The sequence below is a fragment of the Mytilus trossulus genome, chromosome 9 (assembly GCF_036588685.1).
Source record: "Mytilus trossulus isolate FHL-02 chromosome 9, PNRI_Mtr1.1.1.hap1, whole genome shotgun sequence".
Classification (NCBI taxonomy): Eukaryota; Metazoa; Mollusca; class Bivalvia; order Mytilida; family Mytilidae; genus Mytilus; species Mytilus trossulus.
Window position 1 is genome coordinate 57,492,418 of NC_086381.1, and position 144,179 is coordinate 57,636,596.

Below are 144,179 nucleotides of genomic sequence, written 5' to 3' on the forward strand. Positions count from 1 at the left end.
CACCAACACATTGAACAACTGTTATGGTAAAGTTTGAGAAACAAACACGTGAAATAGGAACGCATAAAAAAAAGAAAAAAAATGACATCACACTCCATCGAATTATTTGATTATCTTTTTAAATCATACATATAATGACTGATAGGTTTTATAAAGCTACAAACAAAATGGTCCTTTCAACAAAACTGTTGTCTTTTTGGGTGAAAATTGGAATTTGAAGTGTTTTTAAAAACAAATATTTTTTTGCATACTTTAGCATATTTTTTTATCTGAGTTTTATGTGTATTCATTAGACAGGAAATAATTTTGGTTTAAAATGATTTTGAACATGAAACATGTTTTGCAACGTTGGTCCATTTTTCTGATCAGTAGTTAATACAGTTTGCTATTATCTAGACAACCAACAACCAATAGTAGCGAACATAATAACGGTTACCTAATTCATTTTGATTTAAGACTTGACAACTACAAACAGTAGTTTATGTATTTGAATAGATGACAGGCGGATAAACTTGATATATAAAACTAACGATAATCCAAATGAATTTCCAATAATGTATCGCGTATGCAACTGCAACACTATAGTAACTACAGGAGATAGAAAGAGATGCAAAATCCTTGCCAAACACGAAAAGTTCTCTGTTTTTTTCGTGAGTAATATTAATTTTTTAGAATAAGTATTGAGACTCAACTTGAATGCTAACCTTACTGTTTAACCCCATGCATATACATATGGTACGCCTTTCCAAATTATAAAACATTGTCCGTGGCTGTCGACCTTCTTTTTTCTAAATGACGTTTTGTGGCAAACCTAAAAACTAGTTGTTGGAAAAGACAAAAGGACTCACTATCGCCTGGGGCAAAAATAATTACGAAAATGATGCCTTCCCATGTTAAAACTACACAAAGTATATCTTGCATCAATTATTTGGATTCTGATTATGATAATGACGGTAATTTCTCTGTCCGATGTGTATAGGTGTTAAGCGTTTGTGTAGGCCCTTTTATAATTGTAAACAATAAAATTAACGGTACTAATTTTCTTGCACCAGATGCGCATTTCGACAATACATGTCTCTTCAGTGATGCTCGTGGCCAAAATATTTGAAATCCAAAGCTTATATAAAAGATGAAGAGCTATTATAATCCAAAAGGTCCAAAAAGTATAGCCAAATCCGTGAAAGAAATCAGAGCTTTGCACGAGGGAGATACATTCCTTATTTTATAATAATTTCTATCATTTTGTAACAGCAAATTTTAATAACACAAAAAATCCGTATTTTCATGCCAGTACCGAAGTACTGGCTACTGGGCTGGTGATACCCTCGGGGACTAATAGTCCACCAGCAGAGGCATATGTGTATTTCTGATCAGTAGTTAATAGTTAAACGTCAATATGTAAACACACGGCATTCAATGTGTTTTTCAAAGGAAGGGTTATGAACAGCAAACATGAACGTTTTCGTATCTAGGTCAATATGTAAATTGTATCACATTATTGTCAGTAACAGCATGTGCATAGATTCAATTATGAAAGTGTGTCAAGTTAATCAAATTCATTGAATGCATACAAACTAGTTCAAATCCATTTGTCTGCAATAATCAAAATACGCACGTGCAAACAAATTTGGTTGGATTCGAATATGGGTTTGTTTACAAAGCAAAAGAAGCACGTCATATTAAAATTCATTTTGATAATTATATTCATTTTAAAACAATATTTGTCACATTTATATGTCGAAGAGAACAATAAAAACCGATAAGAAATGCGTTCATAATAGCAAACTATAAGGATGTTCTACGTTTGATAGTTACAAATAAAATTTGAATTTAAGTTATATTTATAATTTATCATTGCAATTTGTCACGTATCAGTACGATTCCGATTTATATAGTTTCCTGTAAAGAGTTTAAGACTTTGACCATTCACAATTATATAGTCTAAAATAGAATTTAATATCCTGTGCATATTTTTAAATGGCAGGTACATTTTCTGCACTTTGCTCGTTGTTATGCTAATGAAGTGTTTTTTTCATTTGTTATTTATTTCCTATCTATATCTAACAAGTATGTGATATATTTGTACAACTTCGATTTCAAATACAACATCATATAAAAATAAGAAGATATTAGTGTCAATGTGTAAAAAATAGACTATAATTGGTCAAACTACGGCCTCTAACACGTAGCCTTGGCTCAAATCAAATAGCAAACTATAAGGGGACATTCAAGTACAAGTATAAATCAACTAAAATAGGAATACAAACGGTCTAATCTAGCATTATCTAGTTTTCGTAAATTGTTAAATAAAGACTCTACCAGAGCATCGAGTGTGATAAGATATTTATCCACTTGAGGCAGATAAAGTTTTCAAATTTAAAAAACGAGGCTCATAGAGGGTTTTAAATGTTTAAACTTGATTGTCTAGAGTGATTAAATATCTTAATACACACGATTTGGTGGTGAAATCTGTTTCTCTAATGATTTTAGACGATATAGAGGTAATTTTGATTATTGTTTTCGAGCGCCTTGCAAAAAGATGTGTCCTTTGTACTTGACGTCATCAGACCAGTTCGCATTTTTTCATGACGACACAATAGGAATTTGATACGAAATAAAAACCTTTGACGTCATACTCGAATGTTTACCAATTAAGAACGGAGATTAAACGTACCACACTTTGATTCAGCAAGAATAATCAACAGGTCAGTAAGGGGTAAATCGAGTTAATTTGGAGAACCCTATTTCTCTTAAAATCCCAATGTGTAGAACTACATCTTCCGTTAGGTATTGATCTTGTCATTTGCAATCCATTTTGACGTCATGTAAGCCTATCCGGTATCGATAACATATTACATTGTTAGACGTTTTGTACGCTTCAGAATGGTATAAACTTTGACAAAAAGAAAATTGAAAGTGAAATGTAAACATTTTTGTGTTTTTTGTATACTATTGAAAACATCACACTGTACATTATCATGAACGAAACATACACTGTCATTACCTTAAAAAGTCGTCATTGACCTAACGAATAATGAAAATGCAGTAATATCGTCTTGTGATGCTGAATAAGCCAATCAAATTAAACAAGATTTTTCGTATAACACTCCATGCAATGTGACACGATAAATATCATTTCATCCAAGAAATACATAACCGGTAACAACCATAAGACAATATAAGATATATCAATTTAAATGGCTCAAATTGATAGAAATAGAAATATTAACTTAAACAAGTTAACACACAATAATTTAACGTTTACCTTGAATGTTTGTCCCTAATATTTCATTTACTATGTATTTGCATTAAGGTGTCGCAGATCAAATTTATTCATTCATAGTGTGTTAATTTGCGTTTTTTGATGGAGTTAAGACTTCCAGATGATATTTTAACGTGTGTTTTTCTATGTTGTGATGTTATACTATTGTTTCAAAAAAAGGGAGAAGGTTTGGTACCATTAAAACGTTTAATCCTGCTGCAAAGGTTTGCACCTGTCCTGAGTGTGAATCTTATGTACAGTCGTTTGTTTATGTAATTTATACATGTTTCTCGTTTTTTATATAGATAAGAACGTTGTTTTTCCCGTTTGAATAATTTTACTACTAATTTTTGGGACCTTCATAGCTTTTTGTTCGGTGTTAGCCAAGGCTCCGTGTTGAAGGCCGTACATCGACCTATATAATGGTTTACTTTTATAAATTGTTTTTTGGATGGGGAGTTGTCTCATTGGCACTCACACCACATCTTCTTATATCTACACTGAATCCATAAATATCATATATGACACAACATAAAATACTATGTAAAACAATTAAAATAGACAGCAACAACCGGTGACAAAATAGCTTTAAATAAAGAAACGCACACGGGTGACTTCAATTAGATAATGTTGTTGTCGTGAGAACGGAAATGTCTGTTTATAAAATTAATTTGTTGTTCAATGTTAGAGATCAGAGGAAAATATGATCCTACTATATAGTACTCAAAGGTGTTAGATATTCAAAACATATTTGAAATAAACCACAATATAAGTTAACATTTAATAACAAAAAAGCATTTCTAGAAAGTATGTCAACAAGTGAGACGAGATATAACATAATATAAGTTAACATTTAATAACCAAAAAATATTTCAAGAAAGTATGTCAACAAGTGAGACGATATATTACAAAATAAAAGTTAACATTTGATAACAAAAAAAAACATTTCAAGAAAGTATGTTAACAAGTCAATGAAAACAAGCATTTCAAACAGTTTTAGTTTGAACTATCAAACAGTATTATTAGATCAAAATGCACAAACACACAATCTAAATTAAAAAACAAATTAAGAAGAAATAAATAATAAACAAAACTATTTTAGCAAACATGTCAAAGATAGTGTGTTGTATAAGTTTTTAACTTTTTCTCAACAACATGTGAACAAAAGAGGGACGAAAGATACCAGAGGGATAGTCAAACTCATAGATAGAAAATAAACTGACAACACCGTGGCTAAAAATAAAAAGACGAACAGGCAAATAATAGTACAGAAAACACAACATAGAAAACTAAAGACTACACAATACGAACCCCACTAAAACTGGGGGCGATCTCAGGTGCTCAAGAATGGTAAGCAGATCCTGGTCCACATGTGATTAGTAAGTACTTAGGTGTACAGTTATATTTGTATTAGTAATAAGTCGTACAAAATTGTTATATAGGAAATAACTTGTACAACAAATCAGCATGTACACAACATATATATTAGTAGTAGTTGTAGTAGTAGTAGTGGTAGTAGTAGTAGTAGTAATAGTGGTAGTAGTAGTAGTAGTAATAGTAATAGTAGTAGTAGTAGTAGTAGTAGTAGTAGTAGTAGTAGTAGTAGTAGTAGTAGTAGTAGTAGTAGTAGTAGTAGTAGTAGTAGAAGTAGTAGTAGTAGTAGTAGTAGTGGTGGTGGTAGTGGTAGTAGTAGTAGTAGTAGTAGTAGTAGTAGTAGTAGTAGTAGTAGTAGTTGTTGTTGTTGTTGTAGTAGTAGTAGTTGTTGTAGTAGTAGTAGTAGAAGTAGTAGTAGTAGTAGTAGTAGTAGTAGTAGTAGTAGTAGTAGTGGAAGTGGTAGTGGTAGTGGTAGTAGTAGTACAGAGTAGTAGTAGTAGTAGTAGTAAAACTAACTGGATTCAAACCAAAAAACTTATTTCAACGCTTCCTTCAATTTCTCCCAGAAAATGATATTTTCTTCCTCATCATTGGGATATTCGATATAAATCTTTTGGTCGTAAGTTTTCATAAAACACTAAAAACAAAATGTTTTGTCCACTTCTTGCGTAGATACTTTCCATTCTCGCCATATTGAATTCAAACATGCAGTAATATAATTCAAGGAAGGACTTTGTGATGATACAAATAACATTTCTACTTTCGTAAATTGAATTTGTTGTTATGTGTAATTTCATTCCCAGGCAAAAAATCGCGTTTATGTATGCAAAGTCGTGCAAGTCCACCGCCTTCTAATATCGGTATACATTCTTTGATAATAAAATCCTGTTCATCGATAGAATATGATATGAAGGCATCGTATGTGTAATTTCGATCGTCATTTTGGATTAGATTGTCTCGTATATATTTATTTTTTGTCATGAAGTATATATAGCGGAGTCTCCATCGATATCTATATACAAGTCCACTTGTTAGAATAATTATCACTAACAGGATCGCCATAGAGGTGCAAATTATAAGGACAAGATATGATTTACAGCTCTTTTTCAGTTGCAACAACGTACCTCTGAACGTTGTGAGCATAATCTCAGTCTCATTTGAGAATCTACATTTCGTTTTATTCTTTTTATAAAAGTATTTGCTTTTGGCCAGTAACCATTCAATAAATTGAATAGCATCGCAACTGCATTGCAGGATATTCCCACTCAGATTTATTCTAACATCAGATGAATAGAATATGGTGTTTAATTTCTCTATTGATTTTTGGCTGAATTTTTGAATTCTGTTGTTTGATAAATCCAGAACTTTAAGTGATATCAAATGTGATGTGTCGAAATTGATATCGGTTAAGAAGTTGTTGCTTAAATTCAAGATACGCAGGCATCGATGTCCATTGAAAAGTGAAACATTTAGATAGTCAAGGTTATTCAGGGACAAATTGATTTCAGTTAAATTTGTTGGATATGATCGATAATATACATTCCTTTTCAAAAAATCTCTAAGATTGTTTTGTTCCAAATTTAGACTTGATAAGTACGGCATTGATAAACAAAAACTTGTCAACTTGTTGCTAGAAAAGTCCAAATACTTTAAAGTTGATGGAAGTTCAAAACCAGGCTTCTTACAATCGGAATTAAATTCCTCAATTTCATTTTCGTTTAAAAATAAATTCTGTAAACCTGTATCTTTTAACGAATTAAACACAGAATTATCCCAAAATACCTGAAAATCATGAAGAGTATCTGTTAAAAAAAGGGTATGAACGGAAAATGTTCTAAAATCCTTCAAAATATTCGACCAGGTTTTAGGCAGTGGATTGGTTGAACGGAGATTTAAATACTTCAGTTTCCGACCACTAAATGTTCCAACTGCATAAGTCTTAATATTGCAATCAGTTAGATCTATAGTATCTACCCTAGGTATATTTCCAAATGCTTTCGCATTGCCATTGATATAACAAAATCCTGATTTAACAGCCGTTAATTTTGTGAGTGATAAAAATCCTTCTCGGAAAGTATAATCGGTATCCGAAGCCAATATATCAATTCCGATGCTGCGTAGATTTGTTATGTCAGATATAACATACTTCGAAAACCAAGAAGTCTTCATCTTTGTAAAGTCAAGTCTTTGAAGGGTTAAATCTAAATATGTTAAAGATTTTAAAGGTTTAAATATAGAGTTCGCAAAATGTTTGCTATTGTACGCAAGCTGATTCTTTCTTAAAATCAAACTCTGTAAGTTTTTTAAGCCAAGGAAGGCTTCTTGATCTAACCATTCTAACTTATTATAAGACAAATTCAGCTCTCGTAGAACTTTCAGATACAAAAATGTCTTATTTTCAACTACTTTAATACAATTACAACTTAGGTCTAGTGCAACGACGTTTGGTGCCACAGTTGGAATATTTGTCAGATTTATATTTGAACAATTTGCATGTAAGTTAAATGTTTTGTCCTCAAAGTAGTTACATCTGAGTGTTGTCCCAGAAGGTATGCATCCATACAAGTTAACGAATATCGTCAAAATGATTACTTTATGCATTGTATGTGGTCTTTAACATCTTAAAAAAGAATTAAAAAAATGTCATCTGAAAAATAATAAATAGAACAAATTTCACAAATTGAATCGAGCTTTCCAGGAAAAGAATTAATTTATCACAGAGTATAAATAAAATCAACTATACCGCTGTTCAATATTCAAAACTAATTTCAATAATTATAAGGAAAGGACAGAAAAGTACGGAAAGTAACGGAAAAACAGAAACACTGCACTACAATAATAGCAAACGCAAATATACATACAAGGGGACTGTAGATAACAAATGCTATATTCCTGACAAGGTACATGACATAAAAAAATAGTTAGTTTAACCTGGTATTATAGCTAGCCAAATCACTCATTATATTCATATGTTATATAAGTGTGATATGTAAACAAAAGATAACATATCTTTTCATGAGTAAAATTTGTAATATATTTACCTATCTGTGTGTTTTTCTGTCTTCTGTGAACAAATTATGCATCAAATTTATTTCTGTATCATATCATTCCGCTGGGAGTTTATCCACTTTATATGAATTGTCAAGGTCTTCCGATCACATGATCATACATAGTACCTAAATAAGTGTATTCTGTAAAAATAATATATGAACATTGAAATAAGGAAGTAAACTCATCATAGATACCAGGATTTTTTTTTATTTGCGCCTGACGCGCGTTTCGTATACAAGATGTATCTGTGACGCTCGAATAAAAAATAATTTTGAAAGGCCAAATAAAGTTGAAAAGCACTAAAGAAAAAACAATCCTAAAAGTGTTTCCAAATACAGCTGAGGTAATCTATTCCTTAGGTAGAAAAGTCTAAGCATTTCAAAATTTTAAAGTTTAATAATCAGTTAATTCGTATTTATGACAATAGCAAAGCCAACTCATGATAACACTGCAGTGCTGATTAATGGGCTGGCGATACCTTCGTGGAATACAAACTCCACCAGCAGTAGCATCAACCCAGTTGTAGTCAATCAGCTAATCATATATACCAGGATTTATATTTAATTTGCGCCAAAATCTCAACAATATATGTCCATACATTAATAACAAAAGGCATATGAAATTTTCAATACATGTTGGTACCTTATTTCTCATATTTACTCATTAGTTCAATAAAACAGAAATGTATCCCCATGTTAACACTCCTTATTCTTTTTGATTTTATATTAACAGGCTAAATAGTGCAAAAGATCACTTTGGGTTTTTGGGGGGTTTTTTTCATTATATAGACAAACAATCTTTAACATTTATTGCAGGTAAAATACTAGACTGTAATCGTACAATCCAATATGGTGGTATACATTTAAACTATAAATTAAAAAACTGGTCTTTTTTCGTCTCTCTTTTTTTTTTGTCTCGTATAACATGTATAAAAGAGGGACGAAAAATACCAAAGGGACAGTCAAACTCATATAATGTATGAGCAGATTCTTCTCGCTTTTTCTCATTTCTAAAAATAAATTTCAAATGCTTGTACATTATTCCGTTAATCAGTAATGTCCTTTAGGCAAAATAGAGATTATACGTGTAAGACATTAATGAAGAGATATAAATCTTCCATTTTGATAACTAATTTGTATTTCTCGATTATAGGCAGTGAATAAAACATATAATATACTACAAACGGAAACCAGTCATCCTTTTAGAATTCAAATATAGATATGGATATGATATAATTAGAGTTGTCTTTCGTTTAACAACAATAATGGAAAACAACTATCATGTTTACAATAGATTGTTTAAGCGACTGTTGCTTTTCAGGTTGTCGTTTGTTTTTCGTGTTGGTCATAGTCGGAAGAATATGATTCCATTTTCTGAGAAAATTCGATAATTTTTTTCCAAAATTAAGTAACTATTTATAGAAATGATTTATATTTGAAGAGAACGATGCGAGAGATCTTCATTAAAATCACAAATGTTAAGTTACATTTTATTTTATTTTATCAAGAATACAAACAATGATCATAGCACAAAAACACAATGAGATGCATAAATATCGAGCAAAGTCTAATAGTTTTGATAACAAAAAATGGCTATACAATAAGGATTGATAATTTTAAATGTGAAATAAAAGACACTTTAACACGTATTATAGATTACAAACAACGTAACAACCTAGTATCAATACTTGAAGACCATCATGGTTTTTGCTGTAAAGTTGATTGTCTCGTTTGTCACAGATTCTCGTACTGAGATGACTGCATATGTCAAATTTGAGTCTTCAAATGGGGCCGTGGAATCCCAAAATAATAAATTTATGACTTATATATTTAAAGCAATTAAAGGAAGATGTTAAAGATCTTGACTGGCTATAAAACACTTGCACGGTCGGTAAGAAACCCTAGGTGAAGCTGATGACCGTAGCTGCATTCACGGTCATCCCAAGATGTCGGATGAAAAATTTTGTCAGTTTCTGTATTGTCTGTTTAAGTGTTTCTATATCATTTTCTTTACAAATCATACATTGAAACGACGTAAATTCATAAAAGAATTATTTGGAAATCACAAATTACTACCGAGTAAGTGCATGAAATGGGAAATTCGATTTGAAAAAATCGTTAAGATGACCGTAAATCATAATCAAAATATTTTCAAGATGACCGTAACATATAACAAGGATGACCGTGATTGGTAAAAAGATGACCTTAACTTGTAAAGGATGACCGTAATTTGTAACTGCTGACTGTAATTTATAAAGGACGACCGTCAATTCTAAGAAATATCCGTACTTGTATTCAAAGCTTTTTGTTGAGTTTGTCGATTTCAATAAGGGCTCGGTTAGCGGATATAAATATGTTTCATAAATTTCTTTCTTTTAACAATTAGCCGTATTTTGGGTTCATGACAATGATAGTAAATTGCATATTTCTGGTGAACAATGAAATATTTATTGATAACGACGTTAGAATTTTAATACAAATTGACAGCGATACGACGAAAATTTGAAGAAACATGAATGTGTCCCTAGTACACAGATGCCTCACCTACACTATCATTTTCTATGTTTAATGGACCATGAAAATGGGATAAAACTGTAATTTGGCATTAGAATTTTAAAGATCATACCATAGGGTAAACGTGTACTAAGTTTCAAGTTGATTTAACCGGAAGCTGGACAAACGGATAAACCAACAGACGAACGGACGAACGGACGAACGCACACAAAGACCAGAAAAACATAATGTACATTAATGTGGCATAAAAAACATTAATAATACATACATGTATGAATATTCGGTAATCGAGCCCATGTGTATGGTTCCAGAGTAAGCTGATTTAAATCTTAATTTGTCTTGATATATGCAGGCGAAAACCCAGTTGAAATAGAACAAAAGAATCGTAGCCTTTTGTTAGAGAAGGCGATAAATTTTTACTGTAATGTTTACTATAGTAACAAAATTTTTAAAAGTTATAAGCAAACAAATACGAAGTGTTTAATTTTAAAAACACCATTTGCATAAATAAGTTTTCAATTTATCTATTACATAGTAATGCACGACAATAAGAAATCAAGTCGACGACATGGATACTATAAGTTTGATGTAGAAAATGCATAACCTCCGAATTTTTTTTACCACGGACGAAGAAGATATCAATCTAATAGTTCAGATTTCTTCTTGTCTGACCTTCTTTTATTTGAATCAAGAAAAAAATCCCCAAAATAGGTAACTATTGTATCGAAAAGAGAAAATCGAGTGTACCTTTTTATGTTAGAGCGTGTTTGATTTGTATATTTTGTCTTCAAATAAAAACGTACAAAGCAAGAGTATTTGATATAGCATCTCGCTTCTGTTTCTATAATTTTTATATATCAAAGCTACAGGTTGACTTTATAACGTAAAAAAATGACAGTACGAAAAGATGAAATATATGGGTCAAGTGAAATATCTAATTTATGAATCACAAAAATAGAGTAGGTGTGTTCAAATAGCTATTTTTTTCTTAAAGTACTTTACGACAGTCTTTTAATTTGGATGTTGAAAATGCATATCGTCGAAAAAATATTGTTTGTGTGTGTGTGATAACTATGGTTTATAATCTTTAACCACTGAACATTTTTAGTCTGCCCTTCCATGAAATATTTAATCAGATTTTTTTTTAAATGTTTAAGAATTTTCGATAATTCCACCTGACATCCGATTAGACAACAGTTTTAAGACGAATCACTGCAGACAAGATCATTTACTGATGCTCATTAGCTAGTAGATGCATGTGTCTTTTACAATACAACCGACATATAAGGATCGTAATGGTGCTATGTAGATAAATTTATCGGTTTTCAAAAGCAAAATTGGCAGCGCATCATCTCTACAATGGCTTCCATTTCTACGATTGTGAAAATGATCTGCCGGCGTAATGGGGAGATAATTTTGACGAAGTAGAACCCTGACTGTGAATAACATTTCTGTATATATACAAATTGACAACGATTCCCCTTGTGATACGCTATTCGTAAAAGGCTATTCTAAGGATCTACTTTGCTGCAGATCACCAACACTAGCTTAGTCGTATGATATTTTCAAAATATTTTCTGTTATTTTATCTGCACAACAAAATGGAAGACGATATAATATCAATGGGTGTTCATGCATTGGCATTTTTAAAAATATGTATTTATTATCCCAGAAATAAAAAAAAATCTTTTGTCTTGTAGTTGGAGGCTGTGCACCGCATTTTTTGCATTTTACTTGTAAGATGTCATTTTATCGCGCTTTTGTTGCATGGTTTCCCCACTTGTTCATGTGCATGTCTTGTTGCAAATTCATTTTAATAATTCAACCCTGTACTGTAAAAAAAAGATACAAATGGTGAACTATGCATTTGAAGCATGTCTTAGTTTCTTCTACTTATAGGATAATACTCTTATATTTATACATTTATACCAACACGATTAACTTCATTGGATACAAAAAGGTAGATATATAAATACGGATATTTCTTAGAAATGACGGTCATCCTTGAAAAGTTACGGTCATCTTAAAATCAATTACGGTCACCCTTGTTTTGAATCGCTGATTCTGTTATGGTCATCTCGATTGTGATTTACGGTCATCTGAGCGATTTTTTCCGTGTGAATCTTTTATGAATTTACATCGTTGAAATGTATGAGTTGTAAGGAAAATGATATAGAAACACTTTAACAGACAATTCAGATACTGACCTTATTTTTCATCCGACATCTTGGGATGACCGTGAATGCAGTTACGGTCATCATCTTTACCCCAGTGAAGAATGCATTGTGGACGATTTTTCAATTTCACATGGGGAAAGGTGGTTTACAAGGTTGAAATATCATCTGTTTTAATACAATTAACTGCAGAGACAGATCGGAATTAAAAATCATGCCAAATATCTTCAAGTATGTTTGTAGTCAATGTATGGTTAATATCACTACGGGGGTAACAGTTTTATAGTATTTCTGAAGACCTTTGATTACTCCGAATAGATTTGTTTGTCAATCAATGGACAATTCATTTGTAGAACATGCAGATGAGCCAACAATATACCGTTGTGTGTACGGATTTTTGTAAAGCGTAGGTGTCCAATACAAACAAGGCATGTCCTCGGATTTGCTGTTCAATTTATTTTCATGGAAGCAATGAATGATTTATGATTAATATTTTTTCCTTGTCAATAATATGTTTTCGTATGTGGGATAATCTGAGTGCTGTTTTATTCCTACTTCTTTTACAAGAAACTCGTAGTTGTACGACTCAATTACGAAAGATAATATTATGTAATGCTTTGTCCGTAGGAACAAAACACATTTATCAGCTCATTGTACTAGAAAATGTCTGTCATCTAATTGTTCTATTTGTATTCTATTGAATATAAAATTTTCAGATGTAAATGGTTTACAACACATGTGACAGGGTTTTTTTCTCGAATAATAATATCTTAAAATGACGTGCTGGAAAAATATAATGAATAATGCATAATATCAAATGGAATCAAAACAGAGTAAACATTTGGCAACATGTTTTAGTTCTGAGGATATGTATTTAAATATATTTCCTTCTAATACATATTATTAATTATCTCTCATGCAATTATGCTCATTAGTATTATAGCAATTCAACATTTTATATACCGAGGATTCAGGAAATCTACCATATCTTATTGTACTCAGAAATTATGCCATCAAAAGTGGAATATATTGATCGGGGAAGGTAGATAAACACAATTCATAGATACCAGGCTTCATATTTTTCGATCTCAATTTGTCGCCTTAGAACCATAAGCCTATTTTGATGTAGTTATGGTATCGAATAGATTGGTTTGAGATTTACTTTACAAATGTACAAATGTACATCTTTGATTGAAATTCAAAAAAAAATAAAGCAGACGTGCATGACCTTTATATTATATAATTATTTACATATTGTTTGAATGTTTCCTCTTTAGTTAGTGTCGTGTAATCATAAGCTATATTTTAATGGAATTGTCAATTCTTAGCTTCTTTGTCAAGCAATTCATCATTTGATTTGCACGAGAGAGAAAAAGAAACTGATTTTGGTATTCTCTACTGGAACTCAATCTTGTCGAGGTGCGAAAGATTTGACTTTGTTGAATAGTAAATCATCTTTATAAGCCATAAGCCACTTTTCTTTCAAAATTTTTAAAACACCATTTAATTACGTTTTTAAAGTCTTCATTTAAACAAATGTTTAAGTTTGAAAAAGATATGAACAATATATGCAAATTTGTGTCATCTGCATAAAATTCAGACTCTGTGTGTTCTAACTTAAACGTGGAATCATTATTATATTGATTAAAAATAATAAAGGTCCTACTATGGAACCTTGTAGGAACCCAAATGTTACATTATTGTATCCTGATTCAGATGTTCCAATTCTAACCCTTTGAAATCTATTTGAGAGATAGGATGAAAACCACTTAACAGAGTGATCATCCCATTTATATAAGTTTCAATAATAAGATGTTATGATTAACAGTGTCAAATGCCTTTTTTAAATCTAGAAATAAAACAAAAGTAAATCTTTTAACCATTTGCCAAGTGCTGTGTGTCATGAATGTTTTTCTCTAAATCCAGATTGTTGTTGTACTAATAGTTTGTATTTAGTTAAAAATGAATACAATTGTTTAAACACAGTCATCTCAAAAATCTTGGACACTGTAGGTAAAATTGAAATAGGACGATAATTGTTAGGATCATCCGTATTAACGGCTTTGAATATTGGAGTTACTTTTGCATACTTTAGAATATCAGGAAATATACCTGTACATAGACTTAGGTTTATAATATGAGTGAGAGAATCTACAATTATTGAGTTTGATACTTTTAATATTTGTGTGCCAACTCCATCGTTCCTGGTTGATTTTTAATATCTAGATTTGTGCGATATTTAATGTTAAGGAATGTTTCTCCCTCGTGCAAAGCTCTGAATCCTTTCACGGAATTTGCTATACTTTTTGGACCTTTTGGATTATAGCTCTTCATCTTTTATATAAGCTTTGGATTTCAAATATTTTGGCCACGAGCATCACTGAAGAGACATGTATTGTCGAAATGCGCATCTGGTGCAAGAAAATTTGTACCGTTAATTTTATTAATGAAATCAGCATGTGTGGCAGTGTATAGTAAAAACAACGTGTTATCATTAATTTTGGATTTCACATAATTGTTTATTTTTTCTTATTTCAAATTAGAATGGGGATTTGGAATGAGTTTTTCTCCCACTGAACTTAAGGATTATTTAAGCAGGCATATGACAAAAGTAGACGAAAACACTATATCGTGCGAATAAAATATCTAATGGTTCAGTAGAATTAATTTATTTTCAATAACCAACTGGGAAGGTATGTATGTCATATGATGTGGTATGTTTAGTGAGATAACGTTCAGTATGTACTCACTGTGTGTTTCAGATAGTAAATTAAGGATAATTTTATCAAAATGATAAGAGGACAAATTGTTCTTTAATTAGAACAAACTTTCCAAATGATTTGTTAGAAAGTCCAGAGAAAAAGAAAATTGACTGATTGCATGATTGCTTTCAGTAGCAAATATTTCATCATTTTTAAGACAAGAATGACTTGGTTATAATTCATATGGGTTATTTCTGTTTCAGATAAAGGACAGGACTGCCGCTTTCTCATCTTTAACATGAGTTTCGCGATACAAAGAGGTTTATGGTTGTGATGCAAATGTATGAGTATGTTCTTGTTCACTGCACTTACTGACTATGCGGAATGGGCTTTGCTCATTGTTGAAGGCCGTACTGTGACCTTTTTGTATCATTAGGTCCCTTATGAAGAGTTGTCTCATTAGCAATCACATCTTATCTTTTATAAATATGATAATGTACTTTGAATCATATGAAAAACATAAATGCATGTGGGACGTGTGTGCTCATTTCAAAACACATGCAATGTTGTTGAATGTTAAGTGTTTTATCAGATATGGTAATGGGAGTAAAATGTAATCCTGATTATTTTTCTCTTTTTTTTTTAATTTAATAATTATCATAAATACAACTGCTCCGTTGTTCATAGCTTTCATTTTATTTTTTAACATTCATTCTTTAAAATAATTTCAGGCATTTTGTAAAATGACTTTCAATTTTCCGGGCAGTATGTATAATGACTAAATTTTGCAGGCACTTTAGAAAATGCCTAAAGTTTTTTTTCTAAATGTCTGTAATATATGCAAGCCATGTTTCCCGGATTATAATGATATCGATTTTGTGCAGTGCAATAACATTATTGGACATAGGAACATAAATAATGACCACCGTGTGTGATATTTTAATGTTCGATTGACTTCGAAGTACTTATTTTTAGATAATTGCTGTATAAGTGTGTCTTACTCTTCAGTTAAATTTGTTACCGACTTTCTACTACCATGTGCATCACGATGGCATCACATGTGGAGCAGGATCTTCTTATCATTCCGAAGCATCAGTCGCAGTTTTTGGTAGGGTTCGTGTTGCTTATTTTTTTTTTCTATTTTGTGCTTTTGAAATATTATTTGTCTGTTTGGCTTTGTTGTTTTCATGCATGGTATTCTCAGTTTCATTTTCTATTTTATGAATTTGAATGTGCCTCTGGTATATTTTGTCCCTCAAGTGTTGACGAGATTATAAAAAGTGTAAAAACATAGTATAACATGCTGTCAATATTAATCATGATATAAAACATGCTTTAAAAAGTTTAGTGTTATTCACTTAAAAATTATTATCTTCCGGTCTACAAAAAGATCTAAGTTATGTGATTACATCTAGAGAATAAAATTTAGACTCTTTTGAGTCCAGAACAATTTACACATTAATAAACCTATATATGAAGCTGGATTTCTGACAAAATATTAAACCATTTCACAAAAAAACGGGAATATTTTCATGACAAGACTTCTTTTAGTTTCTCCCAAAACACAATATTCCCTTGTTCATCATTAGGATATTCGATGTAAGAATTTTGTTGAACCAGTTCCAGCATTACTAATGGCAAATCTTGTGGTCCGAGTTGTTCATAGAATACCAGAAATAAAATGCTCTGACCCCCGCGTGAGTAGATACTCTCCATTCTAGCCATATTATATTCAAACATACAGTAATAGGACTCAATAAATGATCTTGTTATAATACAAATAGTTTTTCTACTTTCGTGAATAGAGTTTGTAATGTTGTGTGTAATTTCTTCGCCTGGTACGAAGTCACGTTGATGGATGCAAAGTTTTATGCCTGCGTTACCTTCCAAACTAGGAATACAATCTTTAATGATAAATGTACTTTCTGTATCAGAATAAGATATAAATGCATCGTATTTATAACTTTGTTCATTCTCGACCTTTTTGTATCGCTTATATTTACTTCTAGTCATATAGTATATATACCGGAGTCTCCATCGATACCTATATACTAAACCAACCGCCACAATTATAACAGCTGTCATAATCGAAATAGAAATTCCAATTAGAAGTGAAGTATATGACGAACATCCCTTTTCTAACAATAATATTGTATTTCTTAATGAAGTTAATGTTAATTCAGTTCCGTTGGAAAATTTGCATATCATGTTTTTCATTCGCCTAAAATACCTTCTTTTGTCAATTACCCACTTTAGAAATTGAAGTGTACCACAACTACATTGCAGAACATTTCCTGATATATCTATTTGCATGTCAGAATTTTGGAAACATTTGTCCAAACTGTCCATTGTTTTTCTACTAAAGCTTTGAATTCGGTTATTGGACATATCAAGCACTTTTAGCGTATATAAATTCGACACATTAAATGTTACATCCATCAAAAAATTGTTGCTTAAGTTCAATTTTTCTAATTTTGCATGTCCATAGAAAAGTGAAAACATTAGATAATATAGTTTATTGAAGGATAAGTTTACTTCAGATAAATTATTGGCATCTGAAGCTGAATATCTCTTTGATTTTAAATAAATTCCCAAGTTATTTTTTTCTAGGTTCAAGTATGACAAATTCTGCATAAAATATCTTATCTTTCTTATCTGATTTCCAGAAAAATCTAAATAGTTTAATGTAGAAGGCAGAATATCAGACCCTGTTGATTCTGTACCGGCTTCAATAACACTGTTGTCATTTAGATATATTTCTGTTAATCCACTTGGACTTAAAGTGACAAAAAATGATGCAGTTAAAAAGGAATATATGCGAAATGTGGCTCTCAATACCAGTACATCTATTTTCGCTGTTCCCAAATCTGTAACCATAACCCAATAATCATCATTTTTCATCATCAAAATAGCACTGAAATTCAGATAATTAAATTTGCGTCCACTGAGTGCTCCGATTTCATACGAGGTAAACGTACAACATTCAAAATCAACTGATTCCAGGTATGGAACATTTTCTAATGTTCTGTTGTTGAAATCCATATAACAAAGTCCTGCCTGTAATACACGTAAGCGCTTTAATAACAGAAATCCTTTTCCAATTATAAACGCCCCGGAATTGTCATGAAAAAGGTCAATTACTAAAGTTTTTAATGATAAAAGGTCGGACATCACGTATTGCGAAAAGTTTACAAAATTTAATTCCAAAGAATCAATGTTTGTATCTCTAATATTCATATATGTCAATAGTTTCAAAGGTTTGAAGACTCTTTTAGGAAATGACTCGAAGTTCAAAGTTAGTTGGTTTGTTTGTAAATTCAACTTTCGCAATTTTTTAAGTCCGACGAATGCGTCTGGTTCTAGCACCTTTAAACCACAGAAGTACAAATTCAGTTCTTGTAGATAATTAAGGTTACCAAATGATCTATTCTTTATTATTCCTATGGGATTTAAGCTAAGATCCAGATAATATGTTTCAGCAGGAAATGTTGGAATCGACTGTATATTTCTATGCGAGCAATTCACATGCAATTTAGAATGTTCATCTTTCCAACCCAAACAATGATTATTAAAAACACAGGGATGACTTCTAAAAACAAGTAGAACTATCATGAAAAATTGAAAGCTTGAAGCCTTCATAGTTGAAAATGAAACAAAAAACCTTTCAAATAATTAGTTTTTAATTTGTTTATCTTTTTTTCTCAACTGGAATAGTATTTTAAAATTAGTTTAAAATGTTGATGGCTTTGCAAGTTGATATGCTGTGTGTGTTCCTTTTTTGTATGAAATATGGTTCTTTTCAAAATTTTATTGAAAACTGCTGGAATCCAAATGTGTTAATCGTGCTCTATTGAATATACAGACGTAAATGGTTAATTTCAGTGTTCTTTCAGGAAAAGGAATATGTTGCGTGCAGTGCTGAAAAATATAAGTTATAATGTTATTTCAAAAGATTCATATAAAATCAAAAGAGGTTTACATTTTTGCAACAAGTTTAAGTTTCAAAGATTTATATATTTTTGTATATACTCCTAATATAATTAACTTACATCATCAGTGAATTTGTTTGGAAAGGAAGTCATGTAAGTATTTCTAAATTCAAATTGTTTTAACTGAAATACTCGGTGAGATGAATCGTTAATTTCACAGCTATGATTTTTAGAAGAAAGAGTACGAAATTCGTATAATGTGTAATTCTTTTTTTTATAGTTAACACCAAATATTAGAATTTGGCAAATACTTTTGTTTCATTTATGTTTCTGTACTAGCTGTATTTACTGATGTACGTGTAATATGAATGAGATAATTAATACAGAAGGTAAAATAAGCAACTATAAATCGTTCCTGATGAAATTCAAATTGAAATTCGATACGAAGTATAAGAAATAAGAATAAGAAATTGATAAAGTCTAATTTTCATCATTCAGATGATCAATTATTAATTAAAGGCAACAGTAGTATCCCGCTGTTGGATGGAAATAAATCAATTGAGAAAAAAAACAAATCTGGGTTACAAACTAAAACTTAGGGAAACAAATAAAAAAATAAAAGGAGAACTACTACATACATGTAGCAGGAACACAACACTACAATGTAACACACACAGAAACGAACTATAATATAATAATGGTCATTTTCCTGACTTGGTACAGGACATCACAAAATAGTGGGTTGAACCTGGTTTTGTGGCTAACCAAACCTCACATTTTCAAAAGGAATTTAATTGGGCTTTAATTTTGCGTCTTATGCTCTAGATAGACAACTTAGAGGTCGAAAAGCAGTTGAACAGAGCCAAAATGTGAAAAGGAATAAGAACTAAAAATTTAGGTGACAATAAAGTTCGTCTTTATGGACTGTGTGTTAAGCAGATTTGTTTGATTTCAAGTCCATCGTTTTATAGACGTTGGTTGTTTTTGATTGATGTGATATATTACACTGACCAATATTGTGATTGTAATTTTTATAATCATTTAACCTACTTTAAAGTTATTCATATGAAAATATTGATTTGCATGTGTAATGATTTTTTTGTCGTCAATAATTTCCGTACTTTCAGTTTCAGATAAAAATGTAATTTGTTAGTTGAATGTATCTGTCCGCTATATTGTTACAACTTCCTTCTCGGATTTAAACTGTGTTTAAAATTTTCATTAAAGCAATGCTATATAAAAACTCCTCAACTTTGTACTTGTTTGGCATTATAACTATTTTAATATGAGTGTCACTGATGAGTCTTATGTAGACGAAACGCGCGTTTGGCGTACTAAATTATGATCCTGGTACCTTTGATAACTATTATTACCATTGGAAGCTATAAAAAAATACAGTAAAATCAATAAAATACTGAACTCCGTGGAAAATTCACAACGGAAAGCCCCTAATCAAATGGCAAAATCAAAAGTTCCAACACATCAACCGAGAGACCAACAACTGTCATATTTCTGACTTGGGACAGACATTGCTTTAAGTAGGGGTAATTACAAAGGGCATAAAAATTGATTAAATGAAACGTTATCAACCACATGTCTTATAGCCATAAATCATACACTTAATTCTAAGTTTATTTTCATAAAGAGTGTAATATCTGCATCTGAAGTTTTTTTAATTATAATTGAAAATACATGTATCTGTATATGTTAGGGAACATTCATTATTTATCAGCTGAGGGGGTCATTACCAAAAATATCACACAGACGAGGGGTTGCCATGAAAAATTTTATTTTACTGGGGGGGGGGGGAGGGGGTCACCCTATGAAAGTTTTTTGTGTCTGTCAAGTATATAAATTGTTGACGATATTGAAGTCAGCGTGTAATCTCTTTAATAATTTCTGTCATTTTAAAATCTTTGTCAATGTACCAAACCACCAGGATGCCCAATCTCTCAAGGGTAGTATATCTAATCACTCATTTGTTATGGTTCATTATCCAGGATGTGAAAATTTACAACCCAACTGATCTTTTATTCTTAAGATTAGCAACTGTATAAAACATGAACAGTTTCTGAACATGCAGTGGAAAATCAGTGTATTTCAACTTTTTAAAGTGTTAAAATCATTTTGATGATGATTCTTAAAATATATGTAATACTGTAAAAGGTATTATTATTTTTTTGAATTATTACAAAGTTATCGATTAAGAAAAAGTATATTTAATGTTTCAATTAACATTACTAAGGGCCTTTAATTTTGTTGGGCAGTATGGCATTAACACACCCAAAACAATAAACTTTGGAATTTTGTAAAAAATATTTCCACATTGAAATGAAATTAAATGTTTTCATTTATAATTATGAACCTGTATATATATGTGAATATAATCCCCGAAATAAAGCATGTTCATATTTGAAGCAGAAAGGACCAGAACCATAAGTTGCACTTCCTTGAACTGAATGATTAGAAAATTAAAATCCACGAAACATTTATTAAACTTTAAGATTTTAATAAAGTCATTTAAAAATGAATATAGACATTTTCCTTCATTCTGTACACGAAGGTTCAAGTTAAATTGCATTCTATATTTTTTTTATTTAAATGCTTTTTGTCCATTTTTTTCTTGCTTGTGTCAGATATTAATGTTTCAGAAAAAAAGGGGGGTGAAAGAAAAAATCGATGTGATATGTTATGTCTTCAGGGCTTTCTCAAAGCTTCAAAACAAAGAGCATAAAAACTTTTGATGTGAAAATTTGAACCGACCCCATCAGCTGATAAATAATGACCGTTCCCTTATTTGAAATGTTGGCCGTTATCAATTTAGATGGTGAGAACATCAACAATCATTGAACTTTGAAAAGTGTTGATTTATTTTAAACAATAATTGAAGGTTTTTCTACAATAATTAAATGAAAAGGAATAGATAATGTTATACGGTAAGGTAGTATTAATAATAGTTGTTCTAAAGATTTCTTTCGTCAGATCCTTTCCTTTTATTTTAGAGTTAACTCCGGATTTTGTTTTTAGTATCAATAACATTAAAAGATTTATTTCTCTCATGCATGATATTTTTATGTACCGAAGAAAGATTTAAAAAAATGCAGATTTCAAATGGAAAATGCAACATTTGTCAAAATAACAACAACATAGAAACCGTGCAACACTTATTTTTCAGTGGTGGAACATCACAGCTAATTCTAAACAAGCTCCATTGGAATAATGAATTCTAACATGAAAATGACATACTGTTAGGTAATTACATAGAAATATTCAAATATGATTTTCTAAACACAGTTATAATAGATTCTGAATGGACTCTATGGGAAATTAGGAATTCAATAAAATTTAACAAAACACTTAAAGTACCTCAAGATATTTATAATGTCTTGAAATATATTTTGAAAAATAATCTAAAATGTGTTCTTCAATTAAAAGGCATTGGCATCATCGATAAGACAAAATTGAAGTCGGTGATAAAGAAAATCTAGATAATTAATAAAGTATTAACTTGAGACAAAGTTTTTTTCTGGTTTATATATTGTATAAGAATATCGATATCTACATAAATTACAAAAATGAATAAAAAAAAGGGTTATCAATAATAGTTTATTATATGTATTTTAGTAAATGTATATCTTTATGTGGGTATCCTAAAAGTATTCATTATGCTGAAATTAAGGTATAGAACTGCTTTTAACATGCTTTATTTGGATATATTTTTGAAACTAATTGTTAATCCAAGGTAAAAAGTTAAAATCATTTTTATCCTTCAATTGCCCCTGGATAGATGGTTGATTTGGTAAACAGGGACCCTTAGTCTGTTACCTTGACGACTAAGGTAATTGTATACAGCAAATATTTAAGAATAAGACGTTAAAACGTGTTATAAAAAACTCTCCCTCCCCCCGAATATCAAATGGTCGTCCCCTTAATTAGTTTTACTCTTATAGTTGGTGTGTTTCTCTCGGTTTTGGTTTGTAACCCGGATTTGTTTTTCTCAATCGATTTGATCTTTTTTACTGTCCAGGCGAACTTAAACCCAAATCATTTTGTTTTATTATTTTTAATATATGAGAAGACGACCAAAACATGTTTAATTATAAATAATATAAAACTGCCATTAGTTCTTTGAGAATTGTGAATCTGAAGCATTGTAGTGTATTAATTTGCCATATATTTAATTTACCTCTTATTATTTGTAAGCATTTGTGTATCCAAAGCAAGAAAATATAGGATGCAAATGTAATATAAATATTAGTACATGTTATGATATTAAAAAAAATATTATCATAAAGCCATTCTATAATTAACTTACAAACAACAGCTGCAGGTCAATCGTAATTGAAACTAAAAAAAAAATTATATCTATATTGTTTTTGATAATTGTATGTGTCGCAGATACGTTTTGTTATTTCGATTTTGAATACACAATACCATTTGTTAATTCAATGTTTCCTTTTTCCCTTATTTTTATTTCCTATTTAGACACATGTTAGATAAAATCAGTTGGATTTATTTTTGGTCAAAAATGTTAACAAGCAAACTCTTTCAGTTTGATCTGCTAAAAATATTGCAAATTATAATAAAACTTTGCAACATTACATTCTATCAATAGGCGAATCAACATACTATGTACAACTTACCTTTGTCATCCTTAGATTGTAAACTTGACCTGTTGTGATATTGGGAAATCATTAAAAGACATATTGTGTGCCAAGCGAATTTCGGGGGGTATCTCTAAGCGTCTGTAGACTCGGGCATGTTTTATCTACCTCGTGAATCTTGAACCATCGATTACTAGTTATTAGAAAAATCAACCAGTTTTACAGGTCCCAGTCTTATTATTTTACTGCATCAATAGTTCCTTGCAAATTTTTCCAGAGTCCCAGTACTGCGCCAAAGTAAGGCCGTCCGGTGCGTTATTTGTTTTCATGCAGTCGGTAATTCATTGTCTTTTTTTCGATGTGCATCTCACATCTGGGACATTTTACGTTGTTTTTGTTGCCTCTAAGGTTCATTGGCTCATGTAAATGACCCCAAATGTTATGATCTTATGTTCTTGATGGTATTGCGAACGTTTACAGTCAGCTGTTGAACCGAATTGCTTGTACCTTTGAATTTTTCTAAAAATCGTGGTCCGGAATTTCTTATAAACCCAATCGACTTCATTTTGTGATTTGACTGCTAAGAGACAAGTTATAATGTTCAAGATTGCTGTGTCTAGTCTTGGCATATCGTAGAATGTTCTAGAGAAAATTTAACGACTTAATTCAAATAATCAGGCAGATATGTTTCATACGTTTTATACCTATTAAACTTACTCAAAGATAAGGAATGATTCGCACTTCTTGTGTAGCGCCACACACTTTTGTTTTCGATAGTGGCAATATTGATTTATCAGGACAACAGCAATTCAATATGATTGTACATGCTCCTCAACCAACAATCATGCCAATGCCTTAGAAGCATCAATAATTTGTCATGAAGCACATATAGGTGTAAAGATATTCATATCTATCTATTCCATTTTGTAGATTTTTGAACGTTTGTGTTGATTTACACGCGATATCTTAAATAATATATTAACTCCTTCAAAATTATAACGTTATCTATCATCCTATCTTAAGTACAAAGAGTAGGCGGGTGTTCGATGTTGATGTGGACTGTTGTTCTGGTCGATGTGTTGGAGATTTGAGTTAACTGTTTTATCTATAAGTGTGTTTTATGCTTCATTCAATTCATTGATGTACAGAACTGATTGTTTATCGCTAAAACAAAATTCACTCGAAAAACAAACAAAAAAAATATGATAAACAGCAACAAACGACAACCACTGAATTTCAAGGTCCTGACTTGGGACAGGCAAATAAAGAATGTTCAGTGGTTTAACAATTTTGATTAGCATATTCTGTTAGGCGATTCAGGGAGGCGTTCATTCGACGGCATTTATTTGCCTTCTTCATACAAACAGGATTGTATACTAGTACGTCGTCATAGAATGTTACATTAAGTCTTTAAGTAAAAGTATTTTATAACAGAAGTACATGTATGTATCATTAACAGTAACATCTGATTATTGATTTTGAAAAATAACAAACGACAACACGTGTTTTGTAATTATAATTATATCTTTAATAGTTATTATTGAGACGTGTTCATTGTATAAAGACAAGATAATTTGTTTCATATTTTCAAGAAGATAATTGATTGTAAGTATGATTTCTTCTACATTTAATGATCATAAATATGTAATAACTCGTGAAAATCTTTCTTTGTGTTCATATTTATTAGAAATGTTTAAAAGTATACAGCATGCTTATGCAACAGTTTTTAAATGGTGGACTAAACCTATTTTATAGCTAGCTAAACCTCTAACTTAAAATTACCTCTCTTATAATACCGTGTACATCCGAAAGGTATATCCTACAGCACTAATGACGCTGGCTGTGTGACTTTTCTTATAACAAGTTGATGGCTCATGGTACTACATGTCATGCAACGAAAGTAAAACAACAAAAATATACCAAACTCCAAGGAACATATTCAAAACGGAAAGTCTCTTAAACAATTGGCAAAATAAATGCTCAAACACATGCAACGAAATGAAAATAACTGTCATTTGCTGAATTGCTAGCTGATTAATATAACTCTGACAAATACCTATACTCATTTTCAATCGGTTCAAGTATCTTTTCTTATATTAACACATGCATAAAGGCATAAGTTTGAAATGTAAACAGGGGAAAAGACGGACTAAAACGGACGGCGGTAGAAACAACATACATGGAAAAATACATGGAAATACTGCAGTAAAATTTAGAAATTGTCAAGAAAATTGAAATAGGCAGTTTTAAAATTATCAAGCGACTTAAAATGAACTCAGCAGGGATTGAACGTGTTGTCAATTTGATCCGGTTTGTCATATTTGTGATATGGACGCTTGCAATAAATAATGTTGTTTTTTTCGATTAGTAATGAACAGTTGTTGAAAGCTATATGAGTTGTTCATTTAAGAATGTAACTCTAACTTTGTATTATGTCACAGTTGTTCTCTCGTCATGCATGTCAATTAGTAAAAAAAATATACATAAAAAAAGAGGTAACTGTCATCTTGAAGATGATATATGTATTTGTTCGCATCTGTTCTTAGTCAGGTATCTGATATTCAGTGGTCGTTGTTTGTTGGTGTGGTTCATAACTGTTTCTCGTTTTTCGTTGTTTTTTCCATAGAATAGACAGTTGGTTTTCCGGTTTGAATCGTTTTTAATTAGTAACTTTTGGAACACTTAATAGCTTGCCGATTGGTGTGAGCCAAAGCTCTGTTTTGAAGGCCGTACTCGGACCTTTAATGATTTACTTTTACAAATAGTGACTAGAATGGAGATTTTCTGATTGGCACCCCTGACATGAAATTTTTAGTTGAGAAGACTAATTTACGATAATTATGTTGGTAATGGCGTCAAAGAAGGTGTAAAATTAATAATAAGTCCTAGGAAACAGTAATGAGTAGGTGTGTGATTTTTGTCAATAATTAAAATAATTAAATCATTGCTCTTTCACAATAAGCCAAATATCAAATTATAGATATATATTTATCCTTATATGGTTCTGGTTTTTTATCCTTATTTTGTTATGTATACATTTATATTGTACTTTGACGACGACTATTTTTTCCCTATTAAACTTAACAAAACTAAAGTCTTTAAAACTTTTATAATTTTTGTTATCAAAACTCATATTGAGAACGAAAAATGTTTTAAACGTGCAATTTTGTATTATTGATTGAATGAAACAGATGACAAATATAAAATTAATGTAAATATATGTATGCATGACATGTGTCTCTGATTTAACTTTCTATATATCGTTAATATGAAATATTAAAATAGTCATGTCATCAAAAATGTATATCTTAAAACTAATTCCAAGCAAAGTGAAATAAGCATTTTGACGTAAACTAACTAACTTTTGTAAACAGATAAGTGTTTGCATGAGTGTTATACTTGTGCTATTTTGAATTTTTTGAAATACTAAGGTTTTTCTACCTCAGGCATAGATTATCTTAGCTGTATTTGGTTAAACTTTAAGGAATTTTTGTCCTCAATGCTCTTCAGCTTCGTACTTTATTTGGCCTTTTTAACTTTTTTGATTTGAGCGTCACTGGCGAGTTTTTTGTAGACGAAAAGCGCGTCGGGAGTATTTACAAAATTTAGTCCTGGTATCTATGATGAGTTTATTTGGACTTTTTAAATGCATTTCGTGTTATCTTTTTGACAGCATTTGGTCTGAACCGCTGCTATTGGAATGTTATCCTCGCGGTTATCCTCAGCTTAGATCATCTGGTGGTCTTTAATCGTTTATGTAATGGCATTGTCGGTTCGTTTTCGACTTCTTAGTTTGAATATCAATTTAATACCCTTTGCCTCTCTTTAAATATTCACTGCTGCGGTACTGGCATTAATTAGAAAATACCTTTCTTAATTCTTAGTTATAAATTAAGAGGTCACTAACTAATGTCCCAACTCTCATTCATAGATAGAAAGCAACTATTTTTGTTCACATACTTAGCTTTCTTAAAGTGTTATACTACTTTTAATTCCTTGTTTTCGAATGTTTTGGATTTGGGTGTTATTGTATGATGAGTTAAATTAAATAAACGCTCCGAATGCATGACATCTATAAAGTGTAGGTTTTTCATATTTGGAAGAATAAGTAAAGAACAGTAATTGAAAACTGTGCACATTTTGCATTCAGAAATTTATCTTTTAGTTGGTCACTTTCGTGTATTTTCACAGTTTAAGTCTGATTTTGTTTTTTGGCCCAAAAATTGTAAACCCATATAGAAACAATATTTTGCAATGTTGAAACTGTGTTGATGAAAAGGTGTTTTAACAATGGATAGTACATGTGTTGGTTGTCATTAAAACAAAAATTTAATTTTTATAGTTCGTTTTGGTGAATTGCTGCAATATATGACTTTCCAAAGTGTGTAGTGATAAAGTGATTATTGCGTGTTTCTGTACATCTGTATATCATGTTTGTTTGTCGTTTATTGTTTTGAATATAAATCAGACAGTTACTTTTGTCATTCGAATTGTTTGTATTTGTCAATGCATGGGCTTTTATAGCTTTAAATGATGTATTGTCTGCTTATTGATGCTGGTCTAACAGTGGCCTTTTCATTCATTTATCATCAGCTACAACACGTAACAATGAAAATATACTACCATCTGAACTTTGTAAAAGTTTGCTGGAACCAAAATGTCTGGATATATGTTATCACATTGTCGACAATTATACATTTTTGGGGGTTTTGTTTTTGTTTGGTTGTTTGTTTATTTGTTTCTTATATCCTAAAAATTTTAATTGTAGTGTCCGCTCCACCATCTTTGAGTTAACAATTTTGACGTCGTATTTTGAAAAGATCATTGGTCAATCATTAGATTTGTTGTTGATTTTTTTATGACAGAACGTGTACTTTACTACAGTATCAATCTCAGGACGATAAAAAAAAGTAAGCTTATTTATAATTTTCTATTTTCAGAAAATGCTGGTGTTTACTTTATTCACACTTCTTCTTTTCAACATTGGAAATCTTGTTTTGTCGAGTATTGTTAGTGTGGATTTACCACCTCAGTTTGCCGAATGTGCTAAAAAGTCGTCTACGGCAAAACACCAATGCATTTTGGACGTGTTAGATAATAGTACAGATCTGGTACCTTTAAAGAAAGAGGATATGAAGCTGACAGTGCACCAAGATTGTTATTGGCATCCATTTAAACGAGTACGCCGTGAATGTAGGTCACTGTCAAAAATGGAACGCAATGAGATTTGGGATGCTATTAATGCTCTTAAAAAAGACAAAGTAAGTTTTGATTTGTGATCAGATGACCGATTATAATTCATTGGTCGGGGTTGATGATATAAAACTTAGACATTGATTCAATGTTTTGTAATTGGAACATCGTCATTGGAGATATTTATCTAACTTGTATCGTAACGTTGTCAGTTAGTTTTCGACGTATGAGTTTTAATTACCCTTTTGGTATATTTTGCTTCTTTTTGTGACGTACAATAGATATTGATAATGATAACTGTAAATTCAGAAATGTGTGTGACGTTATAATTAATGCAATTAATCTGACTGGATGAGTTTCGCAGTAATAACAAATCGATTCTGATATCAGATACATGTAGCTGTATGCAGATTTTTTCTAACATCTGAATACTTAAAATCGCCTTTTTTGTCGTTATCAAAAAATCCAAATGATAAATGCACGAAATATATTTGTTTAATTAACTTAACTTTTTTTCTTCCACAGAGTAAAGAACCGAATGTCTATGATTGGTTTGCCGACTTTCACACCAAACGAGCAGTTTACTCTGTCCACTATGGCCCAAATTTCTTTGGATGGCACAGATACTATACCTTACGGTCAGTATTCACCCGTTTTGAGTAAAACTAATTGTAAAAATAGACAGTAACAAAGAAAAGATATACTTTTTAATGCATAACAATTACCAAAACTCGTGCCAAAATAAAGCAAATTGGCATATATAATGTATAAATATTTCGACAAACAAATTGGTTGAAAGTAAGAAAATAATTAACTAAGGGTATTCATGTTGTACATAAAACGTAGCCATGTCTGATCGCAATGAAGACGTTAAATCCTATGTTTAGTGTAGATTGATTCTCACATTCTTTGCTTTGAAAAAAGCAACCTTATAAAACTCTTTGTCAGTGAGTAGTGCATTTTTATATGACGTCTTTGTAACATTTCCTGTTTTTATACGCCCGTCAAAATTTTGACGAGACGAATTATGGTATACAAATGTCCGGCGTCCGTATGTACGTCCGTCCGTCTGTCCGGAGTAAACATGTCGCACCGTTACTTGAGAACGACTCGTCCAAATTTAATGAAACTTAATACAGTTGTTTCTTATATTGATCAAATGATCTGTATACTATTGGTGAAAATAAGATAAAAACTTTTTGAGTTACGGGACTTTGTAACTAAAACAGGGGTTTGTTTTTTTCACATGTCGCGCTGTTTCTCAGAAATGATTTATGATAATTGCTTAAAACTTTACACACATTTTTAGTAATATTTATCTTAAGATCTGTATAATTTTTGGTGATGATTCAAAATTGAATTTTTGAGTTATTGAGTATTTTGTAAAAATGGGGAATGGGGTTTTTACGTGTAACGTCATATCTCAAAAATAGTTTATGATAATTGCTCAAAACCTTACACACTTATTACTTATATCAATCTAAAGATCTCTATACTTTTTGGTTTTGATGCAAAATTTTATTTTAGAAAAATTGAGTTTTTTGTAAAAAAAAAAAGGGGGGGCTTTCACATGACAAGATGTCTCTCAGAAACAATTGATGATTATTGCTTAAAACTTAACACACTTCTTAGTTATATTAATCTAAAGATCTGTATGATATTTGGGGAATGATTCCAAATTTATTTTAGAAATATTGAGTTTTTTGTGTTAAAAAAAGGTGTTTTCACATGTCAAGATGTATCTCAGAAACTATTTATGATTATTGCACCCAAGACGACGGGCGTATTATAAGCTCATGGCGCAGCTGTTTATTTATGGTGACGATATAATAGATATAGGAAGATGTGGTGTGAGTGCCAATGAGACAACTCTTCTTCTCCTTAACTTCTTTTTTATTTATTTATCTCATTCGATTTCTTTACAAAATCTACGAAAGTATTTATTGTTGCTTTGTCCTTGTCATTACTTGGTTGAAACTTTTGCCTCTGAACAAACAATCAATAATCAATCAAACAAACAAGCAATGTCAATACTCATCAAAGTGTCTTTTAGGAAAGGTCCTTCAAATAAAGTCAACCAAAGATGAAGAACTGGATCTTCCATCACTGTATTGGATACCTAAACTACATAAGTGTCCTTACAAACAACGGTATATTGCTGGGTCTTCCAAGTGCTCCACGAAACCCCTTTCTAAATTATTAACATCCATTTTATCAGCAATCAAAGACGGGCTTCAAAGTTATTGTGAAACTGCCTATTCTAGAGGTGGCGTGAATCAGATGTGGATACTTAAAAATTCTAAAGATCTTTTAGAGTACATACAATCTAACTCTCTTATATCTTGTAACAGTATTAAAACATTTGACTTTTCTACTCTTTACACAAGTATTCCACATTCCAAACTAAAAGACAAATTAAAAGAGTTGGTATTACTTTGCTTCATAAAAAAGAATGGCCAACGTAGATACAAGTATCTTGTCTTAGGGAGGGATAAATCATACTTTGTAAAGAACCATTCTGATTCAAACAAAAAATTCTCTGAAACCGATATTATCAAGATGCTTGATTTCTTGATTGACAACATATTTGTTACGTTCGGGGGACGTGTTTTTCAACAGACTGTCGGCATCCCAATGGGAACAAACTGTGCCCCTCTACTTGCTGACTTGTTTCTTTATTATTATGAGGCTGACTTCATGCAGGAACTTCTTAGGAAGAAAGATAAGAAGTTAGCAATATCCTTTAACTCTACTTTCCGCTATATAGATGACGTTCTTTCACTAAACAATTCAAAATTTGGTGACTATGTGGATCGCATCTATCCCATCGAATTGGAGATAAAGGATACTACAGATACAGTTAAGTCGGCTTCATATCTTGACTTACATCTAGAAATTGACAATGAAGGTCGGTTGAAGACAAAACTTTACGACAAAAGAGATGATTTCAGCTTTCCAATTGTGAACTTCCCATTTCTAAGTAGCAACATTCCAGCAGCACCTGCATACGGGGTATATATCTCCCAATTGATACGATATTCCCGTGCTTGCATTTCCTATCATGATTTTCTTGATAGAGGGTTACTGCTCACAAGGAAGCTATTAAACCAAGAGTTCCAAATGGTGAAGTTGAAATCATCCCTTCGTAAATTTTACGGACGCCATCACGAGTTGGTTGACCGTTATGGAATAACCGTTTCACAAATGATATCGGATATGTTCCTTACGTCGTAACTACAATCCCCTTCCCTTTCATGAATTTGACCTACCGAATAAGACTATTTACCGGATTTGTAATCACATAAGCAACACGACGGGTGCCGCATGTGGAGCAGGATCTGCTTACCCTTCCGAAGCACCTGAGATCACCCCTAGTTTTTGGTGGGGTTCGTGTTGTTTATTCTTTAGTTTTCTATGTTGTGTCATGTGTACTATTGTTTTTCTGTTTGTCTTTTTCATTTTTAGCCATGGCGTTGTCAGTTTGTTTTAGATTTACGAGTTTGACTGTCCCTTTGGTGTCTTTCGTCCCTCTTTTAAGGGTGTAATTAGGTGAGGTAAGGTGAAAATTAACAAATTAAGAAGTTAAAATTGATACTATAAGCTGGTAGACCATCAAGGATCCATTAAGGATAAAAATAAGCTAAACGTATTGATAGGTCATGGACCTCCTTTTCGAGATATTTGAGATTTAAAATATGGCGGGAAAAGGCTGAAACTAACTTTTACCTTATGTTTGCATTGGTATTCTTGGGTCTCAAAACAAAAGAAATAAAACTAAGAATCTTCTAAAATTTTGGTAAATGACCTTTTATGAGCTATAAAGTCTAATATAAAAAAAATAAATGAGTGTTATGGGGCAAAATATTTTACATTGAATTGTATGGAAAAACACCAAGGATTCCGAACATTTGACACAAATCCCAAAACCTCATCTAAGTACATCCTTAAATGTATTTTACTTTTATCTGCATTTCTTTTTATTTCTCTTGTTAGTATTTGATCTTTCCTAATTCAGAATAAATACAATGTTTTAAAAATATTGTTTGGTTATATCAACTTACATCTTTTTTTTCAAGTCCAATGATTCATGTAATAAAAATAATGCTATTATTTTTATAGATTTGAATACAATGTTTAAAAAAATATTGTTTGGTTATATCAACTTACATCTTTTTTTTCAAGTCCAATGATTTATGTTATAAAAACATTGCTATTTTTTTATATAGATTTGAAGAGCTGTTAAGAAAAAAGAACCCTAATATAACCTTGTGTTACTGGGATTCTAGATTAGACGACGAAATGAAGAAACCTCCCTATACTGTTATGTTTTCCGACAAGTTTCTAGGAAATCCTTGGGGAATAGTCAAAAAGGGACCTTTTGCCTATTGGAAAACAATCCGGGGTGTACCGCTTCAAAGAGATCTTGGTGCCCAAGGAAGTTTTATCACGCATGCATGGATAAGGAAAATTCTTGCCCAAGAAAGTCATGCTGACATCAGTGAGCCGACTGCAGAAGAGGGTTTCATATTCGAAGCAATTCACAATTCTATACACGCGGCAATAGGTGGCCAAATGAACGATTTTAATACCAGTGCTCAAGAACCAGCATTTTGGATTCATCACTCGTTCATAGATTCAGTATGGGAGGAATTTTGTCATAAAATGAGAAGTAAAGGTAAAGACCCTCAAGATGATTACGTCACACTGTGGGTTAGCAGTATGCAAATGCCAGATAAATATATGGATCGTTTAACTCCGCTGAAAAACATTGATGGCTATAGTCATTATTTTACCAAGAACATTTATCGATATGAAGAGTATCCCACATGTGAAAACAATTGTTTAAATTCGGTTTTTGCAAAGTGTGAAAAGAATGTTTGCGTCAGTGTCACTAAGTTCGCAAACGTTAAGGAAAACAACGATCGTTCACGGAAATACCCGAATCATCTATCCGGACCATTAAGAGATTCTAAAATTTTATCAGGAAACGAGAATGTCGAAAAATGGGTTTTTGCGCCGATTAAGATAGTTTTCCATGACTCGATTGAAAGAAAATTGATAAATGACTCTATTAAAGGTTGCGAAACAAAATATGCGAATTCAAGTATGTGTAAAAACGCTGTAGCTATTGTCAAGTCAAATGGTGTAACATACAGTGGCCTATATACGGACTATATCACTTGCGATATCACCATTCCTGTATGGACCTACGCCTTTGTTGCTATCAAAAATCCAGAGTTGGGGCCTAGTCAGACATATGTTAGCGTCACCAACAAACTTGGAAATGCATGTACTACATTATGCCTGAGCAAGGAGGGAGATGTTTACGAAACTTGTGCTGGTGTAATAGATGCTACCCAAAAAGAGCCCAAAATGTACGAAGATACGCTTGAGAATGCAGAAAAGGGTGGCTACGCCTTTGATCCGTTAGCAGAAGATGTAATCGACAAACGAGTTAAAATTAAGTTTGTTTGCTATTAAACAACACGTGGTATATCCATGTTGAAATAACATTTGTGTTAATATGCCACATTTAAAAGATCTATTATGGTTACATTTATCATTTTTCAAGAAACATGAATTGCTAGTGTATTTTTATAAAGACAAACATTTGTTTTCCAAAGTTTCGACGTGGAAACATTTTATAGATACTATCACACTTATTTAATATAACATAGATTACGTCATTTAAAACAAAACACAACATTCACTACAATACTTGGTGTATACATGACCCATGCAGTTAAATATCGACAAATACAAAGTACATTGCGCTTAGTTAAGTAATAAAATTATATATCCTTATATATCCTTCTAACATAAAACTACGGATACTAAGGACCCAAGAAAGTACTAGTATGCTTGATCATGCTTCAAATTTATTTTGAAAAATGAGATCTATGAGAAATTCAATGACATATCCGTGCTGATGGTGTCAATTACAGCAGTATAAACTTTACCGTTAAGCTTCTCAAAATGCGAAACGATGACTAAAATTACACCTTCACAAGTAGACCTTCTTTCGTCATCATTGCATGAGTCGGTCATCGTTACAATGTATTCGTTCTTATTTCAATAATGACGTGTTTATTCTGTGAAACTTATGCTGTTTCCAGTGTTGTACGTTTTTTTAATTAACATCTGAGTTTATGACACAAACAAAACGTCACTCATATTAAGCCAAATTTAATTATCGATACTATGTCGATCAATCGATTGATCTCGATATCAATTTCGAACTGTTTCATAAATAAGAATATAAATAGACAATCCGCGGAACACATGTAAATGAAACGGGCATTTCAGTTTCTAAAATGTAACGGAAAATTGTTTTATTCTATATATATATTCGTTTGATTTGGGCGTCCTTTTTAAATGTGAAAAGTCCAAAGTAAAAAAGAAATGATTCAAAGCTTTATAAATAAAAATACAAGGAGGTATTTATAAGTGGATAATCTATTTATGGACAAAAACTAGTTTGAACTATTTAAGTCCAATCCTTGCGTGTCTTAAATAAGTTGTATAAATAACTTTCAGACATAAATTATACTTTCATTTCATAGATTTAGGAATGAAAAGTTGCTTCAGAGCTATAAATTAATTGGAACAAAGAATTTATTACAGACAATGTAAGCTGTCATTCCCGTCAGGAAAAATATTTTAACCAGATATTGATTAATTTGTAAAAATTTCAATTTCTAACAATTATGTTATGAAGACTTTGATTATATCGTTAATAAAGGTTTTGATTACAAAATTTTACCTCCTCTGAGCAGAAACATAGACAGCTTTTTTGAAAATGAGTAGTTATTTAGGTTTTAACCTGTAGGCAATCTTTGTTTACACGGTTTTATTTTTGGAGATCATTTCCAAAGCTAACTAAACATACTTTTCTAACCTTTCAAACCCGTCTTTCTATGGTGCTGCCAATGCAAATCATTCAGAATTTCATTTGGTGTTAGTATATGTGGATATTTCTTGACGTAATATAATATAGTCATGGAATCACTAATCAATGCTAATTGGGATTAAGTCCACGAACTCACGTGTGTCATTCGATTGTAATGAAAAACAATTAATTCTCCTTTAGGAACTCACTTGATAACTTCTGTGAATTGGTTTTATTTAACTGATACTTATTAATGTGCATAAACATCATCATGATCATACACGCTTGTTAGTGCTTTAATGATTATCAGGGCTTTACATTGATTCTTGTTAGTTCCTGTCTTTTTCATGCTAACTCCTTCAAAGATAGCACAAATGGCTTTATTGACAAAAACGAATTGATAAAGAGATAGAAGATTTCTACGGAACATTCAAAACTAATGAGTCGAGAGAGACTGACAACGTGATCTGGAAATGTGTGCACATCCTGGTCTACTAGTTGCACATGTTGTGTTACTCATGCATGATGATTGCTATGTGTTTCTTTAATAATCTGCATTGGCCAAAGGTATAGGGGAGGATTGAGATCTCACAAAACCTCTTAAACCCCTTCGCATTTTTGCACTTGTTCCATGTCAGAAGCCTCTGGCCTTTGTTAATCTTGAGTGGTTTTTTTTATTTTAGTTTATTATATGTTTTAGTTTGACGTCCATTTTTCATTGAACTAGTACACATTTCTATTTAGAGCCCAGCTGAAGCACGCCTCCGGGTGCGGAATTTGCTCGACGTATTGAAGACCCGTTGGTGGCTTTCGGCTGTTATATTCTCTTTGGTCTCTTCGACATATTTTCCATTTCCATTCTCAATTTTATTTTATGATAATAACAATCTCTTTGATCAGTCTCAATCATTGTATTTACAATCGAAGAAAAGATTCTGATTACAACTATTTTAGCAAATCTAAGATCAACTTTATTCCCTAATGTTCAAACAGCCGATGGTGGCGCCCATACAACTTTTGCAGACAGGTTAGGCTTTAGTACTTTGAACCTTTGTATTTAATAGATTGGTTATTGTGAAATCTAAAAGCATAAGTAAAGAAACGGATAGGGAGTCCATGTAAACCATACTGATTATAGATGAATGTGCATCTTTATTTTTCCTTTGAATGTACAGATTTGATTTATACTGTGTGGTGTTCTTTTGGGCTCTTCACAATAAAAGGAAAAATCATAGATAAAAACAAATTTGATGACCTATGTTTTACTTTAGCATGTAAATGTCTAGATAAGTATTTTTAAGTATATATATATAGGTTAACTTTAGGTTGTCATATTTTGCATTCAAAAAAATGCATACTGTACTTATTCAATATAAACTTTAATTTATCTTCATCATAACACAGATGACGCCGTGATCTTCTTTGAGGTTGGACCTAATGATGAATTGTGGTCTATCAGATCTATTTTGTTTGGAATTTATTTATCTTTATTATAACACAGATGACGCCGTGATCTTCTTTGAGGTTGGACCTAATGATGAATTGTGGTCTATCAAATCTATTTTATTTGACCGTTTCGAGCACAAGTTAGAAATTCTCCTTCTGAGAGAATAAGCTATAAAGGAACGGTAACGTTTATTACAAATAACGTAGACAACTGGATTCAATAATGGTGCTAGAAATAACAACGACATCGTAATCGAATGGTAAAAATCATCCTGCGTCTTCACATTTGTCACTATGACGTCATACAGCAATCGAGCCTAAAACAGAAAAATAATCATCTAAACAAAATATTAGCAAATATACTATCTTACCTCCTATACATTTATAGGACTATGATTGGTTAAAAGCGTCCTCGTGAAAAACACTGTATATTTAATATTAGGTTAGTTGGGAGGCGGGGCTTATTTCATACACGGCTAGTAGTGGAGTTACATGTGTACGTACCTTTATATTCCATATAAGGTAATTAGGAGGCGGGGCTTATTTCATACACGGTTAGTAGTGGTGTTACGTCCCTTTAGAAAAACAAAACAGTACTGCGAAAGATCTTTAAGGTTTCGACAGACGAAGAAAGTGATGATAAAGTGAAATAAATTCATAAAACACTTTTAAATCTAACAAGTTATCATTGTTGGCATCTGTTTTGTAGAATCAACGGAAGAAGTTCTAAATCATGTTATTGCTAACTGTATTGAATACTTGCTCATTTTGGTAGGTTACTAGTCTTAATTTTACACGTTAAGATAGTCGGTAAGATAAATTCGTTACATAGTGTGCTAGTGACGTATTTTAATTACGGTATAAATGGGGTCAGAACATTCCATATGGAATTAACTGACCCAATATGTACCGTATTAGGTCACTAGCACACTATGTAACTAATATTATAATACTTATATCAATACGGCAAGTGTAGTGAAGTTGATTAGAACAAAAAAAAATTTACAGACAATGTAAGCTGTCATTTTCGTCAGGAAAAATAGTTTAACCAGATATTGACTAATTTGTAAAAAATTCAATTGTTCCAAGTCAGAAGCCTCTGGCCTTTGTTAGTCTTGAGGTTTTTTTTGTTTTTTTTTAGTTTATTATAGGTTTCTGAGTTTAGTGTAACGTCCATTTTTCATTGAACTTGTACACATTTCTATTTCCAGCCCAGCTAAAGCTGAAATTAACTGACCCAATATGTACCGTATTCGGTCACTAGCACATTATGTAACGAATATTATAATACTTATATCAATACGGCAAGTTTAGTGAAGTTCAAAAATCATGTGTTTTGGCAATCGTGAGTTCTGATTCATTTGCAATAAAAGCCTTACAGTTCAGAACAACAATGCTCGAGTTCTCTAAATTTCTGTTCAGAATTTCGTAGACGGTGGCTTTTCATGTTTTTTTTCTCTTTTTGTAAATGCTGTTGACTAATCGTTCTCACGGTTAATATCTAAGATTTAGGAGCTTATATAAATTGGAGCAAGCGTCGGTTTCTTCCCCCTTACTTTATTGAAATTTTATTTTCCTTTTTTTTTTGTACTCTTCTATGTTTTATTTACGTAGGTGTCCATACTTTGAGTCTACATATTACCTATTTATATGTGTTTAATAAAACGTGTCTTGCGCATGAAATCAATAGCAAAATTTTATATAACATTGTATAATAGAAATCGTGTGACTTATAACTCCAGATCAATTTACTTGATTCTCTTAATATCTAAATCTTTAACACATTATATTCATGTTCTGCGTTTACGTTTATGTATTATATGTAAGCGTACTTTAATCCAAACATACAGAATTTCCATTAATACTCAAATATGTTTATTTTGTCGGTATTGATACCCTAGATCAAAACTGTCATCGAATTTAATTTAATATAAGTGTTTTCCTAAAAAAAAAAAAAAAAAAAAAAACAGAAAATCAATCTCCCTCCTGCAAAGTTGACTTCAGGTAGATTTGGCAATATTGCTTTTAGGTCTGGTCTAAACGTAATTTGGAACTTAAGTTATGCATTCAAATAATTGTCTTTGACGTTCATTATGAAGATTTACTTAATCCAGAAAAACTTTTCGGACGCATCAAATGAATAAAAAAAAAATCCAGAGATGAAACACAATGGCATATACTTTGAATGCTATTAACTTTGCTTTTATACTTTGTATCTGGCCTTGATTGTATTTCATTTTTTAAAGATATATAATTGGTTATAATAATAGTTCATAGTTTTGACTTAAAATTACAGTTTGCATGTAGACAAAAATGCTCTCATTCCTTATATTCTTGACATTTTTCGAAGCGCAGTCTTTCAAATTGTATTGATACACGCTACATGTTAATGTACTTTCAATGAGATTCATATGTTCTACCCTCCCTTTGCTTGCTTATTAAACGTGTAACCTCAAACCAGAAATAATATTTCAAAGTTGTATGGTAATTTTCATAAAAATATAACATGAAGTTTCATTTTCATACTAAATATTCAGTCTGGTATATAGTATGAGTCAGTGCCCATTCCCTATCTTCCGGCTGTCTCGGACTTTTTCGGCTGATGATTTTTTTTTCGAAACTCTTCTAGACTGAACTTATTACTTACCAAAAACGGAACATAACAGATACAGAATACTGCAGATACAACCACTGTAACGTTGGCGAATGCAATCTTTGTTTCTGTAAGTGATCGCCCAGTAGAACTATCTGTATTTGTTGAATCGTTGTGTGAAATTGAATTTTTCTTTCTCATCTGTAAAAACATTGAAGAAAAAATGAAACATATCTGCAATTTATGGTGCTACAATCGATATACACAGCGTGACTATGTAATATTTTGCCGAACAACAAATAGAAGCCAAATTTGTTCTTAAGGATGTACACCTCTGAGGAGCCAAATATTACTTAAACTTATTTTTGGGTTTATAAGACTATAAACAAAATAAATGGTGAAGAAAAAATCATATGGTGGTGCACTTCTTTTTTGCTACGGCCCTTTGAAAATGCCCAATTTTGATGATTTTCCCATTTTTCATCGATTTTTATCTTTTTTTTTGCTTTTATCGTGAAAAAAAATCACAGTTCTACAATTAAACTTTTTATCATACTTTCTATAAAGATGAAGTGGACCGATCTAAATAAATTTTACTTAAAAAAAAGCAGTAGGTAGGTGTTAATATAAGAAAGTTTTATCATATTTTGACGCTTTTTTGTGTAAAATTTACCATGCTGTCAGTTTGGCATATTTGTGATTTTGCTCAATTTCAAGAACAAAATACATATTATTTCAACTTTTTTGTTATAAATGATTGAAAAAAATACATCTAAGAAATTTGAGAATACCAAAATGATATAGGATGCACATGATTATTGTAAAATCATTTTTGGTATCCCTAACCCATTTTCTCAAAATTTTGGCTTGATTGGTCGTAAAATTTGAAAACTGGATTACTCAAAAACCTTTCATTGTAAATACACAATTTTTTCACAAAGTTATGTTTGATTATAATATTTTCAAAATTTTTTGATATTTTCCACATGAATCACATATTTTGGAGATAATTCAAGAACGAGATTTCGACGAGACTGAACGAGACATTTGAGTCTGAATATTCTTTAGGTATCTTTTGTCATCTTTTGGTATGCTCTCTCATTTGTCAACGCCTACAGAAATAAGAGTAGTAACATAGTTTGTGAGAGAGACTAACATTCTGATGTAGGTTCATAACCAAATGCAACAACTTATTACGCGTTGTTACTTTTACTGGAATATTTATTTATGTTCACTTTATTCAAAAACGACGTTGGTCAAGAAAATAACATTGATGCATATGACCTATTTCTTATATTTAGTAGTATTCAATCACGAAGGTTGTTAATCCCATGTAAAGCTGTTAAAATACAAATCAATGTATTTCCAGTAAAAACAATACTTCCTTTTAAATACAAACCAAATGGGTAAGATGATGCGTTTGTGACAGGTGTATAAATATTATGGGGACTTAAACAACTAAAGTTGTACACGTTGTCTGGGCTTTAGTTCAGTCCGAAAATGTCACACTATTTATTGTATTAACTAAAAATAAATAAAGAATTAAACATTGGGTTTTTAAAAAAAAAAACTCTTGTTTCCGTATGAAAATAAAAAATCATATATTTTTTTTAATTTTTTTTATATTTAAATCGACAAGAACACAATTGTGTTATTGCATGAACAAATCATCCCCCATTCCCTTCTCCCCTTTTTGACACTACGATGCATGGCCATGCCTTACTTGAATTCGTGCACCTGACATATTTTTTTAGTATGAGTGTTCTAGTCATGATTGTTATGGTTAAATGCTTTAAAAATCTTAATTACACAGGAAGCGTATTGTTCATCCACAAAATCAATTAGCTTTAATGAGTATGCAAATAAAACAAATATAACACTTGTAAATGAACTCAAAATAAATAAGGAATTTAACATTTAATTATTTCTAATCCTATTCCTGCATGTAATTAAAAAAAGCCTTTTTTATGTTGGTTTTTTTTGGGGGGTTGCTTTTTTGTTGTTGTTGGGGTTTTTTTGGGGGGGAGAGGGTATTATTATTATTAAATGCGACAATGACACAAATAAGTATTACATGAATAAAAATTATGACACCCTTCACCTTCCCCTCTCCGCCATTAAGATGCATTGCAATGCCTTACTTAAACTCGTGCACATGACAGAATTTTCTTGTATGAGTGTTCGAGTTATGGTTGTTATCGTTAAATGCTATATAAATCTTAATTACACAGGAAATGTATGGTTCATCCGAAAATAAACCTAACAAAATCAATTAGCTTTGATGAACACGCAAATAAAAAAAATAGAACACTTGTAAATGAACTCAAAATAAATAAGGAATTTAACATTTATTTCATTTTAATCTTGTTCCTGCATGTAACTGAAAAGCCTGTTTTTGGGGTGTTTTTTTTTTTTTTTTTTTTTTTTTTTGGGGGGGGGGGGTATTATTATTACTAAATGCGACAATGACACAAATGATTTATCACATGAATAAAAATTATGACACCCTTTCCCTTCCCCCCTCTCCGCCACTAAGATGCATGGCAATGCCTTACTTAAACAAACTCGTGCACATGACAGAATTTTCTTGTATGAGTGTTCTAGTTATGGTTGTTATCGTTAAATGCTATAAAAATCTTAATTACACAGGAAATGTATTGTTCATCCGAAAATAAACCTAACAAAATCGATTAGCTTTAATGAACACGCAAATAAAAAATTATAACACTTGTAAAGGACTGATATTTGAAACTATTTGTTATATTATTTTGAACATCAAATTCTGTTTGCTTTTCCCACATTTGTCACATTTCCCAAGATAAAATCGCAAATAAATCACACTTCAGATCGTGTTGAAATAAATTCAATGCATTCTTTTTTCTTCCTTACACAAGCATTTGATAATTTACTAAGTCTATATAGAATATCGGATAAAAATAGATAAAGCGTAATGTAAAACCATCTATTCATAGAAATAAAAAATGTGTTAATTTATTCATAAAAGTGCATGTTTATTATTAAAGGTGCATGACTCGGACTTCTTTTGAATTGAATTTTAAATGTACGTATTGTTATGCGTTTACTTTTCAACCCCGCCGCATTTTTGCGCCTGTTCCAGTCTGGAGCCTCTGGTGTTTGTTAGTCTTGTATTATCTTAATTTTAGTTTCTTGTGTACCATTTGGAAATTAGTATGGCGTTCATTATCATTGAACTAGTATATATTTGTTTAGGGGCAAGCTGAAGGACGCCTCCGGGTGCGAGAATTTCTCGTTACATTGAAGACCTGTAGGTGACCTTCTGCTGTTGTTTTTTCTTATGTTCGGGTTGTTGTCTCTTTGATACATTCCCCATTTCCATTCTCAATTTTATCTTTTACATTTTAATAATGTTATTGAGGATTCTATTGTAAGCTAAAGGAGTAATACTGCTGCTGTTTTTCTCCTATCAGTTTTTGATCAATCATATAAGATCATAACAATTATTGGAAGTTACTTAACCTCTTTTCCCTGTAAACAAGTATAGTTATCAAATCACCTCAAGTTTCCGAAATATTTTAGAAAAAAAAACACTTAGACTGATGGCTATGAATTATTTCAAGTCTAATAGCAAAATAAACAAATCAGTACATTTTAATTTATTTTTCATCGTAAAATTAAAAAAAAAACGAGTTTATTTTGCTGTAGAATAGAGATAAACATATTTCATCTCAATCTTGACCTACGTTCACTGGCGGTTTTGATGTCGAAAAATGAGAATATCTGGTAGTATAAATAAGTTGGTCGTAACGCGGACAACCGTTTTTGTGTATTATTGTGTTCTCTCTAAAGGTATAGATATATTGCGATTATACTGGTTATACTGTTTGACGATAATACGTCATATTGGAAATAGAATAAAATATATTTGAAAACAAATATTTATTTGACCGAGTGGTCTTTTGAGTTGTTCACAGATCACATTACATCTGGTGTTGTCAAATTGAAATCTTAATTTTGAATTCCCCAGTAGATCTTGAAAAAAGTGACATAGTTGGACTGAATTCAAAACAAAATGTATTAAAAGCATATTGACTATATATATGTTCCAATAAAAATCAGTTCTAGAGTGTATTTTCATGTAAAGCTTTATGTGATCTAACGAACGAGATCATCAAAGTTATAATAAGGCAATCCAATTACATTTTGTAGTAGTCTTCAAAGCGATTTTCTTGATTAATGTTATAGAGTATCTTGTGCATCAATGTCTTTCAGATTTTATTTGTTTAAGTTGATAAAAAAAAACACATTAGTGGTTTTTCATGAAAATGATCATTTTGGATGAAAATATCCTGTTTCAATTAAACAAAAGTCTTTTTAGCGTTATCAGCAGTATAATAAATTTATATATCTTTAACATCATTTACAAGTCGAAGATATACAACGTATTCCTACGAGGTTTTCTTTCAGTATATTGAAGGCACCAACCATTTTTTTTAAATGTATACTATGTGATGGCGTGTGGTTTATTTGATCTAATACTTAAGTACATATTTTGATTTTTAAATTTTTGATTAATGTTATAGAGTATCTTGTGCATCAATGTCTTTCAGATTTTATTTGTTTAAGTTGATAAAAAAAACACATTAGTGGTTTTTCATGAAAATGATCATTTTGGATGAAAATATCCTGTTTCAATTAAAAAAATCCTTCGTTGTATATCTTCGACTTGTATCTATACTATGTGATGGCGTGTGGTTTATTTGATCTAATACTTAAGTACATATTTTGATTTTTAAATTTTTGAAAAAAAAATGTTTTAGAAAGAGAGTGAAAAGATATCTAAAACCATCTGTGGACAAGTAAAAATCCTTAGAATTGACATTTAATATAGGATTAAACTCTCTCGCGCGCTTACTCTCTCTGCGCTTACGCTTACTCTCTCTCTCGCGCTTACTCTCCTCGCGCTTACTCTCTCTCTCGCGCTTACTTTCTCCTTACTTTCTCTCTCGCGCTCACTCTCTCTCTCGCGCTTAATCTCTCTCTCGCACTTACTTTCTCTCTCGCGCTTACTGTTTTCTCTCTCTATCGCTTACTCTCTTCTCTCTCTCTTACTCTCTCTTCACTCTCTCTTCGCTCTCTCTCTCTTACTCTCTCTTCTCACTCTCGCGCCCTCTCTCGCACTTCTCTCTCTCGCGCTTACTCTCTCCTCTCCTTACTCTCTTCTCTCGCCCTTACTCTCTTCTCTCGCGCTTACTCTCTCCTCCGCTTACTCTCTCCTCTCCTTACTCTCTTCTCTCTCTCGCGCTTACTCTCTTCTCTCTCTCGCGCTTACTGTCTCCTTACTTTCTCTCTCGCGCGCACTCTCTCTCACACTTACTCGCTCTCTCGCACTTACTTTCTCTCTCGCTTACTCTCTCTCTCGCTTACTCTCTCTCTCGCTTTCTCTCTCGCTTTCTCTCTCGCTTACTCTCTCGCGCTTACTGTTTTCTCTCTCGCGCACTTACTGTCTACTCTCTCTCGCGCACTTACTGTCTACTACTCTCTCTCGCGCACTTACTGTCTACTCGTTGACTCTCTACTCTGTACTCTCTTCTCTCTCTTACTTTCTTCTCTCGCGCGCGCGCGCGCTCTCTCTCTCTCTCTCTCTCTCTCTCTCTCTCTCTCTCTCTCTCTCTCTCTCTCTCTCTCTCGCGCTCTTCACTCTCGCACGCTCTTCTCTCTCTCGCGCGCTTACTCTTCTCTCTCTCGCGCGCTTACTCTCTTCTCTCTCGCGCGCTTACTCTCTTCTCTCTCTCGCGCTTACTCTCGCAATTGTGTTATACTCTACCAGAAAATCGTCTGTATAACATAAGTTCAATATACTGCACGTTATACCTACGATTCCATACGGCCATAGCAGAAAATTGGTTCTACTCCTTCAGGACTTTACAGTCGCAATCCATCGGGAAAACACTACAATCTAACGTACGCCGTTTAATCTGGCAAGTATTGGTACTCTCCCCTTCAGTTTTACCTTCATTAGGTTGGAGTACAAATTATAATATAAAAATTTTAATAAACGTACTGTATCAAATAATTCATTACATAATTTGCGGTATTTTAACATCTTATATGTTGCAATTATATTCATAAAAAATAATCCGCTATGTTTTACTTTTCATTTTAATTTCAGTTGTCTATTGTTCTTCAGCTTTTCTATTTATTTAGCCTTTAATTAATTTTATTTGTGTATCCTTGAAAAATATTGAACGCGACGAAATCAAGGGTGCTAACTGTGTTATTCGTTTAATGTTAAACTTCATTGTAAATCAAAACAAATGATAATGAATAATATGTTTTTACCACATATGAATTTAGTTCACCTACAATCAGTGAAGTGTAAACATTGTTATACACTGTAATTGATATAAGAGTCAAACCTGCTTAATGTTATGTACAGTAGTTGTCGTTTGTTTATGTAATTTACACATGTTTCTCGTTTCTCGTTTTTTTAATATTGATTAGACCGTTGGTTTTCCAGTTTGAATGGTTTTACACTAGTCATCTTGGAGTCCTTTATAGCTTGTTGTTCGGTTTGAGCCAATGCTCCGTGTTCAGGAATAGCAGGGACGGATTTAGGCGGAGGCGTGGCGGGCGTGCCCCCACCCCCCACCCCCCCCCCCCCCCCCCCCCCACCCCACCCCCCCAGCCCACCCCCTAAAATTTGCAAGCCTAATGTCGTCGCATTCAATCAGTTTTAACATTCAAACAAGTATTCCTATATTAAACAGTAATTTAACAGAATTATTTAACGTGATTACTAATAAACTGACCTATTGTTTATTTAAATTCTATAAACATGTTACACTTCAAAGGAAGATGTCAAATGCGGTACTGCGTTTGATGAAAAATATCTTAGGCTGTCATCAGTTAGAATAAAACAGTTGTGACATTGTAGTTGCAGTTTTAATAAACAATTTATTTGATAATCGAAGTTCAAAAACATCCCCACATCACTTTCCCACGAAGAGGGCGGAAGTGCCCTTCCCGCAATTTGGGTTATTTTATAATGGCTCGACCAAGGAAGCAGTCTAAATAGATTCTTTCTTAAGGAAAGATAAAGATTATGGTTCAAGCGAGAGGTTAGTTTGTTAATTTGACTAATTATTTAATATCTCTGTGACAATATATGATTCTCACTTGCAACATATAAATTTTGCCGAAGCATGCATAAACGGTAAAGGTCAAAACCCGTAGGTACTACAGTATTACATGGGATCCCAAGAAATAAGCACAATTTTTTTAAGAGCTCATTTTGATTTTAGTGGTTAGAGGCCAATTTTTTTTACAGTATGTAAAAAGTCTAGCACGACCTCCGAAAATAGACCAAAAACCAAAACACGTATTATGAATTGACAAATAAATTGTACCAGTAATGATTTTCGTTTTTAAAATCTTATATTGGTCAGATGAGCTATCGTCATTTGCTTCGTCTCACTTTGCGTCTGTCGGTCTGCCTATCTAACTTTCCCATACCTTATAGTTCTATAAATACTGAAGAAGAAAAATTTGATAAATAGCGTAAACTAAATAAAATTGATCGCGTTTTGCGCGAGAGAAAAAATCTCTGACTTAGTCAAAAATCCATATCCTACCTCACCATTTACAGATGGTTGCTGTCTGATGTGTTATTTTACCGATTATGATTTTTTTACTGACAGTGGATTTGAAGTTAAATGTTTCCTCCCTAATGTGTCATTTTACCGATTATGGTATTTTTACTGACAGTGGATTTGAAGTTAAATGTTTCCTCCCTAATGTGTCATTTACCGATTATGATATTTTTACTGACAGTGAATTTGAAGTTAAATGTTTCCTCCCTAATGTGTCATTTTACCGATTATGATTTTTTTACTGACAGTGGATTTGAAGTTAAATGTTTCCTCCCTAATGTGTCATTTTACCGATTATGGTATTTTTACTGACAGTGGATTTGAAGTTAAATGTTTCCTCCCTAATGTGTCATTTTACCGATTATGATATTTTTACTGACAGTGGATTTGAAGTTAAATGTTTCCTCCCTTATGTGTCATTTTACCGATTATGATATTTTTACTGACAGTGGATTTGAAGTTAAATGTTTCCTCCCTAATGTGTCATTTTACCGATTATGATATTTTTACTGACAGTGGATTTGAAGTTAAATGTTTCCTCTCTAATGTGTAATTTTACCGATTATGATATGTTTACTGACAGTGGATTTGAAGTTAAATGTTTTCTCCCATATGTGTCATTTTACCGATCAAGATATGTTTACTGACAGTGGATCTCAAGTTAAATGTTGCCTCCCTAATGTGTCATTTTACCGATCATGATATTTTATGACAGCGGATTCGCAAAGTCTGATAAACGGGATGCTATAAAGGATTATCGTCTCCCGAGGCTACCTATAAGATTTAATAGCTTTATGGGAAAATATACTTGTGTCATCGGGATTTGATTAATTGATCAAACATGTGTGACACAGATGACGATTGAATGATCATACATTATCATATGTCAAAGCCGCAATCTCGTCATCTTGTCATTGGTATATGTTATTCCCTTATACATGTAATACGAATTGGCACCGCATGTTTGCCTATCATGAATCATACAAATTTTAAAGGATGGCACTCCATGACCCAGGGAACATTAACTATATGCTCTTCCAATACACGGGTTAGATCCACTATTTCCTACATAAGAAAACTGCCTATACCAAGTTATGAATATTACATGAAGTTGAATGGTTATTCCCTAATGTTTTATTTTACCGATCATGATATCTTTACTGACAGTGGATTTGCAAAGTCTGATCAAGCGGGTGCTAGAAAGGATAATAATAATAATAATAATAATAATAATAATAATAATAATAATAATAATAATAATAATAATAATAATAATAAGTTTTTTTGTTTGTTATCTTATTTTTTACACAACGGGTTTTCATTCAATTTAGTTTTATTTTTTTCAATTTTTGCTTACAGTAAGTGGGTCTTTGTCCTTCCTCTATTTTTATTTTGTTCACGCTGATGTCTGCTTTCATTCAACATTTCGATTTTGACAGCCTTTTGAGTATCATCTTATATTTCTAATCCTAATATACATATCCAAATTATCAATTCGAAACCGTGTAACCAGAAAAAAGAAATGAATTTGCCTAATGCTGTTGATAAATAATTTTAAGAAAACAAATTAAAAAAGTCAGTTTGCATCTGATAGGAGAGTTACAGACAGACAGTCAGACGAACTCAGCTGAGATAAAACTGAGTCATCAAACGATTTATTTTTATGCCCCACCTTCGATAGTAGAGGGGCATTATGTTTTCTGGTCTCTGCGTCCGTCTGTCTGTTCGTTCGTTCGTCCGTCCGTCTGTCTGTCTGTCTGTCTGTCTGTCTGTCTGTCTGTCTGTCTGTCTGTCTGTCTGTCTGTCTGTCTGTCTGTCTGTCTGTCTGTCTGTCTGTCTGTCCGTTCGTTCGTCCGTATGTCCCGCTTCAGGTTAAAGTTTTTGGTCAAGGTTGTTTTTGATGAAGTTGAAGTCCAATCAACTTGAAACTTAGTACACATGTTCCTTATGATATGATATTTCTAATTTTTAAACCAAATTAAACGTTTAACCCCAATTTCACGGTCCACTGAACATAGAAAATGAAAGTGCATGTTTCAGGTTAAAGTTTTTGGTCAAGGTAGTTTTTGATGAAGTTCCAAGTCCAATCAACTTGAAACTTAGTACACATGTTCCTTATGATATTATCTTTCTAATGTTAATGCCTTATTATATTTTTTATCCAATTTCATGTTTCATTGAACATGGAAAATGATAGTGTGAGTGGGGCATTCGTTTACTTTGGACGCATTCTTGTTTTTTTATTAACTTTAGTAAAAAATACCACTGTTATGGAAAAAAATATTAAAGAATGAATACCACAAGCCTGAGAGCCTGAGAAATTTAATAGCTGCAACAGTTGTTAATAAAATTTATTAACTCTTCCCCTTAAAAGCATAAACGGAAGCACTTATATATCATATTATAGATTTTTGTTTCGAATGGATAATTACAGCATCAAGTCACTCGTCTCTTATCCTAATCAAATTGGTTTATTGGTGTTGCATATTTTGCTTTCTTCTCATAGAAGAAGCGTGCTACCTGTTTTCATTCGTATCGAGTATCCATCGCAAAGACTAATCGTTTCGCGTCATGCAATAACTACATATCATTTGCATTTGAATTCTCTTTCTGAATAAAAGTATAATATTTTCATATTTAAGTAACGGAAAATTAACTTCAAAATTCGTTTCACCGCAGCATATATTTTCGGATATGTCGAAGCTTGAACACTTTTGTAAAAATCAATGAAATAAAAACTTTGACAATTCTGGATTATGTGAGAACTAAAATTATTTTCACAGAAATAAAGAAATGTACAATTATTTTATTCCCAGAGCACAAGCACTTGTCTCAGAAAAAAAACGTATATACCTAATTGTGTTATAATAAGGTATATAGGAATTTTTTTCTGAGACAAGTGCCTTTGTACCAGAGCCATTATACAACGATTTTCAAGCTTTGATACAACATTTTGGAAGCAAACTTTACAAACAACTGACATTGGCAATTTTATGATATGTCTTATTTCAGACGTTTTGATTGGTCTAACTGTATGTTATTTTGTAATACCAAAGATTTCCTCCCGCCGAAACCATTGGTGTCAAAATGTATTTTTAGCCAAAAAAGTCATATACAACAGTTTGGAAGCCCAGCGACGATAACCGGTCACACTTTTCTTTTTACTGAGTCGGCATTTTTCATTGACTCACTAAGAACTGTGAAGAATCTTCGTACCGAATTGGTCAGAAGGAACGCGCCCACTAACATGTTTAACCCCGCCATATTCTGCATGAGCCTGTTTCAAGTCAGTAACCTGTAATTCAGTGGTTGTGGTTTGTTGCTGTGCAACATATTCGTTTTTCGTTCAATATCTTGTACATTGAATAGGTCGTTTGTTTTTTTCGTTTCAATTGTTTCACGTTTGTCATTTGGCTCTTTATGCGGTATGGGCTTTGCTCACAGTTGAAGGCCATACGGTGACCTATAGTTGTTTTTATTTCTGTCTCATTTGGTCTGTTGCAAAAGAGTTGTCTCATATGTAGCACAAACATGATAACATACACTTTTACAATTTACAAATCAAAATTATTGAAAGTGCATGCTGGGTAATTTTATTTTTGTTATATCGCTGACGCAAGTGAAATACCTATTAAAGGAAAATGTATTTGATGATTAGAAAAATATATGATTTATTACAGCCATTTTCTCTGATAAATTTTCATTTGAAGACGACGATATGACAGCTTGTTTGAAGTATAACAAAACAAACTTCTAAAGTATTTATTGAAAAAATATCGCGGTGAAACAATATCATTTAAAATTTAACTTCAAAATAAACTTAAGGAATGGATATACCATCAAAGCATAAAAGAAATAACACAATAGGCAGAATATTCAATTGATTGATTGTTGGTTGGTTGCTTTGTGTATGATTACATTCAACCAGAAATTCTTAGTCAATGAATGTTATAGAACTGTGTCAAGAAAATATCTACCAATTCAAGTCCTCTTTTCCTCTAACTCTGAATTTGTATCTGCATGTGCAACACGACAGATGCCACATGTGTAGCAGGATTATCATCTGCATACAATTCTTGTATCTCCTCCGGATTTTTATTTTGTTTTTGTTTTGCGTTATTTATTTTGTTTTTTTTATTGGTTGTGTTGTGTTGTTTTTGTTGTGTTGTTTTTGATGTGTTGGTTTGGGTTTTTTTTTTTGGCTTTTGTGTGTGTAGGTTTTTTTTGTTTTTTTTAGGGGGGGGTCTTAGTTTTATGTTTTGTAGCCTGTTGTTTGATGGTTTTTTTAACCATGTTGTCAGTTTGTCTTAGATTAGTGAGTTTGAATATCTCGTTGATATCCTCCAAAAGTGTGCTCAATTATAGTACATAATCCCTTAGAGTAAATAAAATTACAAGAACTAGCTATATTGAATGTTTATATTCAATTAACCCACAAAGATTATTTCACCGAGAATTAAAAAAGAAATACAATCAATACGTTTTTGCGAATTGTTTTAGAACTTAGAAACGAGATCAGGATGTTTGAATAATCCACTTCAAAGCCTTAATTACATACTGATGATTCTAAAGCACGCAATTCTATAGCACAGAAGCTTATTTTGAACCATTTAATTGCAAAAAGGTTCTATAAGCTATGATTGCTTAAAAGGATTTAAAACTATTAACACATTTAAAATGTCATATTGAAACATTACCTTTTAAACAACTTTAACCATTCATGGATAAAGCATTCGTGTCGTAGTATCAATAATTTATTTAATCAAATGTTTCAGTGTTTGATCATCAAACAAAATAGAAAAAATACCAAATTAAAAAAGAGGTCAAGATAGTACATGGGGTCATTTCTTCATTGTGTAGTAACACTTAATTATTTATAGACATTTTCAATCTTAATAATTCAATATTCATTTTGCCCATTATTCTTTATCCTATATATTTTGGCAGCTTATTTTTCTCTATTCTATATATAGTTTACCACCTTTTTAACTATATTTATCTATTTTTTATTATTCTCCCTATTTATTTTATTCTGTATCCACCTCCCTTTATAGTGTTCGAACCTTTTTTCCATTATTTCCTACAATTTAAAACCCATCCAGACTCGTATACATGAAATGAATTTTGACGTTATATGTCTATAAATAACTTAACAAAATTGTCATGAAAATAGCCTTTAATAGGGTTGATCAGTAACTTTCCGTTTCAATGAATGCTCTTTTAATCTTGATTTATTTTAGTTTATTACAACTTATAAACCTCTCCATTCAAAACTTTGATTTCTACACATTTCGCGTTTTCCGATATTAAATATATCATTTATTTAGTTCAATGCAACTGATGTATAAATAATCGAAATGACCCAAGGCAATTAACAATATTAATGATTACAATGTAACAATTGTAGCCATTTATCAGTTCAATTAATAGATCATTCAAGTCATACAAGGAAAGCCACTAACGAGTTTCAATTGAAGTAGATAGTTATTTCTGATGCTTGACAAAGTTTACATTTCCTTATCTGATAATAGCCATCACGGAATACCTGCACTAATTGTTATAATGAATTTAATTTAACTTTTTAGTGATAAACAGGCACTAAAATAGATTGGAACATGTAGTAAAGTCATGTTTATGTTGAAGTGCGTCCCAAAGGAATCAAACCTAACATCATGGACAAAAAACGGGTTGTTCAAATATCAAGCATGAAAAACTTGATAAAAAGATACGTTAATTTTGTTTGCTATAATCATCCAGTGGCAAATATATCATGCATATTTAGTTCTATAAACAATTTACAATGAATTCAATTACAGATCGGTTTAACAAAGGTCGTCGGTATTCTGGTGCGTGAAAGTGATATTACTACAAAAAAGGACAGACATTTTGTCATAAAAATTGCAATCTACACCTCAAGGAGTTGTTATAAGTGTTCCGATTGGCAATCCCACTACACAGGATATTAGATTCAACTTCCAAATTTTCAACCGAAGCTAGTTGCGATTTATGCGTACACCATGTCCCGTCAAAGAGATGCCTCTCTAGAGTATGCTTTTTTGGGGGAGGGGGGTAATACCAGATTACAGAAGTTAAAGTGACCCTATTTCTGTCCCATGGTCAAACCTGATTTAGTATTATATAGAAATAAAGGATAGTACGGATAGTATTAAGACTGAAGTAGATTGAATTTCGAATTACAAGATGAATATAAATTACTCTTACTATACACATGTACAATAAGAATTGTCATCTAAATATATCGTTTGAAACAAAGGTTTTGAATCATGAGGATGTGGATATGATTTACCAAAAACAGAGTAATGTGGAAAAAGTAGAATAATACAGCGCAAAAATAAAAATAGAGTAATATCAAAATTCAAATAGAGAATAATGGACGTTTAGCTCCTTCCCCCTTTTTCCTGCTCCAGACTTTCTGAATTAAACAGATGTGATTCTCTAAATACAATTTCCCAATGGTTTTATCCCAAGATTTTAATGTAGATTAAATGTAATTTTACTGTTTATACAACCTCATATCCTGTTAATTTAGGATTGTCATTCGAAAAGATCAGAATGGTCAGATAAAAAGTCAATTTGTAAACTGCTTGAAAGAAAGAACAGAGAACTGTAAATTCCAATATTAATCAGATCTATTGTAATGCGTGTTTGTTTAAAGCACTGTGACAGATAAATTTTAGATAATATTACCGGTGCTAACAAATGTTGAATTTTAAATAAAATTATGTACCATAACAAAAAACTCAGATTATTACTTATGATAGATTGACGTTGTTGGTGTTTTTTATATATAAAACAAACACCGATACATATGAAGCCAATAATACGTTAACGGGAAAAAAGCACTGTGTATTCTAGACTTAACAACAACTGAAATGGCTATACATGAAATCAATAAATAAAAAAAATAAAAACAATTTTTAGAAGAAAACAATTAGTTCTTTCAGAGCAAATATATACGTTTTGACGAAAATAAGTATCAAGAGGAGCAATAGTAAAGTATTCAACGAAGAAAAACTTAAAAAATATTTTTCTAAAGAAAATTAACCATTAGACAAATAACATACTATACTGGTCAACAAAAGAAACGATACAAGACTTTTTTTCAAATTAAAGATAAAGTTTTCCATTCAATGGACCAATATTGAAGGTAGTAATACTTAATCATTATGGAAATAAAATTCCGTTAATTTTTTTTAATTTTTTTCCTTTTGTGACGTTTTTTTTTCGCGATTTTTTGTTTTTTACAAAATTTACATAAAACGACAATTTAAAAAAAAGAAGTTCCAAATAATGATGCCAACCTCTCATTTAAAGGTAAAGACAGTGTTTGCCATCAAGTTGTTTTTAAAAATCATACAGCTTCTTCGTTTATTTGTTAAGCAAAGTTTGTCCCCACGAGAAATCGTTAAAATGTATACATTATCAACTGATTTACCATAGACAGTATGTGTAAAGTGATATTCAAAAAGCGGTAACAATCTTAAAACTTATTTAACAGGTTCCGAATTAACTGTGTGTTGTTTTCATATCTAAAGCATTGATTTGAGACGAAAATAAAAAAAAAAAATTTTGCATTTTATGAGATTTCAAAAAACACTTTTTTTCCCCAAAATTTGAAAAAACAATATTTCAACCCATTACTTACAACATGAACATTACTTGATAAGCATATTGAATATTTTTAAACAAATTTGAAATTTTATTTAGAACTTAGAAAATTATGTGTCGATTTTTTATTCAACTTTCCGCAAAACTTATTTGCACTCTACGATCGTTTACACTAAATTTAGATGCTTTCCGACAAGTTTTGATTTTCATTATCACATGTGAATACATTGCAAATGAAAGCTTTTTAAAATAGTGTATCTTATTTTTTTTTATATTTAATACTTTTTGATAAATTTTATTTCAAAGTCGTGTATCGTTTCTTTTGTTGACTAGTATATATATAACTAATTTTAGAACTTAATATTGAGCATCAAGAACCCCCCAATTTTTTTTTAACAATTTATTTGTTTATGTGCTGTTATATCAAGATATATAGGTAAACAAAAATATTAGAAGACAAGTGCCTGTGTCCACGTTCCTGCTCAGCCTGTGTAACTGGTTAGGCCAAAATAAAATAATACATTTGTTTCCGCTAACCCTGTCTACCCAAAATTTTAACGCATTCCGTTACACTTGCTATACCATTTCGAAACAAGCACTTTTAAGTCATACTGATTCTCTAGAAGTTACCAACTAAACAATGTTTGTAGAATTAAATTATAGTACCTACTTTATTTTTAGCACGTAAGCGGAAACACGTATTTTTATTTATTTATTTTTTATTTATTTTTTTGGCCTGGATGTAAAAATTTGGCTTTCACTGTAAAATTACCACTTTAAAGGCTAAACTGAGAATACAATTTTACGTAAAAAAGTTGACCATTGAAAACTTTGCTGTCAAATGCAGCGACATTCCAACGGTACTGGCATATGGAAAGTACACATGTAGTTAAGAAACTCCAGAGTATGCGTTTCATATCAAGGTTTAATTTCTATAGAAATATTGCATAGAAGGAAGTTGATGAAGGAAAAGTTGTGATGTACACGTTGCAATCGTTAATTTTAAATTTAATGATGTTTTTGGTCGTTACGAAGTAGGTATTTTTGCTGAGTAATCATGACAATAAACTGATTAAACTAGAAAGCTTCCTGATACAGTTTACCCGTGTTTGTATATTGTTTTATTGCAGGAAAATACATCATTGTTATGATTTTAATCTCGAAGAAATGTTTCATTATTTTGTTATATTTGTTTAATAGATTTGATTTAACTCCTTCTCATAGAAAAACGTGACAACGTGTCGTGTGTAATGACAATTAAACTTGGAAGTATTTTAACACACTTTTTTTATGCTTTTCTCTTTTATTTTTTAAGTAGAAACGTGCGTTCAAAGTGCTGCATGCGCATATTCTTATTTTCAGCATGCAAAAGTATGACTTTTTGTGTAATTTTTAAGAGACAATGTGATACCTTGTGCGTTGAAATTCATTATTCAGTTGATTGCAATGCAAATTAATTTAAAGCTGTTGCTGGATTAAGCCTTATGGAGATTTCCGTCATTGAATGTTGTTTAATACAACTTTTTTAGAATTCAATATAAAAAAAATATAATTCAAAATTATAAAAATGTTAAAAACGCACAAATCACAATTTTTATTACGAATCGCTTTTGTATATACCTGCGTTTCCTGTTATTAATACGGCGCAAAACGGTAATAAAGATCTACGTGAATTCGTAAAAAATGATAATCTGCAAATGCAGCACAAATGCAATGCGATAATAATATTACTCTCAACATTCTGTTCAAACTCGTTCATTGTTTAAATCTGAAATTCGGATCATTATAAATGATGTATTTAATATATATTTACTATTTTTCCTACCATATTGTTGTCTACGAGAGCAGGATTCTAAATCGGAGAATTATTATGTTCCATGACATGCAGAATGCATAAATAGATAGAAGATGGAAGTAAGAAGGCAGAAAGTACCATTAAAACGACAACTACCAACTTCTTACATGACTAGAAAACGTTAACCAGTAACTAAATTATAGATATAGACGGGCAGGAAGCTTTATCATTGACAAGTTAAAGTTATCAAATACTATCAAAAAATAATAAAATGGTATAAGACTTTTAAAAATGGCTTATAGATATACATGTAAAAGATTTATAAAAGAAAAATGGGGGTCCATGGGCAAGGTTTTTAAGGCATTCAAATGGATAAAACATATAAAACCAGAGGATTTCGAAAATCCGACAAAAAGCACTATACCGGAATTATGAAAATATTTTAACAGTACATTATGCTTGTGTTAGTATTTGAAAAATATTTGGTACAAATTGTGTTAAAAATAGTAAATTCCAACATCTTTTTTCAAATACTATTGTTCCAAATTTTTCCTATGCCATCTGCCTATTAAACAACGTAGTTGGGTTATTAAAAAGGGAAGTGGTATGATTGCCAATGAGACCACTCTCAAAAAGACAGAAATTAACAACTATGGGTCACCGTACAAATGATATTTATAGATTATCGTTGATCATCTCAACGAGATTGATTTTCTCGCTTGAGCTGGTACAGCGAAAGTGAGAAGAGCAATCGAGTTGAGATGACCAATGATAATCTGTTTATCGCTATTTACCTGTGACGACGTTATCAATTTCATGTCAATTTCATTGGCAACGCCACGTGGCCTCCTTAGTTTCTAGGGCTAAATTTTCCATCTCAAGCGAGAAGCATGATATGAAAATTATCACAAAAAAAGATCAAAGGAAAAATGCACAAAATAGCGATAATAGTGATATGAAAATTATCACAAAAAAAGATCAAAGGAAAAATGCACAAAATAGCGATAATAGTCATTATCGCTATTTTGTGCATTTTTCCTTTGATCTTTTTTTGTGATAATTTTCATATCATGCTACTCGCTTGAGATGGGAAAATTATCGCTAGAAACTAAGGACGCCACGTGCGTTGTTAACGAAATTGACATTGAAATTGACAACGTCGTCATAGGTAAAATAGCGATAAACAGATTATCATTGGTCATCTCAACTCGATTGCTTTTCTCACTTTCGCTGTTCCAGCTCAAGCGAGAAAATCATTCTTGTTGAGATAATCAACGATAATCTATAATTAATATCTATCCACACTGAAGTACTAAGTTAAAAGTGTCAGTCAAAATATTTCGAAAGGTTTGCCAGATATTGGCACAGCTACGGTAATCTATTGCTGAGGGATCATGCATGTCATTCAGTAGCACTGACTCTTAGGTCGAAACCTACACCTATTTAAAATAAATAACAATGTTATTCAATCTAATTAATATATAGACCTCTGATTTCGTTATTCTCATAAGATCTTTATATATTTATATATATATATATATATATACGAGCAAGCGAGTTAAAATTGGAACAGAATTTTAATCAGATTGTACGAAGTCAAAAGAGGTCAGAAGATCACAAGAGGATTGATTGATTGGTTTGTAATCACTTTGTCCCGCCTCATCACAAAAAGGCTACATATTAGCGATATACCAAGTTGACAATTAATCTATATGACTGAGAATTAATAATCATACAGATCTAATGGGATCCCATAAAAAACAAACGTGTTTATGACAGATTGCTTTATACTCGCAAGAATAATAATACGTATATCAAGATAGAATATCATCATGTAGTATTAATGTACTGATTTGTCCTGTTTATTATTTATGATTATTAGAAAAACTGTCATTTCCCAGTATACTTGTGATTCGAGCGCAAGTAATTTGATAAATATTAGCTAGTAAAATCACAAAAATTGTAGAAAGAAATTCGAACCAAGGAAAAGTTTATATATCATTGCATACCACTAATGCTGCAATGTATGATTTAAACCTCGAATATCAGTTAACAAATATATCGTAGAGATGGTTTTTTAATGCTTGTTATATTTCTTTAATTACTTTTGCAATTTAACCCTTTCTAGACCTATTATACAAAAACATTAAATTCACGTGTGGTTGCCGATGATCTCAGAAGATGATTTGATGAGTTTAAGGGTGACACGCCTTATCAGTCCACTAGATCACAGGCGCTTGGGTATATAATACAGAAAAAAAAATAAAAAAATGTGTTGTTGATTAAAATATTCATTTTAAAATTTGGTATTTTCTATAAGTCGTTTAGATCACTAAAACCTAGGTGAGACATGCACAGAAGTGATCGATACGTATTATGTATATAGAAAATTGAATATTTTAATCAACAAACAAAATAAACCCAAAAAAATCTGTATCATATACCCAAGCGCCTGAGTGACCAATAGTACGACCATAACAGCCATCCGAATCATCACTGTGCAATACTAACATTATGTAAATATATCCCTTTTTCCATCATATATCTCGTAAAATTATAAGTGCATTTCATAACTGCTTACCCTTCCGGAGCACATGAGATCACCCCAAGTTTTTGGTGGGGCTCGTGTTGCTTAGTATTTAGTTCTCTATGTTGTGTCTCCTGTATTTTTATTTTTAGCCATGGCGTTGTCAGTTTATTTTCTATCTATGAGTTTGACTCTTCCTATGGTATCTTTCGTCCCTCTTTCATAAGTATGTCATAGCCAAATGTTAATCAACTGAAACGTAACCTAAAGGTCATTACCATACGTTATATGTTTTTTAATCCACTCACTAAGTCCATTTCAATATGATCAAAAAGACAGGTGCACATAGTGTTAGATGTAACCGTTTTGAAATAGATAAAAAGTTAACACGAAACACTTGTAATATAATATGCTTAGCGACATTAGTCTAATCTTTCGCAATTATCTGATAAACTCATGAGAAATTTCCACGTGGAAAACTTAAAGTACTAACTATAAGTTATATAACTTAGCAAGTGCACATTTTTTGGTTTCAAAAATAAAAAACAATAGGATTTCAAAAATGGCTGTAATGCATATATTTAAAGAAAGGTAAGGGCTAGCAAGTAAAATATATTTGATACAACATGGATAAAACAAGAGGATTACGAATATCTGATAAAAATTCAAAAACCAAGATTAAGGAACATACTTAAGAACATTTCATGTTTTCTATGGATAGACGACATACTATTCGTATTTTTGGTCTAAAATGCTCTGCAACTTTGTATATAGATATAAAGAGATGTGGTATGAGTGCCAATGAGACAACTCTCCATCCAAGTCACAATTTTTTTTTAAATAAACCATCATATATATAGGTCAAAGTATGGTCTTCAACACGGAGCCTTGGCTCACATCGAACAGCAAGCTATAAAGCGGCCCACAAATTACTACTGTAAACCCATTCAAACGGGAAGACCACCGGTATAATCTTTATAAAAAAACGAGAAACGAGAAACACTTATGAACCACACCAACAAATGACAACAACTGAATATCAAATTCCTGACTTAGGACAGTGCAAATAATTGTAGCGGGTTTAAACGTTTTAATGTACCAAACCTTCACCCTTGCCTGAAACAATAGTGAACATTATAATGACACACTTTAAAATATCAATTGAAATGGCTTAACTCAATCAAAAAACATAATATTTAGACTTTATTTGGCCTATTATACATTTGAATCGAGCGTCACTGACGAGACACATGTACCCGAAACACGCATTTGGTGTACACAATTATAAGCTTCTTTTCTTTTATGTTTTTTTTTAATTTCTTACACGTGGAATATAAGTGATAGCTTTAAAGACTGATTTTATTGTTTGCTGTCTGCCTGGCCCTAACGTATATAAGACTTGGCAATAAGGTTGGAGAGAACTTTTTTATTCATTGACCTTGAGAAAATATTTTATATTTTATTGACCTTGAGGAGAACTTTTCTATTTCTTTGATAATGAAGTGAACTTTTCTTTGTTATTGAACATGACGAGAACTCCAAACTGTTCAAAGTTCTTATTGGAATTGATTAAATTCTGGGTTTTTTTTTTCAAGTGCAAAATCACTTTGGTAGCAACAAGGACTTATATACGTCCCTGGTAGCAAGAACAATATATTTCAGATTTCAAAATACCACTCATAATCGTCAACCTGGTATTTGAAAGCGGATGTAGTCAAATGGTTGCTTGAAACGACGCGAAGTAACATGTTAGTGCAGCCCAAAACAGCTCTAAATTAAATGTTTAAGCGATCGGAGAATCGTTCAAAAATTATTTATTCACGGAAATTAAGATTGTTAATATTATACTTCTGCTACTCTAAGAATGAGTCTCTTCAGTGGATGTTGCTTCCATAAACGTCATTAAGTGTTACCCAATATACACAGAAGTAATTATATGCACTCGAAACTCCAAATCCAACATGTTTAATTAAGATTGGTTGGTTATCATAATGAGCTTTGTACGATAATATTTCAACATTTTTTTCACTAATTTAAACTCTAGGCAACCTGTCAACAAATCTTAATTATTTTATTTTTAAAATATGAGATCTTGTCATTACTGTGAATAAACCCAAATTATCTGTATTCAAGTAAACGTTTACCAGTTCTTACATGTCTTATATGACCGCTTCCGTACAATGTTTCATTTAGTATTATCCGAGACTGTGATTAAAGGCATGACTTTACACAGTATTAATAAATTATTTAGGAGTCAAATACTCTAAAGAAATCGGTTAATGACCGGAATGACTATTTGTGAGAATTGGATGTTGAAAATAAAGTATCCGCAAAACAAACATTGCATGCATCATTAGCCAAGAAACTAATAGACATAAAATGACAAGAATACGTTTACTTAGTTTTATTTGGCAAAATCAACTTCCATTGGATAAACTGGGATTAAAGAACATTATTTCACAAAAACTGAATGATCAATTCATCCAACATTGGTTTTCACAAATGAATAACTCTTCAAGAGGTGCATTTTATTCATTTTATAAAGAGGAATTTCGTTTGGAAACCTATTTGATAAAGTTGAAGCTGTGTGACAGGATTTATATGGCAAAACTCAGATGTTCAAATTTAAAAATTCCTGTAGAAACGGGAAGATGGTCCGGAATTCCAAAAATTGCACGAATTTGTCATCTTTGTGGAAATGGAATAGGGGATGAATTTCATTATCTTTTTAAATGTCAAAAACAGGAAATAAAACTGCTTAGAAATAAATATATTCCACAATATTATACTGCAAATCCAACGGAGTACAAATTGAAACAGCTTTTAACATTTTGTCATGTAGAACTTTACAAAAACTTAGCAATATTTTTAAAAATTCTTACACGATACTTGTGATTTATGTTGGTTTTTAGTTGAAAGTTATGGTAGTTTGTAAATTGACATTTGCTATATTCTCTCATGTATGTAGCATTATTATGTTTAGTGTGAATGTATTGAGTATAAACATGTGTATACGTGTATATATGATGTCCTCTTGTACACCTATGTGTCTGAGGTTTATTAATAAAGTATTGTCTATTGACAACTTAATAATTACATTAGATGTATGTTTCATTATAATACTTGATTCTGATTGGCTAACTGCACAGTACGTGTTATTCCTTAGGCAATTGCATTACTCAATAAAACTTTTCATTCATGATAACACGTGGTCCCACAATAAAGTGCACAAATGAATTAAATAAAACAATTATAAAATTCGTGTTTTCATGATAATAGCTAAAATAAATGTAACTATAAGTATTGAATTCTTCTTTTTGTAGCTTCATAGGGTTGTAAAAGCGTTGACCGTGCGTACATTCTTAGAATAAGGCGCTTCCGCGTTTCATACAAAATGTACTTCGGTCAACGCTTTACCCCCCCCCCCCCCCCCCAATGAACTTACAAAAAGAAGCATTCAATTCTTAAAATAAAGTATAAAGTCAGGCATAAGCACTCAACTAAATGCTTCTTACTTCATACTTAATGTATATGTACGATAAAAGTATTATAAGGTAGTACCCGGCCACGTCCACTTTTATTTTTTGTCTATCATTAAGCCTTTTTCAAATGATTTTTATAGTTCGTTCTTATGTTGTACTGTTATACCACTGTCCCAGGTTAGGGGAGGATTGGGATCCCGCTTACATGTTTAACCCCGCCACATTATTTATGTATGTGCCTGTCCCAAGTCAGAAGCCTGTAATTCAGTGTTTGTCGTTTGTTTATGTGTAACATATTTGTTTTTCGTTCATTTTTTTTACAGAAATAAGGCCGTTAGTTTTCTCGTTTGAATTGTTTCACATTGTCCTATCGGGGCCTTTTATAGCTGCCTATGCGGTATGGGCTTTGTTCATTGTTGAAGGCCGTACGATGACCTATAGTTGTTCATGTTTGTGTCATGTTGGTCTTTTGTGGATAGTTGTCTCATTGGCAATCCAACCACGTCTTCTTTTTTATATTTGTTAGTTTAATTCAAAAATCCAATATTATGATAAATCTTTCAACAAGCATCTCTCAGATGTGTTGATGTCTTTTAAACTGTTATATCAGTTTTTATCTTTAAAAATGGCTTTGCACTGTAATACCACTGTACTAGGTTAGGGGAAGGTTGGAATCCCGCTAGCATGTTTAACCCCGCCTCATTCTCTATGTATGTGCATGTCCCAATTAAGTCAGGAGCCTGTAATTCAGTGGTTGTCGTTTGTTCATGTGTTACATATTTATTTTTTGAACATAAACAAGGCCGTTAGTTTTCTCGCTTGAAATGTTTTACATTGTCATTTCGGGACCTTTTATAGCAGACTATGCGGTATGGTCTTGTTCATTGTTGAAGGCTGTAGTTGACCTATAGTTGTTAATTTCTGTGTCTTTTTGGACTCTTGTGGAGAGTTGTCTCATTGTCAATCATACTTTCTTTTTACGTTTACTATAGTACTTCAATTATTTTTTATAATGCGACTATGAAAACTGTCAATGTAGCATTTTTAGATTAAAACTATACATGAAAGTTACAGCTTTGCACAACCAAATATGTTTTAAAAGATCTTTTATAAATACAAAGATGTTACTTTTTGATTTGGTAAAATATTTCATACTATCATGAGCGTCTGGAAGGGGTTTACAGAAAATAGTGGTCTTAAAAATTAAAAAAGTTAAGAAAGACTGGTCCAATCCAAACTCGACGGTATATGATAATCCATTCAATAATCCTTTAAACTAATGTAGCTTTGTAAAGAATGAATAAATTTTATTCTATAGGTGAAACATCCACTTTGACGCTGTGCTTTTTTTGTATTTGGGAGGTCAAAAATGCTGAAAAGCACAGTGCGTTGACTGTCATAAAGATAATAGATTATTGGTGTTGTGCACTGTGGTGCACGTGGTGTTTACAGATAAGAGGATAAATGAGAGCAAAACTATACAGAATAGAGAATAATGGGCATACAATTAATTCAGTTGAAGTTTTTCCTACCTCTTTTGTTATTTTTGTGGAACCCGAAGTTCAAACTAATTCTGACACAATTGATCTTAGATAGTTTTGTCTTGAAACAGTAACGTCGATTTGTATGACCATATGTGTTTTGTTTATGACTGTGTTTTATTTCACTTCTGTGCGTCCTGATTGGGTTTTAGGTCTTTAAGGTTTACTGAAGTTTAAAGAAAACGCAAAACAAAGAGAGAAAAAAACATGACCTTACCTCATATACAATGGAAATATTAAAATACATAGTGGCCATAGATGCGAGTAATCCTTCCATACTGAGAATTCCAAGAAGAGCACGGTGACTGGCGCCATCTGAACCTGGCGAAAAGTCGTATGCACATATAAAATTGTCTTCGTAATATTTGTACGGTGCAGCAGCAGCACCAAAAAAAGGGAACATCAATTGTAGTAGCGTTAGCGCTAACGTTGCATAAATTGCAGTCTGAACTTTGAATGTTGTAATATGAGATCTGTAGTATAACGGTTTTACGGTAGCTAAGTAGCGCGTGACGGACATGACGATCACAATCCATGCCGACCAGACGACAGCGGTTGTGCTAAGCCAGCCCAAAATAGAGCATAATGCTTGAGTCATCATGCATCCACATTTAATCCACCCTCCAATCCACATCACTGTAAAGACCAAAGTTGAAAACAAGTCATTTAGAGTTATCGTTGTTACTAAGTAATGGTTGATTTTCTCACTCTTTTTCCGTATTTTGAATAATACAAATATGGCTACACTATTAAAAAGTAAAGTAAGTATTAATAGTACCGGAAGTTCAGCTTTTGTTAAATCGACATGACAGTGATCGCAAATCTCTGACACACTCGAATTGTTCATTGCCGTATTCCTTAAAAATTCAAATCATGCTGACTGAATTTTACGATATAATCGAAACTAGTGAAAAGTTTAAAATGAGTATTTTTTTTATATCCTTCCAACTTTCTTATGCTCTTCTCCCTATGCTGCGTTTTTCAAAATGATAAAACCAGGCATTCAGTAAATTTATGTAAAGAATGAGCAGCGTGTCATGTATTGGCGTTTCTAACAATTAAGCCGATGTGTCCTTATAATAAGAGATATATAGGTATAAAAGATCGATTTTAGATTCGTGTGAAAAACATCTCTATTTTCAATAAATATATTTACATCCTTGATTGACTGTATCAATTTTCGATTGTTCTACAAAGAGAGTATACTGATTGTCAAATATCAAATATTGTTTTGAACCTGTAAATTAATTGACAATAATAAATTATTGGCTTGAGGATATGGCTTAAAAACGGGGAAAGGCTTAGCTCTGGAAATGGTTTAATTGCAGATACAGATGAAAGGGTGTTTCTGAATCATTTAGTTACAAACAACATCAAACGAAAGGTCGAAGAACAGAAACGAAAGGTCGAAGAACAGAAACGAAAGGTCGAAGAACAGTATCTAACCATAGTTAGTGAACAGATATGGTGAGGAAAAAGACACATGGGTAGCAAAAGGAATATATAAAAACCATGAATGAAGCATGTTTTAATAAAGCAGAGATGACGAATACAGAATGTTCATATAAGAGGCAAGTGAAAACCTATATAAAAACGAAAAAACAAATTCAGAAAAAAAGATTAATGTCTTAAAAATAGTAATGTTAAAGAATTTTGGAAGATATAAAAGTCGTATACAGAGGAAAAAAATCCTCTTTATAAACTTTTATTTTTTTTATTTTTCAAAATTGTAAATTCGTCAGATTCTGACGATAGTGAAACATCTATTTCAGAATATCGAACTTGATGCATTGTCAATCGCACTGGAAGACGGACATGAACACCGTACACTAAATCCTTAAATTAAATAAAGTGGCCCTATTTCTAATAAATATACAAAATATTCCAAACATTTAAAAAACTTAACATTTAATCATAAAGTTAAGGTCGAGGTCAGATCAAACTCGTCAATCAGACATAGTTTATACACATTACAATCGATCATTCTATACACTAGTAGTTGACATAACATAAGGTAAATGTATACAATGCATGAAGCATGCTTCTACCTTATGAAATACAAAATAAAAAAAGAAGATGTGGTATGATTGCCAATGAGACAACTGTCCACAAGAGACTAGAATGACAAATATGTAACACATAAACAAACGACAACCACTGAATTACAGGCTCCTGACTTGGGACTGGCACATAAAAAATAATGTGGCGGGGTTAAACATGTTATCTGGATTCCAACCCTCCCCCTAACCATGGACAGTGGTATAACAGTACGACATAAGAACGAACAATAAAAGTCAGTCGAAAAAGGCTCAACTCCTCAGATGGACAAAAATACAAGTGGATGTTGACGGGTACTTGTACATCCCACAACAAAAAGACACAATGAACAGAAATGAGAGTACTCACAGTTATCTGACAGCTAGTTCAAAGCCACTAACAACTAATAAAAAAAAATCATGCATCTAAGACTAAACTATCAATCCGGGCACGGTTAACAACATTTACGTAAAAATTAGATGTGCTATCCAGTTTGAAATAATTTTTTTTGGTACAACCAAACTTCAAACCCAAATCTATAGAAAAATTTAGTAAAGGTTTTAAGTAATTTATGGTAACGATATCCCTGGTTTAATAATTTACCAGTAATACACAGTTCGTTAAAAAAAAAGTCACAACAGACACGGGCACAGCGAATGAGCTTTGAAATATAATATAGCAGTCCTAAGTATGAAATTGTTCAAATTATTATGGCATATTGTTATTCTAAATTATTTCCCAAAATTGATCGCCCTGAAGATCATAAAAAACATTTTATTAAAATTAAGTATGTCAATAAAGGCTTTGATTTTGTAAATATTGCCGGTATATTTAACGACCATTCTGTTAAAGAACAAATTCCGGGATATTTTGACAATACTGAGCTACCTCTTATTTGTTATATTTACAAGAAATCTACCCGGAAATTTGTGTTTAATTATAGTCAATTGTGTAAAGATGTTAATATCAGTGAAAATACACCTACTTCATGTAATTGCAGTAATTCCGAATATATTTATGGACCCATTTCCCAGGTTATAACAGGAGATCTTAACATCGTTCAAGACCGAGAGTTAAAATCATTCCTCAGTAACGGACCTAAATATCGTCCCTCGTCAATTATTAATTTGAATGAGTGTCGTAATATCATCCACGACTCACTCCATACTTACTGTATGAAATGGATAAAACGGGAAAAAGCAGACAAAAAATCTTTGGACTCTTTTTTTAATTCAGTGATGAAGATAGTTGATATACGTATTCAACATTTTAAAGAACATTTTACTATTAACAATAACCACAATAAACCTATTTCTCGTATCAAACATAAACTAAAAGAACTAGCCAAGGAATTTGTTTTTGTCCCGGCCGATAAAGCTGCTAATAATATTATTATTGTTTGACGTAAATTTTACATTGAGGTTCTGAAAAAGGAAATCACCAATTCACCAACATTCCAACTGACTCCATTTTCAGAAAATGAAATCTGTTACAAACATAAACTTTTAGCCACCGCTTTACAAGCAGAGCCAAATACAATGAAAGTCCCAACTATCTATTGGCTTCTGAAGCTACACAAAACCCCTTACAAATATAGATTTATTTCGTCTTCAAGCCATTGTTCAACTACTAAGTTGTCTATTCTTCTTACCAGCACACTTGGTACAATTAAAAACCTTATATTAAATTGTTCAAATAAGGCCTTCGAAAATAGTGGAATAAATTACTTTTGGAGTGTCAAGAACTCGTTGGAAGTACTTGATAAATTGCATGCTTATATTGGTGATTTTGAGTCTGTTCAAAGTTTTGATTTTTCTACCCTGTATACCACATTGCCTCACATTTTCATTAAGAAAAAAATCACACACCTAATTACATGGGCATTCAAAAAATCAGAATGTGAATATATATGTTCAAACTCTTTAAGGTCATTTTTTAGTAGCAATAAACAAAAAAAACTATGTTAATTGGACATGCTTTGATACTATATATGCCCTTGATTTTTTACTAGATAACATTTTTGTTCGCTTTGGGGATTCCGTATGTCGTCAGATTATCGGAATTCCAATGGGGACTAACTGTGCACCACTTATTGCGGACCTCTTTTTGTATTGTTATGAGTTACAATTTATGACAAAAATAAGCAGAGACCCATCAAAACAACATCTGATAAACAAATTTAATAATACTTTTAGATATTTGGATGATATTTTGGCTCTCAATAATGACGACTTCAGTATGTATATTAATGAAATTTATCCTGCTGAACTTACTTTAAATAAAGCTAATACTAACAATGACCACTGCCCTTTCCTCGATCTTGATATCTATATCACTAACGGAAAGCTGAATACTAAAATTTATGATAAAAGGGATGATTTTTCATTTCCTATCGTTAATTATCCGTTTTTAGATGGTGACGTTCCCTTGTCACCATCATACGGTGTTTATATATCTCAACTTGTACGATTCGCTCGTGTATGTAACAATGTTTTAGATTTTAACGAGACAAATTAGTGTATTACTGAAAAATTATAACACCAGGGTTTTCGATATCACAAACTAGTCAAAACATTTACTAAATTTTATCATCGGTATAAAGACATCATTCGTAAATATGACTCAACATGCAGACTTCTTATACGTTCAGGTATTTCACATCCAATTTTTTATGGAAATATTCTTTATAAAGCACAAAGGTGTCAGTATTCACCTCAGAAACTTACAAAACCTTTGAATAGACTTATTAAGAAGGGATATAATTACGATACTGTTGTCAAGTCATTAAAGATTGCATATTTTGGCGTTAATATTGAGTCACTGATAAGGTCTTTGCGTCGGAACTAAACACATTTATTCTAAAAACAGTTGTTGGCATGACACGGGTTATGTTCTTCTCATATATGTTATGATGTTATGATACTAAATCCCTAACGGGAAGGATTGTGCCTGATGTTCATATGATGAAATCATAATCTTTCAGTCAGTTTAATTGAAGTCTGGAGCTGGCATGTCAGTAAACTGCTAGTAGTCTGTTGTTATTTATGTATTATTGTCATTTTGTTTATTTTCTTTGGTTACATCTTCTGAAATCAGACTAGGACTTCTCTTGAACTGAATTTTAATGTGCGTATTGTTATGCGTTTACTTTTCTACATTGGTTAGAGGGGGGAGATCTCACAAACATGTTTAACCCCGCCGCATTTTTGCGCCTGTCCCAAGTCAGGAGCCTCTGGCCTTTGTTAATCTTGTATTATTTTAATTTTAGTTTCTTGTGTACAATTTGGAAATTAGTATGGCGTTCATTATCACTGAACTAGTATATATATTTGTTTAGGGGCCAGCTGAAGGACGCCTCCGGTTGCGGGAATTTCTCGCTACATTTAGGACCTGTTGGTGACCCTCTGCTGTTGATTTTATACGCCCGGGACGGGACGTATTATGGTATACCGTTGTCCGTCCGTCCGTCCGTCCGTCCGTTCGTCGTCCACACTTCGGACAATAACTCAAAAACGCTTTCACCAATTTCCATTAAACTTTGGTGAATTGTTTATATCTATTGACGTAAGCTCCCTTTCGTTTTTTTTTAATTTCAGATTTTAAGTTTTGGATTTATGGGGCTTTATTCATAAAAATGGGGGGATTTTCAACACTTTGGACAATAACTCAAAAAGGCTTCCACCAATGTCCATGAAACTTTGGTGAATTGTTTATATCTATTGATGTAAGCTCCCTTTCAATTTTTATAAATTTCAGATGTTAAGTTTTGGATTTATGGGGCTTTATTCATAAAAAAAGGGGGGATTTTTAACACTTCCGACAATAACTCAAAAAGGCTTTCACCAATTTCCATGAAACGTTGGTGAATTGTTTATATCTATTGATATAAGTTCCTTTTTAATTTTTATAAATTTCAGATTTTAAGTTTTGGATTTATGGGGCTTTATTCATAAAAAAAAAGGGGGATTTTTAACACTTCGGACAATAACTCAAAAAGGCTTTCACCAATGTCCATGAAACTTTGGTGAATTGTTTATATCTATTGATGTAAACTCCCTTTCAATTTTTATAAATTTCAGATTTTAGATTTTCTTTTTATGAATTTTTATGCATAAAAAAGGGGGAATTTTCCAATAAAAGACAAGTTAAAAGAGTAACGGGCGTATTATGCGCTAAAGCGCAGCCCTTTGTTTTATTTGGTCGGGTTGTTGTCTCTTTGACACATTCCCCATTTCCATTCTCAATTTTACCATTATACCATTTTATTCTGTACCAAGTCAGGAAATGGCAATTGTTATCTTGTAGTTCGATTCGTTTCTGTGTGCGTTTAAATCCTTGATTCACAAAATAACGTAAACTGGAATGGACAATAAGGCACGTTCAAAACACCCTTTAAATAATATTAGCAGGACGAAACAAAATTGTATCTGATTCAGTAGAATTGTATAATGCATTACTGGGAACTTTAAAACAGTCGACAGGGAAAATGAAAATAAAATATAATTATTCAGATCCCGACACATATTTTGTTTTATATTTCTCTGAAAACGAATAACGTTATATTCTATACACCATAACGTCACTGGATTTTGGTCAAATTTTAGTCCTATCGATCATCTTTGAAGCCGTTTATTTCAAAAACAAGGATGGTGACATATGAGTTTCTATACATGTATGGATTCACTATGCAATCCTGGATATTATGTTTGTTTTTTGTTTTTCTCCGTATATAAGAAAATAGCCATCCATTCGAAAATCTAAAAAGGTAAGCCGAAAAAAGGCAATTCCCCTATTTACCTAAGTAAATTTGTCGCCAAAATTGACGTTTTCCTATGAAAATTACAAAAAAACAAAAATGGTGACCCCCATTTTTTATTACATATTCCGATGTAACTCGATTCAAAGTAAAAAAAAATAGAAATCGGGAGATATGCCAATTCGGTATCGTGTTACCTTAATTTTAATTCAAATTATTTTATTTCTAATTACGGGTGAATTATTTCTAATTACGGGTGAATTATTCTATAACATTTAACAATGTGAAGGTTTTTTTTTACTCCCAAATTTTAAACGCAGTACTTATTGGTTGTTGATGATATAGACCAATGCGTTTTTTTTAATGTGAATAATCCATTTTGTTTTGGCTGACTCAGAGTTATGATTTAATTTATTTAAAAGCAGTCGCTGCATCAACAATTATGTTTTATCGTACATTGATAAAAATTTCATCAATACGCGACATTTTGATAAAACAATTTATTAACTAAAATATGAATCATTTCAGCGAAATGGCATTGTTTCCTCCAAAATTGTAATGCATTCATTAAATGAGTGTAGGGCTTCATTCCTTAAAAGAACAAAAAGTATAATTAACTATCCTTGTAAAATATTAGTTGTTATTTTAAGTATACATAATATAAATTTACTTTTGTAAAACATTCTTCTATTGTCTATACTGTCTGATTAATAATTAGATAGTCAATGTTATGATTGCTGTATACACCCACGCGAATTTAGGGCTTCTTTGTTTACATACGAATTTCTCAAACTTTTCGCTTTTTAACATCAAACAAAAAGAGTCTATATAAACCATAATCTTTACGATACGAGAAAGTTTTCAACGAAAAGTGAAATCTGTGTGTTTAGAAAGAAAATAAACCAAAGAACTACACGTAACATAAAGACATGCAAGGTATGTCTTCAGAATCTATTTTAATGTATATATTTAAAAACAAATGATGTCGAATGAATTATTGATTAATTAGTTCTCCCCCCCCCCCCCCCACCCGGGCCGTTTTTTATGTGTTTACTTTTCATATGAAATTAAGTGTGCTTTAGTTTTTAAAATGTTACAACTACTTGAAAATATAAATAAAATAAAAATAAATAGAGAAAAAAAAGCTTTTAAAAAGTTGACCTCAAATAGAAGTTTTGGTACTAGTTCCAGTGAAACATTTTACGTCTACATTGAAAATTCTACATGGTCATTTTTAATTTTCACGAAAATAATAAAATAAGTATATGTTTTTTTCAACTGAAAAAAAAACTCCAACTAAAACAATTTACGCAACAATTAATTTCTTTTTTAATGTATTTCAATCTTCATAATTAATTATATTGGACTATTGTACTAATGGAAGTAAAAACTTCCTTCATTTGCCTTTTCTCAAACCTTAAGCATTTTAACAACAAAAGCGAAAATGTTCATTCTTTATTTAAACGCAGCTACGACAAACCATAGCACTTACCCAATATAGAAATACCAGTTATGTCCATAAACGAATTATTCTGAGTACACTTAAAAACAAATTTTGAATAGAAATTATGTCAATGCCATGTTGCTTCGTGATATATATAGAAAGAAATGAGGTTTTCATATATTAATAGATTGGTGACCGTGTTTATACAAATTGTCATTATCTTAATCAACATGTCAAGTTCTAATTAGTCTCGTCTTGGTTTATCATATATTATTGGTTATCAAACAAGAATTAATATAGCCTAGCCACAAAAAAAAGTTATGCTGATTTTGAGCTTTTGCTACTTATTTAGGTGGGGAAACAACAAATGCAAAAAATAAGTAGTGAAGACAATGTCAAACACATTAATAAAATAACTTGTTGGCGTAACTATCAACACTGATCTGTGTCCACACTTATAAAAACGAATACGATACACGTCATCTCATATTATTCACATATTATCGCCTTTACTTGACGTTTTTAAAAGGATGTCTGTTTGTCATGTTTTGGAATTTTTGTCAGATTTTCAGAATCCTCTGGTTTTATCCATTTGAATGCCTTAAAAAAATTTGGCCATGAACCCCCTTTTTTCTTTTTATAAATCTTTTACATGTATAATTATAAGCCATTTGTAAAAGTCTTATAAAATCTTATTTATTTTTTCATAGTATTTGAGGACTTTAACTGGTCAATGATAAAGCTATGAAAAGTCAAGAGAGAACATTTTCCCGCCAAATTTCTAATGGCTAATATCTCGAAAACAAACACATTGACCCCTATATTTTTTTTGCATTTTTTATTCCTCAATTAATCCCCTATCAATATATACTAGTTTTATAAAAAGTTATTTATTTTGAAACTGAGCAGCGATCATCCTTAACGTCATCTCGTATATCGTCGATTTGTAATATGTCTGTCAGTGCAAATAGAAAAAAAGGCTATTACAACGACAGCAAACCGGATTTATTAATATTTATTTGTGTCCTGCCAATATTATTATCACAAGAACCATAACTGACGAAAAGTGAAAGTGAAAATTGTCAATATCAAATCTGACCTCAATTTTGTCATCAGTATCAACATATTAAAATTTGAAATGCTTAGGTTGAAAGGTTCATGAGTAAATGCAACAACATGAATGGCAACGCCATTTTTCGATCGTTAAAGAACCATAACTCTTGAACGATAAAAGTCAAAATCGTCATTATTGAACTTGACCTCCATTTTGTCATCAGTAATTAACACTATATTAACATTTGAAAGGCTTTGGATGAACAGTTCGTGAGTAAATGCACGGACACGACTGGAATAGTCATTTTTCAATCTTTCAAGAACCATAACTCTTGAACGGTAAAAGTCAAAATCGTCATTATTGTACTTGACCTCCATTTTGTCATCAGTAACAACATATTAAAATTTGGGAAGCTTTGGTTGAACGGTTCATGTGTCAATGCACGGACACGACTGGAAATGCCATTTTTTCAATCTTCCAAGAACCATTACTACTGAACAGTTGAAGTCAAAATCGTCGTTATTGAACTTGACCTTCATTTTGTTGTCAGTAACAATATATTAAAATTTTAAAAGCTTTGGAAGAACGGTTCATGAGTAAATGCACGGACAACATTTGGTTGCCGGCCGCCCGCCGTACATCCCCAAATCAATAACCGACATTTTTGTCAAAAAATCCGGTTAAAAATTAAAACGAAAATAAACTTTAAAAAATGCCGATTCTTTTTCTTCTACTTTAAAAATAAGGGCTTTTTCTTTAAAATTCTCGTGCAAATGATATTGCTTTTACATATGATTAAAAGATTTCTCGATGCTGTACTTCGTTAATTTCTGTAATTGTACAGTACTGTATTATTTGGTTTATTGTTATGATGTCACATACCCTTTCTGTACAAAACGTTTTTTTTTAACGAAATCTTTAAAATATATTTCTAATCGCAGAAAATGTACAACTTTTATTGTAAAAGCTTAATTCCTATTAATTTATGATAAATGTCGCGAATAAGTTTTTTAATGAAAGTGTCCAATGATAATTTTTTTTTTATATATAAAAAAAAAGATGTGGTATGATTGCCAATAAGACAACTCTCAACAAGAAACCAAATGACACAGAAATTAAAAAAAATATATTTATAGGTCACCGTACCGTAAAAACTAAAAGGGCCCTAAATGACAAATGTAAACAATTCAAAAGAGAAAATAACGGCCTAATGTATGTACCAAAATGAACGAAAAACAAATATGTCACACATCAACAAACGACAACCACTAAATTACAGACTCCTGACTTAAGACAGACACATACCCCCACCGCCCTCATAAGTCAGTGGTGGCTGAATAATGATATTTATCAAAACTCATAAATCAAAACAAACTGACAACGCCTGGCTAAAAATGAAAAAGACAAACAGACAAACAATAGAACACATGACACAACATAGAAAACTTAAAAATAAACAACACGAACCCAACCAAAAACTGGTGATACCAAGTGCTCCGGAAGGGTAAGCAGATCCTTCTCCACATTTGGCACCCGTCTAATAGTTTTTATCATCAGATTCACCAGTTCTTATAATTTGTGCGTTGTATGCTGTTTTTTCAAACTAGACCATATGCAAACATGTTTTTTAATTGCGACTCTCAATTTTTACCGTTTCCTCAAAGTTTACCAGCAATGTAGCTGTCTTATATTTGACCAATATTACTGTAACATTTTTAAATACTCCTCAAATTAATAATATGCAAATCCTTTGAAATTTCAATAGCAAAATTGCTACAAGTGCCTATGTGTAAAGACACTGAAGACATGGGTATTTCTTTATTCATACCCGGATGTCTAATTGCTCCGAAATAACGAGCCATTAAAACATAACAGTAATAACCAAAGATACTGATATGTAAATTAAATTGAGAATGGAAATGGGGAATGTGTCAAAGAGACAACAATCCGAACCTAGAAAAAACAACAACAGAAGGTCACAAACAGGTTTTCAATGTAAAATCTACTGTCATTTCAATGACAAAAATGTTAGCACAGTTTGCGAGACTCTCTATAACTATGCAATTAAGGTTGCGACATGTTAGCACTAGTGGTGAAGCACATAGTCACATCCTTTTATGAGCGCAACAAGTTAGCACTAGTGGTGAAGCACATAGTCACATCTTTTTTTATCGGGGTTTTTGGTGCTCAATCTTTTGTTTTCTGGCATTCTTAATAGATTGTTGTGTTGTTTTGTCTCTTTTAATATTTTTACTTGTTGTCATGGTGTAGTTTATATCATTGTAATTAGCCCACCTTCGAATCGAAAGAAGGTGACAATATTCTTCGGTTTGTCCTGCCTCCTGTCGGATAATGTTGATGTTTAATTCTTCAGTTCCAAATAACAAAACAATAGGTCCAGTTAGACCCAGAAAAAGAGTAATTAAAAAAAGCGTAAAACTATGTCATAGCGTTAGTGGAAAAAAATCGTAACTTGAGCAATTCTAAGCGATTTTCATCTTTAATGTTTGACAAATGTAAACGAAACGACACTTTATGCATTAAAGATGATTCAATTTTCAATTTGTATAACATTTTCATAATGTAATTTCTTTTTTTTTTTTTAGGATCCATGGATTTTTCGAACAACAATACCACTATGTGTAATCACTTTTTAATTGATGACTTTAATCCATTGTACAACAAAGAATGGTCGCCGACGTTTCAACACAAGAGCCAATCTAAGAACGACATCCCGTCTTCTGCAGGGCCAGTCATTCTTCAAATACCACGGAGCAATGGCTTCAAAGACAATGACTTCTTTCTATCGCCAATGGAAACGTCGCCTGGTTCTGACAAGACTTGTAATGGTGATTTCCAAAATATTCTCCAAGACGCGTTCATTTCTATGGAAACGGAGACCAGCGATCATAAATTACCCACAACACAACACCAATACCAAAAAGACATTAACGAATTGTTTCAACTCTAAAAAGATAACCGGTCCTAACGCAATCGGTGACGTCACCAAAGATCTGATCTTCATTGACCCGCCAGTTTTATCTACTGAAGAGTTTTCATATTTCATTGTTGTTCAGCAATCCTCTGTTTCGAATTGTGACCACCACGTGTTCGAAGACAAACGACCATCCAGAAAGTGTTTGTTCCAACCACCAACATCATGCAAAGACAATGAATCTGACTTCTTCGAAGGTTTTAGACCAGTTTAGTAGACTCTTTACGGACTTAATATGATATTGCATGTACATGTTTATCATTTCTTAATGTTCTTTGTTTTGGTGTACCCTTTTGACATTAATATATTGGCTCATATCATTATGAATTTTAAATATACTATAGTATGCTAAAAAGGTTTATAAACTGGCAAAATGGCTGTAGTTGGCAGATCATATTTGTTATTGGTCTATTGCTTTTTAAAACAATAATAAGGCTAATAATTCGCTCGTTTTGATTATTTTGCATTGTTCATATCTGTGGCCTTTCAATGTTTCATATGATAGCTTGCTAACTTACAAACAACAAGAGTGCACACACTGAAATGTCTCGCCTCTTTTTTTCTTTCTTACCATTGATATTATGTTGATAGTTCTCAAATAAAAAGGTTTGCTACAACCATCAGTGAAACTTAACATGATTCAAGAAAATGAGATTAAGGTCATATAAACCAAACGAGAATTACATGGACACCTTACAATCATTCAATACAATAAATGAAGTTGACCTATAGCTTATTGTCTAAGAAACAGACTTAACCAAGAAAACAAAACATTTGCCAATGAACCATAAAAATTAGTTCAAGGTCAGATGAACCATGCAACACAGACATGTACAGCTTACAGTCCTTCCATGCAACAAATATAGTTGACCTATTGGTCCGAGAACACAATTAATTCGTAGTGCATTTCTTTTAGAACATAAATGAAAATAAAAAAAATCCCACCTGCGCTTTCTCAAAGAAACTTTTACAGTGTGTTGTACTACTTTTGGGACAAATTATATCAAAATTATAGAAAACTTCATCGCCTCAAACTCAAAATATGGACAATTTTATGTTTAGGGCGTCTTGAAATCTTTTGACAGCTTCCGAAGTGCTCATTTTCAACCTTTTTCAACTGGACCAAATCACTACTTTGCTTTAAAATTCTGGACCCTAATTTTTTTACAGTGTAATTTTACCCCCCTATTTGCAATTTGAGGCATTAATCATGGAGAAATTAATTTGGAAGGGGTATAAAAATTAATGGCAAGTAACCCACTGTCGACACTAGGGACTATATTTGTGAACAACGAAAATCAAGGGACGACAATGGTGGTCTCGGACCTTAATAGCAGGGATGGGGTCGATTACTTTGAAATGTAATCGATTACATTACAATTACTTTGCTTATTTTATGTAATCGATTACATTATGATTACACCCAATTTCAAATGTAATTGATTACATTAGATTACTTTTCTCCATTGTAATCATGATTACTTGTGATTACTTATGATTACATTGTATATTTTACTTAACATCAACAAACTAAATCTATAGAATTTTTTTAATATCATAAATATATACAAGTTAAGTAAAGTGATACTTGTACTGTTTGATAATGCAGCCATAAGTCCTTTATGCAATTGCAAATTTTTCATTGCATTTTATCATCGTATATCTCAGTATGGTCATTCCAGTACTTTAATGGATCACATGCATCATCACATGGCTCAAGAAGGTATTGCGAAATTTCCATTTTAACAATATCACCTGAGATATGCTTTTTCCTCCCCTTTGTTGGTGTCATGAAACTGAACAATCCTGTGTCATCAGATTTGGACATCTTCCTTGGGGGAGAACTTTCATCACTGTAATTTTCACAATCAACTTTTTGCTTCCTTGCATATGTTAGAAGCTTCTCCTCCATTGCAACTGGATCTTTTGACCATCTTAGTTTGAACCTAGGATCCAATATTGCTGAAATCAGATATACATCTTCAGATTTAAAGCATGATAGTCGTTTTGTCATTGAGGACATCAGTGTTGAAACCATTTTGTTGTTGTATGTGGTAGACAGTTCTGCAAGTTTGTGTTCAAGTCCTAGTGTAACTGGAACAGCTAAACTTCCTGACACATTAATTTCCTTTTGTACCATTATTGTGGCATCCTCAAAAGGCTTAAGCACTAAGCATAGTTCTTGTAATAGTTTACGCTCATATCCAGTGAGTTTAATTGTATCTAGTTTATTCAACTTTTCTTCAGACACTTCAAGAACAGAGCGAATCATAGTTATTTGTGAATTCCACCGTGTTGCGTTGTCAGCTTGTAGCCTTTTCTCCCCTTCTAGGATGTCAGATGCATTTATGGACTTTCGCACATATCTTACAATATTTGATGCTTTACTGATAACTGTTTTTAAATGTGGACTAGTATCCTTTAATCCATCTCTTACCACCAGTTGTAGGGTATGAGCATAACATCTTCCATGTTTTGGTAAATCATCTTCAGGAAAGTCAATATTAATAGGTTCCAATTCAGATTCGTCATTTTCATCTTCACTGTCTGATTTAGAATTTTTAGAATTCAGGACTCTCTACAACTGAGAGTGGTGTTAAATTTCCAGCTACAAATGAAACCAAAGCATCTGTAATCTGCATTTGAGAAGCATCATTGGCAGAGTATTTTGAAACTGATGTAGATTTTGTAAAGTTGCTTATATTTGTTTGCGATATTTGTGTACCATCCTCAGATTTACTTTGAATGAAAATGTCTCTGTGCTTTCTCTGTAAAAGAAAACAAAAACATGGTTATTTATTTATTATTTATAAAAAGAATTAAACAGACAGTGACTAATTAATGATCAAGTACATTGTAGTCTTATTGTGTTTGACCTGAGGACATAATTGACATGTATACATGTTTTTACAGGTGTTAATCCCCATTTAAAATTTTATGACAATCAATAGGTGTAAGAAAAATGTGTTGTGTTAATTGCATTATTAAATAATGTTATGAATTGCTAATATTAATTGCATGCACAATTATATAACATATTTTAATATTGAACATTAAAAAAAAACATTTTGTGTAAACTAAAAATTGGAAGTATTTTCAAAGTTTATATAGATGTTTAAAGCAATGAAAACATAAAATATTGTAATATTTATAAAGTACAAATTGTAGACCTGATACCCTTGCTCTAAATTTTGGTCTCTCAAGAAATGATAATAATCATGATAATATTTCAACATTTCAATAATTATTTAAACTAACTTACCTTTAAATGTGTCACAAAGTTTGATGTTGTTTTGGCATTGAAACTGAAAATTCTAGTTTAAACCAGTGTGATCACTGAAGTATAGAAAATAAACATGTTTCACTTTTTTCTAAATAAATAGTTTAAATCTTAAATCAATCTCAAATCTTAACCATAGTTATACAAAACTTTTTCAAACAGTAATAAAGATCAATGACAATTGGACAATGTAAAACATTGTAAACCTAAGTTTAATGTGCAAGCATGATTTATTTTAAAAATAAATTATGTCTCTAAAATTTGTAATCATCAAGTAATCATATAAATGTAATCTAAAAGTAATCTAAAAGTAATCATGATTACACCTGTTTTTTGCAATGTAATCGATTACATTCCGATTACTTGTAATCAGAAAATGAATGATTACTGATTACATGTGATTACATGACAAAATGTAATCGATTACAGCTGATTACGATTACTGATTACGATTACCCCATGTCTGCTTAATAGGGTATAAAGAGTTGACAAATCTTAAAAAAACTTGGTATGACCAAAGCTTAATGAATTATAACACTGCTTACAAAGTTTCATGACAATAGGATGTATATTATAGACATTAAGTTAAGTTCTATACTCATCTTTGCGTGTAAAATTTTGACGTTAAAATTGAAAAATTTCAACTATGAACATTTGGGGCTTTAAAATTTCAAATATTGCAAAAAAATACTTTTAAATGACTTTATATATAACTTATCATGTACTTAAAGCAATAGAGTACTCATTTGATTTATAAGACTTGGCATAATTATTCAAAAGTCAAATTTATATGAGCCTGCGCCTAAAAATTGAGGTTTTTCAATGAAGGGGGGCCTTACATGAAGATGTAATATTTTCCAGCAATTTTAAATTTGTGAAGCCTTTTGGTTATAAATAATCCTTGCATATGTATTGAAAGTAATTTAAATGGAAAGAAAAGTTACAAATAACATATCATATAAGTTTAAAAGGGTCTTAGGCCAACTAAGAGTGGAAAAAATTTAGGGTCAATTTAGGCCGTGCCACATATTTACATTAAAAATGCATATTGAGACTATAAGAAATAAAAATTTGTGTCTTTTTTATCATTTCTATACTCATGTGACATGATACAACAAATCTGAGCACAAAAAGACTCTTGCAATTAACTTTTCTTACAAGCAGTATGGGCTGATACAAAGATTTTTGCCTTTTTAGGGAAAAACTTGCATGCAATTTATTCTCAACAGGCTTATACTTAAACCACTTGCTATCCTAAAGAAGAAAAGAAAGATATTATGTGAAATGGAACAGGTACAATAGACATTGTAAAGTGCATTTGATACAAATTTAGTGAGGTCTTCAATAAGGACATCAAATTTTATGTACCAAGCTCCCCACTATTGACTTCATCCAAACAAGGTGTTAGACAAGGGTCATTTATATAACACATTTTGCACATTTTGTCTGAGATAAACTTCTTTTCTGTAGATTCAGAGTTCATAAATAAGTAAAAGAAGTAGATAAAGGCATAGAAACACAAATATTGACACATGAAAACCTGCCAGATAGAAAGTCAGGATGCCATTTATGCATCAATATTGAAAAAGTTATAAAATGCCTATTTTGACCATAAAATGCCAAAATTGGTCATTTTTGCAGAAATTCTATAAAATAAAAGTTTAAATCCTTTAGTTTCATGCTATTTGACAAGTTGACACCATCAAATCATTTAGGGAAGTTGCCAGAGTACAAATTCATTTACAGATTTCACCTCTTAGGTCCGAGAACACAATTAATTCGTAGTGCATTTCTTTTAGAACATAAATGAAAATAAAAAAAATCCCACCTGTGCTTTCTCAAAGAAACTTTTACAGTGTGTTGTACTACTTTTGGGACAAATTATATCAAAATTATAGAAAACTTCATCGCCTCAAACTCAAAATATGGACAATTTTATGTTTAGGGCGTCTTGAAATCTTTTGACAGCTTCCGAAGTGCTCATTTTCAACCTTTTTCAACTGGACCAAATCACTACTTTGCTTTAAAATTCTGGACCCTAATTTTTTTACAGTGTAATTTTACCCCCCTACTTGCAATTTGAGGCATTAATCATGGAGAAATTAATTTGGAAGGGGTATAAAAATTAATGGCAAGTAACCCACTGTCAACACTAGGGACTATATTTGTGAACAACGAAAATCAAGGGACGACAATGGTGGTCTCGGACCTATTGCTCCTTGTTTAAGAAAAACAGATAAAAAAATACTGATCAATTAACAATGAAAATGAGGTCAAGGTAAAATGAAACCTCTGGGACTGACATGTACATCATAAAATATTTCCATACACAAAATAAAATTGACCTTGTGCATAAAGTATTAGAAAAAAAACCGCTCAAAAACTTCACTTTGACCACAAAACGATGAAAATGAGGTCAAGGTCAAATGACACCCACTAGTTGGACATGTACACCTTACAATCATTACATACACCAGATATAGTAGACCTTTTGCTAAATGTATAAGAAAAACAGACAAAAATAAACAAAAAAAAATATAACCACTGAACCATGAAGATGAGGTCAAAGTCAGATGACATCTGATAGTTCGACATGTACAACTTACAATCCTTCCATACACCACATATACTAGGACTATTACTTATAGTATTGGAGATATGGACCTGACCACCAAAACTTAACCTTGTTCACTGATATATAACGTTTAGGTCAAGGTCAGATGACATCTGCCCTCTAGACATGTACACCTTACAATCATTCCATACAACAAATATAGTAGATCTATTGCATAAAGTATGAAAAAAACAGACCAAAACACAAAAACTTAACTATAACCACTGAACCATGAAAATGAGGTCAAGGTCAGATGACACCTGCCAGTTGGACATGTAAACCTTACAGTCCTTCCATACACTGAATATGCTAGCCCTATTGCTTATAGTATCTGAGATATGGACTTGACCACCAAAACTTAACCTTGTTCACTGATCCATGAAATGAGGTCGAGGTCAAGTTAAAAATGTCTGACAGGCATGAGGACCTTGCAAGGTACGCACATACCAAATATAATTATCCTATTACTTGTAATAAGAGAGAATTCAACATTACAAAAAATATGAACTTCTTTTCAAGTGGTCACGGAACCATGAAAATGAGGTCAAGGACATTTGACATGTGACTGACGAAAACTTCCGTAACATGAGGCATCTATATACAAAGTATGAAGCATCCAGGTCTTCCACCTTCTAAAATATAAAGCTTTTAAAAAGTTTGCTAACACCTCCGCTGCCGTAGCAGTTGCCGGATCACTACCCCTATGTCGAGCTTTCTGTAACAAAAGTTGCAGGCTCGACAAAAACTATCAGTGTGACTGAAGCACTAACTGAGTGATTGTCCTTTAATTATGCTTTTTGATCGGTTTGATAAATTAAAAAGCAGACAATGCTGGCTCAACTTTCATTAAAATTGGATAAATTCTCCCCAAAAAATTATAATTTTAAGACCCTAGAAAAATATTTGTTATAAAGTTTGAAACATAATTGACTCACTTGTTTTTATATGATCAGCTAGCTTTTATTGTTTACAAAAAGTCCTAAAAAACCCTTTTAATTCCAAAACACCTTGTGCTGATTCCCTTAAGTCAGGTGCACCCTAGAAGGTGTACTGGAATTGGCCCATATTTATATTTGTTTTAACCAATATCTAAATTCATAAACATTGTTTTAAGGAAATCATTGCTAGCACTGCATGCAATAATCCTCTATCAAACATTGAATTGCGAAACATGAGAGTACAAGGAGAAATGCTGAGGATTTTCTATAAAATTTCCATATGTTTAGCATTGAATCAACACAAAGGTACATTATCCTTTAGTTCAAGCCAATCAAGGAAATAAAGAATTAATCACTGCAAATTCAGAAATTATTGCGAAAAATTCCACAGGGTTATAATTGCAATAATTTTAACTTGCAATTTGAAATTGTTTATATCAATTAAACAGGATTCTCAATATCGCATAAATCTTAATCTCGTTTTAGTCTAAAATGACAAAATTGCAATAAATTACGCACATAATAATTTACAGTATTGCGATTTCAGGAAAAGCTGCAAACAAATATATGCATATAATATTGGTATGCAAATCATTATTGGGATATTCACCCTATTTTCATCAATAAAAACCTCATAATGATTTCTGTATTTATATAACCATTAATGTGATTCTATTATATGTATATGTGATCTGTTTCGTTAATTGGACAATTATTACATGCTACTTTGACCTATAATGGTTGCTTTAACAAATTATGACTTGGATGTAGAGTTGTCTCATTGGCAATCATACCACATCTTCTTATATCTAGGACTATCATTTAAGACATTGTGCGTAAGGACATTGGAAAAATAGTACAGTGGACAGTTAAATTTGGGTAATAACTCTAATTTGGCATTAAAATTAGAAAGATTATATTATAGGCAACCTGTGTACTAAGTTTCAAGGTGATTAAAATCAACTTCATCAATAACTATCTTGACCAAAAACTTTAACCTGTAGCAGGACAGACAGACGTATGAACAAATGGATGCACAGACCAGAAAACATAATGCTCTACTATCATAGGTGGGGCATAAAAATGATATGAAATGGACATGGGTCAACATGGTCAAAAGTTCAGATGGGCATTATTACAAGACATTTTGATTAAGGAGAAAAACAGTATTCATATCTCATCAACAAGATATAAATTAAATTTTTATTGTTGCTATATACATTTTATAACATTATTTAATCAAAATCACAATGTATATTTTCATTTATTTTAATAGCACTTTTATAACATTAATCAAATCGCAATGTTCATAATTGTATATTTTCTTTTATTAAGCACTATTTTTATACCACACCTGGTTCAAATATGTACAACTGTTGCATATTCACAATTTATTGATAATTTTATAAACACCAATAAATCATATAATGTTAATCAATACATTTTCTTCTTAAGATCCAATGATTTTTGTTTACAGCTGAATACACTGTTTTAACATATATAAATACCTTTTTGTATGTAATGCTCCTTCATAAACTCACATACTGTGGATTCATTTATTTGGTGGATTGAGGAAACTTGCATTTCCTGGATATTTAATTTCATTGTTTTGGCAATGTTTGCATACATTCTTTTATAAAGTTTGTAACTTGTTGAACATTTAAAATGTGGTTCCCCTATTCATACAAATCCATAAAATTGGTATCCAACGAATATCAATGAATCCAAAGTATATCATTTATATATATTAAGATATATAAACTATAATTGACATGCTTTTTTAATGACCAGGCAATATATATATATGTATATACAATTTCAGGACTGCTGCATTCGTCAAATCTCTTCAGAAATACTATCATTCAGATGATAAATTCCTTGAAGGATATGTTTTTAATGTTTTTCCTCTACCCAACACATAACATTTGTACAAAATAACTTATAGTTGGATAATTTAATTCTGGATGTTACACATCTTCTGATTGGCTGACGTTATTTTGTTATCAGCCCATAGACATAATGAAGTCATGTGACCATAACGTCAACAAAGCTTTTTCATTGTTTTCTACAGTTTAAAATGAAATTAAGAATTAAATTATAAGAAATGACTGTAATATTGTTTCTGTCTATTTGAAATAACATAAAAAATGTGGTGCACACTGTTAATACACATGTTATTCAGTGTGCACCACATTTTTTATGTTATTTCTTCATAGACAGAAAAAATATTACAGTCATTCCTTAATTAATCTTTTTAAATCAAAACAAACATAATAATTTACCGCTATTCTTTTCATAGTGTAAATACCATAATTAAGATCATGATTGGTACATTTTTATGAAAAAATATTTACAAATCTTTGATAACAATCTTTAAGGAAATTCAAATAAGAATTGATAGCTCATAATTGGACAATTTAAATTCAGTCATCACTTTCACATTTTTTATAGAATCAATGATAAACATTTCGTTCACTGGATGTAAAATTATAAAGCTGCCTCATTCATAGGATGTAGAATTAGAGATGAGCATTACTATTTTAGAGCTGCAAAATTTATTTCTTTGATAGCAAGTAGAATTATTGTCTTTTCACCATTCTGGGTCACCAAATCTAGCTATTAATTTGCCATGATCCTCTAAGTCTTTCTGAACTTTCTTCCTCATGTAGAAAATTGGACAATCTCGACTACAATCATAAAGAAAAAATATTAGACTTTCTATCTATTTATATATACATCTATTTACAATAAACAGTACTGTGCGACATGTGAAAACTAGAGGCTCTAAAGAGCCTGTGTCACTCACCTTGGTCTATGTGCATATTAAGGGCATCCGATACAGTTTCTCGATTAAATGTCATTTTTATAATTTTGTAATATGTTGTAGGCCTTGGCGAGTTATAAAATACAAAATAAAACATAGGTCACCGTGCTTGTTTTCGAGAAAATTGAGGCTGAAAATTGGGGATTTGTGCAATTTTGTAAAAAAATTGGCAATGTTATAATTTTTTTGGAGCAGATATTTTTCGTCGTAAATTATTAAGATCGGATTCAATCTGAAGCTGTGATAAATGACAAAAAGGAAAAAATAAATCACTACACGAATAACTATGCAATTATTCAAGCCTTGCTTGACATTGCAGACCAGATGCTCAAAGTGGTATTTTTTTAAACCTAAAAAAATGGAAATAAACTGTTTCTGAAAATGTCATTTTTATCATTTTTCTGCATAAACTGCATTTTGTCATGCTTTCTCCAAATCTCAAATAAAAAATATAGGTCACCGTGCTTGATTCCATGATAAACGCGATTTATCCTAAAAATTGCGCCCCCCCTTTGTAACCTCAACGTTAGCGCCAAAGTGCACGACGTCGCTGGCAGACAATTCCGACGTTATCTCTGCAAATTACCGGCGACATTTTTCAGATGTATAAATATTGCTTGTAAAGTACTAACTCTAAATTGGTAATATTGTTTCCGGGAAAAAAAGCATGTGAATGATAAATACCTCTCTCTGTTTGTGGTCTAAGTGAGAAACATCACTTTTTTTTTTAAAGTTATTACGGACTGTTGATAATTTTTACGGCTTTTGAAATTAAAGACTTGGCAATTTAGAACTTGACATACAGTTACATGTACTGTACAAACTCATGTATTAATTTGATGTATTAATCTATAAAATATGTTGACCTCTAGATGTTGTTTTTTATTTTGTTTGATGTGCTGCTGTTTCATTACAATACTCCTTTACATCCCTTTATTCACGTTTTAATCACTTTTTATAATTTAACATTTATTCATAAAATCTAACTTTTTTTCGGGTCATTGATTACATTTGAATAAAATTGAGAGGCTCCTAAACAGTTTAAAATTCACAGTTTGTATAGCTCAAAGACTATGCGGTATGGGCTTTGTTCATTGTTGAAGACCATACGGTGTCCTATAGATAACTTTGTTAATTTCTGTGTCCTGTTTGTTCTTGTGGAGAGTTATCTCATTTACAGTTATGCCATATCTTGTGTTTTATGTTGTGAGAAAACAAAAACAAAATCTTATAAAGGAGATTCTTCAATATGCTAAAAGATGCTTTTGTCCAGAGAGAGAAACTATACAATAATTTTGATTTTTTTTTATTCGGAAAAAACGATTGAGTTAATAGCGAGAGGACTGGACAAAGGGGCCTATTACCTATGGGTAATTTCATTGGTAATTTACTATATATATGTTTTAACCACAGTGCTACACATTGCGGGGTACATACAATATCGCACATGCTTTGCATCTGTCTGTCCTTCCGGTCCTTGTGGTTAATTAGATTTTTCAAGTGTACAATTCTTGCCAAATTTCTATGAAACTGATATCGTATGGACACGTTCGAAAATCACTGCATATCAACTATTCGTTAAAAGAGTCAGTATGCCATTCGGAAATATTAACTATATCGGAAATTGCATTGTATTTGCTGTCATTCCGTTATTTCTATAGTGTATTTGTAAAAAAAAAAGTCAAGAATAAACATCTGCGCTACAAGCTCATGATACGCCCGTAGTCTAATGAAAAAACCCATAATGCAGGTTTTTAAAATAACACGGGGTGGTACAGGAAGTTATTGGAAGTATATCCTGACTCATTCCTTATCCTTATAAATAAAATTTGAATACAGATCGTTTAACCATCCTGCAAAAAGAACCATGTTAAGTTTAATGACATTGGGATAATATGATATACTGTACCATATTTACGACGGACAGCCGGACGCCGGATATTTGTATACCATACTACGTCCAATCAAAATGTTTACGGGCGTATGAAAATATTGTTGGCTATTGCCTTTAGAAATTTCCTCGGAGTTCGGTATTTTTGTGATGTTACTTTTTTTTTGATAGAATACGTGCTACGTGGAGGTAATATAAACTGTGTTCTTTTATTAAAGTTGTATCATTGTTGATATTAGCGGAATACCATTATTTATCTAACATAAATAAATTGAATAAATTGTTCAGTAATGAAGTTTACTTCTTCGTGTAAAATATTCGGTATCAGTATTAAAATAGCATTGTTGGTTTTCTGTGCTGTAATAAATTGACAGGAAATCGGATCCGGACTAAATCATGGTTTATGAAGGATAATGATATATTTGCCACTGGACGTTAAGCAATCAAAAATCAATCAATACATAGGACATAGTCTTGGTATATAGCTGGCATTTAAGGTAGCGCCTTCCCCATATCAAAAATGATAATTGACATGCATTATATTACTAGTAACACCAAAAGGGTCAGTCATCTTGGGATTGCTTTACTATACGATATTTTGTTAAAGATTTCACAGAAACAGTAATGTGTTTTATTTCTTATCATTTGATTATCCTGTTATCCTGTTAGAATCAACTAATATTAATGTTGTAGAAGTTAGCATGCGGGAGAAACAGAAATTGGAGCACCGAAAAATTCACATTACGTTTCTTATTACGGAAAATTACACGCATTACGTCCCGCAAAAAGTGACGTTTTGCGGGAATTCAAACGCTTAACGTCGCGCCAAGAGTTAACTCCCTTGAAACTGTATCGGATGCCCTTAAACAAAGGACACAAATGGATTCATGACAAAATTGTATTTTGGTGATGGTGATGTGTTTGAAGTTCCTACTTTACTGAACGATTTTGCTTCTTACAATTATATCTATCATGAACTTTGCCCATTAGTAACAGAGAACTATATTTGGTAAAAATTTACATAAATTTACCAAATTAATGAAAATTGTTAAAAATTGACTATAAAGGGCAATAACTCCTTAAGGGGTCAATTGACCATAATAGTATTCAAGATAACCAAAAACGGCAAAATTTCTTTAAAAATTACCAATTGGAGGGCAGCAACCCAACAACCAGTTGTCCAATTCATCTGAAAAATTCAGGGCAGATAGATATTGACTTGATTAACAATTTAACTTCTGTCAGATTTGTTCTAGATGCTTTGGTTTCATAAGCAAAAAACTGCATTACCCCTATGTTCTATTTTTAGCCGTGGCGGCCATCTTGGTTGAATGGCCAGGTCATCGGACACATTTTTCAAACTAGATACCCCAAAGATGATTGTGGCCTAGTAGTTTCAGTGGAGATTTTGTAAAAGATTACTCAGATTTATTAAAAATGGTTAAAGATTGACTATAAAGGGCAATAACTCCTAAAGGGGTCAACTGACCATTTTGGTCATGTTGACTTATTTGTAGATCTTACTTTGCTGAACATTATTGCTGTTAACAATTTATCTCTATCTATAATAATATTCAAGATAATAACAAAAAACAGCAAAATTTCCTCAAAATTACCAATTCAGGGGCAGCAACCCAACAACCGATTGACCGATTCATCTGAAAATTTCAGGGCAGATAGTTCTTGACCTGATAAACATTTTTATCCCAGTCAGATTTTCTCAAAATGCTTTGGTTTTTGAGTTATAAGCCAAAAACTGCATTTTACCCCTTTGTTCTATTTTTAGCCGTGGCGGCCATCTTGGTTGGTTGACCAGGTCACGCCACACATTTTTTAAACTAGATACCCCAAAGATGATTGTGGCCAAGTTTGGATTAATTTGGCCAAGTAGTTTCAGAGGAGAAGATTTTTGTAAAAGATTACTTTAATTAACGAAAAATGGTTAAAAATTGACTATAAAGGGCAATAACTCCTAAACGGGTCAACTGACCATTTTAGTCATGTTGACTTATTTGTAGATCTTACTTTGCTGAACATTATTGCTGTTTACAGTTTATCTCTAACTATAATAAAATTCAAGATAATAACCCAAAACAGCAAAATTTCTTCAAAATTACCAATTCAGGGGCAGCAACCCTACAACCGATTGACCGATTCATCTGAAAATTTCAGGGCAGATAGATCTTGACCTGATAAACATTTTTACCCCATGTCAGATTTGCTCTAAATGCTTTGGTTTTTGAGTTATAAGCCAAAAACTGCATTTTACCCCTATGTTCTATTTTTAGCCGTGGCGGCCATCTTGGTTGGTTGACCGGGTCACGCCACACATTTTTTAAACTAGATACCCCAATGATGATTGTGGCCAAGTTTGGTTTGATTTGGCCCAGTAGTTTCAGAGGAGAAGATTTTTGTAAAAGTTAACGACGACGGACGACGGACGCCAAGTGATGAGAAAAGCTCACTTGGCCCTTTGGGCCAGGTGAGCTAAAAAGCACCCCTGTTTTAGTTACAAAATGCCATAACTCAAACAAATTTTAATCTTATTTTCACCAAAAAGTATACAGATCATTTGACCATCATAAGAAACAACTATAATAAGTTTCATGAAATTTGGATAAGTCTTTCTCAAGTTGCGGTGTGACATGTTTACAGACGAACGGTCACCGGACATTTGTATAACATAATACGTCCCGTCAAAATTTTGACAGGTGAATAAAAATAGTTTATTGTCATGATTAGTATTTTACCAGTCATGTCAGTCAATAACCACATTGACGATATTTCCACTCACAGAAACAAAAAAATAATTCATGATTAGAAAATATCTTGCCTACAAAGTTAGACTTATTAACATTTTTGTACTAACATGAGCAACATGATGGGTGCCACATGTTGGGCAGAATCTGCTTACAGAAAAGGTTTAAGAGTGCTGGTAAGAAAAATCAATCCCTGTAAATACTTAATACGGACCAATAAAATGTTGTGTACATACAACAGATTGCCAATCTGTACAGTTTAGGACTGAACATGATATTTTGTTAAGTTTTGAGTCATAAAATATCCCAATCAAACACATGGATACCTTTCTTTTCAACCACTATATCTTTTTTAAATAGTAATAATGAAATTAGGGTCAAATAAACAATCTGAAACAGTCTTATCAGGGCCTTTTATAGCTGACTATATGCGGTATGGACTTTGCTCATTGTTGAAGGCCGTATGGTGACCTATAATTGTTAATGTTTGTGTCATTTTGGTCTTTTGTGGATAGTTGTCTCATTGGCAATCATACCACATCTTCTTTTTTATATTATGTATAAAAAAAGTCTTTGGTTTTAAAAGTTTTATTTCAACTACTGGGTGTGGCTTTATCTGAGTCCTTTTATTTATTTTTCAACTTTGTTTCAATTAAAAGATTACTTGCCTTAACCCCAAAATGTAGATAGGATAGAGCAAATAAATATTATCAGGTCTAGCCTTGATCTATATTCAACAAATACAAACATTTGAGCCCTTTATAATTTTCTGTTAGGTGTGAGCCAAGGCTCTGTGTTGAAGATCGTACTTTGACCTATAATGGTTTACTAAATTATAAATTGTGACCTGGATGAACAGTTATGTCATTGGCACTCATACCACATCTTTTTATATCTGTTACTTTCCCTACCTTGTACAAAGCACATCTTCATGTAGACTCCCCTGGCATCTTTGACACTGTGTCCAGAGACGAGAAAACTTCTCTTCTAAAACATTTAAATGTGAGATCTCTTTCTGATATATCTGGGACTCTCTTGATTTACAGTAATTACACACAGCACCTGTTAAATTACAAATTATAAAATATAAAGTTAAAAATCAATATATATTGTAAAATCTTGATTTATTTTAAATCATAAAAATTTGTGGGTTCATATCTCTTCTTGAACATGTTGAAAAACAATTTAATAGTCTAGACTTTGCTATGCTAATGTCAAACAAGTCACGAAATAAAAGGGAAAGAAGTCAACCAAAATTCAATCTTAGTCCTTTAAAAGCAGAGTCAAATACCTGGGTTCAAACTCATAGTCTCTGTTTTGACACTCTGGTGATCACTAGATGATCATGAACTACTGAGACAACTGGGCCATCAAGGCCCTTATAGTTATAGTATGTAATTTGTACCAGACATGAAGTGCTATGAGCTTGTTTGATTGGCTAATTTGCCATAAAGATTCACATTGAACTTGTAGTTGATTTCTTTCAATATTAATTACCTTTTTTTGATTGAGTTAAGTCTGCCAATTGATATTTTATCGTGTGTTTTTCTAAGTTGTGATGTTATGCTATTGTTTCAGAAAAAGGGAGAAGGTTTGGATCCATTAAAACGTTTAATCCTGCTGCAAATGTTTGCACCTGTCCTAATTCAGGAATCTGATGTACAGTAGTTGTCGTTTGTATATGTAATATATATGTGTTTCTCGTTTCTCTTGTGTTTTTATATAGATTAGACTGTTGGTTTTCCCGTTTGTATGGTTTAACACTAGTAATTTTGGGGCCCTTTATAGCTTGTTGTTCGGTGTGAGCCAAGGCTCCGTGTTGAAGGCCTTACATTGACCTATAATGGTTTACTTTTTTTTTAAATTGTTATTTGGATGGAGAGTTTTCTCATTGGCACTCACACCACATCTTCCTATATCTATATGCAGAAAACATGATAATTGGCATATCCATGTTCTACTATCAGTTGCTTTGTTATCCCATTTTACCTTCTCTGTCCAAAACAGCTCTACAACCGACACATGTCTCTCTTTTCTTGGTGAAGGCAGACAGTCCACCAACCTTAGATGTCACAAATGTTTTTGTTCTGGTGTGGTCACCCTCTAAAATAAAAAGTAAATCATTTACTGATGGTTATCACTTGCTGAAATCAGCTGGAAAATTCAGTTCTTGAACAAAAGTCTTTTATAGGACAAGCTCTTGCAATCATGCTTGGAATGAGACCTTAATATGCAAAGAAGTAAGTGATGACCTGTAATGAACCTAAAAATTTAAAGTTCCTTACTATGTTGTGTTATAACATAAAATATTGTATTTATCAAGTCATATATGAGCGGGCCTTGGTTTTTTTTTTCTGTAAGTCTGTTCCTTTTAATTAATGTTAAGGGCTATTCCACTAAAATGTATGTGGAAGGTAGGACAGGACTTTCAAAATATCCCTACAGCCAAGAACCATTTTTAGTTAATTTTGAATAACGGTAAAAGACGCTAACTGAAAAAAGACCCATGACCCACACAAGGCTTCCAAAACGGTCATATATTCCGGTCATTTGTATAATGTCCGGTAAAAGTCCGGCTGGGCAAAGCATGAAACGGTCATCTACTTTTTGGTTTCAAAGGCTTTTTTGGTCATTTTATATATATAAGTTTACGATCTTTTTGACCCAACCTTTTGCCTTTAACAGTCATACATTTCCGGTAGTAAAAGTGACATGATGATTAATTACTATCAAAACAACCCCTACCCCAATACTTTCTAATTTCAATCAAGGCTAATTAGTTGTTGGACAGCTGAAAACTACCTGTTCAGGTGACAGGTAAACTATTTTCAGTACCGGACATCGTATAAATTAATCGGTCCATTCACAGTTATTTTCGTACATTTCAGCGGTTTTTATGTTATTGATTTAGTCCAACAGATCAAATTTATAATAAATACATTTATAAACTTGATTTGATGAAACATTTAAAAAGGTTTTTACATGAAAAATCGTCAGAACTACGTTGTATGAACAAGAACACATGTGCGCATGTGCACAGGTGTGAAATTCAAGTATGCATCCTACATTTCTTCAAGAATGCTAAAACTATCATTGATACCAGTATCTAACGTTCATTTCAAGTATTTTGTTGAAGAAATAACATGGAAAGAGCTTCTTCGCTCATTCCTGCTATGTAAACGCACACGGATTTTACGTATCTGTTAATGGTCCATGTTTTACCCTTGTCAAGTCAACATCCGGTTTTGAAAAATGGGACTTTAAAAACGAAAATAAAGTTCTAGACAATGTCATTTTGCACAAATAAAGAGTTTCATGCAGATATGAGCACGCTGATGTGCACACTTTGAATGAAGCAATGCCAATATTAACAGTTGATGTCAGAACATCAAATTCATATCAAAGTAAAGTTTAATATCGTTTTTAATCTAATGTCAATCATTGGGATGGCCATCTGATAACCATAATTGCCTTTTGTGACAAAGTCTTAGGGATTAAAATTCGGATCAGATATAAAATGTCAGGCTGGCTCAGAAAATTTTTGGAAGCCCTGGACCTACATTCAATAATTAAATTCCATCCTGCTTTCCTATATAACAATTCTGACATGCATTATACATGTTATAGAGAATTATGAAGGGGTGTCATTCCTGTTTCCCAAAGCAAGTTACGCTGGATCCCAAATATTTGACAAAATCACTTATTTTGTCCCAGAAAAGTTTATAATTAATTCCTGAATCCCAAAATTCCACAAAAATAATGGCCCAATCAAATTTCCCAGAGAAAAAAAATGTCAACGCTCGCTATATGACGTATCAAATATAAATGTTTGCTTAACTTACTGAGAAGTACTGATTCTGCTTTCTTCTCTCCTAAGATTGGTTCAAATATCCTGAGTAAAGGTTTAGACAGCTGATTATCTAAGTAATATGATGTGTCTATAGGAATGTTGTTCTCTAACACATATATAGGATCCTAAATAAATAAACAAAATATATATATACATAAGTTATAAGTTACTTGTCAATATTTTTCTTGATGCATGTATAAAGTTAGTATATACAGATTTTAATGGATACTGTAAATCCAGAAATTATTGAATGCATGTATTATTATGATTTTTAAAAAATTGACTAAAATGGAAAAGCTACATTCTTATGTTGTACTGTTATACCACTGTCCCAGGTTAGGGGAGGGTTGGAATCCCGCCACATTATTTATGTATGTGCATGTCCCAAGTCAGGAGCCTGTAATATAGTGGTTGTCGTTTGTTAATGTGTTACATATTTGTTTTTCTTTCATTTTTTTTACATAAATAAGGCCGTTAGTTTTCTCGTTTGACTTGTTTTACATTGTCTTATCGGGGCATTTTATAGCTGACTATATGCGGTATGGGCTTTGCTCACTGTTGAAGGCCGTACAGTGACCTATAATTGTTCATGTTTGTGTATTAAAATGGTTTTGGTCTTTTGTGGATATTTGTCTCATTGGAAATCATACTACATCTTCTTTTTTATATAGATACCAAAATACAAGTTCTTATATTGGTGATACTCACCCAGTTGCATTATTCACAGTAATAAAAACCTTGCAATAATTTCTGAATTTACAGTAATCTTACTTGCCCATCCCTAGCCAGTAACCTTGACAGTGGTTGTATTATGTTATAAAAAGTTTTTTGTTTTTTTATTTATTTTTATTTTGGAGAATTTTGTGTTCATGTCCCCTTTTTATGTTTCAATTTAGTAGACAATTTGGAGCCTGTTTAAAGTATAGATTCAAGGCTGTTTTTAGAAATAATGCTATGACAGGATTCATTCTTTAATATTCCTTTTATATGGTTGCAGTCAGATTGACATTTATCTTTTATTTACAATAAAGTTTACTGACTTTCCTGTAAAATCTCAACATAACCCTCCTAATTGAAGGTAATGGTATTAAAACTATAAACAAATGCAAATACCTCTGATTTCATGAAGGCAGGAGTTTTCTTGCTAGCAGCTATTATAACATATGGTACTCTGTCTCCTAACTGTGGAGCACTACCTGGATCTCGCTTCTTTATCCTACAATAATTCTGCTTTTATTAACTAGCAATTACCTTCCACAAATATATATAACAAGTGAATCTGCGAGCTACTGCTCAATAATGGTAAGGTAAACAGGAAGTTGTTGAGAGATTAATCTGAAAGCACATCACACAGTATAAATATATATATATACCAGATCCGGACTCAAGGAATAGGTAGGGAGATTTCTATAAACTTTCATACTCTTTTTGTTTAATACTTAATATACTCCAAAATCTGTTGTGAAGTAATAATATCTCAATATAAAGAAGAATCTGCACCAATAGTTCAGCAATGTATTGCATATTTATAAATTTCATACTCTGACAGTAAAATTAATATGAATTCAAAGTATCATCAAACAGGAAGTGCAATCTCAGCAGATCTCAAAAATTACCTTAAAGGTTAATCTCAACAATATAAAGTTCTAGACAAATTATCAATTTTAAAACAAAATCTGATTAATACCTAACCTAAGTTATGGAAGGATGAACAGATTTAAAGGCCATTACAGTAGATCCTCCTTCCATGAACAGGGACGTCGTTTTAAATTGTTTTTGATCAAAATAAGAGGAGGATATCCAAATGGAAATCAAAGTTTTAGCAAAAGATCATTTCAAAATGATTTTGAAGTTATTTTGCATTCTCCATTAAAAATATTCATGAACAAAATATTTCATTATAAATCTGCTTCAAATGGATCAAATGTTAGAAAGCTTGAATATCACATCTATTTTTAAATTAACAATTGAATATTTGAACAACTAGATATTGTTTTTCACAGGAAAAACAACTATAAATGTTTATACAGTCGACTCTCGTTAAGTCGAAGTCAGCCGGACCAGAGAAATATTTCGAGATACACGTAGTTCGACTTAAACGAACACCGGAAGTTCGACAATCTAAGGGACACAACTCTTGCTTAGCTTGGTAAAGCTAAAATAAATCCGGGTGAATATGGCAAGGGGATCGATATTCTAATATCAGATTGATGTATTTGTATGTCACAGTCTTTTATTATTATAATGACATTATTTTTACTTATTCAATGGCTTCAATTAAAAACAAACCCTATGGCTTTTCCACATGTTCCAAGAGAGTAATTTCCAATCGATAGTTTCGTTATTTAGGTCGGTTATAGCTGACACAATTGTTTATTCTCGGATTCAAGAGATTTAAGAAAATTTTGATTTCTATTCATTTTGTTTTATCTCACTCTTTCTTTTCAAAAGAAAATATAACAAGATTAGAGACGCCGTTTTAGTAGTTTTTAGGTGATCATCAACGGAAGCCATAATCCTCACTTTATACACACCCAAGCTCATTAGTGTTAATCACAAACTAATTGTTTTGTAAACATTTTAAATACTTTTTCATGAACATTAACAATGTATCACTAATTATTTATAAAAATTCTATAAAAGATAATCTTAGGTAAACACTCATGGAAATAACATGTCATAAATCAACAGTGGTCAGTGACCGGAAATTTAATTACACGTGTATTGTCAGATTAACTCTTCAATCCATTTAAATCCCGGAGGTCATGTTTTGACATATGTGTATTAGTTTGAGATAAAAAATGAATTTTAAATGCTTTTGTTAACCTTGGGACCGTAAATTTAGTTCGACTCAACCGAAATTTCGACTCATCCGATTTCGACTCATCAGGAGTCCAATTACATACTTTTGTATAGAAGAAAGTTTGGGTCCACGTGAAAACTTCGACTCATCCGAAATTTCGAGTCAACCGAGTTCGAGACAACGAGAGTTAACTGTATATTAAATTGGGCAAGACTTATTTAAATATTGCCTTACAAAATGCTTATCATAGAAATAATTTTCATAGAAATGCCCTTGACCAAAACCAGAAAGAGACATGGGGGCTAAAAAACCTACCTGTTTGCTAGTTCTACATGGGCCTGTTTTCCTACATATTCGTCATCTGTTTTAGACAACTCTTTGGTAATGACGAGTTGTGATATATCTATACGGTTACACAGTAAATCTGATATCGTCTGCTTGGCATACTCTGTAGCACCATCAGGGTCCCTTCAAATACAGATTTAACAAATAGTTCAAGTTGATCAAGTAGCAGACATGGGGTCAATTACATTTGAAAGTAATTAATTACATTCAATTACAATTACAAAATCTTCAATTTAATTACACATTACATTTGACTTTTTTTACCAATGTAATTAATTACATTCCAATTACTTGGCAAATGTAATTAATTACTTCAATTACATTTGAAAGGAAAATTAAGATAAAACATTGAAAACATGCATTTATTCTATGATATGTACATAAGTATTATACATTGCTCTATAGTTATAACAATTAGACAGTGTTCAACTAGTATATACATTTAAGAGTATTTACAAGGTTATTTTTTATTTCAACCAATTTTTCATGTAGAAGTTTCGAAGATAAATGCTTTCTGCTAGGCACTTGATACTTAGTGTCAGCTTTTTCCATCAAGTTTTTAAATTCTTCACTTTCGACAATAGAGAGTGGTAAAAGATCCCCAGCTATGAACATTATAAGAGCATTTGTCATTTCTAACTGTTTTGGATCAGACGGTGAATATTTTACACTTTTTTTTATGCATTGTGTCAATGTTGGCTGAATTTCTTTATTCTCAGAATGCAGAATGTACAAATCTCTGTGTTTTCTCTGAAAATTACAAAAGGCCTTATTTAATATCTTGAAAATATTAAATTGTTTTAATTTACCTATTGAAATTTTACATTTATTTAAATTTATTTGATTGTAAATGATACAAAAAAAGAGCACTATTTTTTATTTTTTGAAATGATTTTCATTTTTATCCCAGCTTATTCAAATTATTTATCTTAAATAAGCTATTAGAGGATATAAGATAAATGAAATCTGGTTAGAAATGAAAAAGAAGCATTATGAATTTATTAATTTTTAAAATTCTTATATAGTATTACCTTCATATGTGTAACAAAGTTGGATGTAACTTTATAACTTCCACTAATGAGGGTGCCACAATGCATACATTTTCCTTTGAAAGTATTTCCATTTTGGAAGTCATCAGGAACAGTAAAATGTTCCAGTACACTCTTGGAGCTCATTTTTAAATCTGATAAAATGTTTTCTTTCAACATTCATATATATAGTGAACAAATTTTGCAAGTGAGATTTTGTCATATGCATTATCTCTCAAGAATTTAAACATGTACCTATAGGCCCTAGGGGTATATTTATCTCTCTCTAATTAGCCTTATATCTGTTTAACATAACTGTTATAAAAACAGTCATTATATAGTTTGTAATAAAACAAATAGCCAGAGGTTATATTTATTGGTTATTTAAGTCCTTGAATAAAGTTAATTATGTTAAATCAATGTCTTAAAATATCTATCTAAATCTACTAATTAAGGTCAAGACAGTGACTTCCTAGTGGTTTCTTTTAAAATTATGGCATGTGTCTACATTTTATTTATCATTCAATACAAAATGAAGAATCTACCATGGTTGTGTTAATACAGAAAGTATACTGTGAAGGCTTTTCTTTGTCAGCTTACAACATTTGTTAAGATTATTGCTTTTAATAATTTTTTGAGAAAACACAAGATTTAATCTTTTGATCCAAAATTTCAAATGTAATTGACTTGTAATTGAAAAGTAATTGTCAATTACAGGCAATTTTGGCTATGTAATTAATTACATTCAATTACCTGTAATTGAAAAAATGCTCAATTACACATTACATTCAATTACATGATAAATTGTAATTAATTACAGTCAATTACAATTACATATTTCAATTACCCCATGTCTGTCAAGTAGACAACGTAAAAAGATTTAAAATAGTACTGTAACATAAAACTAGAGGCTCTCAAGAGTCTGTATCGCTCACCTGAAACAACCTCGGTTTTTTGAATTCATATAAAAAAAACATAAAATTTGGCTACAAAGTTACTAGAGGCTCTAAATAGCCTGTGTGGCTCACCTTGGTCTCTGTGAATATTCAACAGAGGACACAGATGAATTCATGACAAAATTGTGTTTTGGTGATGGTGATGTGTTTGTGGATCTTACTTTACTAAACATTCTTGCTGCGTACAGTTATCCCTATCTATAAAAATTGGCCCAGTAGTTTCAGTGGAAAATGTTAGTAAAAATTTACAAATTTTATGAAAATTGTTAAAATTTATCATAAAGGGCAATAACTCCTTTAGGGGTCAATTGACCATTTTGGTCATGTTGACTTATTTTTAGGTCTTTGCTGTAAATTATTGCTGTTTACAGTTTATCTCTATCTATAATAATATTCAAGATAATAACAAAAAAGCCAAAATTTCCTTAAAATTACCAATTCAGGGGCAGCAACCCAACAACCAGTTGTCCAATTCATCTGAAAATTTCAGGGCAGGTAGATCTTGACCTGATAAACAATTTAATACTGTGTCAGATTTGCTCTAAATGCTTTGGTTTTTGAGTTATAAGCCAAAACTGCATTTTACCCTATGTTCTATTTTTAGCCATGGCGGCCATCTTGGTTGATTGGTCTGGTCACCGGACACAATTTTTAAACTATAATGATTGTGGCCAAGTTTAATTTTATTTGGCCCAGTAGTTTCAGAGGAGAAGATTTTTGTAAAAGATTACATAGATTTACGAAAAATGGTTAAAAATTGACTATAAAGGGCAATAACTCCTGAAGGGGTCAACTGACCATTTTGGTCCTGTTAACTTATTTGGAAATCTTACTTTGCTGAACATTTTTGCACTTAACAGTTTATCTCTATCTATAATAATATTCAAGATAATAACCAAAAACAGCAAAATTTCCTTAAAATTACCAATTCAGGGGCAGCAACCCACCAACCAGTTGTCCAATTCATCAGGGCAGGTAGATCTTAACCTGATGAACAAATTTACCCAATGTCAGATTTGCTCTAAATGCTTCGGTTTTTGATTTATAAGCCAAAAACTGCATTTTACCCCTATGTTCTATTTTTAGCCATGGCGGCCATCTTGGTTGGTTGGCCGGGTCACCGGACACAGTTTTTAAACAAGATACCCCAATGATGATTGTAGTCAAGTTTGATTTTATTTGGCCCAGTAGTTTCAGAGGAGAAGATTTTTGTAAAAGTTGACGACGGACGACAACGACGACGGATGACAGAGGACGGACAACAGACGCCAAGTGATGGGAAAAGCTAGCTCACTTGGCCTTTTGGGCCAGGTGAGCTAACAACACTTGGCCAGAATCCCCCGCTGGCGGCCATCTTGGATGATGGATCAGCTACAAAGTAACAACACTTGGTCAGCACCCCATAAGGAACATTCATGCTATGTTTGGTTTCATTCCATTCAGTGGTTCTCTAGAAGAAGTCATTTGTATGCATTTCCCATAGGGTCCTATGTTAAACTAAGTCCCCCGCTGGCGGCCATCTTGGATGATGGATCGGCTACAAAGTAACAACACTTGGTCAGCACCCCATTGGGAACATTCATGTCATGTTTGGCTACATTCCATTCAGTGGTTCTCTAGAAGAAGTCATTTGTATGCATTTCCCATAGGGTCCTATGTTAAACTAAGTACCCCGCTGGCGGCCATCTTGGATGATGGATCGGCTACAAAGTAACAACACTTGGTCAGCACCCCATTGGGAACATTCATGCAATGTTTGGTTTCATTCCATTCAGTGGTTCTCTAGAAGAAGTCATTTGTATGCATTTCCCATAGGGTCCTATGTTAAACTAAGTCCCCCGCTGGCGGCCATCTTGGATGATGGATCGGCTACAAAGTAACAACACTTGGTCAGCACCCCATTGGGAACATTCATGCAATGTTTGGTTTTATTCCATTCAGTGGTTCTCTAGAAGAAGTCATTTGTATGCATTTCCCATAGGGTCCTATGTTAAACTAAGTCCCCCGCTGGCGGCCATCTTGGATGATGGATTGGCTACAAAGTAACAACACTTGGTCAGCACCTCATAAGGAACATTCATGCAATGTTTGGTTTTATTCCATTCAATGGTCCTCTAGAAAAAGTTCAAAATGTAAAATGTTAACGACGACGACGGACGACGGACGCCAAGTGGTGAGAAAAGCTCACTTGGCCCTTCGGGCCAGGTGTGCTAAAAAGTGTTTATTTATGCAAGCCTCAAGGTTTCTTAATAATACTATTATGTATAAAACATTGTTCTATATGTTATTGCACTATAAATCAAACAATAAATAATCCTTGATATCAAATAAAAGTTCAACTGCGAGCTACTGCTCTCTGACATTACCCCAGCTGCAACTGTATAATTCTAATAGTGTAAAAATTTGTAAGTGTTTTTTGGTAAACAGGAAGTTGTTGAGAAATGAATCTCAAAACCCATCACACAGTATAGTCGACTTATAGAAACCCTGATACCAAATTTTGGAAATCCTTATGATGAAGTTCCTAAGAAATATGTGACCAAAATCATTCCTGGAACAGATGGACAGACAGAGGGGAAACAGTATATCCACATTTTTTTTAAAGCAGCTGTATAAAATATATAAGAACAATGTGTCACAGACTTGCATGCTGACTATTACAATCATCTGTAAATAATAAATCTTCCTGTCTTGTATTAAGAATCCTACCTGTTTATTACAGTTGTCTGTAAATAATAACATAAATAAACCTACCTGTCTATTAAGATCATGTGTAAATAATAAACCTACCCGTCTTGTTTTAAGAAACCTACCTGTTTATTACAATTGTCTGTAAATAATAACATAAATAAAGTTACCTGTCTATGAAGATAAACCTACCTGTCTATTAAGATCATCTGTAAATAATAAACCTACCTGTCTATTAAGATCATCTGTAAATAATAAACCTACCTGTCTATTAAGATCATCTGTAAACACATGTTGATCAGATTAGCTACGAGAGGACTGTTGTCACGCCTGACTGTTTCTATCCCTTTACAATCCATCTTGTCATACTTGACTGGATTCGTCCAATACAAACCGGCATATCTTTTCTTATTGATCAATAAGTATGGGAAATATACCTGAAAATCAAATTAATAAATTTACAGAAAAGAAAGCTAGAACTTACAGTAATATAAAAGTATGCAGTACATGCATTCTTTCTTAAATCTTTCTATTCTTCTTTCAGAATTTTTTTTAATATTTTATTTCAAGATAAGAGAAGATTTTCTGTGTTTGAATGTAACCATTGTTGAACTTAAATGGTCAGCTAGTATGAATGCAATTTAGATTAAGGCACTTTCAGGCATATTTGACAACCACAGACACAGGAAGTTTTTTCCAATTTATCAAGGATCACACATCTACCAATTACACCTCAATATTATCATCCCTAACAACAAAACAAATTTGAAAAGCATTGATTTAGCATTCATAACTTATTGACAAGAGACCACTGACAGCCAATCAACAGACTTCACCATATTAAAAACCTGATTTTTCCTTTAGAAAACCCAGTTTAAAATACTGGAAGTAACCAATTTATTGTCTTTAGGATCTCTTATTAATAACAACAATGAAGTTTTCTAACTAATAAGGAATTGCAACCTTCATAAGTGACAGTTTTTCTTATATGCTATATATGTTCAACCATTAAAAAATCGACTCACTTTTTCAAATTCCAATTTTATTGGTTTGACAAACTTTTGAGAAATAAATTCAGCAGCTTCCTGTCCCAGTTTCATAGCATCCTCCACTGATTCCACGCCAAACTTACACATCACAGAATCTGTGTCACCATAAATAACCTACAATATTAAGTTTTATTTGGAACATTTTGAAAAACAGAAAAAGATTTTGAATTCATCAAACACTGTTTTAAATTTTGAGCTTAACAATTGTAACCATAGCTTATTTTGCATTTTTCTCAGTATCATGACTGACTGTATTTACTAAACCAACATTATTATTAGCACAATTGTTTGTGTATTTACCTTTAATAGCACCATGACTGTAACAACTTGTGACTCATTCCTTCATAAAGATGTTTGTGTTTTATCTAAGCCACATGACTATAACCACAGGTGACTGTGTGTTGACTTCAGCATCATGCATATATGTTTAGTGTTTTTACTATACATAGCACCATGACTGTAACCATTTGTGACTGTATTTTCTTAAGAATCATGATAGAATCATGATTGTTACCACACGGGTTTGTGTATGTATTGAAGCAACTGTAACCATTGGCGATTGTGTGTTGACCTATATATATTTATGTTTTTACCTAAGCATCATGTTTGTAACCATTGGCAATTGTGTATTTACCGTAGCATCATGTTTGTAACCGTTGGGGATTGTGTATTTACCGTAGCATAATGTTTGTAACAAATCGTGATTTGTGTTTTTACAATAGCATCATGTTTGTAACCAATCGCGATTGTGCATTTACCATAGTATCATGTTTGTAACCAATCGTGATTGTGTTTTTACAATAGCATCATGTTTGTAACCAATCGCGATTGTGCATTTACCATAGCATCATGTTTGTAACCATCAGCAATTGTGTATTTATCGTAGCATCATGTTTGAAACCATTGGCAATTGTGTATTTACCGTAGCATCATGTTTGTAACCATTGGCAATTGTGTATTTACCATAGCATCATGTTTGTAACCATTGGCGATTGTGTATTTACCGTAGCATAATGTTTGTAACCAATCGTGATCGTGTTTTTACAATAGCATCATGTTTGTAACCAATCGCGATTGTGCATTTACCATAGCATCATGTTTGTAACCATTGGCGATTGTGTATTTACCGTAGCATCATGTTTGTAACCATTGGGGATTGTGTATTTAATGTAGCATCATGTTTGTAACCATTGGCAATTGTGTATTTACCATAGCATCATGTTTGTAACCATCAGCAATTGTGTATTTATCGTAGCATCATGTTTGTAACCATTGGCGATTGTGTATTTACCGTAGCATCATGTTTGTAACCATTGGCGATTGTGTATTTACTGAAGCATCATATTTGTAACCAATCGTGATTGTGTTTTTACAATAGCATCATGTTTGTAACCAATCGTGATTGTGCATTTACCATAGCATCATGTTTGTAACCATTGGCGATTGTGTATTTACCGTAGCATCATGTTTGTAACCATTGGCGATTGTGTATTTACCGTAGCATCATGTTTGTAACCATTGGCAATTGTGTATTTACCATAGCATCATGTTTGTAACCATCAGCAATTGTGTATTTATCGTAGCATCATGTTTGTAACCATTGGCGATTGTGTATTTACCGTAGCATCATGTTTGTAACCATTGGCGATTGTGTATTTACTGAAGCATCATATTTGTAACCATTAGCAATTGTGTATTTACCATAGCATCATGTTTGTAACCATTGGCAATTGTGTATCTACCTTAGCATCATGTTTGTAACCATTGGGGATTGTGTATTTACCTTAGCATCATGTTTGTAACCATTAGCGATTGTGTATGTCTCTTCTACATAGCATTTAGTCTGTTCTATCATCATCCTTCCAAACGCTGTTACACTCTGTTAAACATAAGTCATATATTTTAAACAACTGTTATTATGTTTATAAAAATATTAATCAAGTTGGTGAACTGATGTCTTGAGTAGAGATGGTGCCATATAAAAAAAGATGTGGTATGATTGCCAATGAGACACATCTCCACAAGAGACCAAATGACATAGAAATTAGCAATTATAGGGCACTGTACAGCCTTCAACAATGAGAAAGCCCATACCACATATTCAGCTATAAAAGGCCCTGAAATGACAATGTAGAACAGTTCAAACGAGAAAACTAACGGCATCATCACTCCATTTAGAGAACTACCATCTCTTTTAAGTGATAACAAGAGGCTATCACAATGACAGCAAACCGGATTTATTAACATTATATGTGTCCTGCAAATATCACAAGAACCATAACTGATGAACGGTGAAAGTAAAAACGTCAAAATCAAATTTGACCTCAACTTTGTCATCAGTATCAACATATTAATATTTGAAAAACTTAGATGGAATGGTCCATGAGTAAATTCAAAAACTTGAATGGAAATGCCATTTTATGATCTTTTAAGAACCATAACTCCTGAACGGTAAAAGTCAAAATCATCATTATTGAACTTGATCTTCATTTTGTCATCAGTAACAACATATTAAAATTTGGGAAGATTTGGTTGATCAGTCCATGCCTAAATGCACAGACACAACTGGAAACTCTATTTTTCCATCTTTCAAGAACCATAACTTCAGAACTGTAAAAGTCAAAATTGCCATTATTGAACTTGACCTTCATTTAGTTGTCAGTAACTTTATAATAAAGTTTTAAAAGCTTTGGTTGAACGGTTCATGACTTAATGCACGGACACAACTGGAAACTCCATTTTTTCCATCTTTCAAGAACCATAACTCCTGAACGGTATAAGTCAAAATCGCCATTATTAAAAATGACCTTCATTTAGTTGTCAGTAACAACATATTAAAGTTTTAAAAGCTTTGGTTGAACCGTTCATGAGTTAATGCACGGACATGACTGGAAACTCCATTTTTCCAACTTTCAAGAACCATTACTCCTGAATGGTAAAAGTCAAAATCGCCATTATTGAACTTGACCTTCATTTAGTTGTCAGTAACAACATATTAAAATTTTAAAAGCTTTGGTTGAACGGTTCATGAGTTAATGCACAGACAACATTTGATTGCCGCCCGCATGACAGCCCGGCCGCCCGCCGTACATCCCCAAATCAATAACCGACATTTTTGTCCCAAAAATCCGGTTAAAAAGGCAAGACTTGGGAATTATTCAAAAGAGAATATAGGGTATAGGTTAACTAGACAGCAAAAGAACAAGAAACATCTAACAAATTAATAAAAAAAAGACAAGTGTATTATATACCATTTGTAAAGCTCTGACTTGTTCCAAGTCTTCACAAATTGTTACTCAATTCAACACATACAATTCCTAAACACTATGATACAAACAGGAATACTTTTTGAAGAGACAATTGATCAATAGGTACATTTAAGCTTTTGTTTAGTACTCAACTTTTCCATTTTTTAATCACTGATATGTCATATTTTCTTTTATGAAAAGTCTTTCTGTCCAAAAATTCAACTTGACAGAATTTAACTTAAGCATAGCCAAGACATCATACCTGTGAAATTTCCAGACAAGGCAATTTTCCTACTTGAGCTCCTGTAAACCCATACACAGAGTTAGCACTGATCTTCAGAGCCAGCTGTCTACCATCTAACACCTGCTTTTTAAATGGATCGGTTTCTTTCTTGAGATCTGATTTTGCTCTAAAAGTATAAATATGAGTTGTACAGAGAAGGCACCTTAACAAACTTTATCAATATTTCATCCTTTACTTTGCACACCCTGCCTAGCATATGGAGTGAACATTGTATTTCTTTTGTTAACATGAAAAGGTTGAAAAACAATCATGAGTAATACTATAATATTACTATATCTAATGCAACTTCGTTTGTAACGTTCATTTTGATTGGATATTGTCAGCAATTCTCATGGCATCAATTGGCAATTGATACAATGAAAATGTTCGCCCAAGCGCAGACGATGTATGCCAAATTTTAAGTGAGTGAATTAACGTTAGTTTCTGTCAGTTTCATTGAAATTGAGATAACAATATTGTATTTTAAGCTCAGACGGCATCAATTGGTGATTTGATGGTCACAAATACCTGTTTAATGGCTCTTCTAATGCGTCCCCAGTAAACTAACATTCAAATCAACAATTGATGCCGTGGGAGATTAAAATACAAATCAGCTATCTCCTTAATGTTGTGGTCTCATCTAAGAGTGATGAATAGTACACTAAGAAAATTCAATAACAGTAAACTACACATCAGAATATCATCAAATAATTTAATTTTGGATGTAACACGTCTTCTGATTGGCTGACGTTATTTTGTTATGAGCCCATAGACATAATTTAGTCATGTGATCGTGACGTCATCAACGTTTTTTCATGGTTTTCTATGGTTTAAAATGGAATTTAGAATTAAATTATAAGAAATGACTGTAATATTTTTTTGTCTATTCGAAATAACATAAAAATGTGATGCACACTGTTAAATAACCCGCTACACAGGTTATTCAGTGTACACCAAATTGTTTATGTTTTTTCTTCATAGACAGAAAAATTATTACAGTCATTCCTTAAATGGCTAAAATAAATTTCTTCAATGGAAAAATACCAACACAATAATTTACTTGTTTCAAATCATAAATAATTTCAATTTTGCAGTAGTAATTTATAGGAAAATCTTACTGTTTCCTCGCACCGAGCAAATGCTCTAGGATTTCTGGTAATAAACCTTTTCTCATTGTAGACTTAATAAATAAATTTCCTGAGGGCGTCTTGATAAACTGATCTGGTGTCAATCTGAAAAATATAAAAAACAGAACATGTATATGATTTTTATTAATTTTTTAGTAAACATATATACTGTAGAATGTTGAACTTAAGCTGAAGTTATATTTCACAATTTCTCGAATAAAACCTTTTTGCAAGGTTTCAATTTTGCTTATTTAAGTCAATGAACCTTATCCCTTTTAAATAAAAATTTGATAAGAGGGATGTCTTTTAGGATTTTATCTCTACTGTGAAGTAAGCTAAATTCTCCTCTTTACAGAAAATAAGAAAACATCTCAGCATCTGAGAAAAGAACATGAATTTCAACCATGGTGAATGAAATATACATTGTAAGCATGTTTATTTACCTCAAATATTCCTAAATACCTGAAAACTTACTTTAATCTTAAAAAGCTAAGTCTTAGATCACATAATAGGAACTTTATGACTCATTTGGACTCTTGAAATAAAATTTTTGGAAAACCACTTAATTTTCTATATGTTTTTATAATGCAAATTTCTTTAGTCGAAATGTGAATTCATAAAAAGTAATTTATACATCAAACTTGGATCTTCACACCTATGATAACATTTTGCAAAAATAAAAACTGGCAATTTCTAATTTTGATAGCATAATTTCTACGTCCAGCGTAAATACAAATTTCAATCCTAGTATCTATGATGTTTAATTTATATGAAATTGTAAACATTAATCCTACATTTCTATTAAGGCTTAAATTAAAATATTGTTTGAGTGCCCTTTACCGACCAACCCTATCAATTCGTTTCGCCTGAAAATCTTTTATTTGTATTTACCAGCAAGATTTTATTTTATTGTATTTTTTTGTTCCTGCCAAAAATCTTATATTTGTATTTCCCGCTCAAATTTTTTTTCCCGGAATCCTTGGGGTTTCATCTTTGACGTACATTATAAGGTCCAGTCCGTTTGGTATCACCTGAGCGTTTGACATGAACACTTGCATTTGAAGTTTCAAAGCATTTGTTTTAAATCGATGTTGAACGCTTCCTGAAATCATGATATGACGTACGTTACTCTGTACTTTTATACTTAAAGAGCAGGGTTCATTTACAAAAAAGTTTGTTTGATACAAAATTATCAACGTGTGTACAAAATAATTTGTAAACGGACGTTGTGTTCTATGTAGGGATTGCCTTTCGTAATCCGCAGATCAGGATGATTATGAGAACGATGCCGCTATATTATTTATATCTGAAATGAACCAAAAGTGACAAAACCCTGTAAAGTGGAGAATATCTGGCAGTAAAATCGCCAAGTTTTCCATACAGATAATTTATAAATGCGATGTAAAATACGTTACAAATGAGTTTTAAGTCTTGTAGCATTTTTATTGGAAACATAGGCACACACGAAATTTTTAACATTTGAGGGACTTTTTCTATTAGTAATGTATGTCTTCCCGGACATTTCTTACCAGTACAAAGTTATCTCTTACAGAAAACCTTTAAGTAAGCGTACAATGAAGGTACGTAGTACAGAATATGAGTGCAAGTTCAAACTCTTCAAAATTCCAGGCATATAAACAGTGAAGATATGCGGCACAGTCTATATTTTGATATTTGAAAACAAATAGTAGTGCATATGAATTAGCTTCACATATTAAGTGATATTATTATTTTCAAAACTAATAGTTCCAGAAAACTTATTCGCAAAAACAAAACTGACAAAAATGACATTATGCAGATTTTGTATTTATAAAATAAAATATTATACCTACCTGCCTACCCATGACAAATAATATACCGAGCCAAGTTATTTTATTGGAGAAAAAAATAAAATATCTTACCTACCTACCTACCCTGTTTCAAAACATGGGGTCGGAAAAGGGCAAACAAACAATATTTTAATTTAGGCCTTATTTATATGCAGTGATTACTGAAATTGTAAACATTAATCCTACATTTCTATTAATTGTTTAACACCTGCAATAAAAAAACACACATAGCTCTGATTTTACAATATCTGGTAACACTTTAATCAAAATCATTATACATTTCAGTAAGTATTTTATATATCTATTTACCCCTCTTTCTGTATGGTATTCTGGTTGAGGAGTGTAGTGTAACATAAATTGTGAGCCATCATAATGGATGGATATAGAGATGAGAAATCTAACGTGGCTATTGGCATATTATAATACCTGAAAACAAAAGGTTACAATAATTTAAAAAAAATGTAATTGAGACACAGATCAAATCTTTTTTTCTGTTGTAGTGTATATATAAAATTGAGAATGGAATATAATATGTGTTTTTGTCACATTGATCTTTTACTCAGCATTGATTCATTATCCTATTTTTTTGTTGCATCAATACTCAATGCTAATTAATTATGTAATTGTTTTAAACTAGTCACAGTTGAACGAAAATTTTGCCCATTTAATAGACCACTTTCGAGTTCATCCGTCACCGGCAAAAACTCGTCAATTATGCACGCCTTTATGACGTCATTTACCAGATAGAGGGGCTCGCCTGTATCCCTGCACTATTTACGTTCATCAAGCGTCTTAGTGATCGTTTTTGTGCAGGATAAACTAGAAATAATGGTTGCTCTGTAGGTACTTACTGACAATTCCCTAATGACAGCAGTGTTGATTGTCTATTTTTAGAATTCAATTTGCCGAATAATTCGTACAATATAGAATTATAATTTTCCAACCACTCGCTCAACCTTGTAAGGAAGTGACGACGCCCCTAAACGCACAGATGACTGCGATAAAGGCGCGTATAATTGACGAGTTTTTTCCGGTGACGGATGAACTCGAAAGTTGTCTATTACGGCCATCTTGTTTTGATGCTTTGATAACTCAATAAATTTTGGCTTCATAAATTTTAATCCAGTGCATACCTGATGTAGAGTATTCTAAACATATGCATTGGAACTATGAAAGTTCATACATTACTAAGTCCCAGAGAGTATTATCATCTAAGTAGTCATTGCTTAGGGTTCCAATATTATTAATAACATTCTTTCCCTTATTTTTCTGTTAAAAAAATAAGATATTTTTTGCAAGCTAAAGTTCTACCCACCTCAGGCATCATATTAACATATTATCGTCCTACATATATATGCATTTAAGGTGATACCTAACACTACAGGGAGATAACTCTGTAAAGTCAGCTAAACGTTTTAATTACGTTGTGTTGTAAAAGGAATATTAAGCTTCTCAATGATCAAAGTTGGTGTTCGTCAAATTGCTGAATAACCAGTGTAATTTTTCTGACAAAACAGTTGGTTCAAATTTTTTTTAATTTTTATATTTTTTGTTAAAGTGTCAAAGTAAATACTTTGACAAAAGTTTATGAAAATTAAACGAGCAAAATTTATTTTAGTGCAAGTGTTGGGTACCACCTTAACATGAAACTAGACTTTAATGGCCACCAATCATCCTTGAAAATAATTTCCCCTTACCCTTTATTTGGTTCTATGACTGTTGCTCCTTCATACTCATCACCAGGGTCAACACGTTGGGTTGGTAATACTAAGTCTTGTTCTTTTGCCTGAAAATGAAAAGTTATCTTCAATAATTGATGCAAATAAAGTGACTCTTCAAGTTATCATTTTTAATTGCTTATGGATAATATATGTTTAATTTATTTGCCAGATTTATTTTAAGGACATTAGTCCATGCCTTTGTTCTTTCATTCAAAGTTGAGGTGTGATTGTGATTGTCAGTTTGCAAAGAATTCCACTCAAACCAGTGCTAGGGTCAAAGAATTCTGCTCAAACCAGTACTAGGGTAAACGAATTCCGCTCAAACCAGTGCTAGGGTAAACGAATTCCGCTCAAACCAGTGCTAGGGTAAACGAATTCTACTCAAACCAGTGCTAGGGTAAAAGAATTCTACTCAAACCAGTGCTAGGGTAAAAGAATTCTACTCAAACCAGTGCTAGGGTCAAAGAATTCCGCTCAAACCAGTGCTAGGGTAAAAGAATTCTACTCAAACCAGTGCTAGGGTAAAAGAATTCTACTCAAACCAGTGCTAGGGTAAAAGAATTCTACTCAAACCAGTGCTAGGGTAAAAGAATTCTACTCAAACCAGTGCTAGGGTAAAAGAATTCTACTCAAACCAGTGCTAGGGTAAAAGAATTCTACTCAAACCAGTGCTAGGGTAAAAGAATTCTACTCAAACCAGTGCTAGGGTAAAAGAATTCTACTCAAACCAGTGCTAGGGTAAAAGAATTCTACTCAAACCAGTGCTAGGGTAAAAGAATTCCGCTATAACCAGTGCTAGGGTCAAAGAATTCCGCTATAACCAGTGCTAGGGTCAAAGAATTCCGCTCAAACCAGTGCTAGGGTCCCTCTTAAAAGTGAAGTGATGCATTAGTTTTTCTGCTCAGCAAAGGCCTCACTGTGATTTTAAGATGAAAAACAGCAACAAAAGCACTGTTCCTTTGCTTTTTGTGTGTTTTTTTAAGTTCATGAAGAGATTTTAAGTTCTGGATGAATACCCATTATCCTTTTTTCTACTATACATTCAAAATATCATAAATATGTCAGAGCCAATAATGTAAGTTTTCTTTTAACTGTTGACTTTAAGATAGCAAGTATTAAAGAGGCACAACTATTCCCTTCATTTGTTAATTACTTTTCTTTTTAACTCAGCTCACCAGACCCAAATACCAGTCACACTTACCTTCCTCAGTAACTGTGAAATAACTTTTATCTGTTGACCACGAGATAGCAGATATGGCAGAGGCACACCAGTTACCCTTGCCATTTCCATATAGTTTATAACACACATTAATTTGCCCAGCAAACGTAATGGTAAAATGGCATCTTTTAAACAATAAACTGCTAGACGTCTTCTTGTCTGGTCTGTACCATTCTGTAGTATCAAATTATATTAATTAAAAGTAGCTAATTCTTATGAAATATCAATAAATTTTCTAAATACTTAATTTTACCAATTTTTCTTGTCAATTATTTTTAACAATATGAACAATCATTTGCATTAAAAAGAAGACATAATATAAATTAACCCATTGTCTCTGGATTTCTTCAATTTTTAACTTCATGTATTCTACTTGTGGTAAAGGGTTCTCCATCTCCAGATGCTTACCACTTCTATTCATTCAAATGATACATGATTTCGTATGTTAATTTTTAGTTCATAAAATTAGGTAATTGTGCTATTATAAAACCCAGATCTCTGTCAAAATTAGTTATTATTTGACAATTTGGCTGCTCTTTACACCCTTAGTGTTGCTATTGCAATATTTTTGATGATTGTTGATAAAGTTTATCATTGTATTTATGTGCAACCATTTTATTCATATATGTTTCTTACCTGTAAATCTGTAATGATAGAATGCTGTACATCTTCTTTTTGTTCTTGTAAGAAATGGAATGACACCGCATTCAATGTGTAAGATCTCAACTTGTAATCTCTTAATAAAATCTGCAAAAAAACTAACTTTTATAATATGATCTTCAGGTAATTAACTTCAATTCTAATTTCTAAGGAAGGCACTGTTTATTTGATCCCACTATGTATACATTTTAAATTGGATATTTCATTTAAATGTTTAAGCAATCTTTCTTAAATAACCACAAATAACCACCGCCCAGCCTTCCTCCCCCCCCCTACAATTAATTCTGGAAAAGTCCAAATGTAATTTTATTGCATTCTGAGGCATACAAGAATCTTTAAAATGCCTAGGCAGTGTTTACATTTGATTTTTTGTTTATGGAAACATACTTGTGATGTCACCTTTTTCGTTGCCATACCAAGACAACAACATCATTTAGCAGAATTTTTTGTTTTATGAAATTTTACAACAAAATATGTATTGAAATGAACTGATTGGTTTATTTTGCTTTAGAATATAGAGATAATAATATTGTATCTGAATCTTGGCCTAAGGAAACTGTGGGTTTTTTTGTCGAAAATTGAGAATACATGAAAGTATAATTAAATTAGGCAAAACAGGGAACAGATGGTTTTGTGTATTTATGCACTTGTGCTAAAAGAAGATATACTGTAATTATACTGGTTGAAGATAATAGATCGTCATATTAGAATCTTTTTCAAGACCCTGTCCAAATATAATAGTTTTTTTTAAATTATTATTCTTACAAAATTCACAGGAAAATGAAGTCTCAGATGTCTAATTAGTTAAAATGAGAGCCTCCCATCACACAACACACAATAAATGTTTGAACAGCCCTTAATCATAGTGTCAAAACTGGACCAAAACCAAAGTAAGGGGTTTCAAAAAAAAAATGTTTTGTTATTAATATTTGATGTTGTGGTTTTGTCTTAAGTCTGCATACAAGCCTACATAAAATCTGTACTTCAATTAACTTTTAAATTTGTGGTTCATCTATATGAAAGCCTACAAAAATTGGTATATATATCACAAACAATTATAAATCCACAGTACTTAAATATTTTACCTGTAACAAGTCAAACTGCACTCTTCCCTCTATATTTATAATTTTATTTTCCCTTCTGCCCATTTGTTTGCTCTGTATCATTGCCTCTTTGATGACAGACTGGATACCACTGATTCTACCCAGATATGGAAATTCCTTCACTTTTAATGTTAAAGCTCTGTTTATAAGGTAGGGGAAATCAAAGTTCTGTATATTATATCCTGTTATTAAGTCTGGATCTACTGCTCGTACAAACTCCGACCATTTCTGAAAGAGATGACAAAGTTTCATTATTATTGAAAATGCAGATCCTAAATGCATCACTTATACTCACACTCTGTTCTTGTAATAACTACATCAAGCAAAGAAGTTTCAGCCTTTAAATTTTTGAAGGTGTGTATTATTACCAGGAAAACATAAGATCACCAAAAGGTCTTTGAAACAGAAAGTAGAACTAAGCTTGGTCAGATTCTTGTAATTTGTAAGCAAAGCACTTTGCTTGATGGTAGGAGTAAGGCCACACTTAAAAATATTCTGGCTTGCCCAAACCTTTAAACCCACAGTAAGTTGGTAGCCATTTGCTTGCCCAAACCTTTATACCCAGAGTTAGGTAGGTAGACATTTGTTTGCCCAAACCTTTATACCCAGAGTTAGGTAGGTAGAAACTTGCTTGCCCAAACCTTTATACCCAGAGTTAGGTAGGTAGACATTTGTTTGCCCAAACCTTTATACCCAGAGTTAGGTAGGTAGACATTTGCTTGCCCAAACTTTTATACCCAGAGTTAGGTAGGTAGACATTTGTTTGCCCAAACCTTTATACCCAGAGTTAGGTAGGTAGACATTTGTTTGCCCAAACCTTTATACCCAGAGTTAGGTAGGTAGACATGTGCTTGCCCAAACCTTTATACCCAGAGTTAGGTAGGTAGACATTTGCTTGCCCAAACCTTTATACCCAGAGTTAGGTAGGTAGACATTTGCTTGCCAAAACTTTTATACCCAGAGTTAGGTAGGTAGACATTTGCTTGCTCAAACCTTTATACCCAGAGTTAGGTAGGTAGACATTTGTTTGCCCAAACCTTTATACCCAGAGTTAGGTAGATAGCCATTTGTTTGTCCAAACTTATAAACCCAGAGGTAGGTAGGTAGGTAGGTAGGCATTTTCTTTTTTAAGTCTAAGTGAAATTAAAATATCAGATATTTTTGAATCTTCATGCTTATCTGTTTAAAAAACTTCACATCAAGTAGTCAGCTATTTTCTTGGTAGGTAGGGTGAGGGTAAACAAACATGTCCTTTTTAGTGGCCTAATTGAGTTATCTCAAGTGAAACAAAAACTGAAATCTAAAATTTCACTGAATCTACCACAAATTTCAAAATGAATGTTCTTGATAATTCCGTGTGTTTGTGTGATTTTACTGTAAGTACAAATTAAATACTGTAAAACCTTTACCTTCAACAAATCAGACTCCTTTTTATGTGAAAACACTTGTGAGCCCACTACAGAAGCACATGTGTTGAGTGTGAAGATATTTCTGATGAATGGTTCAGATTCACCTTGTTTCTGTACCATGTTGGCTATCTGTATAACTGGATCTTTTTCTGCCTCAGGAAATATACCTAGAAAAAAAATTTACCTTGCATATGAATTTCTGTTTAACATGTATAATTAATGCAATTTTTCAAAATAATCCAGATTTTTTTTTAATTTGTAAGGGTTCTGCAGAACACAGAGTCTCAACTACTTTTGCTGTTAATCACAGGCTGAACAAAAAGGATTTTTTTTTTTTTAAATCTCTAAATATGTAAATTATCTTTTGATTGTAAAAAGCTTCTGTCCAAGTTTCGGTAAAAAATCCAGGATGGATTATGATTCTGATAAATGTTTCAAAAACTACAGACTGTGTTTCTATGTTATGTAAGCTGGAAGAAAAACTAAGTACATTTATAAGGAATTTACGGAACAAAAATATTTTTTTACAAAATGTCCTTCTTAATAGATACTAGCTTCTGATCATGTCTGCACTATATCTTGAAAACCATTATGATTTCACAGTTTATACTTAACATGTATATTAACCAACATCAGTTGTTGTGTGTTATAATGTATGTGCAACTTCCCTGGTCAAAGGTCAAGATCAAAACTTTGGTTTCAGTTGACAACCCCATGTCCTAAGGTAAAGATACAAATTATTTACCACACGCTATTTTCATCAGGGCCCACAGAGATTACCCCCATCTCAATGATGTCTAGTTATATCTAAATTTACAGTAAATACCTTTCCTTCCTGCACATTCAATATCAAAACTAAGTATTCTAAAGGGAGCAACTTTTGACCACTCCCCTTCTGGCTGGTGGGCAATAAACTCCTCCCACGATACATCTAATTCTATTTGAGATCGTGATGTGGGTGGAGGATTTTTAGCATCTTCTTTGTTGGTATGGCTTTTATCACGGAGATGGTACTTTCCTGCAGGAATTTCTATCCAACTGCAGCCAACAACATTACTGTCAACCATAAACCTATAAATGATTGATAGAGTGTTTAATGTCACATAAACACATGTGAGATTTGTCTAGAATTGAATAGGGCAAAGTATACTTTAGGATTTATAATACTATGGGTGCAATCAACAGTTTTTTTCTATGACGTCATATTTTGAGGGACCATGTATAAGTGCCCCTTAGTGGTGGACTGATTAATAAAGATACTTATATAAAACTAGATAGCAATGGAATCAGAATGTTCTCTAGTTTATAATGGAATAAAAAAAAGTGTACTTTTAATAGTATAGAAAAGTTTTATCCAGAGAAACCGGGAAAAACATTGCCTAATTTAAGCTTTAAAAACTTGAAATCAGGTCATGTGCACACCACTGAAGACATGATACCTGCACATTTTTCATATTAAATCAAAATTGTATGAATTTCATAGATTTTTACCTGGTCTTTCAAAAAATTCATGCTTCAGGGTACGTTCGCCTGCTCCGAAAAGAGCTACAGTGGCTGCAAATAAGTTTTCAATTTTCACTGCCACTGATTACAGCGTTGTCTCCCCTCAAAACATGTATATTTAATCTTATTTTTTAAATTATCTTAATCATTCAACCTGCTTTAATTGATGCTAATTAACATATTTTTACAACCAAATACAAAACACATGATACTTTTTCACCAATTAAGTTGATAAAAAGGGACTTCCCTCCATGTCTATTTTTAGTCTGGGATTAACCCCTACTTTTTTTTATACGAAACTGTTTATAGCACCATATGGATTTATTATTATTTGAGGGTTGACTTAACAATTTCAATTTCAACAAAGTATGAAATCAAATAAACTAAAAAGGAAGTATTCGTCAATCCATGAAAATTGGTATGCATAAAAAATAAATAAATTTACAGTTCACTATTATGTATTACTCATTACAATTCTGTGTTTGTGATCTTCTGTAACTCAGTAAAGGACAGATAAATGTATCTTTAAACAAAATATTTTAGAAAGTAAATTTCTTCACATATTTTGTTATTCTTCTGCAACCAATATTGTCTGTACATCAAATCAAACATCACTTAAAAATAACTCAATTACCATGAATGATAGGGGATATATTTTATATATCATTACCTGATTTCAAAATCTATATTACTTTCATATGACTGGTACCCATGATTGGTGTAACCAGGACATGTAAACCCTTGCTCCAACAGTCGCTTGGAGGGAGCAATCAGTCGCTGAATGGCAACAGTGATCTTCAGAAATGGCAGTTTTCTATTTCCATGGTATCCATATATACCTTAAAATAAAAATATGTGATAAATATAAAGATGTTGTATGATTATGAATACAATTCATTTAGGACCAAAGTTTTAAGATGTGACCAGTAGTTGGTCACCTTACAGCCTTCAACTACTGAAAATTCATAAGTTAATGCAATGTTTTTATAGCGAAAAATGTGACAGGGTTATAATCACAATAATTTAAACTTGCACTTTGAAATTTTGTCTATAAATTCAACAAATCTAGTGATGCTTTAAGTATATAAGTTAAATATTTTGGAATTTCTCAATTGAGAGTCTAACCTATGTAAAAGAATACAACTTCATTCAGATATATATGTTCACAGTTCAGATAACAGAATGCATGGTTTAATTATAGTGATACTTATGCAATTCCATTATTCTCATTAATATATCACAATAATTTCTGAATTTACCTATGTGACATTTCTACTTACTTTCCCTTGTGACTAGCTCCACACCTAACACAGCATGCTGTATCCCTTCTCTGTTTGACCTCATGTCTTTCTTTACTGCATCATCTAAGGCAGTCTGTATTGGAAATAAAAAATTTCAGTTTTATACTGTAGGTTGCTATTTCATTGACCTATACCCATATCCTCGTTATATTTTATGCGTATTAAAATTTGGAAAAGTGTCCTTGTGCAATGGAAAGTAGTTTTCCCAAAAAGATCATTCAAACTAGGTACGATTTCTTTCAAGAGCAAATTAAGCAAAAAGGTTTAATACTATTGATTACTCTACTTTTGAGTATACAAATTTTTGTGGATTGAAGAAAATTCTATTTTTCATGAATATTTTGACTTAGTGCTTTGACAAAGTCTGCATATAATTCGATAGAAAATGTAAACTTCATTGAATAGTTAAATTTTTGGTTCACTTGTTACCCATGAAATCCATGAAAAATTTAACTACAGAATGTAAAAGCAGGAACAATGCAAGATAAGCACATTTTAACACTTTGATTTGATGATTTATTTGCAATTTGTTTCAGCTTAAAACATTAATAAGTACCCTAAAGGCATTACAACTCTCTGCTTTAAAGCCAGTTTGTGCTGGAACAAAGAAATATGGAGCGAAGCCATGAATGTGTGCTAACACACTGTTTCCATCCTCTGTGACCCCAAACATTCTGACTATAGGCACCGGTCCACTGGACGCTCCTGGCATCTTAGGCATGTGTTTCCCTGAAAAACATAAAATGTCAAACATCTAAATTAAAATAAATCACTTATGCAATTTACAGAGATTTTATGTAAATATAAAGAGTGCGACAAGATTGCATTTCAATTTGTCATTCCAAAAGGATTTCCGAGATTTTTAACAAAGTTTCAGCACCAGTATTTTAAAAGCATGTAATTTCCCCTTACTATATATTTCATGAGTAAAGTATCAAAAAATAAACAGGGAAAGTGTGTAAATTTTTTTACACTGTTCACACTACTAGGGACTAAATATTCATAGAAAACTAAAACCAAAGGAGGATAACTGTGTCCTTGAAAATAAGGTTCAAGTCCAGACTTTCTTTTCTTTTAAATTCATGTTACTATCATTATGCATTTATTAAATAATTATGTTAAATGATGAGGACTATGACAAGTTTTGTAAAACTTCTGAATGCATTTTCATGCAATAAGTATGTTTATTATTGGGTATACGGGGATGTGCCAAAAATATGGGTCATAATTTTGCGAGATTTTATATAAAAATGCATTTACGGCGGATAACTGTATATTGATTTGGGGTATGATCTACCTATCATATATAAATATGCTATTATGATCAAATATATGTGCGCCAAACGATGTCAATTCATATATGAAACTATATTTATGAATTATCAGTGATGATGAGTTAGTGCTAATATAAACATGGGTCATATTTTAAATATTGTATATAAGTATAGGTCATTCTTTCTTAAATATTTATATAATTATAGGTACTGAATTTCAGTGAATGTTATGTTAAAATGGGTACGTTTTTTCTGAGGTAATAAACATAAACTTTTCATTATGATGACATGGGGCAGACTGTGCAATAATTATTTCCGGTATTAAGACTTAAAGTGTAGCAATGCATACTTATAGAGTGTTTAAGAAAACAGTTATATTCCTAAATTTGATAAAGAGTACTTTTATTTTTATGTTTTGTTTTAGATTGCATATTTGAGTGTCCCAACGATAATTATGACACGTATTGGTTTGACCACAAGATATGTAATATATTTCATCGATGTTTCAACGGACATCTGTACACACAACCATGTCCCCTGGCAACCTTTTTCAACACTAATTCATGCACGTGTGATCATACAGACAACTTACCAGGAAAATGTGACGCACAGAATGAAAGGGTTGAACAGGAGGAAAAAACAAAATCTTGTAGCTGATGTATGTTTTTTGGCAAAGCTTGTGATGCAAAGAAGTAATTGATCATCTGTTTCCAACCAGGGGAACAAATATACCAAAATATCTTACAATCTCTTGACATATAAGGTAAATTCAGATATTATTGCATGCATTAATTACTGTGATTTTGTCATTTTAGACAAAAATGCAATTCTAATTTTTGCTTGTTGAGAAAAATCCTGTTTAATTCATATAAAACATTGCAAAATTTGAATTTAAACTATTGCATTTATATTCCTGTTTCATTTTTCGCAATAATAAAAACATCGCAATAATTTCTGAATTTTAAGTATGTAATTAAATATTACCTATATAATGATCCACATCAATCTGCTGAAAGACCACCTTATCCTTTTGAATATTCAAATCAGGTGGTGGTGGGCGTTTCCATTTAGCACATGCTTCTGCATCTTGCGGTCCCATTCCACCTTTAATGAACAAAATATATGCAAATTGTATTAAGACATCAAAAAATTTTACAAGTGTTTCCACTTACTCTACCTACTATAATGATTTTTTTGTCATATTTAAACAAGCACTTTTTTCAGTACGTTTTCCCCTCAATCAAACTAATCAAATGCTTTAAGAAAATAAATTTATTTTCATAACTAATGAACCTTTTTTTCTTCTCTAGTATGTTCCCAGAAGCACATGTATTTCTTTTCGGTTATGAAATTTCTATAGTATCTGACAGTTATCATGGTTATGCAATTTCTATAGTATCTGTCAGTTATCATGGTTATGCAATTTCTCTAGTATCGGTCAGTTATCATGGTTATAAAATTTCTATAGTATGTGTCAGTTATCATGGTTATTCAATTTCTATAGTATCTGTCAGTTATCATGGTTATAAAATTTCTATAGTATCTGTCAGTTATCCTGGTTATGCAATTTCTATAGTATCTGTCAGTAATCATGGTTATGAAATTTCTATAGTATCTGTCAGTTATCATGGTTGTGAAATTTCTATAGTATGTCAGTTATCATGGTTATACTATAGTATCTGTCAGTTATCATGGTTATGAAATTTAGTATCTGTCAGTTATCATGGTTTTTGAAATTTCTACAGTATCTGTCAGTTATCATGGTTATGAAATTTAGTATCTGTCAGTTATCATGGTTTTTGAAATTTCTACAGTATCTGTCAGTTATCATGGTTATGAAATTTAGTATCTGTCAGTTATCATGGTTTTTGAAATTTCTACAGTATCTGTCAGTAATCATGGTTATGAAATTTCTACATGTATTTGTCAGTTATGGAATTTTTACAATATATTTGTTAAACATATAAATATTGTAGTACACATGACATGTACACCAAAATTTCAAATATGAATACCATCTGTATCCTGATGTGTTTCACTTTCCATTTCATCCAGCATGGCCAGTTCTTCTTCAAATGCTGATGGATCTTCTTCGTCATCAAAATTATATCTGTTAATATATACATTTTCTTTTAACTGTTATTAAATGAGAGTCAACATCTTCCTAGGTTTATAGCTTTAATAATAAGGATGACTGATACCTGAAATGAATACACAGTATTAGTAAATGATTAGTTATCTCCTCCCCGGGGGACAAGTTTTTTGTATACAAAAAAAAAAAAAAACTTAAACCAAGTCAAGTCTATTAGAAAATAGATCTTCAGGAATGTTCTGTTAAAGTCATCCGGAAGCGAACAAGATTAAACGTATGGTGTCCTTTCACAATTTTAAACATATAGTGTCCTTTCACAACTTTAAATGTATGGTGTCCTTTCACAATTTTAAACGCAAAGTCTCTAGATTCACTTATAAATGTCTTTGCATATCTCATTAATCAGTTCCTGATTCATCAATGTTATGTTCTGTTGTGTTGCGGCGGCTCGGTCTTCGTGGTGTCAATAATTCCTTTTCTCCAGCTTTATTATGTGGCTGAAGACGGGATAGAGCACGTGGTACTCTAGACATTGAAGGTACATCTGGTTCAGGGGTCTGGTGGAATGACTGGTCCAAATCTATTTGTGAAGGCTGTTGAATTGTCTGAGTCTGTGTACCCTGTTTTTGAGTGGGGACTATAATTGGTGTCTCATTCAATGCAGCTGGTTGACCTAAGATTCTTGTTGGTGATAAAGACACTGGAATCTTGGGTACTTGTGGCTGTGTCGTCTTGGGTGTAGATGGAGACCTCAAGATCACTTCTGGATGTTGAACTGCAGTAGGTGCCATCAAAGTACCATGTGTTTGGTTGGTTTGAAAAGGAGTGAACTTTCGAAGGTGTTGGCGGTTGCGGATAGTTACTCTGCCTGTGCCATCTACGCGTATAACATACTGGTGGTATTGGCGTACTTCAACAACTGTTCCTGTACATTCCCATCTTCTGGGATGGTTGCCTACCAAGTTCTGTATGTATACATGATCTCCAACCTGTAGTGTTGGCAGGTGATGAGTGTGTTCATTCCACCGTTCATGTTCCCTTGAATGACGTTTGGCAAGAGCCATCTCTCGGTGAGACATTAACTCAGTCCATGTTTCATGTGGAGAATATCTACCCATCAGTATGGGAATGGCATCACGAATGGGTCTTCCAAACAGAATCAATGCTGGTGATGCTTTTGTCTCTGGGTCAATAGAATTTCTGTACATTAGTAAGGCTCTCTGGAATTTGTCAACATCCAGAGATCCAACAGCAGTAATGTTGTCCACCAGCATGCGTTTTACTGTTTTTACCGCTATCTCAGCCCTGCAGTTAGCGTGTGGGTTTGCAACTGATGAAAGTCTATGACGAACTCCCCAGGCCTTTAAAAACTCTTGAGTCTTCCCTGCTGTGAACTGTGGACCTCCATCAGACGTCAACTCTTCTGGGATTCCAAATGTCACAAACGTCTCACGAAGTCTCTTGACAAGTCCTTCAGCACCTGATTCAGACTTGTATACCATTGGCCAGTTTGAATACCTGTCAACAATAACTACATAGTCATTACTGTTATATGTGAAGTAGTCACTGCAAATCATCTGGAATGGATAATCTGGAGGTGTTATATCAGATGGTGGCTGCATAGGGTTTGACTTAGCCATCTGATGGCAGTGAACACATTGGTCTCTCACCTGGGCAATATCTACTGTGATCTCAGGCCAATATACAGAGTCCATGGCCCTCGCACGCATAGCGCTGACTCCTTGGTGGGCTGCGTGTAAAGCATTGAGTACTGGTTTGCGAAGAGCTGGAGGTATAACAATTCGTTGGCCCATAAGAACTACACCATCCACGGTGCATAAACTGGATGCAAAGCGATGGTAAGGACGCAAGTCTGTTGGTAGCTCCTTGTAGTCTTCTGGGAACCCTGCTTCCAGCTGCCTGATTAGATTTACAAATGTAGGGTCTGATGCAGTGGCCTCACGAACCATGTTCCAGGTAACAACTGTGATAACAGCATTCAAGGCACAAGTGGCAGCAGCGACTGTGGAGGCGTCATTAGCTGTATCATTATCCTCTGTATGTAGACATAGACTGGTAAGTGTATCTGAATGATAATGAGCAGTCATGTTAACTAGGGAATCAAGTTCAGGTGCTTCACCAGGTAAGTTCAGACGATCTGGTGGTCCAACAGGATACCGTGACGCTGCATCTGGCCCAAGGTTCTTTCTGCCTGGTACATGAAGAATTGTAAATCTGTACCCTAAAGTTTTCTCTTTGAGGTTGAGAAGTCGCCTGTTGTCGATGTCTGTGAGTGATCGATCGTTCAGAATCTGTAGTAGTGGCTTGTGGTCAGTTGCAACAAGAAGGTCTTTGCAACCAAGAACATAGTAGCGTGTTTGGTGAAGTGCATACACAACAGCCAAGGCCTCACCTTCAATAGGAGCATATCTACTTTCTGCTGGATGTGTGAATCTGCTGCCAACTAGACATAGTTTCCAACCGTCATTACAGCAGGTAGGGGTTTTACTTGAGCACTGACAGTACTTCTGCATCAAAAAGAATCCAATTCCGTCAACAGACCAGTCGGTAGCTAGGCATGTCATACGAGCAGGGTCAAAAAGACGAACACCTTCCTTCATCTCCTGGATAATGATCTCTTTTGACTTGTGAAATACTTCGTCTAATTCATTTGTCCAGCAGAATGTGGTGGATGGTTTCAATAGAGCACGAAAAGGTTTCATTTGTCTTGCCATTGCAAATGCATATGCTCCTTGGTTTATGAGCCCAAACCAAGCTCTTGCACCAGTAATGTCAGTTGGTGTTGGGAAGTTGCTAATTGCATCTAGGAACTTAGTACTTGGTCGTATGTTTGTTGGGGTGATTGTAAGTCCTGCAAAATTGACAGTGTCTTGAGCAAATTGAAACTTCTTTGGGTTTAATGTAATGCCGTTACGAGCACACAGGTCGAACCATTCACATGCCTGAAAAAATGCTGCTTCAATGGAGTTCGCCCACATACATGTGTCATCCACACATTTTACCTTGTCGTTGAAGTTTGATATTATAGCATCAAATCGTTGATTGTAAGCGTCACCGCTGGCCATAAATCCCTGTGGAGCAACCTTGTACCTGTAGCGCCCCCATGGTGTGATGAATGTTGTGAAATGGCGATCTTCTTCACGAATAGGCACTGAGTGGTACCCATTCCAAGCGTCTGTCACTGTTTTTTTCATACCTTGAGGGACACGGTCAGCTAGATGAAAAGGACTTGGGACATGATGTGTTTGCCGAACAGAATGTCGATTTTGTGGTTGTAGGTCTACTGTCCGCCTTGGAGTGCCATCCGCCTTGCTGGTTACAACCATTCTTGAGCACCAAGTTGTAGGTGTGTTTTGACTTACTTGTTCCAGTACACCAATGCGAACATCCCTCTCAAGATCAGCATAAACTTTATCCTGCCAATGGATAGGAACAAGTGCTGGTTTGTGGACAGCTACGGGTGTGGCATTAGGATCAACATGGAGTTGAAGAGGCTCACAATTCATAAGTGGTAGAGGTTGATGTTCACATACATTAAATGTTGTAGCACCATAGTAATCAAGAAGCCACTCTTTTAGTGACTCTACATGTTCCTCTGTGGCCTTCAGACCGGGTGGTAAAGATGCGGGAATAGGTGGTGGTGAAGGTCGACGTCTAGGACAAGAGCAGGTTACATCTTCAGAGCTTTCCATAGATGCAGCAATGTTTGGAGACGTGACTGTTGATACATTAGGAAAGTTGGTGTGAATAATTCCCAGAGATATGAGTGCTTCTCTGCAAATGAAAGCTCTTTCCATGGTATCAGAGACATAACACAATAAACGTGTTGACATGGCACTGCTAGTAGTGTCTTTTGTAGTAACACTTACTGCGACTGCTCCAATTACACCGAGGTCTTCCTTTATAGCTCCACGCATCACAAGTTTTACTGGAAGGAGATCCTTTTCTGTTATGCCAAGACTGTTTGCAGATTGTAAAGGTATGATTGAACTCTGGCATCCTGTATCAGCCACCATGGACATAGTGATTGTCTTAAGCTGAGAAGTGTCTTGAATGGGATGTCCAAACGATGAATGGTCCTCAGGTAGGGGTGTCATGTTCACCAGGAGCATTGGGTGTGGTTTTGAGGGTCTAGCCACCCAGTGTCCATCAAATATGTGATGTTCAAGACGTGATACTTGGTTCGTCTGTTCAGATGTAGTGCACAGCTGCTCATAGATATAACCAACTTGTTCTTGTTCTTGATCTTTGGTTGATTTCCCTTGATTGGACACGTTCCTGTGGCCTTTACCTTGAGTGCAGATTCTAGAAGATGCATCACGGTGGCCCCATACGCCACAGGTAGTGCACTTGCTGCAAGATTTGGTGTAATGACCTTTGACTGTGCATTTAGAACATGTGAATGTCCAAGCTTCACAGAATCTAGACCTGGCCTTGCGATCATTCCTCTGTCCATGAGCAGGACCACCACAAGCCCAACATTTGGCTCCAGCTGCTTGTGGTCGCTTCTGAGTATTACATGTGGCACTCATAGCACTAGCTGAATCTCCTACTGCACTCCTTGTGACTTTACCCTGCTCTTTCTGAGCAATAAATGACACAGTCTCTTCTAATGTTCTATCTGTCTTGGAGTCACCTAGCAGGTCAGACATAATTTCTGGGTCTGCAATACCTCTTACTAAATTGTCTTTTATTATCTCATCACTATAGTCAAATATATGGTTGCAACCTAATTCTTTACACGTTGCTTTATACTGGCACAGTGATGCTTGGCCTCTGAGACTGGCCAAAAAAGTTCTGATATTTGAACCAGGTGATTGAGTCATCCTGTTCAATTTTATGCGTTGGACTAGTGTGCTTTCTTCTTTGACAGCCAGCCTTTTGATTGCCTTTAAAAGATCTGTCTCTAGCATACTAGCAACATCACCTTGAAGGTCACGCATAATATCTGTACGCAGATTAGTGTCACAGCAGTAGAAAAGGGCTGTAGGCAAGACATTGTCTGTGATCGCCATCCCTGTTTTATACATCTTCCACTGTCTGGTGAATGCAGACCATTGATCTGGATCACATCCTGTGGCTATAGACGGTGGGTCTAATTTTAACTTGTGCGTTGACGGTTGAGCCAGAGGTGGGTGGACGGTTCTGTCATGAATCTGTAGAGCAGTGGTTAGAGCAGCAGCAAATGCTTCATCCAGGTCCTGAGATTTCCAATTACAGCCGTCAATAGGGCACTGTAGAACTGGCATTGTAAAATCACTGTGGTTAAGCTGTTAGTTGAGTATCAGTCATAAATGAGAGTCAACATCTTCCTAGGTTTATAGCTTTAATAATAAGGATGACTGATACCTGAAATGAATACACAGTATTAGTAAATGATTAGTTAGTTATGATTGTCATATTATATATAAAGAAGATGTGGTATGACTGTCAATAAGGCCAAACAAAATAATATGTGTGTTTCCTATTAGGCCATGGAAAATTAATTGTTGGTTTCCCCTAACATGGGCAAATTTTAAAGACCTGGCAGACAGGCTTTTCATTTTTTTTTTTGTAACCATGCGTAATTTGTATATATATGTTTTGTTTCTATAGGGGAACTATAATCTTGCATGGCCTTACATCTTTGAAAAAAGGGTACATGTAGGTAAATAGGGATTTATTTTCATTTTACCATATTTTTTTTTATACCTTGAGTCTATTGGAGGGACATTCTGACTTTTAACAGCGCTTATTGAAAATTGTCAAAACAAACTTTAGGATGGGCTATTTTTTAGCTTAAAAAATACGGAAGATAAGGTAATAGGAAACACTAATTTTATATTTTATTTTAGAAAGTAACAAATATAGGCCACTGTACAGCCTCCAACAATGAGCAAAACCCACACCATATAGTCATCTATGAATAGACCCAAAATGACAAATATAAAACAATTCAAACAAGAAAGCTAACAGCCTTATTTAGGAACAAAAGTCTTTTTAAAAATACCTTGCTTTCTTAGATGGTGGGACTCCATTTTGACTTGAAGGTTTCTTGTTCATTTTATTCTGTTCTTAGTTGCACTGTGGGCCTGAAAATTAAAAAAAAAACAAGTGTAAATAATCTTATATTGTTTGAAATCTTAAACATGTTACATGTCTGACACCTCCAAATGAGAAATTCAATGTAAATTTTTACATTTAGAAATGTCACCTGGATTCTTTCTTGTGTTATAATATCATAAAGTTTAACATATTGCCCTCATTACCTGTACATGTGTTCTCTAACATGAAAAGATGTAAAATGTAGTTTTAATTAGATAAGAAGATGTGGTATGAGTGCCAATGAGACAACTCAGACTCACTCTCCATCCAAGTACCAATTTATGAAAGTAAACCATTATAGGTCAAGGTACGGTCTTCAACACGGAGCCTAGGCTCACACTGAACCGAACATAATGAAAATTATCAGTCTTGGAGTATTCAGTGTCTCCTTCATTTAAATTTTTTTCTTTAAAAATAATGAAATTTCTTATGTCAAACATTAACACTTCTTTATACTATTGAGACTTTATACTATCGATTTATTTATTTATGTGTGTACCAATTTTCATAGATACTTTATTTTGTGGTTCTGCCAAAGTCTGGATACAATTTTAAAAGAATTGATATTTTGTTGCACATTTGAATTCTTGGTTCAGCTAGCCAGCCTGTACCAACGACGACCACAAAAATTGGTATCCAATGAACGGTAGGTAGGTCTATTCACCACCAAAGACACAAAAAGTTTATTGTTTTGTCTTTTATTGTTATACATGTAAATGTGATTTAAATATAATATTTAAGGTATTAATTCAACAAATGAGAAGATTTAGAGTCCAAATATCTATAGAAAATAGAAAGGAAGAGTCTATAACACCCCACTTTTTGAACTTGCAGGCCCCCATGGACACCACAAATATATTGTTTTACCCATTTGTTTTCTTCTTTTATTCGTTCTATAAAATGGAGGCTACTTGAACTGATTACTAATTATGAATATATTATTTTAATAACACACACAATGTAATCCAGAAAGTGATGAATCTGGAGATGTTTTACCTTATCAAGCTTATATTAATAATTGATTTTAACATAAATATGATGCCAAAAAACATCTAAAAACTTTGCCTTCAGTAGACCAAAGTACGAATTCCTCAAAGAGTTGCATCCTCTCTACAACTAGCTATATATATATCATGTATATAGGCATCATATTTAATGTCCCCATTGATTAAAATATACATAATTTAATTTATTTTAATGTTTGATTGTATAATATGACAGTTCTTCTTAGTGGTTGCTGGTTTTTGAGGTGTTCAGCCGTGTTCAGTGGTGAAAAGACCCACCCTCCAATGACTATTAATGTAATGAATCCACAGTACACCCATCCTGAGCACATTACTCATTAGATTCTCTGTTTTTCTGGAGTTTGTGTTGCTAAGTAGTTTTAACAGTTGTGTTGTGTTTCGTTTTTTGTGTTTGTTTATAACTGTGGATTTGGATCACAAAATAAATAACAAAGTCATAGATCTGTGAATCACTTGCAGACTTCCATATCAATTATACAGATCAGGACGAACTAATTTTAATCTTTTCATGTAACGCGTATGATTTGGTGATCAAAAAGTGATTACAGCTACTCGTACTCAGTCGTACTCGTAACTGTATGTTGCTAAACTGAAAGTAACCACAAATCAGTCATTTATCAGTTGAGAGACGTCAGTGTCTAGTTATCCCAGTGCATCGTCTGGTCTTTTCAACTGTACATTTGATAACTGAAATGACATATTCCATTTGCAAAAATATCACCACAAATTAGATTCATCAAAATATCATTAATCTAATAAAATTAAATAGAAGTTACCCGTCGTCATCAAAAAGCAAAAATAAAGCGGGAAATTATTACCGGAAGTAAATAAGACTGCGATACAAATTAAGACCAAACAAAACTTTAAAATAAAATAGGCAGAAAGGGTCGAGTTATATCTAACCAAACATTTTTTTATAAGGGCAAACGCAAGTTCGCTTACCAATTAAAATTTCGGCTATACCTGATGATAATACTATTCAGAGGGATTTGAGTTTTTTTTTCATTTTAACATGAGTCTGAACGAGTAGGTCGTAAAACTGTGAATGGTGCTTGGTGAAAGAATATTCATGGCATATATCTTATTTTTATGATAATGTACAATTTTATGTACAATTTTTGTGATTTTTATTTTAGTTAATATAACTTCATATTACTTAAAATGTTCACTTATGATTGTATGTGTTTTTGTATTTAACAATACATTTTACCGTCAATTTAATGAGTAGTTTTATTCATAAAATTGTATAATGTCCCTATCATGACTTTTCAGTATTTTCCTTCAATTAAGCACGGGTACATTCCCAAAACAAGTGCATGTAAGCTGAGAGTGATACATCAACCCATCTTTAGATCCTAGATTGTTTTTACTTTATATTCTTAATTAGTCATCGGTCATTCATCAAATGTAGGGAGAATATTGTGTTCTGCTCAGAGCAGGCTACTATTTTCCATTTTTTGTTTTTATAAAAACATGTTTTATCAGTAAGTAAATTCAACTTTTTTGTTTTTGTTTTTAATTTTAACAGAAACACATTAAAAGTGGGGAGAATATTGTGTTCTGCTCAGGGCAGGCTACTATTTTCCTTTTTTTTTTCAATAAAAACATGTTTTATCAGTAAGCAAATTCAACTTTTTTGTTTTTGTTTTCAATTTTTACTGAAACACATTATTTTTACTTCTTTTTCATCATGTTCATCTCAAAGGAACACGTTGTGTTTCCCCCCGAAATTAAGAATCTAGAAACAAGTCTATGTTTAAGCTAAAGTACGTGGTTCATTGCCAATTCCAAAAAATAAGTTACATATCTTGCTTAAGAGTTGTATACGCTTCAATAATGTTGCGTAAATAAAATGAAAACATATGTTATGACTCAGTCTGTCACTTGCGTTATATATGCGATTCCTAAATGTCACGGTTATGGAAGTTTGCAGATGGAAAAACCAACGGCAAATTGAGTAGAAGGTAATAAGTGACACTAGTATAATTCTGATTTCTAAAACAGCGTAAAAAAATTGTTTTAAAAGAAAGTCGTTCGGCACATGTTATATAGCAAATTTATTGACTATATTTAACATAAAGTCCCCCTTTTTTTGCCGATATACTTTTGAATTATGCATGATCTCATCTGTGAAAATAAGCGAAACCTCTATATTAGCAAAATTAACGAGAGGAGGTAGGAGCGGGGTCCTTTTTTTAAAATTTAAATCCCGACATCCCGAAATTCGAAAAAAGAATTCCCTGATCCCGAAAGGGTTAATCCCGTAATCCCGAGCTAAACAAAACCACCCGATCCCGGAGTCCCGATAAATGTCCTATCCCCCCTCATTAACCTATCTAAGTTTCATCTTACAACTACCTAAAAAAATTCAACAGCAAGAGATCCCTTTAAATTAGTAGACATACATAAGTGTGACGGATCAATTTATGACTGTATCAAATGATGTACTGATAAACGCTATCAATAAGTTATGAAAATTAATATCTTGAATCTAATTCAGTCTGATCACACACATGTAGATAATTCTGTGAGTTTGATTTCTAAACCTTTAAGACAAAGTGAACACGGATTCTTAACTGAAAAAGTCGATGCGAGACATGCAAACTCATGAAACTGTTATGGTCTACTAGTGGAATATCTGTTCCACAAATGACGACGAATATTTTCCAATAGTTGCAACCTCAATCTTGAAAATGTGGCCTACCAAATTTATCAACTGACTTGGCCATGGATATGTGAGCAACACGACGAGTGTCACTTGTGGAGCAGGATCGTCTTACTCTTCCGGAGCACATGAACACTCCCGGTTTTTGGTGGTGTATTTCTCAGTTTGAGATTTCTATTTTGTGGACTGTTCTCCGGGGCGGACCCAGGGTTTTAGAAAGGGGTGGCGAAATTTTAAAAGAAATATAAGGACCTTTTTGGGGCTAAAAAACATAAAATAAGTGTAAAATGCACAATTTGAACTGTTCTTATTTCTTGGGCATGTATAATTTATAGTTGCTGTAAAGTGTATAGGGTAGGACATTTATGATGCTGTATTCTATCTTATTCTACCTGTAAATTGTTTATCATAAAATGATAGTATGGATCCAAAGCTATGTACATGATGTACTGCTATATTACATGTGGGACTTGGAATTAAAATTCTCGTTTGTTGTATGTTAAGTTAAAATAACCTCACAGATTTCTTGTTGTAATCCAGATATACACCGGGCTATTCGATGAAATTTACAAAAGGACCGACACGATTTAAGAAAGACAAACAAGCAATTGTTATCCAAAAGTTTGGTTGATATGTTTCGCACTACACAATTAAGGGAAGTTAGGGATTCCAAATTATCCAGAGGCTACGAATGAGTCTAAAATGTCAACGAGTTAATAAATGACGGTTGACAAATGTATACATAAAGGCCACACCTAGCAGTCGGTTGCAGTTTGGTCTTGAAAAAAAATAATTAATATATCAGTTCGGCGAAACAAACATTTCAGTCACACATGCAAACACCGTTTTTTTATTCATCATGTTTATTCAATGCAACATAATTCTGTTGGAAATTTTCGTTTCTAATAGCAAAAAAGTTGACGAGATTATTGTTTGGGGATCATCATTCAGCTATGTTATTTCTAGTTAAAATAGGCTGAGGCGTTTGGGGTTACACATGTTTTCGTTAAATAATATATTGCTGTGGAACTTTTTATCATGACAGTGAGATAGAGTATGACTTTCTGTCTCGTGGAATTGTGAAATAGGAGTCAATACGTTCTTGCTCAATCCTGTTTCGCTTTGAAGATGTCATGATTGTCATCTTCAGTCTGTCCATGTGTAGGCTGTAATTTGAATTTCAAAACGACTGAGTGACATTTTTACGGCGAACTGGTTAACTCCACCATAGCGAATCACATGAGTTTGACATAATCAGTAAATACCAGCAAAAAAATATCATTATAAGTAAAGACTTGTCGCATAAAAAAATAAATACACGGGAAATGGAAAAGTTCTCGAAGTCTTGTCTGATTAATCAGTTTACAAAATGGGGACGTGCGCCCTCTACACCCCTATGGATCCGCCACTGAGTATTATCTTTTGCTGGCATTGTTAGGGCCGGTTTCGACGTATAAGATTGACTTTTATATGAAATCTTGCACCTCTCTTTTAAGTTTAATGTAGTCAAAGATTTGTGAAACGTATAATATTATAAATCATTTAAGTATTTATATTCAAAAAGGGACTCTGATACTGAAGTGTTTCGTGCAGTCATTATGGTGTTGTTAGAACCGTCTAGTACCCAAATGATTTTTTCAAAAGCTTCTTGGGGGTGTTTTTTTACTGTAGACTCAATCTTTTTCTAATTTAATTTGTTCTTTCGTGCACTGTACTATTTGCACATGTATTTCTTTGTTTGTATGCTTGACGATTCACATATCCTTGGGGTGAATCCTCAAATTTGAAATCAAAGCGCGAAAGCGCTGTAAAGGCAGTTAATTACAGGTTGTGTGTATTTCTAGTCCAGTTATATCATTATCATCCATAGAACAGAGGTGGTTTGTAGAATTTAAGATTTAGAGTTCTTTTGTACCTTAGTTCACCTATATCTATAGTCTACTGTTTACAGTATATTTTCTGTGCCTCGCCATGAAATGCATTTTTAGCCATGGCCTTGTCAGTTTGCTTTAAATTTATGAGTTTGACTGTCCCTTTGGTGTCTTTCATCCCTCTTCTTTAGACATATAAGAACTTTTCCTTTTCAATATAAATAGACTATTTTTAATTATTGATTGTATACGCATATTCTATGACTCCCATAAAAAAATAGTTCACAAAGATTGACTAGTCTCTGTACTGTGTGTATAGCAAGAACATCAAGTAACATAATGGTAAATGTACATAGTAACATGTCAACTTTTTTGATGACCATACCTGCCAACTGTCAGTATTTGCAGAGTATTTCCCCCATCGAGCTCGAGGCTCCCAAATGGAAATTTTGTAAGAGCAATTTTGTCGACTATTTAAAGAAAACAATTAATTCAACAATGGCTATAAGCTTGTTAATGCAAGAAGAAGCCAAAAACCACATTAGAATATATTTGAAGGGAATCCATGACAATCGCCCCATTAGCAAATAGCCCCAATTTTTCACTAACTCGCCCCACTTAAAAAAAAAACCTGCCCCAACCTGGATTACCAAATCGCCCCACTTGTGAACCGTGTTAAATCCTGTTAATATTACTCCTGCCAACTCGCCCAACCTAATAGAAAACGATAATATCTAGATAAATATATTATTAACCAGGAAGAATTTAGTAATGCCAACTCGCCCCACTTATGTAAAAAGATGTTATCCCGTTGTATATAAGTTAAATTCTGTTAATATTACTCCTGCCAACTGGTCCCACCTAATGGAAATCGGTGAAATCTAGATAAATATATTATTAACCAGGATGAATTTAGTAATGCCAACTCGCCCCACGTATGGAAAAAGATGTTATCCCATTGAATATAAGTTCAATTCCTTATATTGCATTATGATACAATTAACAGGTTTCTTTTCAATTGTTATGCAAATAACTAAGCTTCAAAACTTACATTTATTCTTCAGTATATATCAATAATAGTAATTAAATTAATTTTCGGTTTGTTTGTATTCTGTGTAGATTAGTTTTCATTAAAGTGGTGCGAGTTTTTATTTTTAATTATATATATATATATATATATATATTAATCTAAAAATTACCGTTTTTTTATAAGTAGGGCGAGTTGGCAGGAGTAATATTAAACAGGGTTCTTGCTAAGGCGAGTCCATGAGTCCTGGACTCAACAAAATCTGTCTGGACTCACCATTTTCAAAACTGGTGAGTCCACAAATACATCAATATTGAAATATTTTGTATAAACTGAAAACAGTTACATTGTACCATGACTCCTGTGGCCAAAAATGACGAGTCCCTGGACTCGCCTTCAAAAATCCTTAACGAGAACCCTGATTTAAAATGATTTAACCAATTTCACATGTGGGGCTAGTTGGCAGGAGTAATATTAAACATGATTTAACCAATTTCACATGTGGGGTGATTTGATAAATCAGTTTGTGGTGTTTTTTTAAAAGTGGGCCGATTAGCCAGTGGGGCGACTTGTCCTGCTTCCATTTGAAGGCCCCCTTGAAGGTTTTGTATGACTATATGAACCATCTTTCACGTAAAACCCCCATGTGCATTTTGAAAAGTTGGCAGATATGTTTCTAACTCCAGGCAAAATCTACCGGTATGAATGAAAAAGAAGTTTTCAATTAAGGCTCTGTGGCCATAACAGCTGTCTCATTAGCATTTTAACCACTTCCCATATTTGCAATTAAAACAATAGAAGAAAATTATTCAACGCAAAAACAAAACTTACTTGTAAATATGAAATTCTCTTTACGGTATGAGTTTTTCTCCTTGTTTGAGATTGTACAGTAGTACCTGTAACTGCTTATACCTATTTCTTATTCACTTTTGCTTGATAAACTCACTAAATATCATATACATTGTACCACATCTCCTTATTTTTATATGCATTCCAATAACATGAACAATTGTAATTCAATTCTATATACCAAAGCAAAATGAACTGCACCACTTTCATTCACTAGTATGCATCTTTTGGCAAAATACAAGACTTTGTTCTTAGATGACACAATTAATATAATATATATTTATTGATAAAAAAATAAAATTTAGTATACAACTCTTTAACGGTATAAAAAAAGCACAGCTGTGTCATAAATTGTGAAATCTGTGCTGAAAACATAGACATTGATGGTATTTGAGTAATTCCATATGTGAAGCTCAACATTAGCTCGTCAGTTGGTGGTGGACAGTTATAGTTCCTTTCTGCAGGCTAGGATGAATGACTTTTCAGGAAAACCAATTTCACAAATCAAAACTTTCCTCTAGCATGTCTAGATTTCTCCTACAATATTCATCCAGTTTAGTTCTTTTGTTTTAATTGGACACCGTCCTGATTTTTAATTTTGCAAACCATTCAGTCTCTTGCTTGCAAATGGTGCATGAAAATAGGATGGGTATGGCAGTAGACAAGTCTCTTTAAAGTGGGTTTGTGCCCTGAAAAAAAGTTTTATAACTTAAGTTTAATTGAAACTTGTGCAACACATATACCTAAATAACTATATAACATAGAAGAGAGCATCATTCGTGTCAATGTTTTGTTCCTGTTTACATTGTCATTGATATTTTTTCATAAAGCCTGAGGCATAGCTCATGAATTCCTGTCATTAGACATTACATCCTAAATTAACATAATTACTGCTAGAATGATTATCAGTATGATATACGTACACTATCATTGTACAGCCCAAGTCTTCAGTATATATAGTTGTTGCATTCATTCACTCCTGTGTTCAGTCGTTCAAAAATTTCTAAACATCAACAAATGAACTTTAATAACAACAAGAAAACACTAGAAAAGATACGTACATACAACCCGTGTTTAAGTGTATTTGAAAGAGAAATAAATCTGATTAAACGATGTAAAAAGGAGAAATATATCTGGTTAAACGATGTATAAAGGAGGAAAAATTGTAGATATGGCATTACGATGCGTTCTACCTAATAGCACGTGGATATGTTTACATATTTAGACTTGACCCAGTATGTCACCGCCGTCGTTTAAACACTTGACTACAGTCGTGTATAAGCTAGACAATAAAAAGCTTAAGCCTGTACTATTTGTGTGAAGTAAATGTGTTTGTTCTGTACATTTAAATTGTTTTACCTGATAGCAAGAACGTATATCTATCCGTTTCCTTCTCAATTCACTTTGTCAAATTCTTCGAGCTTCTTCAAAACATACGTATTACTGCGCCCGGAAGTGAAAAAAATATGAGAAATCCTCGTAAAATAATGCTATTTTCAATTTTGTGGAATCCATTTTGTTATATTAATTATACAAAGATAAAAAAAAGTTACGATTAATTATGAATTTGCATATCATTATACGGAACGTTTATGGACTATTTTTTAAGTCGGTCATTTTGGCGGTAAATCATGTACACATACACACGTAGATTGGCTGGTACCCGATTGTAATGTTACACATCAAATATATCAAATAGCTAATACCCGGAACGTAGTACAGGGAACCAGGATAACACGTAGATAACATACATAACTAATACCGAAATTGAAAACGCTTTACGGTTTCTCGTTCATAAACCGAATTCCGCTTTGAATTATAGAAGATGCAATATTAATCATGTTCAGTCGACTTTTCATTGTTATATCAACGTCTGAACTAATTAAAGAATCTTTAGATGTCAGATAACACTTGAAATTGACCCGACCTCTTTCCACACGGAATATACAAATAATGATAGTTTGTAGTCAGGTTGACTGCTTATAATGCAAAATACACACTTATAACAAGTTCTATAAAACGAACAATACACACTGATCGTTTCTTTAGTCCCCAATGTAAATGAAAGAAACAAAAACCATATCATACCATAAAAAGAAGAGGAGAAATTCGAACATTTCCGGATCTATTTCTGACCAAAAGACCCCCAGCATGGATTGCGTATGAAAAGATGAACCTCATGACTTAAAAGTCAGGCCTTAAAGCACTGCCTTTAAAAATGAATAAATTGAGAAAGATCACATCATTAAGAACATGTGTACTAAGTTTCAAGTGTTAAAATTAGACTTTAACTTCATCAAAAAGTACCTTGACCAAACACTTAACCAAAACATTTAACCTAAAGCGGGACAGACAGACGGATGAACAAATGAACGCACAAACCAAAAAAACATACTGCCCCTAGGTGTGGCATAAAAAAGTCTCTCACAATTAATTTTTCATAACATTTTAATAATCTACTTCAGTGAAGGTAGCAGGCTAGGGAGAAAAGTCAATTCGTCCCCCAAACATTAGTTTTTAGATACAGCTAAGAATGTTAAATTTGAGCATCTGCATATCATATCGATTGATAATAAATGTTGCTAGATTAACATCCAGTGGCACATATTTCAGGCATATTCAGGACATTACATGAATGATCTTGTTGGTTGATACACCATTCGAAGTGAAGAAGAAACACAATACAGTTAGGTAACCTTGGCCTACATTTTAAACAAGAATAAGTACAGTGAAAACACACAGCTTCGTAAATTTGTGGTCAGCTTAACTGTCTATGACGGGTATTTTGAAGATTTAAAAAATAAATGATGTGTCTTATGGCAACTAGGAATATTTTTTTTCATTTGCTCTTACACGTAGTAATTCTATTATGTACTATAACATGTAGATTTTTTTCCCATGACAAAAAATGTGTGTCTTTTCTAGAGGTGGCGTGAATCAGATGTAGATACTAAAAAAATCAAAAGATCTTTTCGAGTACATACAATCTAAGACTCTTTCTCTTGCATTAGTATTAAAACATATAACTTTTTTACACTTTACACAAGTATCCCTCATTCTAAAATAAAAGACAAATTGAAAAAGTTTGTATTGCTTTGTTTTAAAAAAAAAATAATGACCAACGTAGATACAAGTATCTTGTCTTAGGGAGGGATAAATCCTACTTTGTAAAAAAATAACTCTGCATGTATTAAATAAAAAATTATCTAAAACTGATATATTATCAAGATGCTTGATTTCTTGATTAACAACATATTTGTAACATTTTGATGACGTGTTTTTCAACCGACTATCAGCATTTCTATGGGAACCAATTGTGCCCCTTTTCCTGACGACTTGTTTCTTTATTCTTATGAAGCTGTCTTCATGCAGAAACTTCTTTTAATTTACTTTCTGCTAACTATATGATGTTCTCTCAATAAATAATTCAAAATTTGGTGACTATGTTGAACTCATCTATCCCATCGAACTAGAGATAAAGGATAAAACAGATACAGTTTAGTCTGTCTCAAAAGTTGACTTGCATCTAGAAATTGACAATGAGTCAGTTGAAAACAAAACTTTACGACAAAAGAGATGATTTCAGCTTCCCCATTGTCAACTTTCTATTTCTATGTAGCAACAATCCAGCAGAGCCTGCATACAGAGTACATATATCATATTTTGATACAATACATGTATTCCCGTGCTTGTATTTCCTATCATGATTTTCTTAGTGTTGCTCAAACAAAGGGCGCTTTTAAACCAAAAGTTCCATATTGTGAAGTTGAAATCATTTCTTAGAAAATTTGGATGACGCCATCACAAGTTGGTTGACCCTTATGAATATCCATTGCACAGATGATATCGGATATGATCCTTATGTGGTAACTACAATCTGTTCCTTTTTTTACAAATGTGACCTACTGAATTAAGACTATTTACCAGATTTGTAATACCATTAGCAACATGATGGGTGCCACATGTTGAGCAGGATCTGATTACTGGTCCGGAGCATCTGACATCCTCCTCAGTTTTTGGTGATGTTCATGTTGCTTAGACGTTAATTTTTTATGTTGTGTCTGGTGTACTAGTATTTGTCTGTTTGTCTTTTATCTTTTTTAGCCATGTCGTTGTCCCTGTCTCTGGTATTTTTGGCCCTCTTTCATATATACTCTTTGATTCAAATACAATTAGGTTCTAAATTATTTTTTTTAAATTGATTGGTTGTTGTTTGTTTTACATCCAGTGGAAAATACTTCTTGTATGTTTGGGAGGAAACCAAATTAACTATCAATTTTATATGTAGCTTCTGCAATATGGGGGTCATATAAAAGGTGGCCTGTTGGATGGCATAATGTCTGTTCCTTTCTAAAACAATAATTTGTACATCCCCCCACAGCCAAACTAACACCTCAATCGGCAAAGGTTTGGCTGAAGACCAAGGACTTGCCATATTTCTATACCCCTTACACTCCCATAGATTTGTATGTCATGTGTTGCTATTTATAGGCCCTTACAACTCTTAGGGTTATAAGATTTGGATCATTTGAGTCAGAACCATTTATGGATTATTTTCCAATACACCTTTCTGAATCTAAGGCATTCTCTTTAACAATTTCAAAATCATACACCAGAATGCTGTGATTGGCTAACAATGGACCAAACAATTTAAATTCAACCAATGACAAAACGTTTTTTTTAATTGGGGTATGAACATTGAATTACTCATAGTCCTTTAAATTCTGAAACAGCAAATTTGCTGGATACATTTTTAAATACTGTAAATTCAGAAATTATTGCGATGTTATTATTATTGCGAAAAATGTGACAGGATTATAATCGCAATAATTTCATTTCGCATTTAGCCATTTTTTTTATGAGAATCAAACAGGATTTTTCTCAATGATGCAAAAATTAAATTCGCATTATAGTCTTAAATGACAAAATAATAAATGTATGCAATAATTTATGAATTTACAGTACCAAATTTAAGAAAATTTTGAATTCAGATGGTGCTTTTGACTATAAATTTGAAAGGGTAAATATACTGGGTTATAGCCTTATAATCTAACATAAAATTGACACAATCAATACCTCTGACAGTAAATGAAAATAATAAGCATTAGACTTGTAATATTTTTATATTTTCTTTTCTCAATGTATAATTATAAAATAAAACTTTTTTCTCAATAAACAATAATAAATAACCTCACAAAAACAAGCAAAAGACATACATGTATAAACTCCACTTGGTCACATGTGTGTGCATGACAATAGATTGAAAATCATTATATGAACAATATCAATAATCTACGAAAAATTAATTGGAAACACTCATCCCCCTTAGTCAAAAATCATGAAATGAAACATATTTTATCTATGTAAAAACAATTTTAGACATAAACTCTCCCGTTAATCAAAATTTGTTAAATGAAACATTCAATCAATCAAGAAAAAACTATTTTTTTACGGAAACCCTTCCGCTACTACAATTAGAAGGGAGGAGGATTCAATTTAATTCTACATCACTGTAGGTGGTACAAAATATAATACTGTATATATTAATTGTTTAATACGCAGTTCTGAACAGATTTTTTTAATTTTGAAAATAAATTTTGATCACTTTATAAATAAACTGCATGATTTAAAATTAAAAACAATTAAATAATTTTTTTCATAAAGTAAATATTTTCATTTACACTGTTGCTTAAAAAAAAATTAACAAAAACTTTATGTTCAATCAATGAACATAAAAAGTAATGTGACTATATAAAAGATGTGGTTAAATAAATGAATTGGATGGATTTAAGTACACCACAATATGAATCCCCTCTTTTTTTATAGATACAACAAATTTTTATATACAGAAAATTGAAAATTAATGGATCTGTATTTTAATTATGTTGATACTCTAAATCAAATTATAATGCCTCTGAATGTGGATTATTTTCTGGTAGTCAGTAAAATGTAGAGTGAAAACTATTTTTAGACAACTTTTAAACATGTTAACATATCAACAATTTTTTCTCTTCAGAAAATGTCAGAAATTTTTTATATTGTATGCATAAGATTTAAGAAGAAATTAATATAATTCAATACTAGTAACTATACTAACAAAAGTTAAATGTATATGAGAAAGAAAAAAACACCAAATACATTGTGCACATAGAATTTCTGTTAATTCCAAAGAAACTTTTTACAAGAAAAAAAAATTATAATTAGTATCATGTTTCGCCTCAATCTATAAATGAATGTACAAATCCCCCATATGTACACACAATATATTATGCTTGGTAAAAGTTAGAACCAACCCAGCTTTTTACATCTGATTTAAATCTATGAAAAGCTATTAAGCTGGGGAAGTAAATTGTAGCAGAGTTTAAAGATTTAGAGACTACTGTTTGTATGAGTATTAAATAGATATACATTTATTTACACTCAGTTAAAATTCAGATGGTATCTTTAAGACCTTTTAATATCTTTAAGTTTTGCATTTCATTTTAAGCAATACATTTTTTGTAATTTAGACTCATATGTATATATATATTTCAAATGGAGAAAAACTTTTACAATATGTGAAAATGAAGGATAAAACCTTTGTCAATCATACATTATTAGTGCATTCAGAAATTTGATAAAACATTACATTTACATCAGCAATAACTGGTATTCAATACACAGAAATATCATTGAAAATACAAGACAATCAACTACAAATCTTAATTAAAAAATACCTACAACTTTAAATTTAAAGTCATTACGTGTCAATTTCACCAAAGAAACTTGCTACAAAATACAATCATAACCCACGAACATTTCAGTATGAGTTCAAATCAATTTTTGTTGTAAGATTTTTTGTGAAAAGGGATCAAGAAACATAAATATATAAAAATTACTCAACACTGTAGATTATTTTGTCTTGAGACAATGACATTTTATAGACAACCTTTTCATCATGGTTTATAGGTGACAATACCATGGAAATTTTAAGAGCCTTTTAACAAAAGTTGTGTATTTGTGTCAAGCGGATTTTAGCCAAATTTCTGTAGTGTTGTCATCCAACAACCATCAAGGAATACTATGGATGGCAAATACAATATCGATATATAATATTTCAATTTTACAATGTACTGGTTTTTATATCTGTTAGCACTACTTCTTGATCTCCATCAGTATTTTTTCTCATCACACTTGTTGGTCACATTATAACTCCAATAAATATAGTCTTTGTTCTTATGTACTTCACTTTTGTTGTGTTAAAGTATTTGCAGTCCTGAAATGAACAAGAATGCACATTTAATTTATTGATTGATTTTGGTGTTTTGGGCCACTTTCTGAATTAATGGCTATATATAGTCGTGGAAGACAGAAAGGTCGACGAGAACCACAACTTTTGGCATGAAAACTGACCATGCTAGTTAATTAAGATTGGAGTCGCAGGCACCTGAAAATGTGCAATGTATAAACCCACCACAGTGTTGACAGGCTAGTGATATATAGATATATATAGATGTCAATAATGTATGATGAACCACTGAAGACCTTGGAACTTGCGGTGTCTTTTTCAATGTGTTAAAGAAAAGAAAAGCTACTTAGTTCTTCTAGACTACATTTGAGTAATCTTCGTATAGGGTTGATTCATAATTAATTTTCAGGTATTATTTTTTTGGTCATTTCATTGCATTGGTAAACATGGTTTAGGAATAACATATGGATCTTTGTGAATAATTAATACAACAGATTTTAATATAATCAAAAAGTTGTTATATGCAAACTATGAAACCACAAATACTATAACCAACAAATGGAAGTTTTTTTGTGTACAAAACACCAGCATTTTTGTTTGTTTTAGAAAGTAGACTATGAAACCACTAATACTATAACCAACAAATGGAAGTTTTTTTGTGGACAAAACACCAGCATTTTTCTGTTTTCGTATGCAGACAATGAAACCACTAATTAATTCTAAAGCCAACGAATCAACATTTCTGATTTTTTTACAAATTACAAAATTTTGATCCCTGAATAAATGTATTTTACAGTAACCATGGTAACCTACCATTCCATTGCCTCATTTAGTCCTTCCCCTTTGATTGCTGATGTTTTAAATATCTGATATTTATGTTTAATTGCTGTAAGTCCTAATGCATTAGCTACTTCACTTGGTGTCATAGCGCCCTCTATATCCTGTTTATTGGCAAATATTACAAGTACAGCTTTTCTTAATTCATCTTCCTATA

The 144,179-nt window shown here is 32.4% G+C and overlaps 6 protein-coding genes across 6 annotated transcripts in view; 2 read left to right on the top strand and 4 right to left on the bottom strand.

Moving 5' to 3' along the window:
* The first annotated feature begins 28,552 nt into the window (after nucleotides 1-28,552).
* On the top strand, nucleotides 28,553-34,283 carry LOC134684786 (tyrosinase-like protein 2). Its single transcript, XM_063544095.1, has 3 exons — nucleotides 28,553-28,870; nucleotides 29,328-29,440; nucleotides 33,029-34,283. Exons 1-3 carry the CDS (start codon nucleotides 28,553-28,555, stop codon nucleotides 34,281-34,283), a joined length of 1,686 nt encoding a protein of 561 aa, XP_063400165.1.
* A 2,737-nt stretch (nucleotides 34,284-37,020) lies between these two features.
* LOC134684045 (uncharacterized) lies at nucleotides 37,021-64,797 on the bottom strand. Its single transcript, XM_063543336.1, has 3 exons — nucleotides 64,553-64,797; nucleotides 39,785-39,931; nucleotides 37,021-37,454 (listed from the first exon to the last, which is right to left on the bottom strand). The coding sequence occupies exons 1-3, from the start codon at nucleotides 64,736-64,738 to the stop codon at nucleotides 37,182-37,184; spliced, it is 606 nt and encodes a 201-aa protein (XP_063399406.1). The 5' UTR covers nucleotides 64,739-64,797; the 3' UTR covers nucleotides 37,021-37,181.
* Nucleotides 64,798-71,965: 7,168 nt separating this feature from the next.
* Nucleotides 71,966-77,147, top strand: LOC134684046 (uncharacterized). Its single transcript, XM_063543338.1, has 2 exons — nucleotides 71,966-72,064; nucleotides 76,233-77,147. The coding sequence occupies exons 1-2, from the start codon at nucleotides 72,058-72,060 to the stop codon at nucleotides 76,595-76,597; spliced, it is 372 nt and encodes a 123-aa protein (XP_063399408.1). The 5' UTR covers nucleotides 71,966-72,057; the 3' UTR covers nucleotides 76,598-77,147.
* Nucleotides 77,148-85,931: 8,784 nt separating this feature from the next.
* Nucleotides 85,932-130,388, bottom strand: LOC134683155 (DNA polymerase delta catalytic subunit-like). The gene is made up of 25 exons (XM_063542269.1): nucleotides 130,322-130,388; nucleotides 128,426-128,507; nucleotides 122,339-122,433; nucleotides 121,308-121,427; nucleotides 119,606-119,778; nucleotides 119,029-119,122; nucleotides 118,419-118,587; nucleotides 117,072-117,316; nucleotides 116,246-116,412; nucleotides 114,819-115,064; nucleotides 113,710-113,820; nucleotides 113,056-113,247; nucleotides 111,831-111,919; nucleotides 110,443-110,559; nucleotides 108,296-108,409; nucleotides 107,157-107,304; nucleotides 105,430-105,525; nucleotides 103,623-103,760; nucleotides 102,862-103,034; nucleotides 97,896-98,048; nucleotides 95,891-95,993; nucleotides 94,770-94,902; nucleotides 92,917-93,030; nucleotides 91,839-91,989; nucleotides 85,932-86,140 (listed from the first exon to the last, which is right to left on the bottom strand). Exons 2-25 carry the CDS (start codon nucleotides 128,476-128,478, stop codon nucleotides 86,044-86,046), a joined length of 3,291 nt encoding a protein of 1,096 aa, XP_063398339.1. The 5' UTR covers nucleotides 128,479-128,507; nucleotides 130,322-130,388; the 3' UTR covers nucleotides 85,932-86,043.
* On the bottom strand, nucleotides 98,355-99,175 carry LOC134683511 (E3 SUMO-protein ligase ZBED1-like). The gene is made up of 2 exons (XM_063542819.1): nucleotides 98,957-99,175; nucleotides 98,355-98,675 (listed from the first exon to the last, which is right to left on the bottom strand). The coding sequence occupies exons 1-2, from the start codon at nucleotides 99,131-99,133 to the stop codon at nucleotides 98,355-98,357; spliced, it is 498 nt and encodes a 165-aa protein (XP_063398889.1). The 5' UTR covers nucleotides 99,134-99,175.
* A 10,673-nt stretch (nucleotides 130,389-141,061) lies between the features above and the next one.
* LOC134683157 (ADP-ribosylation factor-like protein 1) overlaps nucleotides 141,062-144,179 on the bottom strand; it is a 6,797-nt gene continuing 3,679 nt past the window's right edge. The window contains exons 5-6 of the mRNA XM_063542270.1: nucleotides 143,999-144,174; nucleotides 141,062-143,212 (exon numbers count right to left, since the gene is read on the bottom strand). Coding sequence (XP_063398340.1) covers nucleotides 143,182-143,212; nucleotides 143,999-144,174 — 207 coding nt within the window. The 3' untranslated portion in view covers nucleotides 141,062-143,181. The remainder of the gene's footprint in view (nucleotides 143,213-143,998; nucleotides 144,175-144,179) is intronic.

What these genes read in the sequence shown, in the direction of transcription:
- LOC134683511 (XM_063542819.1), bottom strand. Translation starts at nt 99,133, where the DNA reads ATGTTGAAAGAAAACATTTTATCAGATTTAAAAATGAGCTCCAAGAGT. An exon ending in ACTTTGTTACACATATGAAG is followed by an intron (nt 98,676 to 98,956) that starts GTAATACTATAT and finishes TGTAATTTTCAG; the next exon opens with AGAAAACACAGAGATTTGTA.
- LOC134684786 (XM_063544095.1), top strand. Translation starts at nt 28,553, where the DNA reads ATGCTGGTGTTTACTTTATTCACACTTCTTCTTTTCAACATTGGAAAT. An exon ending in ATGCTCTTAAAAAAGACAAA is followed by an intron (nt 28,871 to 29,327) that starts GTAAGTTTTGAT and finishes TTTCTTCCACAG; the next exon opens with AGTAAAGAACCGAATGTCTA. An exon ending in CACAGATACTATACCTTACG is followed by an intron (nt 29,441 to 33,028) that starts GTCAGTATTCAC and finishes TTTTTTATATAG; the next exon opens with ATTTGAAGAGCTGTTAAGAA.
- LOC134684045 (XM_063543336.1), bottom strand. Translation starts at nt 64,738, where the DNA reads ATGTTCCCTTTTTTTGGTGCTGCTGCTGCACCGTACAAATATTACGAA. An exon ending in ATATTTCCATTGTATATGAG is followed by an intron (nt 39,932 to 64,552) that starts GTAAGGTCATGT and finishes ATGTTTTTACAG; the next exon opens with ATGAGAAAGAAAAATTCAAT. An exon ending in TCTGTTATGTTCCGTTTTTG is followed by an intron (nt 37,455 to 39,784) that starts GTAAGTAATAAG and finishes TTTCTGTTTTAG; the next exon opens with GCTCGATTGCTGTATGACGT.
- LOC134683155 (XM_063542269.1), bottom strand. Translation starts at nt 128,478, where the DNA reads ATGAACAAGAAACCTTCAAGTCAAAATGGAGTCCCACCATCTAAGAAA. An exon ending in TGCAGTTTGACTTGTTACAG is followed by an intron (nt 113,821 to 114,818) that starts GTAAAATATTTA and finishes GTTTTTTTGCAG; the next exon opens with ATTTTATTAAGAGATTACAA. An exon ending in GTTACAAACATGATGCTAAG is followed by an intron (nt 103,761 to 105,429) that starts GTAAATACACAA and finishes TTAATATTGTAG; the next exon opens with GTTATTTATGGTGACACAGA.